Source organism: Ascidiella aspersa, chromosome 2 (genome assembly GCF_963924565.1).
Source record: "Ascidiella aspersa chromosome 2, kaAscAspe10.2, whole genome shotgun sequence".
NCBI classification, from domain to species: domain Eukaryota; kingdom Metazoa; phylum Chordata; class Ascidiacea; order Phlebobranchia; family Ascidiidae; genus Ascidiella; species Ascidiella aspersa.
In genome coordinates, this window is record NC_139448.1 from 24,156,461 (window position 1) to 24,300,639 (window position 144,179).

The following is a 144,179-nucleotide window of genomic DNA, read 5'->3' on the forward strand; positions in this document are numbered from 1 at the left end:
CATCATGTGGCATGGCGTGTTCACGCTCGGTTTAATTTTCACACTTGAGCGAGCAACCGTTTCGAGAGCAGGTTTGTCATGCAGAAGAGCGAACTCTGTTTGATGGGCGGCGCCAAGAGGCGTACGTCAACGTTTTTAACTGCACACCTGTCCGTACCATAACGTTCCTTATCTGTTTCGCTCGGCTAAAAATTACTGCAGAGGTAAACGGTTTTTCACCAGCTGGGCATTGCCATGGAAGCCTATTGAGGTTGGCCATACCGCAACTTAATACATTGCTATATTTGTTAAAAAATTTCGAAAAAAAAGTTCTCCGTAAAGTGGTTAATTAAAGTGGTCCCAAAAACAAAAAAAATCTTGGTAACAAAGTTAAGAAGCAATGGTCCGGAGAAAGTTGTTAAATAACATAAAGCTAGTGGCGACGCTTTATGTTAGAACTTTTTTGCACGTCACATTCGTTCAATAAAGTGTTTTTACCATCAGGGGTTTTGTAGAAAGTAGTGTGGTCCAGTTTGCATCACCAACATCCAACATGTTGAATAAAATAAAAAAAGCTAACTGGTAAAATATAATATTGTTATGTCGCTGGGCTCGTTACATCATCCGAACCTAATTAGATCTTTAAAAAACATACCTAACACTTATTTCTATTTCTTATTATTGACTTTTTATTATTATGGGGTTGCCTTTAACTGAATCAACTTACAAATCATTTTTTCATGGTCCTACCATATGGTAATTTGTGCCTTGTTAATATTTCAATGCGCCTTTAATACAACTTTGGTATGTAATAATTGGTCAAAATACGCAATACCTACAAAGCCACCATTGCGTCACAACGCGCCCACGTCGCGCATCCCCCCGGGGTAGAGAAGAATCACTCGAGATCATTGACTTTTTAGCCTTGTTAGGCAGATAATGATCAGACGTCGTAACGGTAAAGATACGGCTCTTGCTTTGGGAGTCGAGACGCCGCTATTATTGCGCGATTACGCCACACCAGACTTCGCTTTCTTTACAATCCCGCTGATTTAAAGTAGCAAAGGTTGTGTTTGCCGATGACGCCTTGTTAGTTTGTTTCGTCTCTGTGGGCCAGGGGGCGTTATACTTCGTACCCTGGTCGACAGAGAAAGCTTTCAGTGATAATAGTGATCATCAAGTTTAGCTACTGTTGTAACTTATATATAGCTTTTTGCATAGACGTATGTTGAGGTCTACGTTTAACATCGAAACATTAATGATATACTAAGTCCTACAGGTACTTATCACTTTACGTACTAAACAAACCCATACTCGTCACATCAAAAGTGTTTACTTGAACTTGGATGATTGATATTGCGTGATGGTATTTTGTGTTTTAGCAACATGTCGTTGAGTATATTACTGTGTTTTGCGATACTGGTACTTATTTTAGTACTAGTAGTCAGTTATAAAGTCTTTACCGCCTAAAAAGCTTGTTTAAGAAGCACAGCAATGATGGTTTAAGTACGAAGATAAACCAAACTAATGAAACTAAGTCTTGTAACCCAACACTCGCGCCAGCATGATGTAATTGGAAAACGGTATCCGGATTAGGTCTCGTGGTATCTTGAACCGAAACGGTATGTACTCAAGGCACTTTCATATTACTGTGGTAGACAGAAATAACAATACAGTTAAGCTGGCTATAAACCAATTCATTATTGAATCAACAATAATTAGGACATTTTTATTTTCCAAATTGTTGTACATCACGTCACCTAAAGTTTTTGTTTTCTTTGATATCCAGGCTCCAATAATGTTTGTGAAAGGCTATACGTCCTCGAAAACTGAGCAAATCCACTCAACTGTAGCGAAGGCAAAAGAGAGACCCAACTTGGTTATCTACGGGCATCGCTCTAGTTCACTCCAGGTCGTCTGTTGGCCCGCCCTTGACATTTCGAGGGCGCCTCGTTTAGAAATGTATGAAGAAGCCGCTCGCCCTGAGCTATTTCTTTTGCTTGTGCGCTGGGCGTAACAGCATTTCTTAGTCAGGGCTGCGATAGAGCCCATATTTGTGAAATCAGTTTGCACTTTTTAGAATTGAACACCTTTAAGACGAACTTAAGGTTGTAAGAAGTGAATGACAGTAAATATTTGCTGCAGATCTTTATATTTAGCGACCATCATATGTGTATATTGTTTTACGAGAATATTGAAAGACGACCCAGTTTTAGAATTTGTCCCGGTTACTGGAGTGTAGGTTGAAGTTACCGTGAGATCATCTGCAGTTTACATTGTGACGCACGTCACTTACCTCAGAAAGGTATTATGATTCACAAAGTTCATTTCTCTTGTCTCACTTGCGCTTACCATGTACTTAGCTGTTTAGTCTGCATAGCATGTACACGCTATAACACGCTAGAATAACAGGAGATTTAAAAAAACTTTAACAGATTTAAAAAAAGTTTTTTTAAGAGATTTAGGCTACGCCCGGTTTAATATAATTCCCGCTAACGTCGAACAATAAAGAGGTTATGTATTATTGTGCCAGCCGGTACTTTTTCTCTTTAATATTGCATGGTTTTGCGAACGCTTTCGCCAATTCGTTTTAGAATTTTTTCCTAACTATTCGTTTAGTCATAATGATTAAGCTTATGTTGCCTCGTCGTGAGAAAAATTAGTGCAAAAAAATTAACCCGAAATGTAGCAATTTTGTATTACTGAAAAATTTCTTACATCGGTTGTACACCAGTGTTTCTCAAACTGTGTACCGTTATGAGAACTTTTTATAAATAAAAAAATCGTATTACGAATAGAAAATACTGGTATTGTTTTTATGTTTCAGTGTTATATATAACCAATATGATTTTTCTATATTCATGTATATGATGTTTACCCACAAAGATTTCGATACCGCAAGTGATGTAAATAATGCAGACTAAGTTAGTTGATTTATCTTTTAAGTGTTTTGTACTAGAATGAACCATTATTCGTAAATTGTTTTGACCAAAATCAAACTTAAAGTTGTTATTTGTTGGCTGGCTGACCCACTGGTATAGCAAAGATTGTTAACAAATAACCGCTTGGTTATTTGGAATCGATTGTCATTGTTTGTGCAGTTCGACTAAGCAAGGAAGCTGCATTGCTTCAGTTTTTATGCTGAGTTTTTGTGATTGATCGATTGGTTTCTGTACACGCTCTTTCGTTATCATCACTGCACGTTTTAGTTTTTTTGAATACCAGTTAGTATAATGCTAACGAGTTAAGTATAGCATGTGCCGGATAAAGAGCTTTTTATTCATTTTAAAGCCCATTTGTTGAGCTAGTAGACTGGGTTTTAAAAATATTTAGATAAACTATTTTATTGGTCGTTCTCTAAATCGCCCAAGGTAAATTTGTTTCTGTATGAGCCTGTCTAGTTTGTAAATCATAAACAGGTTGTACTTAATGTGAAGATTTCACGATCACCTGTAATTGCCGTTTCGTGACATATTTGCTAAATTACCTATGCCATGAAATGCCGATTTGTAGCAATTGTTTTTAGGCTAATGTGGCACGGCGTGGCAATTTTTCATTTTAGTTTGTTTAACACTAGGCAGCACGTGAATTAACCTGTGTGGCGATTTGTTGTGAAAGTGTCATGCAGTAGTCAGTAAACAAGCGGCTGCTGTCACATGTCTGAAACAGCCAATCACTTGCGCGATCAAGCTTCGTCACCAAAACGGTTTAGCACTCGTTACTTCCGTTATGAGCATGACATCACTTCCTTCTTTTGGACAAGCGTAGGTTGATGACGTCATGTATACAACTACAATTTTTTTCATAGGGTGTTTTCACCTGTTGGTTGCTTTGGTCAAACTATTATAACTCGTTCGTTTGACGTTTCTTGAGGTTATGATAACCAGGCACCGTGAAGTGACTCAACTGAGAAAAGCGTTGCTATTTTCAAGTGACTTTAATATGCTGTATGTATTAGCTTAGATGTGGCCTGACTGTTGCACAGTTTTTTTTTCGCTGTATACAGACGCCAGAACAACTTCTATAGCGTTTTGGCATATCTTAGTTTGTATGATAACATTTTACAGTTGTATTTCGTTACACTTATCATCCTCGTTTTACCTCTAGGTTTTTTCTGGTTAGCTATAGTTAACTTGTGTTTAGCTTTACTTAAACTAAATTAAGGTAATAAGCACAAGCCTTAACTGTAACAAAGCAGTATTTTGCCCCTGACATGAAGATGAAAAAGTTTTTTAGTAATCGTACAAAAAAGAAGAAAACAGTCACAAGTATAGACTCGAAAGAATCAGATGATATTGTTCAACCACACAATGACGATTTGCCAAACGAGGGTCGAAAGAAGCAACTACAGCAACATCAGCCTAAAAAAAATAAAGGAAAGAGGGGAAAACATAATCACGGAGAACAGCAACTGGTGATATCGAACACAAGTCTTTCAAACGGTGGCGGTAATATCCCCGTGGCTTCTAATGGGGTTAAATTACGTCGGCCATCACGAACCGTCAACTCCGATGAAAACTCCCACTTGCGTTCGCCAGAACGAGTCGGAGACACGAATACCGTCGATGATTCCCGTTTGCCAGGATCCGAGTCGAGTTCCCGAACCGCCTCATCTGCTTCCACGTCTTCTCACGGACGCTGGTCAACCCGACGTCCTTGGTCTCTAGTGGATTCATTCGTTGGACAACCGATCGAGGAGTTTTCAGAATCCTGTAACGACGTCCATCTGCATGGTTCCAATAACGATCTGAACCGACATAACGTCACTGCTCCAGCGATCTGCACACTTCCTCGTGGCACAGATCCTTCACTGCTTGAACGCAATGGAGGTCGACGACCACGGACCCTTGCAATGGATTTTAGTATATTTCGTTTCTTTAGAAGGAATTCGTCGTCCAGTAAATCACCAGATGGAGAAACTGATTCAATGACTTCACTTGTCAGCAATAGTAGAGGGTCTTTCCGCCTTAAAGGTCGAAAAGGAAAGAAGAGTAAACGAAAATCAGACAGTCATAGCAAATCGTCCTTAAAAAGCCAAAAGTCAAGCACGTCCCTAAACAGCGACCAGGAGGAAAAGGGCAGAAGCAAACCGATAATTGAAGACGAAACTAGCGCATCAACTTTGAAAGCCTTTGAAGTTTATGATAAGATAGAAGAAGAGGATAGGACACCAATACACCAATATTCTTCACGATACGATTCGCAATCAACGCAGGAGCAAAGCAGCCTTCGTAGCTCCATAATGACTGGTTCTATCAGTAGCGACTGCTCGCACTGTAACCGATTAAGGAATAGCCAGGGCTCCCGGCCCTCCTCCGATGTTCAACTCTCGATAATAGACACCGACCCAATATCGCCTGTAACAACTATAATTCGCACCCGAGCGCCTTCCTCGCGTAACCGGCCCTTCTCTACGCCTTGTAGCACCGCGTCATACTTGTCAACTTCAACTTTTGCTGAAATAGATTCCCGTGACCTTAACGACGCGAGCACGAACAGTACTTCTGATTCCTCCACTATTGGTGCCTCCGCCATATTCGGTGGATCGATGAACGACGTCAGCCATCCAGATACGCGTGTCAGCGTCTCTGCACAAACTTTGCCCCGCAATGTCGGACACAGGGAACAATCGTTTCAAGCAAGACTCACGAAAACCCCTGTTCATTCTTCCTTGCCGCACCTTTGCTCACCAGACTTGCTTCGGCCGAACTCCTGCAACAATTATCAATCCAATCAGTTTCGAGACGTAAGCGGAGGTTTTGCCCGACCCAGATCAGCTACTGCCCTTGCCATTAGTAAATCTAACACTGCTTTGGTGGATTCACCAATTAAACGAGCGATCGGTTACCCAGGGGTGGTGCTGCGTCGCCAACAGAAAAACCGAACAAAGAAATTCGGAGGCAAGTCTGCAAGTGCGGATCTGTTAACTGGTGAACGGCGTATGAAGCAGGTAATGTCTCTTAATATGGAGGACCTTCCAACTTACGGAGAAATGAGGGGAGATGAACTCAGGTGGAGGTCCTCTTCGCTCTTTACCAAGTCCAGCCACAATTCTGACATTCCACAAGCTGAGCTGGCAGGCAGAGCTCGTTTAAGAGCGGCGCTGTTATACCAAAGGTACTCTAGTCACTGCACTAGCATGGATGACGTTAGATTAGCGTTAGGTTCTCAACAGTCTTTTAAGGACATGTTTAACCTTGATGACGATGAGTTTTTGGATATGTATTTAGCGTCGTCGGAAAACATGCCGGCTAGCGATACAAGCAGAAGCAACAGCAATCAGGTAAATACATTAGGGGATTGTGCGATTAGTTTAGGCGTCCTAATACAGAATGTGTGTTGGCACACTATGCAATATTTTCTTATTTCAATAACAAAGTTTTAGTTTCTATTACAAAGAATACAACAGTTTTTCAAACAAAAGTAAAATGTTCAGCCGATTCGCACTGGCACTTCTAATTTAATTGCGTGGTGCAACAAGAGAGTTATTCGCCCTGGGCGGATTTGCGGTGCTCAGTGCTAAAAGCAAATACAATCGAAATTCCTTGTTTAACGACCATAAATTTTCTACTTAGTTGCATGTTAAACTCTGTAGTAACGTCATAACTAAAAGAACATATGTAGTTTTTGCATTACCAAATCGGTATAGCTGTAACTAGTGCTGTATGTCTATATTTGGCTCGAAAAGCAAGGAAATTCACGTTTGTCAAACAAACAAGACTGCGTGCTTACAGCTTTGCGATATATTTTTAATATCTAGGTATATCTAATTTGAAACTAAGTCAAACATGCCACGAATATTATTTGCTATTAAGCGTGAGTTTGCCAAAACGAAGTGTTGTCTCTTCAACATACATCGTAACGTGAGCACTCACGATGTAAAATAAGTCAGATGTCATGGTTTGTCCGTTGGTAACATTTTATACATCAGTTATTTCCTAAAAATACTCAAATACGTTAGCCCCACCTACTTACCACCTTACAGGTTCACTAACGGTTTTTCATTTTCTGCTGAATAAAAACAAAAATTTAAATAATTAAATTTGTTCATATTGTCAGCGATATCATTTACATTTCGCGTTATATATGGAACCAGAATATTATTGCATTCTAAACTATTAAATTATTGCCTTGATGTTTGCATTCATGGCGATTGAAGGCCACCCAAATTAGCCCTGACTTAATAAAACGCATTGTCCAATTTTAGAATAATGCAGTGAAAACTATACATTTTCTATTTGCATATTATTTTCCCTATTGCCACTTTGTATAACAATTTAACATTTTTGTCTGATTAAGTAATAATAATCTTTATTTTCACCCCATTTTCACTTACGAAATGAGAAAACATCTTAAAAATGTAACGCCGATTTATATCACCCGTTGTCTTTTTTTAATCGCAATAATATAGCTAGCGCCGCTTAATAACATTATTCATACCAGAAGAGTAATATGAAAAACTATTAGGCTTGACGAATAATAATCTACTTCCCGTGTGTTATTAACAACGCAAAAAATAGCATAGACGCATAAACATAGACGAGTTTTCTCAGCCTGTAGTATTTTTTTTTGTTTTTCATCTACCTTTCATTGACCTGTGATCCAATGACGTCAGTCGGTTTGCGTGATAACGCAACATACGTCACGGCGGCCTGCCAACAATGGACCACCCCGGGCCTGGCATAATTGACCCAGTTTGGATGCAGACTAGGCGGCGTCCGAAACGCGTCCGGTCTTATCCGCATCCTTAATCCACACCTAAACCCTTTTAGCCGAGAGATGTTAAAGCAATATTCCCGAAGATGAAATGCAGGTTTCAGTTTTGTTAAGCCGCTCTAAGCTTGTAGTACGGCTGGTCACTGCTTGTTTGTTTACCTAGTTGTCTGCCGCTAGGCCATGGCACCACTAGAGGCTGATTTTATGTTTTTTGTGGCTTTTCATATCAATGTAGCAAAAACAAATCGTTTTAATTGTTGCGTTATACAATTTTAGTTATATTTAATAAATCCTTTAATATTTTGTTTAACACACGAGAATATTCAGTAAACACAGGATTCAGTAAAAATTTATGTTTTTCTAAACACAACAAGCATTCGCAGAATTTTGAGGTTGCCATTTTCACTGTTCGAAAAACGATACGTACCAAGCTTAGTATCACGTCATGCGTAAGGAACCTTGGAATTTGCCTTTGTGGACCGCGTAATATCGTCACCATATTTGGCAGATTGACGCTTTTTAGCGACCTCTTTTCTGACCAGATATGGTCTGCTGAAATCTTTGAAACCTTTGACAAATTCGGGTTTTTACATGCCATGTGTTATTGCGTCTAGCTCTATCTAATGTCGAAAACACATTTGTGTGGGGCTAGCTAAGCAAGCACTGCCACGGTATGCTGAACTGTTTTACCATGCATACCATTGTTCTTAAATATCTGATATTATAGCAATTCATATTATTCTTATAGGAACCAAGCTCGAAACGAGTAAAAACACTTCGCAAGTCTGTAGCATCCTTTGCTAACCTCATCTCTCCCGGAAAACCTGGAAGCAAAAAGATACAGGTTGGTCATTCACAATCTATGGCTATGTTGTTTTAACATTTAGATTCAATCGTTTTGATAGAGGACATAATGGTATGGAAGAGGTTGAATATTGAAATAAGTATAAAAATATTATAAATTTGGTAACGGTAATTTAGGGCTCAATCATTGCAAATCGTGCTTTTCTAATTTTCACAAATAAAATTCTTAAGTGTAGCTTTCGCATTTGAAACATTGCTTTTTCTCACTTTTTTTTTAACTTAAATTTTAAGTATGTGATGTATTATCCGCCCTGCAATTTTTTCCATTGTCGATTGTACAATTGAGCCGTTGTAAATACAACGTCGTATTTCATCCAGGGAAATTTCTTTTTTACTATAATAAACTACCAAAATGGAAAGTTTCAACTTTTGTTTGTAAACGCGCGCCCTAAATTTTGTATCTATTTTTACTCGCAACTCTGGGACAAAAAACTATGACGTCGGTAATAGGTGGGTGTTATAACCAGTTAACAATTGGAGATCTCGTCGTCATAATTGACTAATTGGTAAACACGTCTCTGTCGCTGTTTATGTGTAGGTGGCCATGTAATGTATGTTCGGCTTAAAACATGTCTTTGGTGACGTTTAGGGCGTGTTGTGATGTCTAAAAACCTGATTGGTAGCTATTCTGCATATAGAGACAATGGGTTGCTTCAGGGTATTTAAAAACACAAACAATAGAGGGCATGATTTATAGAAAGCAAGTAAGATTGTAATAATTACCAAATCAACTGTCTAGCTTGAATTAGCATCGACGAGCCGAAAGTTGAAAATAGATTCTTCAAAGGAAGTGATAATTTACATAATCTTAAGGATTTTTTGTTGTTTGAATAGCCTTGCGACGCGCATATTGCTATTTTAATTCTATTCAAAGTAAGATAGTTATGATGCTGTGAGGAGCCTGATCTCACACAGTTAAGGGTAGAACATGTGCGGCTCATAGAGGTTCAAGAAGATATATTGTAAGGTAAGAGTCTTAAGAAAAGTTTTCATAAGAAGACAGCGTTTTAAAAACGGATTACCCAAGACCGTTTTAAATTCAAAAATTTAAATCTTAAATCAACAGATTTTTAAGAACAAAGTTTTAACAATATAATATAGTTAATTATTGCAAGAATTGTTCAGTTGCTCAGTCACGCATTTCTCTTGCTCCTTTTTACGCATCACTAATATCCCGTTTTTCTTTTTGTTTTATTGGCCTGTCTGTATTCAAAGATGTCTCGGACAGCGCAAACTCTTGATCAATTAGTCGCAAGCGTTCGCACCCGGGTGCCAATTAGCCCCCAATGATGCCAAAAGAACCGTGTTGGGCGCCCGCGAAAGTCGTGCGGTTAATATCTTTGGATGTTGCTGGGCATCTCACATCCGCCTAGACGCGCCAAAGGCGGCGAGTTTTAGATGTTTACGCCTAAATTTTTTGATTAATTTAAAACGAATCCGTGTAAGTTACGGGTTTTAGTTCGTATTAAAACGTACAGAGCACTTTAAAAGCCAGTACAGGAGAAGGTAGCATTGACTGAACGTTACGAATAGAGGCGTTCTCTGTTATTCTACATTAGCTTAGATCAAAGGTAGGCAGGATATAAAGGATCATTTAGAAAAATTCAGGTCCTATTAGATTGGAAGCATAAGGTTGACGTCCTATTTATCAAGTGTTATATGACATTGTTATCTCAGTATGAATCAGTCAATCGGAATTTCGCTTATTGTAGTTCTGATTTGTATACTTTTTGAGCACTTTGTGTGGTACAACTGCCACGAAAACAAGATGGAAAATTGTCTCGATTAACATAATGCTTAAAAGATGTACATTGTAGTGTTTTGTTAATTAGCATTTGCAAAAATAACATTTGTTTTTCTCTGCTTTAGAGTTTCGTAAATCTTAATCCTAATTGTAAATGAATATCGATGCCCTGCAATCTTGTCCTGGTGTTAGATCTAAAGGTGTAAAGCTATTTATAAAAACTTTACCGATCATGACGGTTCATGCCGAATCGTTCTTCGAGATCCACTTACTGGTACGAAATTCTACTTGTAAGGCGCAACTTGTTTAGTTTAAATGCCTTATTAACGGTGCTGCTTTGTTTCATATTCAAAGAGACTAACATTTTGGCTTTGAATAAAAAAATGGCTCTAATCTGACATTTAGCTTTGACACGATTTTTTACGTGGACCGGAATTCGTGAATAATCGTTTTTCAAAAACGCCATTTTCGAGTTGATTACGTATCTGTTGTATAAATTATCTTGTTGCTTTGTTCCATTACAAAGTTTATTTTTATTTGAAAGATAAACTGGGAAAACCACCTGGAAATTTTGTATTATTAGTTTGTTAATACAGAAGAACGGGGCATTGATGGCAATACTAAAGGATATTTTCTAGAAATAATATTTCGGTTGTTTTAAATATACGCTTGACTGTGCCTAAGCCGAGTATATTTAATCTAATGTCATCTGTTGTTTCACGGTATGGGGAAATGACTTTGTGTGAACAGTGAACACCTCCCTTACCACATGCTACACCTTTTCTAAACTCCGAAAGACATGATGTGGTTGAGAAAGCTGTAGGCACAGTTAAAAGGGAAACCAAACTTTGCTTATAGAGCCCTTTGTTTGTGCGAAGAAAACATTCAATCTAATAGCAGCGTATTTTGTTTATTTGGGTTTCTATTGTTGTTAAAATCGTGTTATAAACTCTTTTAAACTGCCTGGAAAACCAAATAATTTTCAACCTGCATTTAAGCCTTGAGTGTAGTGTTCTTGGTATTCTACATGTTAAGTGTCTTTCGGCTAAGCGAGTGTTTCTAATTCATTTTCGTGTAATTGTTTTTTTTTATAATGTATTTTGTACAAATTTACCTCTCGGCTAACGCACTTCCTCTTGTTTCTCGTTACGTCGCACCGCCGTGACGCTGTTTTGTGTTGTGTCCATGGCTGTTTTTATCTAGGCATCTTAATTTTGTATGCTAAATATTTCATCGCGTAATTTTTATGACGGCCGGATACTAATATGTCGGACAACCAATTATAGGTTTACCTTATGTGCAGTAGCTCTGGTGCTGCTGTTTTTTGGCCTTATTAAATCGAAGTTACGCATACTCATTTATTTGAGAGCAACGCGTTTAGCCATATTAAAAGTAAAAAAGTGCGGACGCGCAACACATTTCTCACATTTCTCTCCGAATTTATACATATTGTAGTTTCATCAAAAAACTGCGCAGGGATTACTACAACAGGTTGTCTCTTTGATCCTAACGTCTGTTAAAACATCCACGCAGAGATCTTCCAGCTTTAAGGAGTCGAGCACCCCTGCGTTTAAACCCTACCGACCCCCCGGAACGGCCCCTGCAGCTGGCGAGCAGGGGTCGGGAAATACCCCGGGAAAGAGGAGCAACAGCGGCAACAGCAAGAACCGGCGCAGTCGACTTTGGTGCGAGACTTTTGATCACGCCGGACTTAATGAGGTCGAGTTGAAAAGGCAGGAGGCGATACACGAGTTGTACCAAGGGGAATGCGATCTGGTGCAGGATCTCCGGCTCGCTAAACAGGTAACTAGAAATATTTTAGGGTAAACTATCAAAGTTTGCTAAAAAGTTTTATTTTGGTCTGCTCTTCTGCTGATAAAGATGGTGTTTATAGCGTGTCTGTTGCGATTTGTCTGATCAACACTTGATTGTTGTTGCTATTACTCGATTCAAGTTTTTGAACCTCTAATAATGTAATTATATCGACCCGGAAGTTCCGCATTTGAACTAATAGTTTAGTCATGACTGGACCCAGGGGCGTATCCAGAAATTCAAAAAGGGGGGTTGCGAATTTTCAACTTAGGGAATTCCCCGTTGTTTTTTCGTCTGACGTTAATGACGTCATAAAATAGTGACGGATAGGACGTCACAAAATAGCGATGGTAATGACGTCATAAACAAGAAAAAAAATCACCCGAAACGAACATTTAGACGGAAAGCGAACACGTGCGTTATCGACAATCCTACCAGGCGCCAGCTGCGAAACCGCTTAGTGTGCAATCGTTAACTTCAGGCGAAAAACTAAACCAAGACCGTGAAATATGTGTGATTGATTTTGGTAGATCCATGTACGGGACTAGGCTGAATTACAAGCACGTCTTTGGCCATCTGCAATACTAAACGGAGATCGTTTTTCCCGGGTGTTTTTTCGATTAGCGCGACATATAAAACTATTTCGAAAAAACGGAACTTTAATAGTTAGTTAATTTAGTTCAGCGTTTGATAACCGTTTTAAGTTTGGGAGCACCTGGCGAGCGAAGCGAGCGCGATTCTTTTTTTTGGTATAACGGCGTTTCTTTTAAATTTCTCGCAAGTTTTTATTACATTGCCGAAAATGAAAAATGTTAAAAAATATATGTCAAATATTTTTGAATACGTTTTTGGTTTGTCCGCGATGCAATTGGCAGCTTTCCACGGCGCAACAGTAAAGAAGGGGGGGGTACGAACCCCCAACCACCCCCCTGCATACGCCACTGACTGGACCAATCATGCACGTCATTTCACGATTATAAAGCACATAATTTGAACGTTTAATAATATGCATATGTTTTTAAGTTAAATGAAAAATGCAATGTTTTTTACACACCAATCGTTTTATAACATTAACCATGTAAACAATATTGTTTCGTAATAAAACCTTGTTGACAAACAAGGCAGAAAATCAATCCAGCATTGCCTGTATAAGAAATGCGGCCTTGCTGTTTGATAAACTCAGTATACGATTGTGCATATTTAAGGGAACTTGTTTCTTTCCAGACTTACCGCGATTCGATGGTGACTTTAAAGATGCTCACTGAGGGAGAGGTGTCCCGTATCTTCGGCAAGCTCGAGTGTCTCCTGCCTCTTCACGAAGACCTTTTGGCTAAACTGGAGCGCGGAAGATCGGAAGACGGGAGGACCGAAGAGATCGGTCAAGTCTTCATTGATTGGGTCAGTGTTTCGATCCAGGTCATTGCAATGAGCCAATGGCGGCTAGGAAAGCTGTTTGGTTATTGGCCCATACATAAATGTCTAATTAAAATCTTCCTACGTTGTGTGGAGTTGATATGTGTTGCTCCAGTCCCGATTATTGTGACATTCTAGTGATTTGCCTACGAAAAATCTTGTAGGGGTGCCGCAATCTACTATTATTTCTGAGGAGTACCGCAAGCCATAAAAGGTTGAGAGCCACTTCCTTAAACCCTTTTTTGTTCCAGTTTCCAACGCTTTCCCCGTATGAAGAGTATTGTTCGAACCAAGCCGACGCGAAGGAGACGCTTGACGCAGTTATCGGACGCGAGGCCCGGGTCAGGGACTTCCTTCAGCGGTGCCTTGCCTCGCCCTTTTCCCGCAAACTTGACCTCTGGTCCTACCTTGACCTGCCGAGGTCCAAGCTGGTCAAGTATCCTCTCTTACTCAAAAACATCCTCAAGTCGACGCCGGAAAGTCATCCGGATCAGGAGCGATTGGAGGAAGCGGTAAGTGCATTACACGGATATTTCAGTCGAGAACAAAATACTTTATAATGAATTGCAGAGCCTTTATTATGAATTACAATGTCGAGCAGATCGACATCAATTGAAGATGGTACGAGCATGTATCGAAACGTCTTAATCAAAATAATGTCGATCTACTCGGCCTTTGTGACTTTTCAATTCAATATCAAGTTACATTACAGATCATAATGTACCTCAAAAAGTTTATTATACTTAGTTATGCGTTCTACATGCCCTATTTGGCAGGCATCGGGTAATTCCGTTAAAAGGTTATAGTTTGTTTCTCAATGCTTTTAATGCACTTTTTTATCAACGTATTTTAAACTACTGCATTTGGAAATCGGTTCGTGACATCCAAAGGAACTCACGTGGTAAAGTTGGTGTTTTTTCAATTTATCATGCCGCGACAGCGGATGTTACGTGCGTACCTCGATAAGGTAGCCCTGGAATGACCTTCTCTTTTTTTAAATTTATATTTCGTCATACTGCAAAAATTACACGTTCTCCCGCGTGTAACCCCGGTGATATGACTTTTTGTCTTAACCATCCTTATGTTGTCATATTTTTCAATGCGCAACAATGATCGGTGCTTTATCTCATTTTGCTAAGTCTGCGTCACCTCATGAAATATTTTATTAGTTGCATGTTTCTTAAGTTGTCTGCTCCACATTGGTCTTACAAATATACATACGGCGACTTATTTGACTTAAGACACCGTGATCTTTTGGGGACTGTAATTAATTATAACAAATGAAATGCTGTACTTAAAGTAAGCTGAAAAAAATCATTTTAATGTATAGAGCCTGGTGCAATATTAACAGGCAGGACGTAAAACAATCTCGTTATAATGCCAGCCAGACAAAGGATTGGCCACATTATGCCATAATCGTTGACTTATGCGGTTGGCAGGTTCAGGACGGGGTTCAAAAGACAGATGTGCACATTTCATTTTCCGTCACACCGCCAGCTTTTAGGCGCTACTTGTCTGTCACTGCTACAGAGCCTTCGGGACAGAAACTATGAATCGTGCCGTGTGCCATATGTGCCGTCGAAAACATATCTCCTAAACCCGCCTTTATTGTTGTCATGTCATTTAAATTGGGAAAAAAGTGGAAAACGAAATGTACGCAATTAATCGAATAAATTTGTAAATATAGAATCTGATTTCATCTAGTTGTAGGACGTAAACAACCGCTATTGTAACTTGTCGTACCAACATCTCCAGGTAATTCCCTCCTTATTGCAAGCCACTTGTCCCACTTAAACCTCAATTAAGTTGTTATTAAGCACTGATTGACTGATCGACCTTACGTGGGTTGCGTGACATCACAAATCACCTTGTTATGTTACCACTCCATCCAGAGAACCAATCCATGTTTATTTTTTTAAACCGATAATTGATTAAATGAACGTGTTTTGTATTCCAGTTGACCATTATCAACGAGACGATCGGACGAGTGGACGACCTTACTGGTGAGCGGCAATCCCGTTTCTTTCAGAGCAAACTTGAGTTCTTGGACGACAAGCAGCGCATCCCTCATGTGGCGCAAAGTCGCTTTCTGCTATGCTCGGGACAGCTAAAGAGCAATCGGGGAACGGTAAGCTTTTTCAATTCATACTATGCTGTAAATAAATACAGGTAATTTACTTTGTTGTGCTAAATATGTTTTTGAAACGCCTTAATTTCTTCCCAAATATCCGGTCTTACATGGATGACTCTAAGGATGTTTTGGGCCCTTGTTAAGTTTTATTCATTGACGAGTTAAAAATATGTTGAACGAAATTTTAATTGGTGTCAAGTGCTGGCTGGTTAACTTTTGGTAATATATCTTAAAAATAAATTGATTACTTTACTGAAAAAACATGAGAAGGCTGTAATATTTTTAGAAGTTGTAGAAATCTCATTTTGGCAAATCAAACATTATATGAAAACAACATTTTATGGTTTTCAGGTGCTGGCTGTTTTTGTTGTTGCTGAAAAATAAAAATCCACTTCGTACAATATGTTCCTAACCTAACTCTCTTAATTCCATTGCAGAAGCTCCACGTGTTTCTTTTCGATCTTTCGCTCGTGTTGACGCGTAATGCAACTCGTGGTGGTAAGCTCACCTATCAGGTTTATCGCCAGCCGATACCCGTCGAAAGTCTCAGCATCGACGGAGAGGAGGGCGGAAAACTGAGCGGGTCGTTTCGTGGCGGAATCCTGAGCAGCGACAAAGGTTTGTTATTATCGCTGACCGCTGTCCTATAAACTTGCATTTCAAAATAAGTGTCATTTATTTTGCCGTAGCGCATGTATTTCCCAGTGCTTTATTGCTGTTTCTTTATTCAGCAAAGCATTCCTTTCGCGTTCGCTCTGAAGAAATGAACGTCACGTACACCTTGATTGCCACCGACGAGCATGATCGCAAGCAATGGATGAACTCTCTGCAGGAGGCGATCGTCAAATGCCAGAGCAACAAGAGAGCTTCCGCGGGTTCGGAAGCTTCCGACCCCGGTCGGCACAGCTCGCGCTCCAGCAGTTCCAAGTCACACGACGCCAAAGTGAAGCGATCCTCGTCCACCAAGAGCGACGAAAACAGGTGGAGAATGAGGAGCTTGACTTCCAGCTCTGCTAGCAAGAACAGCATTAAAGAAAAAAAGAATCTCGCTTCTGAAGGGAAACCCAAGAAAGTCAACGCTGAATCCCCGCTGCCTAGAAGACGCAGTAACACCGTTATGGCAACCAACAACCCCGCCAACGAAAACCCCCCGCCTGAAGTGCAAATTGCTCCAGCTTCCGTAAAGTTACGAACCAAGGGAGTTGTCAAGAAAAACAATCCGTGTCGAAGAAGTAGAAGCCTGACTTCTTCTCCAATCACTTTTCTACCCAGTTTCCCGAAGAAGTCGACAAAATTTGGTGGAGGACTTTCCAGGAGCGAGAGTTGTAGCACCAAACCTCCAACGGGAAAGAATCATCTGTACGTGTTACGTTCCAATAAAGACACTCAGTCCAACTTAGAGACGGGTGCCATTCACGAAACCAAATCCAGTCCCGATCTCAGTGCGTTGTCATCCAGGTCACACGAGATACACAGTGATATTCCAGAAGTTGCAGCCCGATTGGAGGAAGAAGGTGAAATTGAATCTCAATTTTCCGACCGCGCATTTAACTTAGCAATAGACGCCAATCGTCGTCATCTGTTACCAAGTCTTCTCATTGAATCACCGGAGCACCCTGCGGCTTCCAACACTTCACGCAACTTTCCGATTGCGGAGGAAGAGTCGATCTCTCCTCTCTACAAACCGATCACCACTGCGTCTCCACTCCGCCCCTCCCGATCCGCTCCAACCATGTCTTTCTCCTGCTCTCAGGTCATTCAGCCAAGCATCGCTTGGGCGCCACCTGCCGAGCATTCGCTCTCCACTGATCCCTCTACTGGTCGTGTTCCTGAGTCGAGATCCGTCGACGACATATCGAATGTGGTGGATGGTGTCCTCGATCAAGTGTGCTCAACCGAAGTGTCGTCGCTACCCGGTCTACTTAGTGACGTTGGCCACATCACAGTTGCTGATGATGACGGCAATCCATGGCGTGGTGACGACCTTGAAATGACCGTTTGAACAAGCTTTCAAGATCACGCGATCATTATCCGAGTTCCAATATTCCATTACTTTCTTTTGTATATTCCCTTTTTATACCCGTGTTATTTAATTTACACTGTATGTATTTAAAAGTAGTAATAAGCTTGTGTCGCCCTTCTACTAACTCTTAATGTAGTCGTTTTACTTTCTGTCGTTTGTATCAGCATGTAGCATACATCACTCCACCGTTCCAGCTGGCTGACGGTGGTCCTAAAAATAACCGGACTTCGGAACTGTGGTTACTAATTCTTAGACTGTGTTCAGATTCCGTTCTCTGTGATTACTAATTAATTACCGCTAATCAATCACTTTGCTCGCTTTAGAACCAATTTGGGTCAAATTAACTTTATGTTCTGTTGCAGTTAAGCAGGACCTTTTACTTTCTATTTACTGTTGCATTTGAATGTGTTTAATATCCCGACAGCAAGACACCGAAGTAATCTTTCAGCAAAACCCTGTATCCGCTTATGCAGCCACAGTGTACAAAAGTCTTGCGAGCTTTCCACCTTTGTTTTATTTTACCGCTGTTGTTGTTTTTTCCTGCCAAGCCTTTGCCCCCTGTGTTTTAGTGGTTACTTTAACGACAACCGCCCTCACAACTATATCGCGACATTGCGAAATACGCGAGGCTCAAGTAAATTTTGTCACTTGACTTTCTCTCGTAAGGTTTCGTCTTGACGAACCACTAGCGTCACCTATCGAATAAACCTTTCTCGATCGAATGAGCAGGTGAGCTTGAATGCAATTTTATTTAGCATATTTATGCTGTTCGTACACCTTAAAGGGGTCCAAATGATAAGTTACGTTAAACCAGCGGTTCCCAAACTGGGGTCCGCGGACCAATTAGGGCCTGTATAGCAATTTCAGAGGGTCCGCAAGGAGAATATGTCTTTAAGTTTTTCAACGTTAGGCTTTAGCGAATGTTTTTAAACATTAGTCTATGTTTTATTAAACATTAGGCTTTAGCCTTAGCGAATGTATCTAAATACTTCCTGTCATCATTATTGTCTATAGTAGGGGTCGGCAACCTTTTTTAAGTCGCGGGCCAAAACCAAACTTAAAAAGGTCTCTGCGGGCCGCACAAAATGATAACTAAGAACTGTGTTATTAAAATGTTACAACAACTGTGAATCAGGCAGACCTTGGATATTTTTCGCAATTAAAACGTGTTTAATTTCATTTACAGAGGCAGCATAGTGTTGACGCAAAGCGGATGAAAAGTGTAATAAAACTACCTTGAGGGGCGATAACATTTAAAGTTAATCTAGATCAGTGTTTGTTAACTGTTTCAAGTTAAGGCGCACCTGTCGAGCGAAGCGACCGCGATTTGTTTTGGTAGACCGGTATTTCTTTTAAATTTTTTGCAAGTTTTTATTACATTGCCGAAAATAGAAAAATGATAAAAAATATATTTCCAATATTTTTTAATACTTATTCCCATTTTGCGAAACGCACTTGCTTTGCAACCTTCCACGGCGCAACGGTAAAGAATCGCTGATCTAGTTGATAAGGCACCATCAATACGTAAACAAACCGGACGTCTAATAAACATTCGCGCTTAGCGCGAAATTTTTTCGCAATAGCGTAGTTAAAATAGTCAAAAAGTATGTCAAATAGACTCGTGTCTAATTTGTCAAAGAGGCGTCGGGCCGGATGAATTACATCGGCGGGCCGGAGGTTCCCGACCCCTTGTCTATAGTAATATGCTTTATTATTCGATCATACAGCGTCTTTTATGATGTCTCTTGTGACATCAAAAAGCATCTATTTTGGTGTACTGTACTACCTGATATCAGCAAATCGTTCTGCACGTTAGAAAAGTTGTTACATCAGAGCTAATCGTGACTGCACTAGTGTACTACAAGAAACATGTGTTAACTGACCCTTGAATTGTTATAGGGCCGCGAAATATCAAAATAGTTGTAACGGGTCCACCAGGCAAAATTTTTTGAAAAGTTTGGGATCCGCTGCGTTAAACCTTGCAGTTAATAGGTCTCCAAGTAAATTACTGTTTTCCGCTATACGAATTCGATTATAGGTCTAGCCCCAAATTTTCACCAGATCAGTTATAGGTGCCTGTCGTATATCTGGGCCTGACCGCCAAACATGGAATTATTTCAATAGCTGACCTGGCCTATACGTTTAAGTATCAATTGCCGTTTGTGGGTATTTTTAATAGCTTCCAATGTACTATTCATTAGACTGAAAAAAAGATTTAAACGAAGTGAGAAGTGATCTTGACCTGCAACATTTACTATATTAAAAAAAAATGTCGTTGTATGATACGAGATTTGGCAGACTCGCCTTGTGGCCACTGAATCCCCCCCAAAAACATACTTTTCTTTAAATTGCCTCTGTTTTTTTGAATATCTATGTTTTCTTTTTATAGATAGAGAAAATTTAAGAACTTTAAAAGCTGCTCAAAATTGGACACCATTATCAGTGACAAGCACGTTATAAATCTTTCTTAACCGGAACGCACTCCTTATTTGCAACCATATACTCCAACACAAGTAATTGTAATCGTAGTATTCCATTACTTTCGTAATAAGGTATTGAAAACACTCTTTATTTAGTGCAGCCTGTACATGTTGTTGTAACGGTTCAAGTTTAACTTTGCGAGAGCGTAGACCTCAGCTTTCGGTAAACTGTGCACCATCAGAGTGTAAATCAGGTGAGGCGAATCTAATGGTGGGTTTATCGTTGTTATAAGACACAATTTATTTGTATAGCTTCATACATATACAGACTACAGTACTCCCCCCAGCTATCATACCTTTAATTTCATATACAACACACATACAGACTACGTACTCCCCCAGCTATCATACCCGTCAATTTCTTATTGTGCAGCTATATGTGCAGGTAGACTTGCTGTATTCAAAGTTTGTTACGGTATTTTTAGGCAATAGGCAAAGACATGGAATAGCAGGAGGACCATTTGAACTTATAACAACTGAGATCTAGCCTTTCTGAAGCTGCTTTTTTTAGTACACCGAAAGCCATTGCAGACTCACCGAATCTGTTGATCAATGATGCAAGCAGAGCAGCCAACAAAAACAACTAGCCTGCCCTCTGCAGTGAGGTTCAAACTCACGACCCCCGGTCAAGCCGGGACCGTCGCTCTACCAACTGAGCTATGCAGGCTCAGAGAGGATCGAGCGAGTGGGGAAACAACCATACCCCAATGCTTGATCAATCTGTTAGTACAAGCAACTTCATAATGAAGGGGTTCCACAGTACCATATTTATTGAAACAAATGTACACACATATGTGTAAAACATGGTGAGACATAGAATATGGTGAGTGTTATCAATAAAAGCAAAAAATTCTTTAAGTGACAGTGATGTGATGCAAAAGATGCAAAGACAAAAACTGTCTTCGAACCCGAGCTTCTACTACATACTATTTTTCGATGGTAAACGAATTGCTTCCATGTGTTTGCCAGCAAGATGAATTTTTTTACTAAACACATCGAAAGGCTTCTGTTGAAAATGGTAGGGTGACAATAACTAATAGAACAGTACAATAACACAAAGACACATTGCAAATTGTTAAAAAATATCGGCATTTACATTCTAATTTAACAGAAATTGGACTTCATAGATGGTGTTAGTATCGCGGTGCAACATGCTATAGTATAGAAAAAGTCTAAAAAGTCGGACGTTTTGATCCTTTGGATAAACAAATGGTCGTCGTAGACCTTTTTGCTAAGAACTGCACTAATTTCTAACGGATCAGGTGATTTTACACACTAAAAATTATCTCAGTTTTCAGTGCACTCGCAGACGCCTTTGGAACCTTCTTACGGACCCCTTGGGTGTTCGTGGAGCCCTGATTGGAAACTACTACTTAAAAAAACTGAACGTTTAACAGACTTAAACTCTGAGCCTCTCTTAAAACATATCATCTGTAATTGACAAACTTCACAATAATATCAATTGAAAATCGACAGCACAAGGTGAACTTTATGTCACATAAATTACCATAATAATTTAATGACGTTATGCAAAAGATCTAGCATTATTGCAACAAGGTTATGAGGTTGGATGTAGGCCTATTCCGAATTGTACAATATAGGCATTGCGTTGCACAGGCAAAAATATAATGCCTGTTAGAATAAACGTTTTAAAGCAAAATTGTAAGCGCGAATAATAATATCAACGTATTATCGAATGAGAACTCAATTAAAATAATTATAAACACACTTATGTCCTAAAATAATGTACATCGTACATAACAACGTTTTAAACTTTGAGGGCACGGTCTAGCTATTCGTGACAGGTATGTTGTCATTTTGCTTCGACTTCATTCTTTTTTTGTCGAGTATTGCTTTTAATTCTGGTGAAACTTCGTTGGGATGTCTCACGCTTCCTTGGAACGCATTCCTCTGCTGTAAATTTCTCATCCTATTTGGGCGAAGACCACTCTACACAAAAACACCGGAATATTTGCAATATCCACTAACACTTAGATTGTTGAATGAACACTGGCTAGTTTAATCTCTTTGCAACAGTGTATTGCGAATAGATTTTTGTGACCGCAGCAAATTGTTGCTGCTTGCGTATTTCTACAGCAGCTCTAACACTTTGTATTGCTATTTGTGTCTTACATATTTAGCGGTTTAACCAAACTTTGTTTACCAAAAAGTTGTTCTGTTTTTCCTCATCTTTTTCGTCAAGCCGCTGAAAACCAACACGCGGTTTAAGAACTTCTCGAAAATTATGTCTTGCATCAGGCTCTGAAACGCGACGGTTTCGGGGCGGGCCTGGTTGATCCGACTTAAAGTTACGAAACCTTAAAAAATATCGAATAATATGACTTCCTTATTTTTATTGATTTTTTTATTGTTTCTGGAACCTCAAAACTAAGGTTGAGTAATTCGAAGCATTGTATGTTGCGAATTTGTGATATAATATTACAAACAAAATTTAAATTTACCTGTCGAACAAATCATTATTGTCTTCTGATTCCTGATTCGGCAATCTTCTATTTGTACGGTTGTCAAGGGTACTTGCTTTTAACTTAAACTGGTGTTTAATATCTTCATCGCCTTGGGGGTAATCGCGGGACTCAGAAGATCTTCGAGTAAGCTTTTTTAAACCCACATTGCCCTGCTTTATCCGGTTCATCATTTCCGCCATTGCGTCTGCGTACTTTGGACCTGAACTTGTTTTTCCGTTCGCTTTTTCACCTTCGCCTTCAGCAGTCTGTCGATTTGCTTTGCGCTCGTTCACCAACTTGCGGAGGTTTCTATTCAGAGAGTACAGTTTAAAAATTCATTCAAAGAATTAAAACAAAAATTAAAAAAACGTGGTGCATATCAATATATATATATATATATATCGATATGCACCACGTTTTTTTTATTTTTTTTTTTAAATCAAAAACTTTTGTGGTGTTTTTAGCAAATGTCCTAATAATTGTGAATTTTAAATCAAGTCCTTTGCAATAGGGCTATAATTAACTGGTTTAGGGTCGACTAATTGTTATAGCCTAAACCAGTGCTTTTCAACCCGTGGGATGGTACGCACTTGTGCGGATGAAAAAAATTGTAATGCGGATGACAGAGGTTGGGCGGATGAAAATGGTGCATGTTATTATTTTTTATTATGTGTAAGTAATACAGTAATTAAATAAGATGGTGTTATGCGTTACAGGTTCAGTAATATAGTCTCAGTAGTTCATTGAAGCTTAAGCTATTTATTTTATATCGGTCAAGGCTTAGGCACACGGTTTTAATACACAAACCCTTTCATTGTTATTTCAAAAATAAAACTAAAGGTTGCAAACTTATACTGTGCTTGTTTCGTGCGGATGGAAATTTTTCGAAATAAAAAAGTGCGGATGGAAATTTAAAGGGTGAAAAGCACTGGCCTAAACAATTACTTTTGTTATCGTTGTTATTGTAATGTGGAGGGTATTATAGTATTTACGAATTTGTCCAATTTCAATCTTACTGCAATGGGTCTGCGGATGGAGCAATTGTGCCACCAGTGAACATTGGCGGTGGGGGAGGAATGCTTGACATTGGTGGTGGAGGCGGAATGCTTGACATTGGCGGTGGAGGAGGAATTGTTGTCATTGTGGCCGGTGGTGGAATGGCGGATGTGGACCCTGTCTCAGTAACACTTTTAGAACGTAAGTTTTCCAATCTAGTTTCTAGTTCGATGCATTTCTTATCGCTTTCGTCCTTCTCTTCTGTCAGTGTTTTCAGTCGCTCTTTGAGAAGGTTAATTTCTTCTTGCATTATTTCACTGTCCAAATTACGAGAATCTTTTATCACTTTTTCGAGTTCTTCCACCTGTTAAAGTTGAAATCATGGAATCGGATGTATCAAGAAAGTTGTATTTATTACTCTTTTATAAAATTAGTCATTCCATTTGGGTACACTATGCACGGATCTGTAATGTAGCTTAATAATAAATTTCAAAGCCAAAAAGGTCGAGTAGATCGACAGCATCTTGATTAAGACGTTTCGATACGAACTTGTATCATCTTCAGTTAGTGTGACTGAAAAGCAAATCAAAGCTTCACTTATAAAAGGCAGGACGCAATTGTTATCATCAGAGTTTTTACAGTTGGAGACTTTAGGTGTTGAATAGGTAGATGATACAAGTTCGTATCGAAACGTCTTAATCAAGATGCTGTCGATCTACTCGACCTTTTTGGCTTTGAAATTTATTATTAGTCATTCCATGTTGTAACATACAAATTTCAATCTGAATTTTACACGTTAACTTTTCATACGACGTTTGTTTTAAAATTAAATTAGAACTTTTTAAATTAGAAACACCGAATTGCCAATCAAGCGTTAGTTCTGAAATGAGCGCACAAGAATTCAATTGCAAGGCATTTGAGATTTCAGGGCTGTCGCTCAATCAACGAAGATTCAAATACTATTAAAGGAGCGAGACAAGAAATTAAGTTATTGTATTTTTAAAAAGGTTACTGTATGTCAGAATTTGGTCATTTTAATGTTGTAGCCTATATCTAACACATGTTTTTAACTTATTAATGTGAGTTAATAACAACAACCTCAGCTAAACTAAAAGTCTGCAGCCTATGTATGGGCTATCTTGTTAGTAAAAGTCAATAGTTCCTTTACCATTATGTTTTCTCTTTAGATTAGAAAAACGTCGAAACATGGAAAAGCAGGGGTATTTTATTCGCTTATAAAGTTCTTAATCTTGCTATAAAGGGTTACTTTTTGACGATGTTCCATCTTTAACGTCTCTACTTGTTCGGTCAATTCCCTGATCTCAGTCAAAGCCTTCTCGAGTTTGGTGTCTTCTTCGCTTATCCCTTCTTGTTGTTTCTGTTTCTTCTGCATCACGCTTTGACGCTATATTTGCAATACAATTTAAAGCAATTAAATGTTTTATTACAAACTAAAGTATTTAACTTGACAAAGTTGTTCAAGTCCGCCGCGATATAAACGCTTTAAATTACAAATAATGGCTGTCGTTGCCCACGTATGTGTATTTCTGTTGTTTATTGACTTTCAATTGCACTTCATTCTATTTTTGCGAAAAAATCACCGATTAGTATCATCAGTTTATTGATTGCATTTTCATTCAGTATACCTTATCAAATTAATTGATAATTACTTTATTCTATAATACATGTTTACCTTCCAAGAACGATTCTCCCCATACATCTGAGCTGCGAAGCTCTCTGCCTTCTTCCGAACATTGGATTCTACATCTAGCTGCTCTTGAAGTTTTTGTAACTCGTCCGTCGCCAAAGCCTCCACTATATAAGAAACATTCTTTTGAGTAAAATGCTACAAAAATGCATTGAGATATATTAAGTTGGCGAAATTCGCTATGTTAGTAGTTCTAAGGCAGGCCTGTTTATATTCCCCCAAAACGTAAACATCCGAGATCCATAATATTTTCGCGATATGCAATTGAAATAGTCAAATAAGAGCGGAACCACCATGGTTTACCAACTTGTTTCGAAGTAATCTGACTAACAATTTTATACTTAATTAGAAAATAATTAAATCACACACCTTTTCTATGGTAGTCAATCTTTACTTTCAGAGCAGAATTCTCAAGCTCAAGTTCATCAACACGAGCCTCCAGATGGTGTTTCTAGCGTCAAAGTGTAAGCTTATTAAAAACGAATAAACCATAGCAATTATTATACGGAAAGCTAATAAGCTTTATAGCGTTTTGTGTTGGTTTTACCACATGAACGTACCAAGAGACGGCTGTCCGCTTTCGCAATTCCTAAAATAAAAACAACAAAGAATGATATTTTACACGATTTTCTTGTAACTGAAGTGTCACCCAAGGACATAAAGAACGGCGCGTACCAGATTCGAGCGCCTTGATTTCTAATTCAATGACGTCATCATTGATTTCAGCATCTTCATCAGGCTTACTTGGTGAGGTCACCTGCTGGTCCTCTTGGTCCAAAAGGTCTTCAGCGGTTCGCATTTCCTCTTTGCCTTCGCGCGCCCATCTTCGACGGGCATTGCTGCTTTTGCTAAGTCGTCGCGATTTCTGAATTCGTTTGTGATTGACGTGAAAGTCAATGTGCGATATAACGTAAACAGTACATTTGGCAAATCCAAAATATATACCAACTCTTAGCAAATTCCAGAAAGTTATGAGGATTTTAACTTAAATAGCTAAGTATGAACACTGTAAATCAGTTTACACTGTCAAAGAACTAAACGTGCAGGAAAAGTGGAGTATATAAGGCGTTGCCGACAAACTGTTTCAAAGACACGGGTTTGCAAATCATGATGTAAAATTACTTATAGGAAGTTAAGAACGTTGGCACTAACCGCCTTTAGGTCACCGTTAGTTGCTTTGCTGAAAAGGTAAAAAAAGAAAGACAACGAATAAATAAAGCGTTCTGGAATTAAACATCATGCGGTGTTATGTGTTCGCCTTCCGTGAATGTTAGCCGTTCATGTTGGATTGGCCCTCGTTAATTTTGGATTTGTGTGGTGACAGTTAGACACCTATCATGCTAGCGTCTTTTTACGTCAATATAATGTTGTCTAAATATTTTTTTCAATTGAACATTAAATTCAAAGTGATTATTATTTTGGTTACTGATACATTAAATAATAAATTTAGGGTTTAATATTCCTTAGTTAACATAAGTTTTGATGTATTAAAGTTTGTTAAAATTCTAATGGATAATCGATGTCAACAAATAAAACATCAGCGTAAAATATAGATTTAAAAGCGATAACTCTTATAAAAGTTTTATTTTACAAAGGAGTCTCTATTCACCTTTAGAATTGTGTTCTGTCTGTAGACCTGGGAAGCGATTGACATCGCCTTTTCACTTTTCTGTCGTTCCCTTTCAACTGTCAGTTGCATTTCCTTAAACTCATGTTGGGCTTCCTCCGCAACTGCTCGAAAACAAGCTAAGGTATATGTACTTGCTTAAGCAGACCAAGAATTTTTGTTCGATATGACGTCACAAATTTATGTCACAACATGACATCACAAAACAAATAATCTAAATAAATTTTAGTGCGAAAATATGCAACTAAAGTTAAGTCTAATAAAATATTTTTTTTCTTTGAATTGATGAGAATTTTTAAAAGAGACGTGATGTATTGGGGACATTTAATAGATTCACGATTTTCTCGGTAAAACAAAACCGACACAACAGGAAGTTGATCAGAGAGCAAAAATTAAAAAAAAAATAGCTGAGCATCAGTGCCTTTTGCATTCTGACAGGATTTTTAATCTGCCTTATCACTTCACTAAAATATGTATCTTAACTTGCTCCCATCTGAACATGTGGTGCTCAGTCCGTAGAGCGACGGTCCCGGTATTGGGGTAAGGGAATAACATTGTTTTGGCTGACGTCAAAATGTTACATTTAAACAAGACGTCACAAACAAGTACCTTAAGTCGCCACGCTGAAAAAGGCAACATTACAAATGAAAAGGCAACATTACAAAGATATAATTATTATCAATTCGCGTAAAGCGAAAAAAAAGTTTCATTTTGGATGATGCGACAAGCAACACTGCGCCTTTCGGCTAAAAAGAGTTTTATAACGGGCTAATACATTCTAGAACGCAATTTAGATTATTGTTTACAAAAAAATAGTTTTGGGGCCATTGCCTCGTAACCCCTCGGCCCGCCCACAAAATTTAATATATTTACCTTCTTCGTAAAGTTTGAGCTTTTCCTGGGCTTCGTGCAGTTTTTCCATTTGTTCCTTGAACTAAAAAAAGTTAAAACTTAACGGTAAATTGATGTACTTAAACGTGAATTTTTAATTAGGCTTCAAGATGTTTTGGTTTGCTTGTATTAGGTAGAATTTTTTTAACTGTAGATTCTTGTTCTAATGTTATCAGGTACGAACCTCTGTTTCTCCGACTTGCGAAGTCTCCGTTAAATCTGAAGCTTCTGTCATTGTTGCTAATCAAATGTGTTCAAAAGTATTTTTTAATTAATAGCGGGCTATAAATTTCCTAGAAGTATGTGAAAGAAAGATTATGTTAGCATAGAGAAATATGTTATCAGTATAGTATAACTTTGACAATTGGATAATTTTATCAGCTGGTTCTAAATTTGAGCTTACATATTTACCACTGCACACACACAAGTGATAAGTAAAACAAATAAGCAAATAACTAGTAGGTGTTTCACAATGTAACGTAAAATGTCTGGTTATGGCCTTCTAATTTGCCAAGATGTTTAACGCAATGTAAAGAAACTGTTTAGTTAATCCATGTAATTTTAGCCTACATATCAATCCGTTCTACGTAGTGCTACCATATTTTCAGCACCCAAAAAGAGGACATTTTTGTAAAACGAAAGTAGAATTGTTACGTTTGAGTTTAATGATGCTTTACATTTCCTAGGAAGCTGCAGACAAAAGTTACAAAAACAACAAATCAAATTTATTTTTCAGATTTATCCCATGATTACTTTACGGTTCCCTTAACTTTTGCCAAAAAGAAATGTTCATTTTTAACGAGATTATGAAATTGTTTACATAAAATATTAAAATTCCCTGTATGCTATATAGACCAGGGGGCGGCAGCCTTTTTCTAGTCGCGGGCCAAAACCGAACTCAGAAAGGACTCTGCGGGCCGCACAAAAAGCTAACTAAGAATGTGTTATTAAAATGGTAAAAGAACTGTGTCGGATTTTTATGAACTTAAAGACGTGTTTAACTACATTTAAGGAGGCAGTAAAGTGCTGGCGCAAAGCTCGACAAAAGCGTTTGTTTGGTGTAAAATTCGAGTCCACACGTCGTTATACATACTACTAATGAAAAGTGTAATAAAACTACTTTGAAGAAACGCGATAACTTTATTGGTTAATCTAGTTCAGTATTTGCAAACTGTTTAAGTCTGGGCTTACCTGGCAAGCGTAGCGAGCGCGATATTTTTTGGTGTAAGCTGTTATTTCTTTTAAATTTCTTGCAAGTTTTTATTATACTGCCGAAAATAATAAAATGTTAAAAAATAGATGTCAGAAAATTTTCAAAAAGGCTACGTATTCAGTTTGTCCGCGACGCACTTGTCAGTCTTCCACGAATGTAAACTATCTTGATGTAAATTTTTCGCACTTCGTAGGTAAAATAGTCAAAAAGTATGTGAAATGGACTTGTGTCTAGTTTGTCGGCGGCAGGCCGTAGGTTGCCGACCCCTGCTATAGACTAACGAGACAAGCTTCTGTAATATATAAGAACATAGCCTGCCATACAGTAACACTGAGGCCGCGTACATAGCCGCGCATTTCATGTAAAATCTAATTAAAGTGTGTGCTGGTCAACCTCGCAAAACTTTTGCCGCGCTAACGGTTTTCAGTATAGTACTTCATTTTCAGCCATGCAAATTTTACAAATAACGTTATTACAGTCGCACAATTTCAAGCTGCAAAATCGTCTCCCTCGCGCAAAATCCAAAGTTTTTAATCTAGGGGCTGGTAGGGCAATTTGTTGGAAAGCCTTTTTTAAACAAGCAATTCAGCATGTTTCATAGCTACAGTTATTTGTTGAAAATAAATACAATGTCTCGCCTAAAGAAGTCTTGTTGAAACTGTAATCGTTAATCAACTAAATCGAAATGCGAAAAAAGAGGACATTTGGGCATTTTTGAGCATCCTCGGAGGACCATTCATTGTTCTTGGGAAAAGAGGACAAATCCTTCTAAAAGAGGACATATGGTAGGCCTACGTAATACGGTTTATATAAGTTTATATAACATATTATATGTTGTTCTGCCATGACCGCGAAATTAAATTGAACATATACCTACCATTATTTTAAATCATTTTTCGTGCTATGCATAACAAGCTATTTGCTATTGAATATTTAAACAATTTGTGTATGCTATAAAAAAGGAAGAAAAATTATCCAATTCTCAGTCAAAATTTAGTTTACCCTAATTTTATAAAGCAATATTGTATATATACAGAACTTGATCAATGTGCATTTTTGACAAATGTTTTAAATTTATTGTTTGGCTAAACGCCAAGTAATAAAACAAAGAAAAAAACTCGCGTTTTTGTATATGCTTTAGTTTACAGCTGTAGTATTGTGATGGTACATATATTTATAGTTAATGTTTTGCCTTCACTTCACAGTTTCCAGAAAAATATTGTTTACAAGTAGGCAAAAATCTTTAAAGTGAACGCCTAGCCCTAAACTATCGGCGTAATATTTATAAGCTACCACCCGTTGGCATATACGATTTATGTTAATGCGTTATACGGTCTGTTAGAAAGTTTTACTTGTCCAAATATTACACCTAAAAAATGACCAAATACTCTTAATCAGTGATTCTCAACCTTTTTTAGAGCAAGAGCCGCATTTCAAACCTAAGGTTTGCAAGGAGCCGCATAAAAAACAACAGTAGGCATATAATTAAAAAACATTGAGAAAGCAACTAGAAAACAACAAATATACATTACGCTAGCCTAGGCTAACTAATTAACAGTGTTTGCCATAGCTTGTCGATCAGGACTAAATATATTGTGACGTAATAAACCACAAAATTATTTTAAAGAGCCGGATGGAAGTACCCTGTAACATTGGTACTTCGTACTCGGGATCCTTGGTGATGTAATTCATTAATTCTTGATTTCTCTTACTTACTTTGTAGCAATTCTGATACTTCTAACTGATTTTTTCACTCGGTTAGTGAGAGCCGCAAAATGTACAGTTGAGAGCCGCATGCGGCTCTGAGAGCCGCGGTTGAGAATCACTGCTCTTAATGCTTTAACTACAGTTTATCTAAGGCTGTTAACATTACTAATTTCATCTTCATGGTTTAACATAAATGGTAGAATTTAAGCAATGTCACTCATATTTGTTTCATACTAAGGTTTCGATCTAAGAAACTAGAGAACAGGACGGTTCAATAAAATCGTCTTTATTTCTAATATTTATGTTGACCCAATCTGTCGTGTTTCGATTGTGTATAGGCCTATCTCAATTTTAGGAAAAAAAATCGAAAAAATTGGCAACGGCAGTAAACCTTATCTCCTCTCGCTTAAGCAAACAAGTCGAATCAAACCAAATATACCTTTCGGAATATCAACAAACGAACAAACATACACGAATGAATAAATTCAGTTGCTATTATAGGCCAATAGGCCTATATTCACGATTTAAGTACAAATAAAAAGGAACAATCATTTTATCTCTAAATATACGTCACTACATGATTTAACCAGTGGCTTTCAACCTTGTTTCTACCGCGTCCTCTTTTTGTAATTGTTCTGTGCCGTGCCCCCATTGACTCCACAGCTGTAAGGCTTGTATGGAAATTCGCTACTGAAAAAGTTTGCGCGAAGCGTAATCTGATAGGCCTAAGGGTTATCGTTATCTGATCAGGGTTATAATTTTTATAATATGTGTTTTTTAAATACACAATGGAAAGAAAAAATTGCAAGTACTTTGTAAAATTTGGTAAAGGCATGTAGTTTGGAGGTGGCATGCTTTGGTGACCAACCCAATTGTGTACAAGTTATAGCTCTATCAATACCAAATTCCCTGGCCAACGAAGACCAAATCGGCCTTGAAAAGTTGCAAATATAAATAGAAGGTCCCAAACACCAAAAAATAAACACAAGTAGGCTACCTCAAAAACAGGCAAATCTTAGATTGATGAACCAAATTTTCCAGTTACTTATAGGCCTATACACATGTGTATTTTTGAGTTAACACTAAGCGAAGCATATAACCATATATAAAATTAGATAACGCGGGGTATGTATTTATATTTTCCCTTTCTCTGAATCGTTAAATCCGGGAAAAATGTCGTTATAGAAAGTTTCATGTAGTTCCGCTTTCGTCTTCTGGAGTCAAAAAGTAGCAACCATTCCTGATATATCTATACATTAGTAAAACATTTCACTGAAACCATTCGTAACCATAGATTGGAATCAAACGTAATGCTGACATTATAAACACGACTCGAGCAACTCGACGATTACACCCCAAGCATTGTAGCAAACACAAACAAAACGAAGTGAAAAACAAAATTACAAAAGTCTGGTTCTGACGAAGAAACGGTATATTCATTAAATTCTAGTAATCCGTGAAATCTCATTTGAATGTATCTAGCAGTAGTATAGTGCTTGCTTTACTGTCTATGTAAACGTATGTTGAATTTTTACATTCTGCTCCGAATTCGTTGTAACTTATTAATGAAATACCGTCTCCAAACTTTCTTTAAACTGCTTCGCCGCTAAAATCACAAAGAAAGCTCTCGCTGAGATTGAACAACGGTTAATCTACAGCGGTAACGGTTGAAAACTACTTTCACTTTACAAAGGTATGATATAAAAACTTTAATATATCGGTAACCGTCATTGATAGACATTTTCTTAATTTTATAAATGAATAAAAGTTGGAGTCGTTTTATTTCGGCTTAGCGATTCTAGTCGAGTTGAGTATTTTATTAAATTGTGTCCCACCTTAGGCGAGCCATAAACCCGGCTATTTCAGGGCAATAGTGCTACATGACTCTGTTTTTTCAACATCACTATAAAATAGAACCGTTAAAAATAATGTTCTGCTAAAGAGTCAGATTGCCAACAAAAACAAAATGTCTATATTTAGGAAATATTCACTGTTCCATTAAAACGCAAAGGTAAATCTCTATAGGTGGAAAACAGTGTTACATGAAACGTATTTCTCTCTGAGCGGCTGGTATCGTTCATTGTTCTGCAAGATAGTGTCGTGTTAGCTTGATGTAATAAAAAAAACATACAAATTGCTGTTTATTTTAGAATACCTGTTTCTGCCTAAATGTAATTTTCAACCTACAACCAGCATTTTTTAAATCTATTCATCCCTGTTGTTCAAAGAGATTCACGACAAAGTTAATGATTCACCTTCTTGTCCTTCATTGTGCTACTAAAGTAACAAATTAACCAGACACTTTTTTATGGCTTAAGGGAAATGGCTATGCGCCACAAACTAAAATTTCATTGAATGGATCGACACCACTACTTCGACAATAGCAGTTCATACAACTCTTGTTCGTTATACCAATAATATTATGTTACCACGATGGGACACCTCAATGCCTTATTGTATTTTCCTCCTAACTGTTTCATTGTTTTTGACAACTCTTACGTTTTTGTTTCAGGCGTTTCGATGGACCGAAAACGCAAAGAAAAAAAAAAGCAACAATACCTAAAGCGGAAAAAACGGGGGGTGGGGGATTGGCTTCTAAGCAGGGCTGGGGAGCCACCGTAAAATAGCATTAGCTCCGGCTCCAGCTCCGGAGCCATCAGGCAATTATGAAATGGCTCCGGCTCCAGCTCCGGAGTCGTAAAACTCAATCCTTTGGCTCCGGCTCCAGCTCCGGAGTAGTAAAACTCATATCCTTTGGCTCCGGCTACAGCTCCGGTGCCACAAGTCACTTATTCAATGGCAAGTTTTAAAAATTGCTTTTGGCTACTAACGTTGGAGATGGAACAAAATATAATTTCTTAGCTTTAGCACCACAAATTGAAAAATGGCTCCAGCTCCACAAAAATAATAAAAAGGGCTCCGGCTCCGGCTCCGGCTCCGGCTCCACAAAAATAATATAAATGGCTCCGGCTCCGGCTCCGGCTCCAGCTCCACAAAAATAATAAAAATGGTTCCGGCTCCGGCTCCAGCTCCACAAAAATAATAACAATGGCTCCGGCTCCGGCTCTGGCTCCAGAGAAAATGCTTAGCTCCGGGCTCCGGGCTCCAGCTCCGGCTCCGGCTCCCCAGCCCTGAAGTTCTAAGAGGGGCGCGAGCTCGACTTCAATATTTTAACTTTTTGCAGTGATTTTAATGGTTTCGTTTGGGCATAATTCCTACATACAAACTCTGTTTTTTGCCAACTTTAACATTAAAATTGCAAAAAAATTTCGCGCTGCGCGCCAATCTTACAATTCCGTTTTAGGAAATCCACGGTATCACCGCCCTATTAAGTTAATTTATAGATAAACGCTAAAAGCTATCGCCCCTTCGGACTATTTTTCATCCATACCGGTATTTTATTTTTAGATAACAGGCTATAGCAACAAGGGGAGTCGAACTTTTGTTTGCGCCAAACTATATTGTTTTTGCAATATTGCCGTTGCATTGTGTGTCGTTACATCTTTTGAAACACGATAACGCAATGTTTAATATTTGCGCTTGACATTTTATGCGCTCGACATCACACAACTCTTACTAAACTGTGGAGTCAATGCCCTCGCAACACGTTTGTCAAAATCAGCTCAATAAAATCAATGTGTCGAGCTCGCGCAATTTGTTGTGTGCCCAATGCGAAACGCCTCTTCGGTTGCAGTTTAGCCAATTCGACCAAATAAAACTCAAAATTTTTCGCGCTTCGCGCGACCAACAACACCATTCACTATTTTCCTGTTTTCTCAGTGATATTTAATTGCAAAATGTCGAAATAGTTTCATAGGGGACGCAAGGCATGAGAAAATTACGAAAGGCGGGCGCGGCTGAAAAAAGGTTAAGAACGACTGATCTAAATCGTCTGAATAAGACCTAAACCTGTCGGAATAAATCCTCAATCCATCGGAATAAAGCCTAAATGACTGAAATCTGAGTATGGGACAATCGGGGTCCATCGCACTGGCGTCGGCCGTTTTGCTCTCGACGTTTGGGCGTCTTAGTTTGAACGGCGCTGTTAGGGGGGCGCTATTATGCCACCGTTTTTTACTCTGTTTGGGGCTAGAAGTGGGTAATGGGTTGGATTAAAAATTGGGTTAGGGTTAAAAATATCCGTTAATTGTTATTGATGTACTTAGGGGTTTGAGGTTAGGTAAATGCCTATTTCGGGCAATTTAAGTCTTATTACGACTATTTAGGTATTAGTCTATTTTGGTATTATGTCGAACTGTGTTTTATTCCGACGCTGATGTTGATCTTATTTCGGTCTTATGACTGTAATGAAAACGTATCCGTTTTTTCACAAAAATCAACAGCAAATACAACAAAGGCTGTTGTTGACTGCAGAACACTTCAAGTGGGTAGCATGGCTAATTACTATTATAAATGATCTAGTAAGGCCAATACCTTGATGCTTTTAAAATAAATCTGCCATTTTCTGGACACAAGCAAAAATATTTCATGGTTATAATGTAGACTTTTCGGTGTTGCTTTAGGGTATAAATGACGTGTTAAGCAAAATGATTAGTCCATAGCTTAATGTATTGGATAATTTAATTTTTTGGCAAACTTAAGCATGATTTCAAACAAGTTGTAAGCATTGAGCCCACAGCTGTATAATACTTTCGTATTTTCGTTTAGCTAAAAGGTAAAAGTCATAGGTGAAACCGAAACGACAGGCATAAAAACGGAGAGAATAGCGCAATAATGCAAACCTTGGTGATAAAACACAAAATTCTGCCTTAAAACTTCGAAATGCATCCCTTCAAAGCTAAGTAATATTGCGTATTGCGTAACACGATTTTTATTTTTATTATGTGTTTGAGCATAAAATACTAATGGAATTAGTATTCTATGGTTTAAGCCTTCCATGACAGTCGGCTTGAGATTGAACCTTTTTTGCTTTGTTTACATCCGTGTTCTCGTTTGCCGGGCCTGTCGTAAGCGTTAAATAAGAGGTAATTCATGTAATTGTAACGGAGTTCCTTTTCAAGTTTTTCTGCTTGAGCGGTCGTCCTAAACTGCGGTTCTGATATTATTGTTGACCTACTATTTTTAAGATAAGTTATCTTACGTTACGATATTTTCTAATCAACAAATTTCCCGCTGTTGTGCTGTATGTGTGCGTCACGCACATGGTATGTAATAAAGCATAATCCCACTTAATAGCAAAGAAACAGTTGCACTTTTCAAGTGTTATTCAATTTACACACGTTTCGGTATACTAACATAAATATGTAATATTTTGGTAAATTTTAATATAAAAATATTTAGTTGTTCGTTTACGTCAAGAACAATATTTTCACTTACACTTTCTGGGTTTAATACCCCTGGCCAATTATTGCCTTGTTTCTAAACAAATCTGATTTATATATGTCCTTAATTTTGGCATATATTTTAAACATCGATTGTTAATGCAAACATAGTTATATTATCCTCAATTTCAAGGGATTGTTCACTGTGAAAATCATATGTGTTCTAACTTCTAACTGTCCTTATTTTGGGTGGTTGAGTAATTATAGCACTTTGTTGTGTCATGGCAAAGAATAACAAACACGTGATTTACTGTGAACAAAAATTGCTATATATATTGGCCTACTGTTTACATGCACTGTTAAAAAATTCTATTACGCAAAAATTATTAATCATTTTTAATGATACCAGTACTTGCTTAAGTATGGAAAATTAGAACATAAATTTATTGTTATTGACAATGTTAATGCAGTAGTACGACGAAAATATAATAAGATCTGCTCTGACCCTGTGCCTATTTGATAACATTTGTAACAATCTAGATTTGCAATCTGCTGAGGAAGCAAGCTACCAGTTCAACAACAGTGCTAGAGTTTATTAATTTACTCGTTGTAACATGTCTTCTGATAACTATGTTTATCAACAATGTATGCAGCAAAGTGATTCCGGTGAACTGTTTGTTTGTCCATACGACCCTGTTCATCGAATTGCGGCAAAACGTTTTGTAAGACATATACTGAAATGTCGCAAAAATCACCCAAATTCAAATATGGTAAGCTTTATGTTATGTTTAGCAAATTTAAAAGATAAAAAATGGGTATGTTTAAGATAATAAATATTATTTTGTAGCAAATTTAAGTTCTTGTCCTTTTCAAATTAAATAAAACAAGTTAAAGAACATATTTTTTTGCTCTTTACCACTGTAAATAGGTTTTCTAATCAAATTATTTTTAAAATACATTTTCTTAAAATTTGTGTGTTTAGTTCCACCCGAAACTAAGATAAATCTTCCTATAAAATACTTTTTACATTGTGGTTTCTTACAGCATATATTTAGACAGTCTGTGTGTCAATTGTATGCAATGGGTAACTGTTGTCAGATACGCCTGTTGGCCAACCCCATATTAAGCAACAAACATATATATTTTTTAATTTGACGCTTTTTATTTGGTGCTATTTTGGAAACCTAAAAACTTTTCATTTCTGCACAATTACAATAGACTGTGATGTATTTAGTCAAACAAATGTAACTGTAGCTCTTCTATATACACTCAAGCATTTAAACAAACATTATATATATATATATATACAATGAAACATATGTACACACATACGAGTGTTAACAACTGAGATCTAGCCCTTCTGAAGCTGCTTTTTGACCAACGATTACGGCTTACATATCTATAGTGCACTGAAAGCCATTGCAGATTCACAGAATCTGTTGATCATTGATGCAAGCAGGGCAGACTAGAAAAACAACTTTCCTGCAGCGAGGTTTCGTTCCCTTCTGAGCCTGCATAGCTCAGTTGGTAGAGCGACGGTCCCGGCTTGACCGGAGGTCGTGAGTTCGAACCTCACTGCAGGCTAGTTGTTTTTCTAGTCTGCCCTGCTTGCATCAATGATCGACAGATTCGGTGAATCTGCAATGGCTTTCAGTGTACTAATATATATATATGTTTTTCTTATTGGTTTTAAATACATATTAGCACTCAGAATTTAATTTAATATATATATCATTGAAATTAAATGCTTTGTCAATCTAATTCAGCGGTTCCCAACCTGGGAAAACCTCGAAAGGGGTTGAATGGGGGATTTCCGTGTAGTATTTCATAAACAAAAACCTCATACAAAATAAGCAATATAAACTGAAAGTTTAGCAGTACAAAATGAGCAAAAGCAGCCACCAGTAAGCTGAGTGCACACCGCTAAATAATACAACAACAACAGGGGAATTCCCAGCCGTCTTCTGACTGCCCTCCTACGCTCTGATCTGACGCCGACGGTTGCTACCGACGTTTAATGCACATTGCTTACGATTGTCGGTTGCAAACACATGGGTTAAATTTTACATATTTTGATACTAATGGAAATATGAATTGATCTACTACTGACAGACTAAATTGCCTTACACCATTTTACATATTTGGATACTAACGGAAATAATAATTGATCTACTACTGACAGACTAAATTGCCTTACACCTCCTCATTCATAAATTAAAGATAAAAATTCAAAACCCTGCTGTTGTATTTATATTTTCTTTAAATTTCCCATAATTATAAAAGAAAATCGCAATATAAATTAGATAGAAACACTGTACAGAATATGAAATAGAAAAGAGTGCAATCATAACACTTAAAACTTAAAGAAACCTGTTCTTACATCACACTGAAAATAGTATTAAGAAATGCCAAGTCATTGGCAGAAATAAAACCCAGTGATGTTGATTATAGTGGAATGGAAGGCTAAAATAGTATTACTTAATGGTCTATTTCAGGGGTGGGCAAATGTATTCAATGAGAGAGCCATTTGCAGAAAATACAAGCACCAAAGAGCCTCAAAATTATTTCAATACAAAAATGGTAAATAATGCAAGGCCAGCCGCAATAATAACAGAATTGTAATATAACAAAACGGTAATAATTAACACAATAATAACGGTAATAGCAAATTGACACACACAATATTTATTAATAAATATCGGTCTTTTGTTAACTAACTCTTCGGACTCTATTTTTAGTGTTACGTCACAAAACGAAATGCTGGCCTAAATAAAGAAAAGAAAAAGAGAGAAACATTTATAAATGGTACTCTTGGTAACCTTTACAATTTTTTTGAAATTTTACGATTCAACTAGAAGAGCCACAAAAAACATGCCGGAGAGCCGCACGTGGCTCGCAAGCTGCAGTTTGCCCACCCCTGGTCTATTTATTATCTCTATATATACTACCAGTCAGTTTTGTGTGTACAATAAAAAGAAATGTAAATGTCATAAGTATAAGTAAACAAATGCAATCATCTTGAATAATTGTCCATTGCCAGAAAACAGTATCAAATGTATTCATATTTACACAGCTTGTGCCTGATTTTTTCTAGCATCATTGCACTTGTAGAAGTGGGTTGATTATGAGTTCTCATTAATGTCTTTGCCTGGTGAATCAACTACTTCTTCAATGGGGATATTCTGATACAAGTCCACGCAGTTTTGTAGGCTGGTATGGAGCAAGCCAGCCAGCGAGCCACAACAGTTCTGTTTATTGACTAGACACCAACTGATTTTATTCATATACAACTCTTGCATATTTAGAAGTTGTGAATTTGCATGAAAAAAAAGCAACACGGAAATACAATTTCTATCCTAACCTTGTAACATTTTACAGTGGCCTACTTCTCAAAAGGTGCGGATATTTGACCTAGCGATTACTCATATCGTTTGTTTACATGAAATCTTGGATGACGAAAACAGCTCAAAGCAAGGGAACTAGGTTGGCTTTTTAGCTCACCGGATGTGATATTATCACTAAACGGCGCATTCAAAAATGGCATACATCGCCAAAGAGCATCACAGCAACACATCAGAAAATATGCAATATACACAATGAATTCCAAACTATCCACTAATTATTGCTTATGACGCTACACACTATAATTCTCATTAATATGGTAGCCACAGTTAAACAAAATATCAAGATAGATAAATATATGTAATTGTAATGAGCATCACATGAATCCAAATTAAGTGGTACAAATCTCTTGTAGATGTCGAATCAAGAGCCACTATTTGTAGGACATTAATCCTAAAGTGTTTGCCACTCAAGAAACAAAACAATTTGGGAAGTTCCAAATAATCTCCTGTAATTGTGTGCTTAAAATTCTTTCCAACCAACAACAGTCCAAAGTGGTCTTGAGTTTCTTCAAAAATCAATCAAAACAGAACACAAAATGACTAGAAAAGTTTTTTTGTGGTGAAATAATTGCTAAATAAACACATAAAAACATTATAATGATTCAGTCATTTAAAAGAAAAAACACACTAGAGTGTTAAAATTAATCTTTGCCTTGGACTGATAAAACTGGTTTGAAAATATGTTTTTATAGCATATCATCAACCCATACACATGCTCCGACGCAGTGTGCATTGGCATACGTAAGCGCTCGTCGGCGTTGCATCAATAGGCGCTTACGACACGATAACGACTGCGGTGTGCATTAGGCATAACATTTGTGTTTATGTGGCCTTTGCTGCAGTGAACCAGTTGTGTTATGATGTCACCATTACACTTTTTAATTAGAGAATCAACCGTAAGTTCAATCAAACAATGTTTAATAAAAATGAATGAATGGTTGAACTGTAACTTTAGCTTGGTCTGCATACTTAAATTCGAGACTACATTTTAATAACAATCTGTGTTATATCCAGACTTCATGTCCTTTTAATGCTCGTCACATTGTACCAAAGCCAGAACTTCAGATGCACATTAGCACTTGCCCAGATAAGAGACTTCTTGAACATGAACTGAATTGTGGTAATGATAATAAACTTATATTTTTGAAATCATGCCTTTTGTATTCATATATACTGAACCTTTCTCTATTTTATTTGTGTATTTAATTTATATGCTTACTTGACAACACTATTCAGAGTTAGTTTGGATTTTAACAGTACCTTTTGTATTACAGAACGAATTAATTTTCAAAACAACGAACTAAGAGGTGATCTCTCAGTACCTCCCCATACAACCCAAGAAGATCTAGACTTTGGAAATGACGAGGACTGGGATGCTGAAGTTAGTTTACCTTAAATTAACTAAAACATTGATATTTAACAAAAACTTGTAAATATTTAGAGTTTGTCCACTCTTAATTTGTTTGACCGATACCAATATCCATTTTTTTATTTTTGCCAACCAATACCAAAATCGATTTTTCACAAATCTATAAAATTTTCTTTTTAAGTATTTATTACATGCAGATTGTAACATACAACATATTTTTCTAATCAAGTAAAACCTTTTACACTACATTATTTACTCTAAAACTAAAGACAACCACACTCTATAACACAGTAGACCCAGTTGATGAGCAGAGGTCTATTCATTTTTTTAACAAGTTAGTTATTTAAAGGCAAATTGTAGAAAGTGAAACTTTTGTGCATGCCACAAAACTCTGATCTTGAAATGAATGGGAATGCTGACAAAAGCAGCTTGAAATTTATGATATCTTGCCTTATACATGGCTTGAAGTTAATTAAGGGTTTTGAGATTATTATCATGTGTGCTAAACAGGTCAATATGTCACTATAATTGTTTAGAGTGATTGGTTAATTTATGATTTTACTTAGACAATAATCGTTTTATTTCTCAAATATACTTTAAAATCTGGGTAAATTCTATCACTTTACACATATATACTCTAGTTTAATGTACATAAACTGTTGCTAACAGGTAATATATATTAATTAAAAAAGCTCTTCTGAATTTTTTTTTATCTTGCTTTAACTTTGAACTTACATGAAGGCCTTTACGTCCAAACTTGGGAGAAAAAAAAAATCAATCCCAGAGAAGCTATTGATTATATTTTTGGAATTCATTCAAAACATGTGAAGCGCCTACGCCAATTGGTTATAAAGCTTTGCTATACCTTTGCATTTAATTTTGCTGTGTCATGAAAAAAAATTGAACAGTGTCAAAAAAAAAAAAATAATAAATTAGCACATTTATTCACAACTAACAATATTCCATGTTTTTGTTTATCAGGTTGTGTATTGCACCAACAGAAACATTCTATTAAGGGTGATTCCAGTTAGTATGTACACTCACCGCCAAATGTATTTTCCAATCAAACTTATAACTATGTCAAACCTAGTTGTGACTAGGATCGAACCAAGCATTTGCAACAAAACATTGAAGGCAATGTTAATCACTTATTTTATTTTGTAATTAAAGTAAGTTGATTTGTCCAAATTTTGCATAAAAACACATAGTGCGCTTGACCCCAATGCCAAAGAAAACAGCATTTTAGTTTATTTAACACACGCAATGCACATGAATGTACCACAGTTGAAAACATGGTGATATTTGGAAACTGGTTTACTATTAATAAAAATTATACTATGAACCAGGGGAGTATCCAGAAATTCAAAAAGGGGGGGGGGTTACGAATTTTCAACTTAGGTAATTCCCCGTTGTTTTTTCGTCTGACGTTAATGACGTCATAAAATAGTGACGGATAGTACGTCACAAAATAGCGATGGTAATGACGTCATAAACAAGAAAAAAATCATCCGAAACGAACGTTTAGACGGAAAGCGAATACGTGCGTTATCGACAATCCTATCAGGCGCCAGCTGCGAAACCGCTTAGTGTGCAATCGTTAACTTCAGGCGAAAAACTAAACCAAGACCGTGAAATATGTGTGATTGGTTTTGGTAGATCCATGTACGGGACTAGGCTGAATTACAAGCACGTCTTTCGCCATCTGCAATACTAAACGGGGATCGTTTTTCCCGGGTGTTTTTTCGATTAGCGCGACATATAAAACTATTTCGAAAAAACGGTCCAACTTTAATAGTTAATTTAGTTCAGTGTTTGATAACCGTTTTAAGTTTGGGCGCACCTGGCGAGCGAAGCGAGCGCGATTTTTTTTTTTGGTATAACGGCCTTTCTTTTAAATTTCTTGCAAGTTTTTATTACATTGCCGAAAATGAAAAATGTTAAAAAATATATGTCAAATATTTTTGAATACGTTTTCGGTTTGTCCGCGACGCAATTGGCAGCTTTCCACGGCGCAACGGTAAAGAAGCGCTGATCTAGTTCTAAATACAGCATCAAAACGTTAACAAATGGGACGTAGTAAGTTCATTCGCGCGAAGCGCGAAAAAATGTCGCACTTGCGTAGTTAAAATAGTCAAAAAGTATTTGAAATGTACTCGTGTATAGTTTGTCAAAGAGGCGACGGGCCCGATACAGGAGGTTGCCGACCCCAGTCTTACACCAACATCTGATATTAACGCAGATAACAAACAGCGAGAAACATCAGCACTCGACGTTTTCAGAGAGAAAAAAGCGGAAACCGCTTGATTTATATTATTAATTGTCGAACACACACTTGCTGATTAGCCAACCCGAAAGAATAAGGAAAGGCGAAAGAGAAAAACTATCTAGCGTTTACGGTCGACCAAACAAAGGACGATAAACGGCGTTTTGCTTTTGATTTTGGTTTCGCATTAGCTCAAGACGCGTGACCCAATTACATTTAAAAACACGCAGCTTCGGACGGTTAGTAAAACTCCGACAAAAACGAACAAAAAACGATAATGTCACTTACGAAAAGGGGGGGGGGGGTCCGACCCCCCCCCGATACGCCACTGCTATGAACTAATATTAATTAATTACTTTCTTGCTTCTTGTAGTTACTTCTGTTGTTACAAACCTGTAAGTGTTTCCAAATAGTTTCTTTGTATAGTTTATAACATACACATTGTATACCTATCATTATATAATGCCTATCTACCTACCCTATAAAATATAACTTGGTATAATTTTTTAACATGGTATATTTTTACCAAAATACTTTATTGTCCTGGCAGCGCTAGAAGGTTTGTAGGTATGATTTTGCTCCAAGGTTCTTATCGGTATGATTTTGCTAACAGATACAACAGGTTGAACAGCATGCTATGCAACAGAGGCTTTTGGATGAACGAAACCGTCATCTTGAAGCAACTAAAAGGTGTAGTGTTTGACTTGTACGTTTCTTTTAAAAAAGTGAGATTGGAAATATAAAAAAACTTACTCTTTCACGTTCTTAGGTAAATTGTAATACTAATTTTCTCTCATCTAGTATTGCAAAGCAACATGCAAAACAAAGACCAAATTCTATAGGAATTGGAAGAGGAAGCAATTTAATTAAATCCGTTAAACAAGAAAAGGAGGAAAGGTACCGTGTTTTAACAATTTTTAAAAATTATATATAAAAAAAATGACCTGGTGTGCTGTTCTAGTCTTTATAATAATCTACAAATTTGGATTCATACTATTCATTTGTTTACATACTTTTACTTATATGCATAATTTCTTGTCATGATTCTAAATTAGCTGTTATCATTTATTACCCTGTTTTTTTAAACTCGACAGGAAGCCTACTGCGGTTTCAACAAAACCAGTTATTCAGCTAGCTGCAAATTTCAACCGTAAGCCGATTGTACGATCACAAACTCAAACAGGTAAAAGTTTTTTTTTATTTCTTCCTTACAACCAGGGCTTTGGAGCTGGAGCATGAAGCCGGAGCCCCAGAGCCGTGCATTTTTAACGGAGTTGGAGCCACAGCTTTACATGGAATTCAAATGGAGCTGTTGTTTAAAAAATAGCTCCAGCTCCGAAGTATTTCATAAGATGCTATGCTACTAATGGCTGAATTCACATAATTTAACAGCAACCCTTCACAAAATTAAGAATTATTGCCTCTTTGGCGCCACCTTTTCTTACTAACCATTGTGGTGTTTCTTTTTTGTTTTGTCGACTGTAGTGTTTTGTTTGTGATTATTTTGAAACGCTAGATATTGTAAATTAAGCGTTCATCCCTAAACCTCAGTTGTTGACATTATGGGGCCGGAGGAGCAATAAGCTCCCAAGCTGTAACTGGAGCTAACCTATGATAAAAGAGAGCCCTGCTTACAACCCTGTTAATTAATTTTTTCAGATAAGGAGATAAACTTAAACATTGCAGAATAAAAGTTTACAAAAATATACAAACACAAAACTATTCTGTTGATTTGTCTTTTACTTTTACCTGGTTTGCTGACTTAATGCGAATTATTAGTAAAACTGGCAGCAAATTTACATATACCTAAAACGGTAATTAACGCATTTTAAGCATAGACAAATTACCAAGGCAAGAACGAATAAACGTTTTGTTGTTTAATGCATCAAAGGGCAAACTTTTGACATGTTTTATTTCCATATCTTCTAATTTTGTAGTTTATGGTCTTACTGAAAGGTATTGTGCCCCTAAAGTCCTGAGATTTGTCTCCTTTAGCCCCTTGTGCAATTTCAGACGACTTTAAGGGCTTCTTCGTTTTGCGTTAAAAAATGGGATTTTTATGACTCACTTGTCCTATGAAACGACAACCAAAAATATTTATACCATGTAAACTTAGGCGACTAAGGACAAATGTCTACATTTTTATGGTGGAATTGCATTAGTTTAAGCATATAGATACATTGTTTTGGGTGGTGCGCAGTTTTATAGGACAGAAAACGATTGGTACATAGCTTGGACGCACTAATCGCCTAAAAACTATGAATTCGGGTGATTGAACTGATAACACAGAACTTTCGAACTCATGACCTCTCGGTTCGAACTCAAGGAGTGAGTAGTCGAGAAACAATCATAGCACCATTGCCTGCTGCATCCTGTTTGTACATAAAACCAATCGAAGGGGACCAACGGCCCGTATTTCAGCAACTGAAACATAAATATACAATGTGCGTTCTGTGATCAAGCCCTTCTCGAGTTGTAATGGCCAATGATAACGGCACCCATATATAGCTTGCTTGCACTGCAATCCTGATCAGGCTAACTGAAATCGGTAAGCCTCTTCGAAGGCATCTTGTGTACTATATATAGGTTAACTACAGTTGCAGATGCTTGTTATTGCATTTAAGCTTGTTGGAAACAACATTTTCAACCTTATTTTACCAGTCCTAGAAATAATTTCCTCTCATGAGTTAAAAAGTTCCCTTAGTAAGCCAATTGGCGCCCTTTTAAGAACCACTGGATTAGACAATAAGTCAACATTTCCAACAATAGTTTAAATATTTCGTACAACACAGAGCAGTTAAATCTGCAGCAAGTGCACTGGGCCCTACGTTAATACACACTTTAGGTTAACTTTATGTGGAAAATTTATGTTAATTTGAAAGGTTATTGGATATGTAGAGACTCTTAATGCGGATATGGATAGCTTAAAGGTTGTGCACCCCAACCTAGAACAAAAACAATTATATAATTTCGGGATTTCAGTTTTGATTTCCGTAACATTTTTATTATAGTTTATCCCAAAACCAAGGGCGTGCCTTTGCCTCCAACTTATTTATAAAAGGGTATAAGGCCGGAGTTAATCTCATGTCATCATCTATTTTCAAACGTCTTCTTTTTATTTTTGTCGTAAAGGTGGTTACAACAGAGGAAGGCCTGTGATGAACGGTGTTGCATCGAGGTTGGCCACCAACAATAGGCCGGACCTAGTAAGCGCAGAGATTGATGCAGAAATCGAAAAAAGTCTTCAAACAATGATTGACAAATCCAAAAGCAATGAGGGCAAGTTGTTTATTGTATATATACAAGGGCGGGATGCGTAAAAAAATAATTTTATTTCTATTTGCTAAATAGTTTTCCCTTTCATTTTTCACATTATTGCAGTCTAAACACGTTCCATGTTTTTTGTAAATTCAGTTTTATTATAAAAAACAAATCAGTCATTATATATGTTATTATTACAGAAACTTATACCTTATGTAACTAATTCGAACTAGTCTAAAATAATAGTACAATAGTATAAACATGTAAAAAAGATGCTTTGAGCAGAAAACAATAATACCCGATATACCTAAACTAAGCATCACGATTTTGCCGACTATTCGTTACTTATGTCAGCAGTTTAACTAAGATTAGCCACTTTTAACACGCGGCTTCACCAAACTTACACAGGCACGGTTTAACATAATATGTATTAGTGCTTGTAAAGATCAGAGCTTAATATTTTTTAACATTTTGTTTTACCCACGCAAAATTCAGGTCATTTTGCAAACTATCGCGCTTATTGCAACTCTAATTACTTCTCATCGCCAGAAAAACGCAACGACGCCAGTAACCCGGGCATTTTTTTTATCATAGGAGGTTTATGTCTGCATTGTCTTGAACTGGTGAACACCCTATTTATCATGGGCTACTGTATAACAATATACGCTAAAGTAAGGGTTTGCTATACTTGGGCGCCAAGTAATTCATATGGCGCGCGAGCTCTACTTCAATATTTAATTTTTTTTCATTGATTTTAATGGTTTCGTTTGGTGTTCATTCGGTTTTATGTCCCGTGCTTTACATTAAAATTACACGTTTGTAGTTAAGTAACTGAAGAGGCAGTTTGTGGTTTTGCAATTTGCGTGGTTTACTCTCGGTTTTTGAACTTTACTCTCGGTATTTGAACTACTATTATTTCTACTTTTTACGACCGATTTGTACTACGTTTTCGTACATATTTTATTTTTGATGACAGGCTGGCAACAGGGGGCATTTGCATATCGCAAATAATACAATTTATATTGATACAATACTTGTAAAATTGACCCACTTGCAACCCAAAAAACTCATCCCTCGACTCCGTAGGCTACCAATATGGGGAGTTTGTTCTAATGAACTTTACTTATTTAATCTTACTGTTTCGCGCTTACAGCAAACGTAGGTACATCCAGTGAGAGCAGTTCCGATCTTGACCCAGTGCTCACACTACATCGCGAAAAGAAAAAGCTTGTCAAGCTGCTTAAGCAAGTAAGTTTGCGCCAATGTTGTTTGATTGCTAAAAACTGTGGATGTAGTGTAAAGTCTTTGTAAACATAAATTGTGCGATAAACACAATAACATATAACGAAAATAAACTACTTTACTTTAGAATCTTAAAAATCCTAAGTTAATTAAAATTTGATTTATTATCTCAGTAGCGTCAATTTGCGAGTAAAATAAAATCAACGTTTCAACAAAACGTTTTATTACAATCAACTAAATCACAAATTTTTTTTTCTTACCCCTTCTGCTAGCTCACCATCTATAAAGGTTTCGAGTGAGGCGGGTCGCAGCTTAATATTACCGGACTTAACACATAGCATGCTAGATATTATCCAAGATATCACGGTATTTTTCGTTTCATAGATATCCCACCTTGATTTAAAAGCAGCTTCCGGTGCGCAATTGAACTCCGACGAAAAAAACAAGATAAAAAGAAAGGCTTTTTCTCAAACCAGGCTCTTTGAAATTAATCTAGAGCTAGGTGAAAACTGAAAGTAAGCCTTTTTGGGGCAAAATGCTAATGTTTTTCTGGATTTATTTTGTCTCTTGTCAGCCTTTTAACCTTACAACTTCCCAGTTTTATTCGACAATTTTGTAAATTTTAGGAAATTATATTTTCTTGTGTTAAATGGTTTCATTTCGAATGGTGTTTTCTTTTTCTGGCAAATGCCTCTACACAAACTGAGGCGACCTTCAATTTCGTTTTACCGAAATCCACTGCATGTTTGTATACTTGGCACAACGCACCTATAAATTGCAAATTATTATGTCACACTTCTTTCTTTGTACCTTGATTCGTTTCGTTTGTTTTGTGTTAATATATAGAAAATACACGATTTTCATTATAAAAAATGCTTTAACGTGGTTAAAACAGAGTCGGTTAAAAATAACCAGAGTCCAACTCCCAAGCAGTACCGAACGTGCGGTTTCTACAGCCTGCATTTTACCCTTACGTAACTAATTCAAGGTGGATGTTCAGATAATTCAACCATTTGTCAACACATGATTAGAAAATATCCACCCTATGCTATTCTGCCTTCACAAATTACAGTTGGCGGGAATATCAGTGTTAATTTGTTTACTTTTTAAAAACTGCACTCAGGTATTTTTACGTGGTCTTAATCGAGTCCCGAGTCCGACCCCAGCAAAACAAACCGACTCTTTGCGGCTTTAGTTATTAACAAGTCATTTGTAAAATAACTCCAAGCCTAGGTTAATAATACAGCAGAACAATGTAAAAATTGTAATGCGAATCTTAAAACCTGATGTGCTTGCTGAAAACACTTTTTATATCACATTTCCGTTAAAAAGTTTGCTGATCAGTGAAATGCTTTATTTAGGTAAAACAAATGTGCAACGAAAAACTTGGTTCCCGGGAACATCATTCCCGTTATGCCAAACGTAACATATACAAAAGAATAAACTTATCATCAGACAGCATTCTGGGTCACATATTCGTTGAAGGCAGTTCATGCATTTTAGACAACATGAAACCTGAAAGAAAAACGAAACGTTAAATTTTTTATGCCAGGTCTTCCCAAACGGGGCGTTCCATCAATTTTACACATACGTGTTTTATATATTGTACATTGTCTTTTTTTCTTATTTGTCGCGGTATGTCTTAACAATTAAACTTCACCCCCAAAACCAAGTCATTTCAAGTCTAAGTCAAGGACAAAAACTAACAAGTCTACTTCCAGTCCAAGTTATCTGTTGCCCCACGAAAGTTTACCAATTTTAATAATTTAACGTTTTATTTTTATGTCGATTACTTGGTATTTGACGCAATAATTTAAGTTGAAGTCAATCCATTTGTCCAATAAACTCCATTCAAGTCATTTGAAAACAGAAGCTTGATTGCACTTAACCTAAGTCATTGACTCAAGTTGTACAACACTGAGCCTCTAGATTCTAGAAGTTTAAAGTGGTTGCAGACTAAAAACTTTAAAAGCCCTGTTTTAGGCATTTTTACAGTTTACTATGGTACTGAAATGAAAATTAAACAAAATCTATCTTTACTCTTGCACATACTGCCTCACTTGCGGTACATTTTAAATAACCTAAAATTGCAGCAACTGTTCATTACAAGAAAAAATGTTGCTTAAAGTATTGGGGATGTTGTGAAGATCATTTTTAGAAAAATGGCACAGGCCTACGTTGTTTTATATATGTCCCTCGAAAAATATCGTAGTTGGTACAACCCTAGTCTGAATGAAGTTTACCTGCTTTCTCCAACAAATGATTAGTTGCTGGTACAAAGTTTGCACGATTTTCGACACTTGCCGCTCATCCAATTCTTATATCGTTGACGCGTGCACATTCCAGCTTTGGCATAGCTTGAACAACTGTAAGATTTAAATTTTATTAATGTACACCTTTCTTAAGATCAAACTAATTGCAGATATTAAATAGTTTTAAACTGATTACTAAAATGTTTTTTTGTTGTTTTAAATTCGGCAAGTCTAAACTAGGAATGTCCGATAATATCGGATCAGAGCAGATACCAAGTAATAGTCTCGTATGCTCGATGAAGATCGGCCCTTTGATATTAAATTATTTCGTGTTTGCAACCTTGTTTAGCGGCCCAGCTTAAAATTAGGTTTAGTTTTCTACTTTAAATAAAGTTCCTTTTAAATGTATTTAAAAAAAATACTAAGTATAGGGCATCCCCAGTCTTATATGACCACTTGACCAGCTTACCTTTTCATTGTATCGCGACATAGGGCTTGTCTTTTAATTAACGGTGGAGATGCTGTGGTTGTTAATAGGTCATCGGTAGGGGTGGATATGACTACAGTCGAAGAGTTTGCGTCAGTTGCCTTTGTACTAGTTTTGAAATTCGTTGTAGAGATGTCCGTGGTTACAGCTCTACTCAAGGTAGCTTTGGTTGTAGCGTCTTCGGTGGTAGCAGCTTTGCTAACAGCATGTTTAGTGGTAACAGGTTTTGTGGTATGAACTTTACGCGTTGTAGGTATGACCGTTTCCGCCACAATGGTGGTTCGAGATGTTAGAGTTGTTTTTGGACTTGAGAAAGGTTTTACTGTTGTGCTTGTTACTTCTGCTGAAAAATATGAAACTGCTTTGTTACGGAAGTGGCTTGGAAATATTTTCCTAACATTTTAAATAAAAAATATTATATACAAAGAAAGAAAATGTAAAGAAACTATTTAATAAATATGTTGTTGATACCAGGCATAGTATATACCAGGGGCGAGCAACTTCTCCGGTCGGTGGGCCAGATATGGCCAAATGAAGTAGGCTACTTGGCGGGCCGGATTAAGTACTGTCAAAGCTTGCATGTTTTGTCGCATAATAGCGACTAAAGTTGTACTCGTTAAACATGACAACACTTTTTTGCCGACTTAAAAGAATAAACAATTAAAGTACAACTTTATAAACCAAAAATCGGTTTGTTTAGATGGTATGAGATAAATAATTACACATTAGGTGAAAATTTGTTAAAATTATTTCAAAGTTCAAGTCAAAATATGCACATAAATCGTTTACAAAAAAAAAATATATATATTGTCAGCTTTTTTATAATTGACGTTATGTTAAAATGTTATTTAAAAAAAGTGTTTTTTTAGTTATATTCAACGACATTTTAACTGTGGTATATATACGCGAGCTTCAAGAATTAACCACCCTGTCCAAGTTTATCGCATTAGGCTCATCTTCGTTTTTGCATTATGTTGTTTATTTCTGATTTGCACAGATGTATTGAATAGTATTTGCTGTCTTTTTTCTCTGGACAACATTTGCTAAAATAACCAGCGTCTTTGTTTTCTACGGCAATTTATAGTTATTTGACTTTTTGAAATGACAAAAATATCAACTAAGGATTTCAATAATTTTGCATAAACCCGAAAAAATAGCTGATTTGTGTTCGACCGATAGTCAGTAAAACACCAAAACGTGTTGTTGACGACGCCAAGACACACTAATGCTGTTGTTTAAAATATTCTATATATTTATAACAGGTCAAAATTTTGTCAAAAAAATATATTTCTAGGTCAAAAAATAATCGCCCTACTGATGATGCTTTTATTAGCGAATTATTTTTATCTCTTGACATCCAAACATTCTTTATTATCATTGATGTGTAACCGGAATCATTTGTTTTTCACCATTCGGATTTGTTATTCAAAAGAAAATACTGATTCTTGCCGATTTGAGTGAAAAAGTACTTGGGCATTCAATACTTGTTAAATTCGCGACACTCCTTCTCAAACTTACGTTTCTGGGCAAATCCACGGGAAAATATTTCTTGTAAATTCTAAATATAATTTTAACCCAAAACAAAGAATCTAATAAAACAAAGAAAACAAAGAGCCAAAGAATAACTAATAATCTCTATAAACTGACGTACTAAGCAAGTAGTGGGGGATTGTGGCAGAATGTGGCCGCGGGCCACATTATCATGTAACACCAGAAAGTGTCTGCGGGCCGCTCAAAATCTCGCCGCGGGCCGTATGTTGCCCGCCCCTGGTATATACGGTACTGAAAGTGACAAATAAATAAACAAATAATTCAAGAACTTATTTCAGTAAAACGAAACTGTAGGAAAGCTAGAGGTAAACATACGTCAACATCTGCATAATAACACTTTGTAGAATTTATTTTTCCATAGATTCTAATTTGTTTTAAGGTAACGAGTCTAAATTTTTTTGGCCCATGGCCATTTCTTTTTTAAATGTTATCTTATTATAGTCCTTAAAAAGCTTTACTTCATAACTAAATTAGGCAAACCTGACCAATTTTCAACACCTTTATCTCCTTATATAACGAGGTAGAAAAAGTAAACTTGATTGTTATATCAGACTAAGATACAATCATACATGTCTATTTATTCGGTTGTATGCATGCGCAAAGGGCTACGTTCAAATTAGGTCGCCCAAACATCGATATCAATATGAGCAAAGTCAGGCCGGCTTGGTCCAATCGTCCCATAACCTTCCTCTGTGTTTAAGTGTTATTAAGGACTTAGCCTTTCCGATAAGTTTAGGGTCTTTTTTTAACAGGTTTAGGTTTTATTCCGACGAATTTAAGTCTTATTTGACGTTATTAGCCTATGTCGTTGGGCTTGATGTTGTGGTAATATAGGTAATGATTTCGATATTGTTGCTTAAAGCAGTGGTTCCCAACCAGGGGCCTGTCCGCCTGTGAAAAGGTTCAAGGGGCTCTGCGAACGCAGTGAAAACTGACAAAATTGTGTGCAATAACTTGTATATAGGCACTGAAAAATAATAGAGCTGCTATATGTATTAAATACTTGGTTAAGTTGTGATTTCTTTAAATTTTTGTTAATCGTGTGTGACGTTTACCACAACTCGAAGTTTAAGATTCCTCGTTGAACCATTATATTTATGCTGTCACAATAGACCCTGTCTTCAGTTCAGCGAAGCAGTAGCAGCAAACCAGAGTACCAGACAGTGAAAAAAGTTCAAGAGTTTCAGACTTTGGCATACAAACCGGTTGTAATTTTTAGGTGGAAGAACCGCTTGTTGGCAACCCCTGTGCTATTGTGTCGTTCAGAAGTGAATCGGCTTGCATAAAGCGAAGTTTAAAACGATTTTCGGAGTTCAAAATATACAGCTTTTAAGAAACGTAGTATACAGTTATTGAGAACGTTTTGTCAAGTAACAGAACTGTGGACCAATAGAAAATCCAGACCACTTTGAGAACCACTGTTATAGGAATTAGCGAACGGGGTATTTTGTATATCGTCGTGCCAAATTAGTAAAATTGCTGTTGTTTTAACTTACCACAAAAGCCACAACTTTTAGCGCAGTTTTTTCTCATTATTTTTTCCAAGTTCTTTTTATCGCAGTGTTTACGCTTCTTCCATATCCGACATGAACTGTAGAAAACATATCGGTTAAAAACAGTTACAAAATATAATACATTTTGGATTGCTTTACATCAGCGTGGTCGAACTACAGGCCCGTGATCAAAATTAAGGTTTTTTTGCCCCACCCCCCGTTTTCAGGATGAAGGAATCATTTAATGTTTTCACCTTTCATATGTTATCTCGTTATTGCACTTTTGTATACAGCTTGGCGATATGGCCATTCTATCGTGTAACACCTATCCTACTTTCATAACAAGATAAATGGAAAGTAGGCTAATTTTCGCTTCGTGCATAGGCCTACTATTTACCTGATTTCGGTGCAGGCATATAAGATTATGCTAATATTTTTATGCGCCCAATGCGTCAAGTTTACTACCTAGTTAAACGATTTGCATTGTTTTGACGCGTTGCGCTTTTTTAATTAGCTTCAGTTGCATAATCGCACATCAGTTCGTTCGTTCGAAAACAACACATTTCCTAAGATTAATTGAATTGTGACGTCATATGTAGAGTAAGGTTTTTTTAAGCCCCCCCAAACTAAAATCCTGGATCTGCCCTTGCAACGCTTGCCCGCTATACAAGGAATTGGTTTGGAAATTGGTAACAAACTATGCGTATAAAAAAATGTACTGTAAAGTAGCCTACTAAATAATCCAAGGTCAATCAAAATCACTGAACCATTCCATAATACTCACGGGGTGTTATCTTTACAGCTCTGTTCTGAAATGCAAAATTGTTAACATTACTTTAAAGGCAAAGTATCCACTTTTCTAATGCAAACTTTTGCCCTAAAAATATTACAGTACACTCTAGGTTAGCTTTATTAATAATTTCAAATCAAGAAACTTACTCGATATGATTGTTGTAGGTTTTGAAGCAGGGGTAGTAGTTTGCAGTCTTGTTGTTGTTCTTTCTTGTTTTTCTACAAGACAAATTGCTTTTAACGAAACAATTCAGAATAGTTCGTCTAAAACAGGGGTCGGCAACCTTTTTCTAGTCGCGGGTTTTTATTACATTGCCGAAAAAAAAAACGTTAAAAAATGTATGCCCAATATTTGTGAATACGTTTTCCGTTTGTCCGCGACGCAAAAAAAGTGTTGTAAATGGACTCTTGTCTAGTTTGTCAAGGGGGCGGCGGGCCGGATGAATTGCATTGGCGGGCGGGTCATTGGAATTGTAGCCTATGTGTAGCGTGCATCAACTGAAAGAGGTTTGTTCAAAATAACCAACAAAGGACCTTTTCGAATTTTTTCCAAATTTCACGACGGAAGAGACAACCTCAGCTTCTATTGGGTCAAATCTAACAGATTTACCTGTTCACGATTCTATTAGGTTACAACTTTCACTTATTATTTTCGCATACAATACAAATACATTTGCAACTAAGTATTTTTTTATACACTGAACCTTGTGGTCGTGTCGTTGGTTTCGGTCTTGCTGTAATACGAGGTCGTTTTGTTGGAGGAGCTTTGGTTACGGGACCTAAAATTGCAGTTTAAAGCGAAATTTAATAAAATATACTTTGTCCAGTTTTACTAAGGGATGTGTTTAAAAAATATTACCAAATATTTTAAATGTTTAGCCTACTATAATGTTTAAAAAAAGTATATTTTTGTCGATAAATGTGGTGTAAACGATTACAACTAAAGCATAGTACCATAGCATTTAAATTTAGCAATTTTACCGTGAAAAACTATTTGTTTACTAAAGAAATACTTTTTAAGGATATTTAAAGTTGGCAACTTTGTATGCGCGTCAAACTTTACCAAAGCTAATATTTACTGTATCGTTTTGCCTTATTGTTGGATCTAAATATCTACTTTGTCAGTTAATGTATACCTGATTTGCGACAAAATCCACAGGTTTTGGGGCAGTTCCTTTTCATGTAAGTTTTTGAAATTGTACAGTAGTTTCTTTTTTTCAATATAGAACATGAGCTGTAAATTATTTAACATATTATGTATAATTCTTTTTAAATTAACCCTTCAAATTTGGGACTTGTTGCCATAACAGGGTACTATATAGTTATAGTAAAAATATAAGTGGAGATTATTGAAAAATAAGTGAAGAATTATTGAAAAATCGATATTGTGTTTACATTTTCGTTTTGACGCTTATACTCCATAAAAATACAAATATATTAAAGAAAATTGCAATACTCACGATATTTTGTTAATGCAGGCTTTTCCTATAACAAAATACGTATCTTTGTATTTCGATCATTTTAACTTTAGAATAAGATAAAACAAAATATCATGGTTATTTTTTGCCCTTAAACAAATGTGAGTTCATAGAATTTAAACTGAGTTAAAGCGTTTATTGAGGTTATAACTTTATTGTATTCGTATATAGGCTATGTAGTTTGTTTCAACTGTAGGAATGTGGCACACAACTACCAACGAAGTACCTATGTTAAATTCTTTCAAATATCGGGACTGAAGAAAAAACATTACCTAGTCAAATCTAACAGATTTTGTTGGCCACGATTCTACTAGGGCAGGGGTGACCAACACTTGGCCCTTCAACCAGTTACATACAGTTCTTACGTTCTGGTTGTATTTGAGTTTCAATATTTAGCTTAAAAAATTACGCTCTTTGCGCTTAACTCGTTTAACTTTCCAATAAGTCTTAGCTATAGTTTTGAGAAATCCCGGTAGAATAATAACGCTGTGTTCGTCGTTGCAAATTTCCGAACGAAACTTATTTTATGGCGTTACGTTTTTACCATGACCCTTCAACAAAATAACGGGATCCACCCCTGTTCAGATCCTTATCTTTTTTGTAAAACCAAGTCACCAATTTTAGAAACTTTGACAGCGTGATCGCTTTTATTTAAGTATTTTATTTAAATATTGTTAGTGTGCGACATTTCAAATAAGTCTATCTGAGCAACGGTACTTGTGTAAGTAAGAAAGAAACAGAGTTATATTAATTTATGCCCATATGTACAATTCGTAGCTCTTTGCGGTTAACCAATGCGGCTCTTGGTCTCTTACTGGTTGGCCACCCCTGTGTTAGGGGTACAACTTTCACGTATCGTTTGCGCATACAATACAAATGCACTTGCAACTAATTAATTATTATTTGTAATACAATGAACCTTGTGGTCGTGTCGTTGGTTTAGGTCTTGCTGTAATACGAGGTCTTTTTGTTGGAGAAGCTGTCGTTACGGGACCTAAAATTGCAGTTTAAAACGAAACATTTAATAAAATAAACGTTGTCGAAATTGTAATAAGGAATATGTTATAACATAAAAAAGTATTACCGATTATTTTTAAAGGTATTTTCTATACTACAATGTTCAGAAAAATGTACAGTTTTATCGATAAATGTGGTGTGAACGATTACCAATAAAGCATAGTAGCATACCTTATCAGTTGAACAATTTACAAATTTTACCGTGAAAAACAATTTATTCACTAAAGAAAGTTTTTTAAAAGAAATTTACTGTTGCCACCCTTGTATACGCGCCATGTTTTACCGATACAAAGCTAATATTTATATAACTTTGCGCTTTATTGTTGTATCTAAATATCGACTTTGTCGGTCCAATTATACCTGGTTTGCGACAAAATCCACATATTTTAGGGCAGTTCTGCCTCATGTATGTTTTTAAAATTGTACAGTAGTTTCTTTTCTTCAATGTAGAACATGAGCTGTAAATCATTTAACATATTAGGTATAGCCTACCTATCTTTTTACCTTTAATCTTCAGATTTGGGACTTGTTGTTATTATAGGCTGTTATAGGTATAGTAAAAATACAAAAGTGGAGATTATTAAAAATTCGAAATTGTGTTTTAATTTTCGTATTGATTCTAATAATCTATAAAAATACAATTACATTAAACAAAATTGCAATACTCACGATAATTTGTTAATGCAGGCTTTTCCTGAAACAACATATGTGTAAATTGTCTTGGTTCTACTTTCTTAAAATTAATATTTGGATCATTTTAATTTAGAAAAAGCTAAAACGAAATATCATGGTTATTTTTTTGCCCTTAAACAAATGCAAGTTTATATTATTTAAACTGAGTTTAAGCGATATTGAGGTTATACCTTTATGTGATTTGTATATATGTAGCTTGCTTTACCTATAGGAATGTGGCACATAACTACCAACGAAGTACCTATGTTTAATTCTTTCAAATATCTCGACTGAAGAAAAACATCACCGAGTCAAATCCCCCCCCTCATTGTTTTGATGAATCATGATAGAATTATAACGCTGTTTTTGTCGTTGCATATTTCCGAACGAAACTTATTTTATGGCGTTACGTTTCTACCATAAACCTTGAACAAAATAATGGAATCCACCCCTGTTCAGATCCTTATCTTTTTTGTACAACCAAGTCGGCAATTTTAGAAACTTTGACAGCGTGACCGATCGCTTTTATTTGAGAAGTCTTGCAATGTGAATAAATATCGCTTAGTATGGCTTAACAATATTGTTAGTGTGCGACATTTCAAATAAGTTTATCTGAGCAACGGTAATTGTGTAAGTAAGAAAGAAAGATGGTGATATTAATTTATGCCCATATGTGCAATTTGTAACTCTTTGCGGTTAACCAATGCGGCTCTTGGTCTCTTACTGGTTGGCCACCCCTGTGTTAGGGGTACAACTTTCACGTATCGTTTGCGCATACAATACAAATGCATTTGCAACTAAGTATTTTTAATACAATGAACCTTGTGGTCGTGTCGTTGGTTTAGGTCTTGCTGTAATACGAGGTCGTTTTGTTGGAGGAGCTTTGGTTACGGGACCTAAAATTGCAGTTTAAACGAAACATTTAATAAAATATACTTTGTCCAGATTTACTAAGGAATATGTTATAACATAAAAAAAGTATTATCAATTGTTTTAAATGTTGGTTTCTATAACATAATTTTCAGAAAAAGTATAGTTTTGTCGATAAATGTGGTGTCAACGATTACAAATAAAGCATACTACCATAACAGTTAAAAATTTACAAATTTGAGGGTGAAAACAAATTTTTTTACTAAAGAAATAGTTTTTAAGGAAATTCAAAGTTTCCACCCTTGTATGAGCGTTAAACTTTACCAAAGCTAACATGAATATACCTTTGTGCTTTATTGATGTATCTAAATATCGACTTTTTCAGTCCAATTATACCTGGTTTGCGACAAAATCCACATATTTTGGGACAGTTGTTTTTCATGTATGTTTTTGAAATGGTACAGTAGTTTCTGTTTTTCAATGTAGAACATGCTCTGTAAATTAATTACCATTATGTATACTTTTCTTTTTAACTTTATTCTTCAGATTTGGTACTTGTGAGTAAAAACTATAGTCGTCTATTATACTTTTAGTAAATATACCAAAAATATTATTAAACAACTTTATATTTTCGTTGGAAGTAACAATATTCCATAAAAATACAAATGCTTTAAAGAAAACTGCAATACTCACGATAATTTGTTAATGCAGGCTTTTCCTAAAACAAAATTATATATATTTTTCTTTTTATATTTTTCAAAGTGATATAGTGAGTATAGGCCTACGTACTACACAGTGTTTTCAGAATTTATTCTGTTCTACGAGAATTATTAAAAATATTGCGAACTGCTGGTTACCTCTTGGACGTGCAGTAGTTCGCGGCCTTTTTGTAGGACGCTCTGTCGGCACAGGACCTATACATTTTAAACCAAACCAGTATAAGAAACTCTAGGACCTACAGACTACTCTAGCCTATGTCGTTTATTAACTGTATTTTTGAAACACTTGCGAACAATTTAACAAAAAAAAAGAGTTTATTGTCGACAGATTTGCTTGTCGTGCGGCAAAATCCACCCAGTTGGTAAAACAATGCTATTTAAGACCCTTTTTTCAAAAAAAGTTACTCATATTGCAATTGTTAAAACAATTTTGGAACGGGCCATCCACTAAATTTTCTTTTTCGAATTCGGCCCGCTTTAAAAATAACTACGGACTCCTCTACTATATTGTATACTATTGCATGGATTTAGTGCAGGGGTGGGCAATTATATTTAGCCGCGGGCCGCACGAGAAACTTAAAATGTTGTGGCGGGTCGGGTCAAAAATTAGATCTCTAATACACGCAATATGTCGCCATACTCTGACGTTATCAAACAAATAATCTTACGAATATCTTATTACGTTTGGAAATGTGCAATTTAAGTCAAATTTAAAGAAGGCCACAAGACGTCACGCAAAGTGCGAAAAAATTGCAAATGTTTGTTTGAAAATGCAAACTTTAGTTTAGATTTAGAGTGGGACATGAAGCATTAAGCACAGACAAAAAATGTACATTGCTTGATATATTGGCGTTTATCAAGTTGAGGGGCGTGTTGACCCAAAAGTTAAGATTAAAAATCGTAAAAAAAATTCGTACAAAAAAAAAGTACAATGTTTTTCTTCTTTTTAAAGCTTTAAGTTACCGATGTGTTACTTGCGGTACAACGACCATATTGCAAAGACGATATAAATCGGGAGAAACAAAAACATGGTATTAACTATATTAGGTTGACAAAATGTGAATCGGTATATATAGTTAAAAAACGGAGTTATTTCGTTCATATTTTAAAGACGGAATACTTTCGACGCTCAAAAAATATACAAATCTTAGGCTAAGTTTGTTAAACTTTCGTAGGAAAGATTGCCACAGTGCCAAGGACGCAATTTGTCTGTAAAGATGCCGAAAAATTGCATACGAGAAAGGCAGAAGAGATTCGCGCTAAGCGCGAAAACAATTTTTGTTTTAGCATTTAAAACAGGTTAAACATCGAATTTGGTGGCCATATTTCTAAATACCATTTACTTGTATTCAATATCTTGTACTATAGGTTTGGTAATGTTTACTGCTTACCGCATTTAAATCCACAAGTTTTTGGACAATTTCTTTTCATAAAATTTCCCTTATTCTTGCATCGACTCTTCCACGAAGGACATTCACTAAGCCACGAAATGTAAAAACACGTTGGTTTGAAATCTTTCTCAAAATAGCATTTATTATAAAATTAAAGTGATATTTGACAACTGAGAATTTCTTTGTTTGTTTACACAGAGTTTTAAAATACAATTTTTTGTTAAGTAAAGGAACTTGAGCACGTTCCATATTGCACCGCGATATTGCAGTGTTGTAAACAAGGCATTTTCAAATTACTTAATTCCTAGTCAAGACAATTGTAAAATAACTTCAGTGCGGTCAAATTATTTGTAAAATAACTTAAGTGCAAGTCAAGTCTTTTTTCAATAGACTTAAGTCAATTTAAGTCATTTGTCCGAAAGACTTAAGTCAAGTCGAGTAATTTTGCCCAAATGACTTAAATCAAGTCATTTGAAAAACAGTGATTTAAGTTAAGTGCAGTTTAGTCAAGTCATTTACTTAAGTCTTTACAACACTGCGATATTGTCTATAGTTTTTTTGTAATTTTGCAGTGCTTTATTCAAACTAAAGAATGCGCGTTGTATCAACTAAAGAATGCGCTTCTAGTCTTGATTTTTTCATGTGGCGATGACATTTTAAGTACAGAATCATAATCACTAACATCTAATTATTATAGAGAACTTACGTTCGTTTGTCTTTACAATTTCGATGTCCTGAAAAAGTATAGAACAAATATTGCAGAGACTGTTAAATAGCTAAACTTTTCCAGTGTATATGCAATTTATACGGATAAGAAAATTTCTTGACGAAAATAAGCATTTACGATTTTTGAAACATAATTGAAAAAATTTAAATCACAAAAATTGCTTTTCCAAAAACACTTGCTAGTAATTCAGTAATAATGTTAGGCTAATGTTATGCTGCACCTTTAGTACAGTATGCAAAAAGCTATTCATTAAAAAGATTTTTTTTTTATAATTTATAAAAACAATAAAATACATATGTGCTTTACTTATAGTTAGACTCTAATCTTTTTATAACCTAGTTGCTTGATAAATAGCTGGCCGCTCTATTGATATAGAATTATTGTATACTGATACAGTTCATATGCTTGTTAATCTTTAATTATCCCAGTGTAATTATACTGAAAATTGAAAAAAGCGAAAACCAATTCGTATAATTGCAAAAGATCATTATGTTCCGGGGGTAAGTGTCCCGATAATGCACCCGGGGTAAGTGCCCCGATCGTTTTTGTGACGTCTTGGGATGTCCGCTAATAATTCATAAGGGGGCAGACTAATACTGATACAAAGTGGTAGTATTGGTACTTATCCTAAGGTGGTTTCGATGCCGATCCGATACCAAATTAATATAGGAATTTTAGCTATGAACTGTGAATCGAAAATAATATTAAAACAAATAGTAGGTGAACAAATTACGGTAATTAACTTTCAACGCTAAACAAATATCCTTATAATGTGGAAAATATTACCTTGGAATTTTTAATTTTATCTATTTCACTTGCTTGAGCGTGTAATGATGTCATTTGGTGTCGGATCGCGTCGCGATACACACAGCCTAAAATATCGGGCATTGATATCGGATTAAATGTCAAGTATGAGACACCCTGATGACATCATGTAATTTTGTGTTAAAAATGGTATTTTTTATAATAACAAACTGTTGGCGTATCTATAAAACAAGCATATCGTTGCGACCCAATCCTAGACCAAATGTCACTACTATGTGGTAATAAGTAAGTGAGTGGTTTGACCAAACTTTTCTATTGCGTTAGTATACAGTTATCTACAGTTAACATTTTACTATTTTGGACTATACCTTTTGTGTTAGATGAAATCATAAATGAAATTATTTATTATTATGATATTCCTATTGTGGTTCGATGGTCATGACAATTCGTTAGGACTCTACAAGAACCTAAATTAGAATACGATCCATGCCGAAATAGTACGTATTTCGCAACAATACCACCTTTATAGTAGCAAATTCAATAGAGAAATTTGTAACTTGCAACAACATCATCACCAAACCTCAAGTTTGCAAAGCACATTTCGGTACCCGAATTGCTGGCGCTGATCCGTCCAATACCCCATCCTAAGAGGTTTAGATCCTATTTTAGATATTTAGATCTTATAGCGATGAGTTTCGGTTTTATTGCGACTGGTTTAGCCTTTATTTCGTCTTGATTATTACATTGTCCTTAGACTCTATACTGCAGTGCTTCTCAACCTATGGGTCGCTACCAAAATTGGGTCGCTTTTTGATTTGGTTGGCTCGCTGACTGCAGTAATTCACATGTTTTTGCTAATTGAGATTGTTTCTGAGCAAGATTTCTCAAATAGGAAAATTAAGGAAGCAATACAAATAATGTATAGTTATTAAAATTCGAAATTCTTTATGCTAATGCCTAGTTTTTGTTCGCTTACAAGAAGCTATTTTTTAGTTCGCTTACAACAGTGGTTCCCAACCTTTTTGTTGTCGCGACTCCTTTTTCAGTTTTCGAAACTTACGCGACCCTTCAATTTTGAATTATATTCAATTTTTTTGAATAGTCACATTTAAATTGGTAAAACGAGCACATTTCTCGACCGATTGTTGTAAATTTGGTTTAACTATACGGATTAACGAAAAAGTATATGTACTAGCTTATAAAGTTACGGTTTAAGCCTCTAATCGCCGCATTACGATTTTTATTCGATAACACTATTTGACTAAACTTTGGTTTAATCGTTAATGTGATGTAATAATTGTTATTGTGATGTAATAAATATCGTTCTTTTCACAACGGTTAATAGTTTTTTGCTTGTGATTTCTGTCTTTAATGAGTCTGAAGATGACCATCGTACAATATAAACAATTGCAACTTGAATTATAGGTTTAAGTTTTCACTTAAAGTTTTTCAGTAAACTTAAGTGTGTACTGTTCCACAAAAAGGTTGACAAGCACTGCCGTAGGCTACCTATGATTGATATCGGGAACTCAATAGCAAGCCTACAGTGTTAAAATAATATTCTATCTCGCACCTTTCTTCCTGGCAGTTCACTGTTTGAACATTCACTATCATTACAAGTTAATTTTTTAAGCAAATTAATTCGCATTCTAGCAATAGTGATTTGTATTTTTGATTGTCGTCTTCGCGACCCCCAGAGAAAAGGCAAACGACCCACCCGGGGGTCGCGACCCCCAGGTTGAAAACCACTGGCTTACAAGAAAAAAAACCATTGGATCGCCAAACCTTAGTCGTCATACTTGCACTTAATATTTGGGTCGCCGCGAAAAAAGGTTGAGAAACACGTATGCTCTATAGTAGCCTATACTGTCTTAGAACTATGGTAATATAGATTTCCGCTATATGTATTGTTACTATGTCTTATCGCGTGTCCCCAATTTAAGCACATTAAACATCACGTGATGTATATAACCTTATTAATACCATGTTAATAGAGATTTGTTTTTGCTACATACTGTACTTCGTATAGCCGGTTTGTTTCTTTACGTAATTTTGTACACTGTATAGCTGTGTGTTTCGTAACGTACTCCTAAACCATCGACAGCATTTCTGATGTTTTAAGCTTACTTATTTATGTACCAGAAAGTAGAAGTGGGAATTTGCTGTCAACGGTTTTGTAATTCACAAAGAAATGCTCAAATATACAGAATATAGCAAAAACAAATGTCTAATAATATGTTATCGATGAGGTCCAATATTTTTCTCGCATATCCAATTTAAGGACATATTCCAGAAGTAGCTATAGTCTTGGGTTAGCGTTATTCTATTCATCATTAAATAATGAAACCTGTATTTTTGAATTTCATTAGGCTTGTTTACTGTTTCTATATGGACTCTCAAGTAAAATAATATATCGTAATCCCACGTTTTGTGATGACCTTATCGTATTTTTTAATTAATTTAGTCCAATTAAGGTATGTGTTAGCCCAGTGGTTATTAAACTAGGGTCCGCGGTCCTTTAGGGGTCCGCGAGACAATTTTCTGGCACCGCGAAGCACCAAACGACAAATCAACACGACGCTCCGGAAAAGAAATTTTTTGTGCTATGAAATTTTCAGGCAACTTTCTTTTCCAAACCAAGATTAACAAACACAATAATAATAACTATGCCGTACATATGCCTAAGTGTGGGACAAAGGAAGGAAAGCCAAACTCAGGTTCGACCTATACGCGCAAAGTCACAGTACGGCAGCACGCTAACTTAATTTCAACGTGTTTGAGCTCGTCTTCGCAAACTGCAATTATTAATTCATTCAAGTGATTGCATGCTTGGAGTTGGATTGTGCATTGTGACGTCATAGTGTTGCGTTGTGCTAATGAGAATTATGTTTGTACAGCTTGCTGCGCTGCCACTGTGGGCTGTACGGTTTCGGTTTTAAAACTGTTCGTGATTACTTTACTCAAATAAAGTGATTTCGTTAGTGTTACAATACTAAATACGGTATCAATGACCAAGCCTATTGATACCATTAAAAACAACGTGTTATTTTGTGTTTATTTGCGTATATTTTCAAGGGGACCGTGAGCAATTTAAAAAATTGCTAGGGGACAGTTGCGTATTTTTTTAAAAACGTTTGAGGTCCATTGTTTTAGCCGTACAAAAAAAGATCAATTTAAGTGTATACATTTTTAAATTTACTCACCAGTTGACGGTCTTTTGGCTGGTACTGAAATATAAGTATACATTTTAGAGTAGTAAAAAAACGTGAAAAAATATAATTTTTTATGTGTTTGTATCGTACCTTTACTTCATAACATGAGCCATGAGAACATTTAATACTTAAAAAAAAGGAAAAAATCTCTTGTTCCTATTTCCTAAATTAGCTAAGTCTTTTAAAAGGTTCAACTTTTTAGGAGTCACATTTTTTTTGGTTAAGTATCCACCATTTAAAAAGATTTTCACCAAAATTGTAATTTTTTATATTTTTCTGTACACTGCAATGTCAATTCGATTCACATGATATAACTATAACATAAAAGTGAAGTGAAATTTTTAGTATGACAATATGTAGCAAAAAAATTAGTCTTTACTACACTTTCAGTTAATTTCTACTCCCCTTTCAGTTAGTTTCTTACCTTTGCATTCATACTTTTTATTTATTTGAATCAAATCTTGGACAGAAAAGTTCCTTTGTTGTGTTCGTATCTTTTTCCCTTTCCTTGTGCCAATAAAATATTATATTATTACTGCACGTAATTTCTTAGGGACATAATACATGTTAACATGCAAAAAATATCTTAAAACATGTGCAACAAATTAATGACATTTTTTGCTTTTGAATTTTATACTTACAAATCTGTAATAGTTGGTTTTCGATTTTTTGAATAGAGGTAAGAATGGTAATGCATCACCGATTGCGTGTCATAAGGTGATCCAAACGATCTGGTCGTTCGTTTTCTGAAGGATGGTTTGAAATCTGCATTACAAACGAAAGCGTATATAATTTATTCAGGGTAATATTTTCCCGATAAATACTATTTGTAGATTTTGGATGAATATTTGTATGGCGAACTGTAAAGTTAGTCCTATAAGATGTTCTGTGCAAGGAAGCAGTGTTGGTATAAAATAAATTCTAACTCCTTCAGTCGATACAGTTTCTAATTATGCCTTGTTTCCAAACAAATGTTCGTCTCCTAATGCTATATAATGTAATGTTATAACTTTATGAATTGACAAATCATCATCAACCTTCAATGATGTTGTTCCACTGAATTTTGACGTGTTTGTCCCTGTCGAAACGCGATTGTTCGTGATAGAATCCGAGAGCATGCATCAACTCATGGATCACGATTCCTTTGTATTCACAGTTGTATCCTATCCATATCTAAGTTAAAACGAAAACGTCGGGTGGTGTTTAAAAAGTTTTCATAGTCTCATGGAAACGATAAGCCTGTATATTTGGACTATATGTCAAAACTACATATAACTTTCAATAATTTTTTTATGGGGGATAAACACAATCTAAAATTCAGACCGCGCACCGGTTGTATTTTCAGGGGAACCATTCCAACGTAAGATCGACAACCCCCTGATCCTCGGAACTCGATGTAACGTTTCTCTTTGGTGCGTGGAACGAAACGAATACAAGTCTGTTTCCGATACTCCGCAATGCCGCTTAAAATTGCTCGACGTTTACTTTTGGCTGAGAAAGTAACAGTCAATAAACATTTTTGTGTTTGTCGTCAACTTTTATAAACGCGACGACGTTGCGTAATCGACACTATAGTCCTACTTGATCCTGCGTTTCCATAGATATATTTTAGTCAACAAGGTTTATCAGTTATTTGTAACTAAGTAATCTATTTATGTTCACTTACTGATGGTTTTGCTTTGAAAAGTGTATGGTATGGTGACAAAGTTGCCGTGTTTCGGCCACTGCTTGTAACTTTTTCTCATGGCAGCCCTGGTTTGTCGAACCTTGGGTTGGAAACCATAACGTGCCGACGTTTCCTTATAATTAAATTCTAAAAAAATTAATGACTTTTATATCTTTCAAAAAATCCAAAAGTTATTTAAATTATATTTAGACACCAATAACCTAATAAATGTTTCATTTTTCCCTACAGTTTTTAAGCCAAATGATGATGTAACGAATTAAAATACTAACACAAATTTGGCCTTGCAAACGGCAGCACCAATTTTCCATAAAAATGTGTCTGCTGTGTGTCAAATACAGAACGTTGACCTTTAACGAGCGTTCGACTTCACAAAAGTTTTTAGTATCAATCGCTAAATTGTTAATGAACAGCAACTGAAATTAGAACATTCTATCTATACGATTGTAAACTATTGTTAAATATTTCATATTTGTTTTGTTGCAATGTCGAACCTAGCTTGAAGACATTTTGGCAACTAAAAAAATACGAATGGAGACAAACAAAAGCAGGTGTTATTTCTATCTAATAAACTACTTGTCCAAATTAAAACACACGTCCGACCAAACAGTGTTCCAGTTACTATTTTTTTAGATTCAATTTCAACATACTCAAAGGTTGTTTTAACACAAACATACTTGATACAACGATATCGCCTTCCAGAAGCCCAGTTTCTGCACATCCTTTAAATAGACAATTGTCGAAGTCACTATGGTTCCGCTTATCTTCCCATTGTATTCCATTTTGGCCTGAAAGCGTGGCCCAAGAGTTAATAAATATATTTTACAAAATTATATAGTGAATAGGACATGTTGCACCCAACGGCAGCCTACGTCACGATAACATCTATACTCAATTTATCACACAACTCAATAAAATTTCTAAAAATGCATATTTTTCCATGTTTCGGCCAAGTTTTGCAGACGTGAAATAGACTAATGCATCTCGCGTTGTTGGACTTGGCTTCATAGCGTGGTTTCCTTACTGTCTTCTTTACCAATTCCTTAAATTAACATTTTTCTAAAAACCGCTGCCTGGCGGCCAATTCGGAATGTGTTTTTAGGATATTTTTTTTTAACTTTTCATTTCTAAATAGGTTGAAATACTGTGCTTAACGCACAACAATTATATAGTGTACTTAACAATTCGTTTACCTGCGGCTGCAGCTACTGCAAACACTAAAATTGCTAGAATTGTCTTCATATTGGCTTCAGGCTATATCACCTTCGAAATTATCCAAATAACTTTATCCAGCGCAACGCTTGTCTTTAAATAAGCGTCAAACCATGAACCATAAAGGATTAGGTCACAAATCGTGAGTATAGTTTATTTTTGAATGCAATCGTGACAATTTTGCCAGAAACTCAAACGCCTTAAACTCTCCGTTTGCCAGTGACGATTAGTAAGAAAAACTTTTATAAACAAATTATATGGTTATATAACAACAATTACAATTTGAATGAAGATAAGAATAAATTTATTTAATTAAAAAAGTCACATTTTCACAATACAATGCTGCGGGATGAACAAAACTATTTTTTAATTCGGCGCCTTCACCCACTTAGGAAGAAAACTATACTAAAATCTTGGCAATTGAAACAATGAGTTCCGCATTAATGATTATTATAAATCATACAACTTATCCACAATTGGGTCGCAGACCTTGCAGTTAAATGTTCAACCGCTTCAAACAAACGCTAATTTTGTTTAATAATATGTATTGTATAATGCATTTTTTGTTGTTGTTTGTCGTGTATTTACGATTAATTTGTATTGTTTTCGCCTTTTTTTGTAAAATGCTTAACACGCATTGAATCACACACAGGTCGGCTGACTAGATGAAGTAACAGTCTTTAGTCGCCCCCTGGGAACTGCGGACACTTGCTTCATTTCCAATTTTTTGCATGTTTATACTCTTCCGAATTAAATTTAAATCTATCTATCTATGTTCTTAAGCGTTTTTTAATAAATAAAACCGTCTTTCAAACCATTAGGCTACTAACAACCTTATGCGACTGTTGGAAATTGGAAGGATACACAAAGCTATGTTGTTACTTTAACGAATTTATAATAAAAATTCAACATCCTGCCAGCCAGCCAACCGTGGTGCTTGTCGGTATTTTAACCTACTTGAATTGGTCAGCATTATCGTAAACCAAGTTTGGGCTACAAACGTTACATCATACATGACTTGCATATTGGCCTGCAAGTGAATAGCTTTAGGAAATCGCTATTTCTGGGCGCAAAATTTTCGATTTGGAAAATTCGCATATCGCGCCTTGTATAGGTTACTTTATCAAAACGTTTTTCTTCCGATTCATGTTAAGAAAACGTGCTTTCACTCGTTGGCCCGCTTCAATCTGCATTGAACAGACTTTTGCGAGATTCACTCCTCTGTGTACTAAGCTACAAAGGTTATTTATCGCGACGGCGGAAGAAGTTTTAATTCCTAATTTGGTTTGTTAAACACCACAGGTCATTAAACCTAATAAGGTTTCCATTTAAAGGCAAATTTTGTTTCACAAAACCTTTTTTCTGATCATTATACTTTTCATTGTAACCATAATTCAACTGCAAACTTAGAAATGTCTCCATGGACTAAAAACAAATTTAACCGCTCTTTAACCTATGAGACTGTTAAAATCTATTAGGTTTTTGCTTAGTTATACAGAGCGAGGCAGAAAATTATTTCGATGACAATTTTGTTGCGGCTATTTGAGTATGTTTTTTGCTTTGGAGAGTCATATGTTATAAAAATAGTGATTTGGTAATTAAAAAAAAAGGCTTTAAAAGAGGCCTATCGCGATATTGTACGTAAAGAAGGGGCTCATTCAAAAATTAATTGTGTCTCCTATGTTGTTTACCGGTCGCCAAACGTATTGTTGGAAAGAATCATCTTTCTGCCGTAAAACAGTGGCAAGGCTGAGCACGATGCGATATCTGCCGGAAGTTTTAACGGATCCCATCTTCTTGTAGGAGCAAACCGCAACAAATCGAATATTATTGAGCGGTTCTCAACCGCCGGTCCGCGTAAACTTTCGTGCCGGTCCGCCAAATATATTACAATTTTATATCTTAATTGCAAACTGCAAGATGGTAAACTTAAAGGCTTGGCCATCAAATTTAGAACTTCGCCGGTTTCGCAATTTGCAGCATTGTGACGTAACATGGAGTTAATGGTCTACGACTCTACGTGCGACTTTATCGCAAGTCACAATGCTGCAAGTGTTGTGCCCAACTGTTTAAAAGTCGGCTACAACTTGTTTAAGTCTTAAGACCAGTTGTACGTGAAAAACAGGAATAGAACCAGCAAATTGCTCATTAAATAAAAGTTTCTATTTTTTGCTTTTAAGTTGCATACTTTTCTCGCAATTACATTTTGGATTGGTTTTGATTTTTAAAGGTCCACCGGTCCGCAAAATTTGTTTTGAAATTTTACCGGTTCGTAAGCTGAAAAGGTTGACAATCACTGGTATATATCATTTACGATAGAATAGCAAATACATATGTAATAACATAACCTTTGTTTGCCTTGCAGGTATAACAACAGAGCCCAAAGGGGATAAATTCGAATGGGAATAAGACGAAAAAGGCACGCGCACGAGCATTAATAGGCGAATAGTCGCAAAACTTACATCCCGATACAATCAACGCACAAAACAATAAATAATTGGGAACACGTGAATAGAGTACTTGGTTTAGCGGCCGCTGGCAAACTGCAGTTGAACTGCTTATTGACTCCATGGCACACGTAGGACTGTTCCTTCGTGAAAGATCAAAACCACAACATACTCAGAAAAAATATGGCATGTACTAATTTACTGAACTAATCCGTATACCCTTTGCACACTTCCTTTAATCTGGTATACACCTGGACGCACCGTATAGTATATAGTGGCTCCCAAACTTATTTATTCCGTGGCCTAATTTTTTTTATAAAACAGTTCGTGGCCCACCATGTGCCGTAACTTTTCTGTACGCACTTTAGTCCATCACCCAAATGAGATATATCAACCTTGCTGATATACATATAGCAAAGTTGCCTGTCTGCAATTTACGCGTACATAGTCGGACAATTTCTCAATAAATGCATTGATTCTAACCAGGGACATGCCGTCAGGGGAGGCAGGTGAGGCACTGCGTCACCTGCCAATATTTGGCAAAGCAAAAGTTAAATCAAAGAGATGGTTATCACATAATATGTTTCACTTGCTAAGTACAGTAAACATTGCACGTTTTTAGGTTGTTTAATTTGCATGAATCGCTGTAGTCGTACTCCTTGTCCCGCAAATTTTACTTTTCTATACCTAAAGCGTGCTTTATTTTTTTTTGTATTCTGTTGTGTTACTCATAATCAAGCGTTCACGCGGTCAAAATCGTTGAAATACGCGAAGAGAGACGCAGTGTCCAGCTATACCTCTCTTCAGTCGAGCTGTACCTCTCTTCATAAAAGTTTCATGCATAGCATTATGCGTGCCTTTTTCTTTTGCAAATTCTCTCGGAAAACATGTTGAATGTTTTAGCTATGATTGGAGGCATCATCAATTGTGACGTCCCAGCTATGAAACCTTTCTTCGTCAAGCTTGAATGCCCGCATAGTACGTGTAGTCATGTAGGTTGACTTCTTGCAGTGTAAACTTTGTAAAGGATTTTTATTGTATACAATTTGGATAATTTAATATATAAGCTGAGAGATTTTAAAAAATAAACTTTCAATCTAAAGTTGAAGTCATAAATAAAGGCAGAACTCTTTCAGATTTAAAAGGTTTGCATCAGACGATTGGACAAAAAAAAAATAACACGCAACTTTCAAACAGATTGGTAAAAAAGGAGCGGATGTGTGGCCCCCCAACATTTATAAATATTGTACTCTTAATAATAATTTGTTTTGTAGCATTTATGAGCAGTGGTTCTCAACCTTAGTAAGCATCTGAGCCAAATTTGAACTGACAATTTAAAAAAAGAGCCGCAAAAAGATCAGGCAGTTTATTAAAAACAAATTTTAATTAATGAGAAAATAACACATAAAATAATGCAAAATGTTTGTCTTCTCATTTACTGTGAAACGTCCTATTTTCTTGGCAAGTTTTCTTTAAAAGTTGTCTTGGCATCGCGGTATGTTATGTGCAGGGGTGGATCCAATATTTTTGTTTAGGGTATGAAAATTTTCAGGTATGACGTCACAAAACTACGTAATCAAGCAATCTAAAAACGCCTGCTGTTTTCAAGCGAACTCGTGCGCAAATATGCTTCTGATAATTCATTTTATTTTTGAACACTAATGGGAGCCGCTAGAAAGACGATTAGGAGCCGCATGCGGCTCTCAGAGCCGCGGTTGAGAACCACTGATTTATGAGAGCACCACAACAGTCCATCACAGACATGCCACACCTTCAATTGTTATGCACAGTTGCGTCACAAACGTTGTAGTTGGTATTACGTTAGCTATATTTATTAATGTAGTATTACTACCTTTTAGTCGTATTTTGTTTTTGCTCTCTGAATGTTTTTTCAGTACATTGCGGTGAAACTCAGTTAGTTGCGAAACGGATTGCTAGCATATTTATTTGTGTTCGATACGCAGTTCATACAATGGCAAAAGCTAAACGAACAAAGTTCAAAGTTTTTGCCCACACCCCTCAAATTTTCGGCTGAGTGGCTGCGCTTTGAAAAATCGCCTTTTCTACTTTCCCTGTTTCTTGTTTTCTAATTTCTAAGCAACGTGAAAGCATACAGCTATTTTTAGTATTAGTACGATACCTTTTTTGTGGTTGTTAAAGAAAAACGTGACTTAAAACAATTACTGCCTCATCATCTAGGAACCTGACCGCACGTCACTGATTCTGACAACATTCGAATAATCCTTTTTAATTCCGGTTCATTTTTAGATTAGAATTAAAGAGTATCTATTCGCGAACAAACTGAATTTAAAATAAACTGTCGTGCTATAACTGCGTAGCGAATAAAAAAACATAATCGTAAAATTTTGCCTTTACGTATATGGTTCACAAATTGCCTAAAATATAAAGAATGTAGTTTTGTGCAATACTTTCAAATAGCTCTAAATCCTGGGCCATGGCCCACAGTTTGGGAACCACTGGTATAGTAGGATGAAGAGCACTGGGCCACTGGTGTATGTATTAACCCAAAAATGTATTTGTTTGCTGTAATCGCCTTTATCTAGATTCTAGGCCTACCATACGTCCTCTTTCAGGAGGATTTGTCCTCTTTTCTCAAGAAAACTGAATGGTCCTCCGAGGACGCTCAAAAATGTCCAAATGTCCTCTTTTTTTCGCATTTCGAGTTAGTTGCTCATACTTTTTTGCGCTAGCTCAAAGTTAATATTTAATTTTTTTAATGATTCCAATGGTTTCGCTGTGTTGTACACCACTCCTACAGCGTTGTACAAACTCTGTTTTTGCCAACTTTAACATTAAAACGGCAAAAAATCGAAATCTTTTCTACTTGTGTGTTAACTTTTTTTAGCACAAAGTCTCTTTGAGTGCAATTGCATGTTTTCATACCATTGAAGGTATAACGGCCCTATTTAAAATTTTGCTAACTTATAGATAAACGATAAAATTCATCCACAGCTCGAACTATTTTTTATCCATGTTTTATTTAATTGGATAACAGGCTAGCAACAGGGGACTCAAATTTTTTCGCGCGACTCGATAATGTTTTTGCAATATTGCTGCTGTTGTTGTGTGTTATCACATCATTTGAAACACGATAACGCAAAGTTTAATTTTTACGCTGACATTTTTATTTGCGCTGACATCGCAGCCGTACAACTCTGGAGTGAATGCCCTCACGACACGTTTGTCAAAATCATCTCGTGCACGAGCAATTTATTGTGTGTCCAATGCTAAAATCCTCCTGAATTTCCGGTTAACCGCCAATTAAACCCAATTTTTTTCGCGTTTTCGCGACCGACGACAAACGTCACTATTTTCAAGTTGTCTCAGTGATATTTAATTCAAAATGCTTTTCGTAGAGAGTGGGGGCGCAAGGCATGGGAAAATTACCAAGGGGAACATGGCTGCAAAAGATTCGGAACCACTTGTCTATGGCATCAGGTGGTTCTCAGCAGACGCGTTCTTTAAATTTAGACAACAATAAAGCAAAATATAAGCTATAAATTATAATGCTAAAAAGAAAACTCTGTTTACTGATGAGCTACGCCAGAAGTATCCGTGTTTTCAGAACTCGGAAGGTTTGATGTCATGTCAATAACATTTATTTTCTTTGTGATATAACTATAATTAAGGTTCAAACAAGTTTTGAACAAACACCAAGGCGTGTGCATGAGGCACGCGTGCCAAACGCAAGCTCCCCCAAACTACAGCCAATTGTCATTGTTCATTCACAATACAAAACAATCCGAGCAATTACGACAACAAACAATTACTTCTACTGTTTTTAATTTTAGTATAAAAGCGGTTTTTATATTAGAAAAAAATAGTTGCTAAACTTTGACACGGGAAGAAGTTATAAGAACAATTGGCACGTCGGCATGTTTGAGTTGGACACCCCGTACTGCAGGTATTCAATATCTTAGTTTTATTATAGTTAAAAAAAATATTTGAAAAGAACAATATGTTTTATTTGAAAATCTATTTGAAGTTTTCAGCAAATTTGTTTAAAAAATTTACGCCTTTTTAATTTTGCAATAAATATTGCATATAAAGGGGTTGGTATATAAACTACGAATCGTGGTTAAGGTGGCACACTATGGTCGAATCGTGGTTAAGGTGGAACACTATAATCGAATCGTGATAGATTAGTAAAACGTGGCCTAGGCAGATCAGTATATCATATTGCGTTATCATTAAACAATTATTAAAAATCGCTTAATCGGACATAACTTGCTGATTATTCCCCGTGTATACGCCAACCAACCTTTTGTTCAGAACCAAAGCACCACGTGGTTATGCTTGGATGGTTCGATTGTGACGTGTTGGGCGGAGCGGCTTAACCACGTGTATTAGGAATGGCTGGTTACCTAACGGATTGTAAAATTAATAGGGGAACACACATTAAAACCTATAATGCCATTGCATTACGGCCAGCGATGTAACAAAATCAAAGCGCATCGGTTGCGAAAATGTGCTGTATTCTCTCATTTCACTCCAGCAATACTCCCAAAATTGGAGTAACATCATCGTCTGAAAAAAAGTGTTAAAGAAGACTGTTCCGACAGATTTGGTTGTTTTGACAATCAGCCAATAAACAAGCTGATTTATATAATTGTTCTGCTTAAATAACTTAAACTTCGATAAAAGCAATGAATAACTAGTAAAATTGGGTGAAAACAACAAATTTCACTTTAACTAACACGACAAGGATGTGTTTTATTTAAACCTCATACGAAGTCATATTATACACAAAATGCAAAAAAACTAACATGAAATCAAATTTTATTTTTTGCCGTTGCGCTTTACGCACAAGAGTTACCTTACTTAAATACCATATCTCCGGGTGTAGAAAGTATTTTAGTAAAATAAATACGTCATATTTAAAAAAAAGTTTTTTCCACGCATTTTATTAACACTTTTTAGAATTCGAAGTTAGGTATATGTTACATGGCCTGGTATTTGACATGAAATGACCCTGGCCAATTTAAAATCTATAGTCCAATAACCAGTGTTGTAAACAAGTCATTTTGAAATGACTTAAGTCCAAGTCATCGCTTGTTCAAGTCAAGTCATTATGAGAGCAAGTGAGTTTCAAGTCATGTCATTGTCATAAAAGTATTTGGTTAAATTATTAAAATTGGCAAACTCGTCCGATTATAAGCAACAATTTAACTAAACAAAAACACAAACGCAATAGACAGCAATAAAAGTGCTTAATGTGCAAAACTTGAGATAAATTTTAATGACAAACACTTAATTTACTCCCAAGTTATTTGACAAAATGACTTAAGTCCAAGTCAAGTCATTTGTCCAAAAGACTTAAGTCAAGTCATTTTGGTGAAAGGACTTAAGGAGGGGCACTTGCGCCCTGGAATTTCAAAATGCGATTATTAGTATTATTTGTAAGTGTATTATTGTATTACTTATAAAAGTTAAAAATATTATAGGCTACATTATTATCCATTGTCCCCAGTGGCGTATCCCGGGAAGGTTGGGGTTCTTACCCCCATTTTTGTAAGTGATATTATCGTTTTTTGTTCGTTTTTGTCATGGTTAAACAAACTGTTCGAAGCTGCGTGCTTTTTAAGTAATTGGGTGACCAATTTGGGTCACTCGTCTTAAGCTACTGCGAAACCAAAATCGAGTGCAAAACGTCGTTTTTTGTCTTTTGTTTGGTCGTACATAAACGCCGGATAGTTTTGCTCTTTCGTTATTCGTTTAGGTCAGTGTTTCTCAAACTTTTTCCGATGGCGTACCACTTCTTCATTCACTACTACCTTGCGTACCACCTGGCCCCTGAATAAATTACTATACTCAAATGTACCAGTATTTATTATTTTGTACCGTTATTACTATAACGCAATACGAGTTAACAGCAAGAAAACACATTTTAATGTGATAGGTACAACTGTTTCTTTTGCACAAGCTTGTCTATCCGGGGCACAACATTAGTCACAGCACATCGAAAATCGTGTTTAGGCTCAGTTAGACGGTTCCGGCTCTTCGACTTAATGGCCATTAAGGCCGAGAACCCTTGCTCACACTCCCATGTCGAGGGGAAAACTAATAGCTGAGGAACAGCATTTCGGGCCAATGTTAGGTAAGTGGAACTCATGGATAACCAGAAATCTATAGAAGAGCATTCCTTCTGCTTTGCTTTTGCTGTTTCGTCAACCTGAATATCAATAATCTCTTCTTGTTCTCCTGTTCCTACGGGTAGAACAACTGGATTGATGCAGAATGGATTGACAGCGTAGGTGCAACTTTCAAAATCTGGAAAATAATGCACCAATTTCGTTTTGAGCAACTTAAGGTGGTCAGCAATTTCTTGAGATCATTTGTCACTGGGGTCAACTGAAAGAGTGCTAAGCTGTTTAAACATTCCGTACTGTTTATTTTTCACGTTTTTAGTCCATATATCAAGTTTGCAAATAAATGCTTTCAGTTTTGTAATAAAAACTGTTATATTGCTGTTCGGTCCTTGGAACGAAAGATTTACAAAGTTTAGGGCCTGGAAAATGTCCGACATGTAGGCCAGCTGTAAGATAAACTCTTCGTTCTCTAAATCATATTTAAAGTCGTGTTTTTCTCATTGAAAAAGGTCAGTAATTCATGCCTAAGTTCAAAGACCCTCATTGTCACATTCCCGCGGGAAAGCCAGCGAACCTCTGTGTGAAAGAGGAGACACTTATGATCAGAACCGACATCTTCACAGAGCCCTGCAAATAGCCGAGTATTTAGAGCTGATGTTTTTATAAAATTCACAATCTTAATGATTTTGTTCAAGCATGACATTAAATCAGAAGGAAGCACTTTGGCGCAAAGTGCAAATCTATGGATAAAACAGTGGACAAAGGTAGCTTTTGGTGATACATCTTTCACATATGCTTGAAATCCTGACTTTCTTCCAAGCATTGCTGGAGCACCATCCGTCGTGCATCCAACTAACATTTTCCAATCCAGGTCATTCTCCTTGAAAAAATTGTTCAAAACGTTGAATACATCTTTCCCTTTTGTTGTAGTAGCCAGCTCCTGACTCAACATTAACTCCGTTGTTATCGTGTCATTTTGGATAAAGCGGACATAAACTAGCAGTTGGCTACACTTGGAGACATCTGTTGACTCATCGAGTTGAATGGAAAATCCAAACTTTGAGTCTTTTGCTCCAGCAATCACTTGTTCAGCAATGTCAACAGACATATCTTGAATACGTCGTTTTACAGTGTCGTTAGAAAGGGACACGCTGTTCAGTTTGTCCGCTGCCTCTTCTCCGATCAGGTTCTTGACTAGGATTTTTGCTGCAGGTAATACCAGGGACTCAGCGATTGTATGAGCTTTCATATTCTGAGCTACCAGAAGAGACACTTCATATGACGATTTTACTATCCCTACTTTCTTTTGATGAAACTGGCCTGTCTTGTCTAGGCGTTGTCTTTTCGTGTTCTCCCCAAGTCGCTCAAAATAACTCTAATCTCGGTTCTTTTTTTCTACATGAGTTGAGTCAAGGTGCCGTTTTAACAAACTTGGCTTCATGGCCGCATTAGAAAGGGTTTTCATGCAAACCACACACTGTGGCAAACACTCTCCCGCATGTTCGATTGCAATGAACCCATACTTGATGTATTCTGGATTATATTTTCGTTTCGACATGCTTAAAATATATCCTGCTTACTATAGTGATCTATTAACCTGTTATAGCTCCAGACTCCAGTTACTAATGAGCTCATCTCATCAGTTGCTTAGTTTTGTTTGTTAGGATCAACTATGACGCAATAATGCCAACGTGAAATTGTTCTACAGTTAACTTATTGTTATATTGTCGTGTATTTATAGTAGTTTTAGCTACTGCAAAGAATGGCAAATTGTAGATTAAATACAATAAGATAACGCCAAAATCTTCGCGTACCACTTAAAAAGCTCTCGCGTACCACTAGTGGTACGCGTACCACAGTTTGAGAACCACTGGTTTAGGTTGACTGACTAGCAAGTGTGTATTCAACAGTTGACAACGCTAAGTCAAAGCTTCTTTCTTTTTTATCACTAAAAACGTCGAGTTAGACGCAGTTAACGTTCCTCGCTGTTCGATCTCTGCCCAAATATCCGATGTTGGTGTAGCGTAACATCGGCATTCGTTTAACTGAATCAGATTTTTAAAATGAGGTATCATGGTGACCGTAGTGCGCGTTGTAAAGTCTCCGTTTTTATGTAATGACACCCCTACAAGATTTTTTCCACAGGTAGCCTAATTAGGATGTGCCAATAAACGGAACTGAAACAACACACATCAACTCTACTGAACGTTGGTTATATTTGTATTTATTCCACTCTAATCATACGCAAAAGGTTGAAAGAGTTGAGCAAAAATCAGATTCTTAAAGATTTTTTATTTATTTTTTTCGCCTGAAGTTAATGATTGAACATTAAGCAGTTTCGCAGCTGGCGCCTGACAGGACTATCGACGACGCACGTGTTCGCTTTGCGTCTAAATTTGCAGGACGTTAGTTCAGAGTTCTATGACGTCATACTGTCACTGTTTTATGACGTCATTATTCATTAACGTCAGACAGAAAATAGGGGAATTCCCTAAGTTGAAAATTTAGGATGCACTTTTTTGATTTTTTCTTGATGTGCCCCTGATTGCGCCTCTGCCTATAGGCACGCCTTGAAGTAAGGAACCCTGGTATAAAATGTGAAAATAATTAATGTATAGTTTAGAAGCGCTTAACGCCTTGATGCTATATTAAGTTTTGGATTACACCGCAATGTAGTTGTTGCGAAACACTGATTTACATATTAACCTAATAAGTTGGATGAGGTTATTTTTAATACCTTTAAACATTCGCGCAAAGCTTAAAAATGAATCAACAAGATAAATTTATTGTAGTGAGTTTTACACGGTTCGCACGGCGCCTTTGGAGTGAAAACGTCACATAACGCCTACCACATTCAAGTACAAACAGCGCAAAGCCAGTAATTATTTTTGGGAAAAGGCTCTCGTGCTCATTCTGGTTCTGACCCTGCGCTATATGTTGCACAATCGTTTTAAGATCGCAAAATGATTTTCGTTTATCGTGCTATGTCAGCAAACTAAGAAAATGTGACAGAATACAATTTACTATAATTCACAGAGAGAACTTAATCGAATAAAAAGAAATCATCGATAAAACTTATAACTATATAAGCGGTGTAACAAAGCATTGCTACTAGGCATAATGTTAGGCTAATCAATATATGATCATCAGGTAATTGCATTTGTTCTCATCTCGTAATTGAATTTTGTTTAGGCGACCTATACAAGTCGCATTCTTCAGGTAAATCACACCAAATGGTTGTAGATACAGATAGGCTGGCGAGATAGGTTGGCGAGATAGGCTGGCGAGATAGGCTGGCGAGATAGGTTGGCGAGATAGGTTGGCGAGAGCTTACAGAACATCTATGAGGCATATTTTCTTAATAATTAAACAGTAGATTCGAGGCAAACTTAAATTTATCTGTTGTCATCTTAGGCTGGAAAGTATGGCATTCGTAACGAAGCCATTGTTACAGCAAAAGACTGGTGGTTATACATTCTCGTTGCTTATAGAAAGGGGATATATTTTTGAGTGTGTTATTTTGCCTAAAAGTTTATAGTAAATATTTTATGAGGTGTTTTTTTGGGGAAAATATTTACAAACATATAATTATATTGTTTTAGATTTATGTGTTTGAACAAATTTAGTAAAATTTGCAAAAAATTATAATAAACAAAGAGTACGCGCAAGATGTTAAAGTTTTCTATTTAAAGACAACTTCACGTTCATACAAACCATGCACATGAAACACTCGTATCTCGCCATGTAAAACCGGTAAATCTATAAATACAGACATCGATGAACATAACCTAATATATTCTAAAAAAGTAACTTAGGGAAATCGCTGACTAATACGTCTATCTATAGCTACAATCGATAAAAAATACGAATCATTTTTTCAGATATATAGTTTAATAGTGCTATCAGTCGCGAACCTTCAAATCAACTCACGTGTTTTTTAAATAGTATAAAATAGACTAATTCTGTTAAAAAACATTGTTTGCGAATTTTAATATTGTTAAATAACTAATTTATGCGTGTTCTGTTATTCGAGGCCCAAGTTAAAGTTTTGTTCGTTGAAACCAATTTTATTTTACAAGACTGAAAATTAGCTGAAGAGTGTTGATAATATACTTGGTTTGAGTAAAACGAATATGTACAAATTGGTTTGTATAGAACACCAGTCCCATTAAGCCAAACACAACATATACAAAAGAATACATTTATCATCAGATGGCGTCTTGGATCACATATTCGTTAAAGGTAGTTCTTGCATTTTAGACACCTAAAAGAAGAACGAAACGTTACACTTTTTTATGCCAGGGCTTCCTAAACAGAGGGTTCACTAATTTCATCGAAAAAGGTTAAACTTGTCTCCCTTCCTTAGTCGCGGCTTGTCCTAACAAGTATTTAAACAAGTCATAATGAACGGACTACAAGTCTTTAAAAAAACGAAGCAAGTCAAAAAAAAGTCTTACTCAAGTATTTAGCAAAACCTAACAAGTCAAGTTCAAGTCATCAGTTTCCCAAGTGAAATTGACCAATTTTAATAATTTAACGTTTTATTTTTATGCTAATTAGGCTACTCGTTCTTTGACACAATAACTAGGCTTGCCATACGTCTCGGTTTAGCCGGGACAGTCCCCGGTTTTATGGCCTTGTCCCGGTGTCCCGCCCGGTTAATCAATTTGTCCCGGATTTTTCAATTTGAGATTTACAAAAAATTAAAAAATGTAAAACCGCAATTCTTTCTCAAAACTAAGTAATATTTTTTACTTTTTATTTTTGGTTGGTAAGCCTGTCAAGCAAATATTTTAACATAAATTTATTGTTTTCCAGCGGGTGATAAGAAATATTTTTCTGGGGGTGAGGTTGTTCGGGATAGTTCCTTTTTTGTGTGTGGTGAGTAAAAAAATAAATGGATATTATCCGGCCGGTGCTGGGAGATATCTTTTTGAGGAAGGCAAGCGAGGGCCGTCGCAAACCGGTCACCGTTACGCAATTTTTATTTTCAAGGATTTTTCACGTATGACGCAGTTTTAATGTTTCCAACTTAAGACTTAGGCCAATATGTTTAAAATCTTCTTGATGTCTGTTACCGCGCAAAATTTAGGTAGAGCTCGAAAAATTTCGCATTTAATGCGACGGTTTTAGTAGTAACCGATTTTCAGTTTTAAACGAGATTTTACTTACGTTGAACGCAATATGGTACAGGGATTACGCATCTGCCTAAAGGTTTTACGTTTGTGAGTGGTTCCAACATTGCTTTTTGGTTACATACTTTGTTGCATTGTATAAAAAAAAAAAACTGTGTAAAGATAGTAATTTCATCTTACAATTCAAGACGAAGAATTAAATTTGCTTCTTTAAAAATTACGTTTTGGTTATGTACTTTGTTGCATTGCATAAAAAGCTTTAATAGCAATTACCCACGCGTAGAAATATAAATCAAATTAGGTATATTGCCTTAATTAAAATTAATTACTTTTAGGTTTAAGAACTTCTTGAAGTATGTTACCGCGCAAAATTTAGGTATTATAGAGTCCGCAAAACATCGCATTTAATGCGGCGGTTTTAATAGTAACCAATTATTAGTTTCAAACGAGATTTTACTTACGTTGGACGCAGTATATTACCAGGATTACGTATTTTCTTAAATATCACGCAATGCGAACAATGGCTGCTTCAACTTAAGGTTTTACGTTTGTGAGTGGTTCTCTATCAATATATGTCACTGGTTTTCATTAAGTAAAATATGTTTGACGTGCTTAGCCGTTGGGTATTTATTCGTTTCATTTCAAATAAGCACACATTATTTGCAATTTTTACACGACACTAGATCGATGCAAATGTTCTTGGCGATCCTTGATTGCAAAGGATTTCGTCATCTTGGTTCTATCATGAATTAACCGAAACCCAAGTTTGCCACCTGCTGTAGCTCTATGATACAACCAAGATGACGAAATCATTTGCAATATTTTGTTTCAACAAAATGTAAACTTTTAGTTTGTGAAGACGAACAATGAGATGTTTCGCAGTCACGCAGATGAATACGATAATTTATAACACGCCATCCGATTAAATGCTGCTTCCACACAGGCTGAAGAATGTGACTCCATTTGTGGGGAATCATTTATAGTTAACCCATTTTAGGCACAAAAGCAAAAAAATAGTCAAGGGACGACCAACATGTATGCTGTACAACAGGCATGTCCAACATTTTATTATAGTGAGCCGCATTGACACTTGAAATAATTTAATGGGCCGCAGAACCTATTAAGTTTGAAGATTAAGTATTGGCCTTTAGAGTTATAACGGGCCTTTAGAATTATATATATATATTTACCCATATTATTCTATTAGTGCGCCCCTAAAAGCTGACTGGTACATTTTAATTAGGCTAATATTGAACGTTTAAAATACTAGGCCTACTTGGGAGTGAAAATGACTAGCGGACCGCACAAAAATTTCAGGGGGGCCGCAATGTGGCCCGCGGGCCGCAGGTTGGACATCCCTGCTCTACAACAATTACCGATTAGAGAAATTAAAATGTTTTATTTAGAAAAATTAAAATGTTTTATTTAGAAAAATTAAAATGTTTTATTTAGAAAAAATTAAAATATTTACGACTTTACACACTATTTAGCACACAAGAAGGATATTACGCTATCAACGCTATTTAGTAACATGGTAAATTTTACCTTTTTAAATCATCGGCAATAACACACGGCTCAAGCAAATGACGCAGAGTACAACATAATATGTAATAGTTTTAAAAGGCCAGCTTGATGAAATCTTACATTTTGTTTAACTTATGCTTGAGAATGATTTGGTCCGGGGAATACGAATTCGTTATGGACACAGCGCTTTTGCCAATATGCACGGCCTAATATTGTTGCTGCTTTCACAAGGGCCGCATCCTACTTTAACTGTGAGAAAGTATTTACTCTACCCGTTATACACACAATACGGAACATTACTTTCGGTTACAATTTAAATTACTTAGACAAACTACCTTTACCCAATAATCTGTTTGATCCCCGTTTGAGGTAGACTAAATAACTAATTTTGCAAAGTGATCTGTTGGATACAGAGTGCCTCTTGTGGTACATTTAAAATTGCCTAAAATCAACCGGTACACCAAGAAAAATTTTATTTAAAGTACTGGGATATTGTGCAAATTGTTATGAAGTCAGTCATAGTTGCCGCCGTGAGAAGGACCCAAATTCGACTACGCCAATGCTAGCAACACAGCCTAATTTAATAAAAACACGTTTCGTGGCTAAGCTTTAATTAGATAAAATCATGTTTTTTCTTACAAAAAGGCGTAGGCTATCGGTATACTGATCTAAACGTTTACCTGCTTTCTCCAACAAAAGATTAGGTGCTGGTACAAAGTTTGCACGATTTTTGACACTTGCCGCTCATCCAATTCTTATATCGTTGACGCGTGCACATCCCAGCTTTGACATAGTTTGAACAGCTGTAAATTTTAAACTTTATTAAAGTGCACCTTTCTTAAAGTCAAAGGGGGGTCTGGGGGAGGGTATAGAAATTAAGTTTCTTAAAAATATACAAAAAATACCAAGTATAGGACAACCCTTGTCTTGAATATCTTACTTTTTTATTGCATCGCGACACAAGGATTGTTTTGTAATCGCGGGTGCAGATGTTGTGGTTGTTAATACGTCACCAGTAGTTGTGGACGTGTGTTTAGTCGAAGAGTTTGTGTCAGTTGCTTTTCGACCAGTTTTAAAGTTGGTTGTAGAGATGTCCGTGGTTACAGCTCTACTCAAGGTAGCTTTACTTGTAGCGGCTTCAGGGGTAGCAGCTTTGCTTATGTCATTTTTAGTTGTAGCAGGTTTTGTTGGGGCAGGATTTGTGGTAAAGTCTTTAGTGATGTCAGCTTTACGAGTTGTAGCCATGACAGTTTTCCACACAATGGTAGTTCGGATGGATTTGGTTGAATTTTGAGATGTTAGAGTTGTTTCGGGTCTGTTGAACGGTTGAACTGTTGTGCTTGTTACTTCTGCTGAGAAAAAGATGAAATATTACTTTGTTACGAAAGTGGCTAAGAAATACTTTCCTGGCCTTTTCTATCAAAGGAGAAAAACAATTCGTTGTAATACGAATACTTAACGTAAGCATATAGTCAAACCCTGATTAAAAGCACCCAAATAAATGTTTTCATTGATTCTACTGTCTTTAAAGGCAGGTATCACAACTTTGTTGTCCCATGAGCCATTTGTTTTTTAGAAAGCTTTTCTATTTTGCCTAAAAAAAACAATAGCACTTGAATTTTTAATTGCCAAACGGACAGCGAACTTTGTTCAAAACTCAATCAGATAAATTCTTCGGAACACTGACAATTAGCCAGATTCGGCGCGCCGGGTTATTTAGTTCGGCTGGCGGCGTACTTCAGTTATAAAGTTATAGTGCAAATGAAATGTTGTCGGGTGCAATTAAAAACTTAATTTTGTTGAATTTCAACTGTACGACAACTTATTTAAGCATTACACGTTTTATAGGCTATAGTTATGTCCTTGATTTAACGATAATCAAGTTAATAAAGTTGGATAAAAAATATATAGGGCCGTTTGCGATGTTAAATCCGAATTGTTATCCTGTCCGCGATGTTCAGACCCCTAAAGTTATCCAGCCCTTTATTAAAAAAGTTGGTTGGCACTGCTCTATATCTTTATTGATAATTTCAAAACATGAAACTCACTTGATATGATTGTTGTAGGTTTTGGAGCAGGGGTGGTAGTTTGCACTCTTGTTGTTGTTCTTTCAGGGTTTTCTGCATGACAATATTGCTGTTAACACAACAATCCAGAATAGTTTGTCTGACATAATACAAAAATAGACAAACCAACATAACCTACTTTTGTTTAAACACATATTCACCTGATTTGCGACAAAATCCACAAGTCGAACCACAATGGTTTCTCATGTACGATTTTGAAATGACGCAGAAATTTCGTTTCTTCAACGTGGTGCATGTACTAAAATAAATGAACATGAAATCAGACGAAAATAGATTTAAACTTTGTAAACCTTCAGAGAGAAACGCTTACTATGTTAAGTAAAACAAACGAAAGCATGCATCTTAAAAATGAAGAATTAAATTTATTATGCTATAGCAGTGATCGGCAAACTTATTTCGTCGCGGCTCAATGTTCTCTTTTCAGAGCTATTGAAGGCCTATTACATAAAACCACTACAACACAGAGGCGGATCCCAGATATTTGATTTGAGTTGAAGGCATTCTATTGGCGTAACAAAGTTACGTCATAAAACAATTGTTCTTAGAAAGAACTGTTTTTTTTTGAACAACCTCGTTCGCAAATTTGAAGCTAAAATCCAGTTTATTGAAAGTACTGCTTTATTGTCTTGGCGTCGTTAACCATACGTTTTAGATATTTTACTGACTACCGGTCGAACACAAATCAGTAATTTTTCGGGTTTGTGCAAAACTGATGAAAATGCTTAGTTGATAATTTTGTCATTTAAAAAAAACAAACAACTATAAAAATTCCAAAAAAAACAAGATGCTGCTGACCAGTTATTTTACAAAAAAAGTTGTGTAAACAGAATACAAATAATTGCAGAAAATGAACAAAGGCCTAGAATACTATCGAAATAGGAAATGGGATACATGCAAATCACAAGCGAAAAAATACAGCAAATACTGTTCAGTCCAAATCAGAGATACTAATCACAACTATATAAAGCAAAAAAAAAAAAAAGTTAGAGCTGAACCTAATGCGATAAACTAGTCAGGTGGTTAATTCTGCCGCCTCACGTATACCGTTTATTGCTCTTAAAAAGATATATATTACTGATTTTAACACTAATATATAAAATGTCATTGAATGTAATTCAAACCTAAATTTTTTTTAAATTCATCAAAACAAACAAAATTAAAAAGCTGACAATAGTTTTTTTTAAAATTTTTTAAACAATTTACGTGCACTTTTAATGGATTTTCACTCGAAATAATTTTGACCTAAAGTGTAAATTTGGATTTTTTTTTGAGAAGTCAAAATATAATCGCCCTACTTATACTTATGAGTCACACGACGCACGAAGCCATAGAATATCGTCTTTGGACTGAATAGATTTCTGTAAACCTGATAACAGAACACAATTTCTTACATTTGACACCACAAGCAACGTTTAACAGATAGTTCAAGTAGTTTAAGAAACGTTTGTTCTCAAACAAACCGTTGTGGTATCATGCAAATAAACCAAGTTTATCGCGCGAAACGCAAACAAATTGCGTCTATTTGGTTTCCGTTGGCGAAACGTTTATCTCAGTCTTCTTTGACGTATACTCAATGCATAAAAGATTAACACTATATCATCTCCGCAGCTGAATGGCGGCACCGGTGATCACGCAAAAAGTTTGCCCGAAACGCAACATTACATTAATCTTGTTTTAAATTTGGATAAATGTTAAACACGATACAATAATCGTATTACAATGTTCAATAGAAAATTACACTAACTATACAGATATATTTTGGTTAAACTTTCATTTTGTAGGGAGTCTCAAGTCCACACAGCGTTAGGACTTGGACACCAAGAAATTGTGAAATATTACACAGCGCCTCAAACCCGAAAACTAAGGCAAGCCAAATTTTGCTTTTAAATAGTTAAAGTTGGCAATAATATGCTTTGACAGGCACTCCCAGGGCTACATTTGGCACGCGGGCCTGAACCACACTGGGACAATACAATTCTTAACCACACCAACTGTTCAAATGCAGTGCGATGCATGTACGGCAGTGGTCGGCAAACTATTTTTGTCGCAGCCCATTAGAGGCCCACTAGAAGCCAGTGTCATAATATTTGTTTGTTTGAGGCATTCGAATGACGCCACAAAGTCAGAAACACTTGTTTTTCTCAAACGATTTCGTGCGCAAATATTTCTCAAACGATTTCGTGCGCAAATATTTCTCAAACGATTTCGTGCGCAAATATGTTTAAAAGTACATAAAAATCCTCACATTCGACGTCGCAACTAACGCCGTAGTTCAAGTAAATTAGGAATCGTGTTGTTCTCCAGTGGTGTAGCCATCAGCCGAAATTTTTTGGGGGTTTCGGGCGCAAAGAGTTTGAACTTTTTGTTTAGCCTTTGCCATTGTATGAACTGCCGTAAACACAAATAACCATGCTAGCAAACCGTATCGATCAGACTGGATTTAACGCAATACTCAAAAAACATTCTAAGAGAAAAAACTGACTAAAAGTAGTAAAACTACCATAAAGTAGAGCAAACGGGATATTAACTACATAGTTTGTGACGTAACGGTGCATGACAATTGAAGGTGTGGCATGCATGTGATCGACTGTTGTAGTACTGCTCATAAATGCTAAAAAACAAATTATTAGGAGTAAAATAAATGCTGCAACACAAATTATTAAGAGTAAAATAAATGCTGCAAAACAAATTATTAAGAGTAAACACCCCTGTGGCTACACGTATGTTGTTCTCGAACCGACCGGTGTGGTATTATGCAACTAAAGCAAGTTTATCGCACAAAATGCAAAAAATTGCGTCCATTTAGTTGGCGAATCGCTTACCTTGGATGTGCACTTAATGCCAAATAGGTTAACACTATATCATCTCTACAGCTGAATGGCTGCACCCACATTAACGTAAAACGGTCGCACGAAACACATAAAAGGAATCCATAATTAGGCTATATTTAATTCGATATATTTTGGTAGAATTGCAATTTGCAGGAAGACAAACTTCACACAGCGTTGGGCAGGTGAAATATAACTCGCGGCCCACTAAAAATCGCTCTGCGGCCTCCATTTAGGCCGCGGCCAACAGTTTGCCGACTACTGATGTACGGCTTTCACACGGCCCACAACTTCACTATAATACTATTAAAACAATATAGCTCGCGGCCAAAATAAAAATATCTCTGAGGCCCACATTTGGGCGCGGCCCAAAGTTTGCCGATCACTATGCAACTTAAATAGATAACTCTATTTTTACGTATGCTTATCAATGCCAAATAGAAAGTCATGCATTGTACTCACGATAATTTGTCTTCGCACGATTTTTCTAAAATTAATAGTTGGATCATTTTAACTTTAGAAAAAAATTAAAAAAAAATCGTGGTTATTTTTTGCCCTTAAAAATGGTGAGTTCATAGAATTTAAACTGAATAAAAGCGTTTATTGAGATTATAACGGTATTGGATAAGCATCGATGTAGCCTAGCTTGTTTTAACTGTAGAAAGAAACGTGGCACATAACAACCAATGAAGTACCTATGTTTAATTCTTTTAAATATTTATACTGAAGAAAAAACATTACCAAGTCAAATCTAACAGATTTAGCTGGTCACGATTCCATTAGGGTTACAATTTGACGTATCGTTTGCGCATACAATACAAACACATTTGTAATTTTTTATACAATGAACCTTGTGGTCGTGTCGTTGGTTTCGGTCTTGCTGTAATACGAGGTCTTTTTGTTGGAGGAGCTTTGGTTACGGGGCCTAAAATTGCAGTTTAAACCGAAATTCAATAAGAAATATCAACAATTTGATAACAAATATCAACTTTGCTGCAGTTTTACTAAGGAATGACATAACATAAAATATTATTACCGAATATTTTAAATCTTGGTTTCGTTACTGTAATAGCTTTTAAGGTCTTAAATTATGTTGCCACCCTTGTGTGCGCGTCATAGGTTAACGAAACAAAGCTAATATTTATCTACCTTAGTCCTTCATTGTTGTATCTAAAAATCGATTTTGTCGGTCCAATTATACCTGATTTTCGACAAAATCCACATATTTTGGGGCAGTTCTTTCTCATGTATGTTTTTGAAATTGTACAGTAGTTTCTTTTCTTTAATGTAGAACATGAGCTGTAAATCATTTAACAAATTAGGTATACTTCTCTTTTAACTTTAATCTTTCAGATTTGTTGCCATAACAGGCTGTTATAGTTATAGTAAAGCGGTTGATGCTTTATTGCGTAGCTGCTACATGATAAAGCCAAGGGGTAACGCCACACAAACGCGCGTTTATAAAATACACATACGAAATAGGAAAAAGGGCGATCTGAAAGCTTCAATACATTTGGATTCATATCAGTATTGGTTGCCATAATCGTAAAAATATAAACACGAAGATTAATAAAAAGTCCATAATGTATTTTAATTTCCGTGTTGCTGCTAATACTTCATAAACAAAACAAATGCATTAAAAAAATGCAATACTCACGATAATTTGTTGACGCAGGCTTTTCCTGAAACAATATATATATAATTTGTCCTCGCATGATCTTCCTAACATTAGTACTTGGATCATTTGATATTTAGAAAAAGGTAAAAAACTGTCATGGTTATATTTTGCCCTTAAAAATGTGAGTTCATAGTAGTTAAACTGAATAAAATAATTTATTGAGGTTATAACTTTATTGGATTTTTATATATGAAGCTTGTTTTAACTGTAAAAAAGTGAAACATAACAACCAATGAAGTACATAATATTTAGTTCTATAAATAAGATATATCCACTGAAGAAACATCAGCAAGTAAATTCTAACAGATTCAGTTATAGTCTCAATTTTATTAGGGGTATAACTTTTACATATTTTCGCATACAATACAAATACATTTGCAACTAAGTATTTTTAATACAATGAACCTTGTGGTCGTGTCGTTGGTTTCGGTCTTGCTGTAATACGAGGTCTTTTTGGTGGAGGAGCTTTGGTTACGGGACCTAAAATTGCAGTTTAAACGAAACATTTAATAAAAAAAAACTTTGTCACAGTTTTACTAAGGAATGTGTTATAACATAAAAAATTGCTACATAATATCTTAAATGCTGTTTTCTAGATCAGGGGTCGGCAACCTTTTTGGCACTGCGGACCGGTTTGAAACTAAAATTTTGTCGCGGACCGGCCTTAAAAAACAACAAATGTTCAGGAAAGGAAATTTATTACAACTTTCGATGCGAACTTTATGCTTGTTTTGCCGCAAAGAGATGCTCCCACCTAAGAATTAATAAACTAACGGAAACTCGCGGGCGGCATCCGGCCCGCCAAGCAATTTAATTTTAATAAGATTTTTAGGCCTTACCAGCTTGTCAAACTAAGGATATTTAACGCATTCTTTGAAAAGAAGTCACACTTTTGTATAACATATAATAATGTATGATTCCATTTCCAGGCCCTACACGACACTTTTAATAGTTAGCCTACGTAATATAAACACGAAAAAATGGCACTATGAAAAAGTACGAACCACAGACCGACACCTGAAAAGTATAGGATAGACATACGTACATGGCTTGCCAGAATGGCTTTTTTGACAACAAAAATCAATTTTTATAGTGGTTGATGTCAGACAAATCGTTAGGCTTTTTGGCTTTTTTGTCATTTTTATAAAGTCTAAAACTAATTAATATGCATACGTTTTTTCGAAACCTTTCCTGCCTAAATATCAAAATAATAAATTATTTCATTATGGGACATAGTTTATCAATATTGTTTGCATGAAATTCTATTGCACTTTAAGGTGAGCACGCTTAAAATTAAAACACGTGATATTTTAGCCCATTTTTCGATATATTGTAAGTACTAGAATTTATATTTTGTAATAAAAATATGCAATATGGATGTTGTGAACGTGCTATGTAACTCATATGGCCACAGCACACTAGTTGGTTTAAACCTCACGAGAGATTAATACTATAATTGGGATTTTTTATCATACCAATCAACCATGGAGTAGTTATTGAAACGAAGGTAAATGTGTTTTAAATATAAAAATACATTTAATTATTTTTGACTTTTTATCAGGTTTTTACGTACAGTTCGTGTTTAAACAAAATTTTAATCTGACAACACTGCTACGGACCGGTAACCAACTCCTCGCGGACCGGTACCGGTCCGCGGACCGGCGTTTGCCGACCACTGTTCTAGATAATAATGTCCGAAAAAGTAAATAATTCGTTCGATAAATGTGGTGCCAACGATTACAAATAAAGCATATACGGTACCATGTCAGTTGAAAAATTACAAATTTTACCGTAAATTTTTATTCACTAAACAAATAGTTCTTAAGGTCTTCAGAAATTTAAAATTGCCACCCTTGTATGCGCGTCATGCTTTAGTGCAGGGGTCGGCAACCTACGGCCCGCGAGCCGGATCCGGCCCGCCGATGTAATTCATCCGGCCCGCCGCCTCTTTGACAAATTAGACGCGGCCCACAGAGACCTTTTTAGTTTGGTTTTGGCTCACGACTAGAAAAAATTTGCCGACCCCTGCTTTAGTGAAACAAAGTTATTATTTATATGCCTTTGCGCTTCATGTTACATCTAAATATCGAAATTGTTGGTCCTCTTATACCTGTTTTACGACAAAATCCACATATTTTGGGGCAGTTCGTTCTCATATATGTTCTTGAAATTGTACAGTAGTTTCTTTTCTTCAATGTAGAACAAGAACTGTATATCATTTAACATATTAAGTATACTTCTCTTTCTAACGTTAAACTTTAGGTTTGGGACTTGTTGTCATTATAGGCTATTATAGTTATAATAAAAATATAAAAGTGGAGATTTAAACAAAATACATAATGTAATTTTAATTTGATTGTTGCTACTAATAATTCATGAAAATCCAAATGCATTAAAAATGCAATACTCACGATAATTTGTTAATGCAGGCTTTTCCTGAAACAAAATATATTTAATTTGTCTTTACACGATTTTCCTAAAATTAGTATTTGGATCATTTTGATTTTAGAAAAATGTAAAAAAATATCATGGCCATTGATTGACCGTAAACAACATCGAGTTTATATAGTATTTAAACTGAATAAGAGCGTTTATTGAGGTAATAGCTTTATTGGATTTGTATATACATCTATAGCTTGTTTTAGGCCTAACTGTAGGAATGTGGCACATAACTATCACGAAGTACATAAGTTTAATTCTTTTAAATATTTGCAATGAAGAAAAAACATCACCGAGTCAAATCGAACAGATTTACCTGTTCACGATTCTATTAGGTTACAACTTTCACTTATCATTTGCGAATACAATACAAATACATTTGCAACTAAGTATTTTCAATACAATGAACCTTGTGGTCGTGTCGTTGGTTTCGGTCTTGCTGTAATATGAGGTCTTTTTGGTGGAGGAGCTTTGTTTACGGGACCTAAAATTGCAGTTTAAACGAAACATTTAATAAAAAAAACTTTGTCACAGTTTTACTAAGGAATGTGTTATAACATAAAAAATTGCTACCTAACATCTTAAATGCTGTTTTCTAGATTATAATGTCCGAAAAAGTAAATTTGTTCGATAAATGTGGTGCCAACGATTACAAATAAAGCATATGCGGTACCATGTCAGTTGAAAAGTTACAAATTTTACCGTAAAAAACAATTTATTCATTAAACAAATAGTTTTTAAGATCTTCAGGAAATTTAAAATTGCCACCCTTGTATGCGCGTCATGCTTTAGTGCAGGGGTCGGCAACCTACGGCCCGCGGGCCGGATCCGGCCCGCCGATGTAATTCATCCGGCCCGCGGCCTCTTTGGCAAGTTAGACACGAGTCTGTTTCACATACTTTTTGACTATTTTAACTACGTAAATTCAAAAAATTTTCGCGCTTTGCGCGAATGATTGATTCGTCTGTTTTTTACGTTTTGATGCTGCGTTTTCAAGTAGATCAGCGATTCTTTACCGTTGCGCCGTGGAAGGCTGCTAAAAAACGCTGCTTTTACCGTTCCGCCGTAGAAGGCGTGCGTCGCGCAAAAACGGAAAACGTAATTAAAATATTGGACATTTATTTTTTAACATTTTTTTTTATTTTCGGCAATATAATAAAAACTTGCAAAAAATTTAATAGAAATACCGGTATACCCGAAAAAAACAAAACACTGAACTAGATTAACTTTAAATGTTATCGCGTTCCCTCAAAGTAGTTTTATTGCATTTTTCATAAGAAGTATGGATGACGACGTGTGAACTCGAATTTTAAACCAAACTAACTTTTTTTTCGCGTTTTACGTCAACACTTTACTGCCTCTGTAAATGTTATTGAACACGTTTTTGAATTCAAATAATAACCGAGGCCCGCCTGATTCACAGTTGTTCTATCATTTTGATAACACAATTCTTAGTTATCATTTTGTGCGGCCCGCAGAGACCTTTCTAACTTGATTTTGGCCCGCGACTAGAAAAAGGTTGCCGACCCCTGCTTTAGTGAAACAAAGTTATTATTTATATGCCTTTGCGCTTCATTGCTACATCTAAACATCGAAATTGTCGGTCAAGTTATACCTGTTTTGCGACAAAATCCACATATTTTGGGACAGTTCTTTCTCATATATGTTCTTGAAATTGTACAGTAGTTTCTTTTCTTCAATGTAGAACAAGAACTGTACATCATTTAACATATTACTTCTGTTTCTAACGTTAATCTTCAGGTTTGGGACTTGTTGTCATTATAGGCTATTATAGTTATAATAAAAATATAAAAGTGGAGATTTAAACAAAATACATAATGTAATTTTAATTTGATTGTTGCTACTAATAATTCATAAAACTCCAAATGCATTAAAAATGCAATACTCACGATAATTTGTCAACGCAGGCTTTTCCTGAAACAAAATATATTTAATTTGTCTTCACACGATTTTCCAAAAATTAGTACTTGGATCATTTTGATTTTAGAAAAATGTAAAAAAATACCATGGCCATTTATTGCTCGTAAACAACAGTGAGTTTATATAGTATTTAAACTGAATAAGAGCGTTTATTGAGGTTATAACTTTATGGGATTTGTATATAGCTTAAAGGAATGTGGCACATAACTATAAAGAAGTGCATATGTTTAATTCTTTTAAATATTTGCAATGAAGAAAAAACATCACCGAGTCAAATCGAACAGATTTACCTGTTCACGATTCTATTAGGTTACAACTTTCACGTATCATTTGCGAATACAATACAAATACATTTGCAACTAAGTATTTTTAATACAATGAACCTTGTGGTCGTGTCGTTGGTTTCGGTCTTGCTGTTATACGAGGTCTTTTTGTTGGAGGAACTTTGGTTATGGGACCTAAAATTGCAGTTTGAAACAAAACATTTAATTAAAAAAAACTTTGTCACAGTTTTACTAAGGAATGTGTTATAACATAAAAAATTGTTACTTAATATTTTAAATGTTGTTTTCTATATTATTATAATGTCCAGAAAAAAGTATTTCTTTGTCGATAAATGTGGTGTGAACGATTACAAATAAAGCACAGCACCATATCTGTTAAAAAAATACAAATTTCACTGTCAAGAACAATTTGTTCACTAAACAACTAGTTTTAGAGTCTTCAGGAAATTTAAAATTGCCACCCTTGTATGGGCGTCATTCTTTACTGAAACAAAGCTTCTATTTAAATACCTTTGTGCTTAATTGTTGTATCTAAATATCGACTTTGTCGGTCCAATTATACCTGGTTTGCGACAAAATCCACATACATCAGGGCAGTACTTTCTCATGTATGGTTTTGAAGTTCTACAGTAGTTTCTGTTCTTCAATGTAGCACATGTGCTGTAAATCATTTAACGTATAAGGTATAGTCCTCTTTTTAACTTTTAACCCTTTAAATTTGGGACTTGTTGCCATAATATGTTATTATATTTATAGTAAAAATAAGTGGAGATTGTTAAAAAATCCATAATGTTATTTAAATTTCCGTGTTGCTACTAATAATTCATAAAAATACAAATACATTAATGAAAATTTAAATACTTACGATATTTTGTTAATGCAGGCTTTTCCTGAAACAAAATTGTTTGTTTTTAATTTTTGACTTTTAGGTCTTTGAAAACATACAGAACCCCCAAATTGTATGTATTACATGTAAACCAGGAGCAATTAGAATCATATTCAAATTGGCAACAGGTGTATATTTCTTAGCGGATTGTTTTGAATTTAGGACAAATGTCCGAGAAAAGTATTCATTACTAACTGATCAACTTTTTAACCGCTTTTTTTGTGTCATGACTTTATTTTGATCGAAATGTAGTAAAATGTGGTAAAGGTAATTTTTGTTACAGAGTGTTTTCGAGGTTCACAAAACGTATCTTTGGGGTCAATAAATGGCCACCGTTCATCAGACAAGACTATAGAATGGATTTAAGCTTCGGTCATTCATGAAATTATGAAAGGGAACTTTAGTTTGTTATGTTTGTTGTTTTATTAAGCCAATAATACACGGGGACCCCTAGACAATTCCTTGTGAGACCCCAGGTTGAGAACCACTCATCTATACGGAAACAAGTAAAACTCATAGTTAAAAACATGAGTAAAAACAGGATCAGACGTTTTGTTTAAAAGGAAAATATATTTCGCCAAGTGGCATCATCAGTTCATTATTCAAATAGAAGGAACTGATGATGCCACTTGGCGAAATATATTTTCTATTTAAACAAAACGTCTGATCCTGTTTTTACTCATGTTTTTAACTATGAGTTTTACTTGTTAATATACGTGTCAGCGGAGCAGTGATGGACTGGATAAAACTGGCCGCCGATGGTTTTAGCTTCTATAAAGATACGGTACACCCTTGTTCATCTATAAAAATATCTTGCAAATCACTTTACGTTTTGTAGTTACCTCGTGGCCTGGCAGTTGTTCTAGGTTTACTTCGTGGCTTGGCGGTTGTTCTTGGTTTACTTCGTGGCCTGGCAGTTGTTCTCGGTTTGAATATGATGTCTTCATCTAAAAAAAACGACATTTGTTTCAACTATATTAAACGATTTTCGTCTTTGCTATTTATCAAGTCTTACTGTGTTTGGTAATAATAGTTGTAAATATGTTCCTGGAATGCTAATTTAAACGAATAACGATTTTAGTTGCAAAATACCTCATCGTATTTCCTAAGAGTTATTGTAAGTCTCATTAGACGGCACCGTGCGCAGCATTGCTGTTTCTAAAATAAAAGTTTAGAAAACTTTTACATAACCGTTTTTTAACGTCATGCAAATGCATTCCGCTTTCCAATGAACAAAACATTTAAAAGTATAACGGCCCCAGTATATTATAACGTAATCATTAAAAAAAGTTTAGACCGATTTTAGTTGAAGCAACTTAACGCGTTTTTTGTAACATCACAGTCGTATAGGTAGCACATTTTTAACAAAAAAGAGGCCACAGTTCTTCCTTGAATTGATGCCAGTTACTCAAAAACATAATATTTTGTCGATTTCAGACCCAAACGTAACATTTTGTCGCAAAGTCAAGGTGTTTTATGGATTATAAAAAGTGCGTCGGTTTTTTTGGCGATAGATTTAGCTTGCTTAGGCATTTTTGCATTACAGAATGTCAGTAGTTTATTCCTAAAATCCCAACTGTTGATTTTCGAAAAGACCGCGTTTATGAGGATAAAGTATTTTATAAGAATTATTTAAATACGTAACAATAAATAAAAAAAATGGCAATTTGCATAAAAGTTACTGCTGATCCAAGTGGGAATTGTGAAATTTTTCCTGCTTTTATGGCTTAATATGGTTTAGTTGTGTCGCAGTTCCTGATTTACAATGCTTCCACGACGATTTTTACAAAAATTACTCTCAAGAAACACAAAAACTTTGTCAAAAGCCATAATTTGACAAATTTTGACTTTATTAAAAAATTTTAACTTTATTGTAAATTTTAACTTTATTTTAACCTATAAACTTCTTAGAAACAGTCCCCTAGGTGCTAAATACAACTTTATTCTTTGATTCGTGGACATACGAGGTCCTTAAAAAATTTTAACTTTATTGACTTTTGCGGGCCCTAGTCATTACTAAACAACTCAAATTGCTAAAATGTAAACGTTGTTTCAGATAATTTGACCACACGAGGCTTTTTTTGTTGGAAAGAGCTATCGTTACGGGAAAATGTAGTTTAAAACCAAACCTTTAAATAAAATAAACTTTCCGGGAATTTTAATGAGGAATGTGTATCACATAGAAAATGTTTCCTATTCTTTTAAATGTGTTTTATATACTGTAATGTCCTGGAAAAAGAAAATTGTTGTCGATAAATGTGGGGTCAACGATTACGAATGAATCATAGCACAATATCAGTTAAAAAATTAACAAATCGTAGCGTAAAACAAACAATTCGTCTTCTAAACAAATATTTATAAAATCTTCAGGAAAACTTTAAGTTGCCACTGTTGTATGCTCGTCATAACGTACCGAAAACAGATAATATTTATGGATATACCTTTGTGGTTTGTCTTTGTATCTAAATATCGACTTTGTTAGTTCAATTGTATTTTCAATTACCTGGTCTGACACAATGTCCACACATTAGTAGGCAGATATTTCTCAAGATAAAGACTGGAATTCTACAGATAGGTCCTCCGTCCGGTTCATAACACATGCTGTAAATTATTTATCATGTTAGCTATACTTATTTTTATAACTTTAATCATTTATAATTTTAAGAGTTGGGAATTGTGCGAAAAAACTATAATCGGCTATTATAAGTTTAAGTAAAAATATAAAAATGGAAAATATAAAAAAAATGAAATTACAGTTAGGTTACAGTTTAAATTTTGGAATTTTAAAATAGGTATGCCGACCACACACTATAGTTACTAGACGACATATACAACGTTGCATAGGTTGAATGGATAGTGTCAATATAGTTTTAAAACTTTAAGGACTTTGTCCCTGAGATTTTAATATTATTTACAATTGCATTAAACCCCAATTACTGCTGAATTGGTTTTGTGTTGTTAACACAAATTGCAAGTAGCCATCTAGCGGTTGCCTTGAAATCAATATTTCATATTGTGCTGTAGCCTATCATCCGAGAAAGATTGCCTTTCGTAACTCAGAACTGATGTTATCCCTAGAATATTTCTATCACTTTAACATGTTATGTATATAGTGCAACATTATTGTACAAATTAATCCTAATATGTCAAAACCGATAATTATATGCTTCTTGGAATACCGAAAGCATTGTGTTTGCGTAAAAAATAGACAGAAGAAGAGAAAAACTTTTGCCAATATTTTACAATATTATTCGTCAAACTATTTTCAGTGTTGCTACCGGGTATAAAATGGTTCATTAATGAAAAATAATCTTACGAACACCACACAGTTCGATTATTATCTTGGAGGTTATTTTCTAAACAAAAGCCAAAAGCTACACTACAAAGATGCTATGAATTCTCGCAAATCGCCTCTACAGTCTATCGTTTAAGTTACCCCAACTTTCATTTTCGATGGTGTGATTGAGACACGACGCCTTTGGGTTAATACGATTTTATTGAAGTGAGCTAATTGCATTTACTGTGATTAAAACTCTAATCAAAATACAAATCAGTTTTTTTGTCAATTTAAAAATATTAAAACACTTTTTCTCAAATTGTTGGTGGTTGGAATAAAGCAAATATAACGGACAAAGAGATAAGTATTGCTGCGCAGTGTTTTAACGTTTCACAAAATAATTAGAGGAAAAGACAAAAAAATTGCAGGCTATATGCAATAGCGACATATTATTCAGTTAACTTGATCAAATATGCTCTCCAAAATAAATATAAATTTATTTTGTTTTGTCGAGTTGTATTGTTTAAATAAATTAAGGTAAATATGTAGGATACCAACATAGGTATTCAGTATACGTACGATGATTTGTCATTGCAGTCTTCCGCTGAAAAACAGAAATTCTTTCGTAAAAATATTATAAGGTGTACTTTGGTATATTATTTTTGGCTTTTATAAGCTGTTGTAAAGTAGCGTATACCGGCAAATTCATTTCACAGTTATTTTATCAACTATATACGGTTCCCAACCTATTTATACTCGCGATCGCGTTTAGGTTTTCGAAAACACAGGACCTAAAATTTTGGTGTATTACACATTGACTAGAGTCAATTAGAATCATATTTCAAATGACAAAAGGTCAATACTGGTTGGATTGTTTTAAAATTGGGAACCTCCAGGAAAAGTATGCACTACTAGCTGAACGGCTTATCTCTCTCTTGCATCACTACTAATTTTTAATCCGTAGAAAAATGTAGTGTGCAATCAAAGCGTAACAGTGGAAACTTAGATGCGCTATATTATAATATTATAATGCAATTTAACTAAACAATTAATTAATTTCATTATGGATCAGATTAAACTAAGATTTGCGGAACCTAGTTCGATCCTTTAAGTTGAAGGCACCTGATATACACCAAACTGCGATTCGCTGAGCCGCGTTTAATCCGATAAAAAGTGATTATGAAAACGACATTTTGGAGGTTTTCCTGTTTCATTTTTGTTTTTACATCTTGTCAAGTAAAAAAAGTTAAGGGAAATATGCATCGTTCAATCAATTTTACAGACTTTGAAAAGAATCTGCCGTTCAAACTAATAAAATTATAAAAATTATATAGAATAAAAAAAAAACAGACTGCGTAACCGCTGCTGCCAAAACAAGCTGGGAACCATTCATCTATACATAAAGTGTTGCATAAATCTAGCATCACACGAATATATCTTACAAATACAATTTTGGTTTTAACACAAATTACCTCCTGGCCTGGCAGTGGTTGTTCTCGTTTCGAATGTGGGGATAGGACCTGAAAACGAAATTTGTTTAACCACATTAAGATTAGGTTGGGTTTTCTCCTAAGACCAAGATATATTTGGTAATAAGGCTTGTATATTTTCCTGGAATGCTATTTTAAACTAATAATGATTTTTATTGGCAAAAGGCCTCATCGTATTTCCTAAGAGGTAAGGACGACAATGGCGCAGCATGGCTGTTTCTAAAATCAAAGTTGCGAAAACTTGATCTACATAATCGTTTTTCGTACTTCAAGCGAATGCATTCCGTTTTGCAATGAACAAAACGTTTGAAAGTATAACGGCCCCGAATAGACCATCGCCATTAATTAAAAAAACAAGTTTTGTTCGGTTTTATTTAAAACAATTAAGTATTTTTGAGTATACACACTGTCGTACGTATAGCACATTTTTTTAACAAAGAATGAAACAAAACGAACTTTATATTATTTTTACACTGTAAAAATATTGGGTACTTCATTCAGAAACTTTTGGGTAGGGCATGAGTTTACCCCGAAAAACGGCAAAATAATTTTGATTTTTTCTTGGGTAAAAAAACATGCTACCCAATTAATAAAAAATATATTTTTGGGTAGTGGGATTTGATACCCAAATTCAGAGCCGAGATTTGTACCCAAACTAAATGAATTAGGTATAGTCAACTTGTACCCTAAAAATATCTGTAGAATGTTGGGTAAGGAATGTTGACACAACTTGGGTTCGGGAATTCTTAGATTTAACCCAAGGCAGATTTGGGTCAAATCCGAAAAATAAAAATAAATATGTTTAGCACCGAAAAAAACAACAAATTAAAATTTATATGTTGCTACGACATTTTCGTCGTAATTTGAAAATCTCGGTTTATTTTTGCAAAATATATCAATTTAAATGTAATAGGGTAGTGCAGGGCTAAAGTTTCGCTCGAGCGTGATTTCTTGCAGTTATTTGCACCAATGAGCCCCACTACTTGTTGTCAAATTATGTTCATAATACAACTATTTAAAGAAATTTACGAAAAAAGATGAGCGTGCTTCGCTTAGCTTGACTTTACTATTTCTATTACAGCTGCTCCATTGAAACAGTTTCTATGTATACTGATACAAATCATGCATGTTAATTTCCAAATATTCCAGTGAAAGTACACTAAAAACGCAAAAGTCAATTCGTGTTTGAAAAATATCCTTATGTTAATTCACCGGGGTAAGCCACAGGATACATGTAGCCCGCTTAACCCTAAGACGTTGCACGCTAAACTTGTTACATCTTTACTTTATATACGCCAGTTAGGACAGCAGCAAATGTATTCTTGCAATGCGTTTGTTTTACTTTTGCCTTATAAAAAGTGATGAAACAGCAGATGTTTAGACATCTTGATATTCTTGGTATTCTTATTTACCCGTACGATGCAGGCCTATTATTTTTTCTGCGCCTCTGTTAGCAATATGACGTTAAAATATAAAATCCTGTTGCCCTATTATCTCGCAAAGGATTTTTTAGAAGACCATACGACGATATTGTGGCCTGAGAGATAAACGACAAATATACGATATGCTATTTTTTCGCGAATTGTTTTTCTTTTTTAGTGTATTTTTATGTTCAGGGCAATTTAATCAGCCCAAATGTAGGCTTACCATGCAAACTACCAGTGTCATTTTGGCGAAATATTTTTTTTTAATTTTTATAATCCGCTTACGGTACCATAAATCTAGCATACCTGGTTTGAAAGTTAAAACAAAATTTGTTCCTCAACGAATTCTTGGCTGAAAATCGCCATATAGTAAAAATTAACATTACTAAACACAAAAATCGTGATCTACTTTCAGTCATCACTAGTTTACTGGCAAAATTACCCTTTGTCAATACCCTTTGTCAAGTGCTAGTATCGATTCGATACAAAATTAGTATAGCAATTTCAGCTACGAAATGGGACCAAAAAAATATAAAAAATAGTAGGTTAACAAATTAGGTTAATCACCTTTCCACGCTGAAGCGAACATCATAATTACCTAAAAATATTACCTTTGAACTTTTTTAAATTTATTAATTTGCCTGTTTGGGTGTATTAATCGTATCATTTAATATCGGATAGGGTCGCAATAGTGGTAGGCCTATGATAGGCCATATCGGTTTTGGATTAAAATTGTAAGTATCGAGCACCCTTATGACGTCATTGAATTTTGTGTTAGAATGATGATATTTAAGATTATATACTTCTATGGCCTATCTACAAAACCGGTAAACCACTTTTTCAACGAAGGGGAGATTTTAGATCTGCATTTGTGCCGTTGATATAATGTTTAAAACTTTCCAACAATTTCATAATGCTGACTTCGTATCAACCAATAAAATATTAACTTTTTGTGAATATATTTTAACCAAAAATAATACTTGAGCTTTATGATGTCCGATACACACGTTTCAAATGATTTCATTGCGCTACTATGATCACGCAAAAAAGACTGAATGTTAACGTTTCAGGTTTTTCAGTTTAGTAAGCCAAAATTTGCCATAGCGTTAAGAAGTTTAGCTATACCTAGAGTGGTTAAACCACTATAGTTGTTTGGTAGTCATGACACTTCATTCGAACTCAACTAACAAGATCTACATTGGAATAACGTACAATGGAATTAACATGTCAAAATAGTACCCCATTATACCACCTTAGTAACAAAATCAACACTGAAATTCGTAACATGCAACACTGTCATAACTGAACTTTTAAGTAAGACAGTTAAGTGCAAAACACATTACGGTACCCTAATTACCGGCGCCGAACCATCTCATACTCCAAGAGGTTTAGATGCTATTTTAGATCTTACATCTAATAACGATGGGTTTCTTACTTATTTCGACGGATTTGGCCTTTATTTCGTCTTGGTTATTATATTTCGTCTTAAAATATGTCTATTGTGTATTGTTACTTTACTTGATATGGAGTGCTACTCTATTCTTATCTGGTCTCCCCAATTTAAGCACGTTGAACATCACGTGATGTACCTGAAAGCAGGGCACTGTACGGCAAGCGAATATTTGCTGTCAATAGTTGTAAAATTCCCAAAGAAACGCTCAAGTATACATAATATAGCGGAAACAAGCGTCTACTAATATGTCAATGAGGTTCGTATATACATAACACGATGTTAAACTGTCTTTAGAACAATACAGTGCTTCGGAGAAATGTTTTCTCGCATATTCAATTTAAGGACAAATACTCGAGAAGTAGCTATAGCCTTGGGGTAGCGTTATTCAATTTATCATTAATTAATGAAACCTGTATTTTTAAATTACATTAGGTTTGTTTACTGCTTCAATATGGACCCGCTCAAGTAAAAAAAAAAACCTTAATCTCAAGTTTCATGAATGACTTCATCGCTTTTTTTTAATAAATTTGCTCCAACTAAGATTTGTGTTACAAATACAAAAACTTTAATTTTAAATCAATTTAAGTATAAACATTTACAAATTTACTCACCAGGTGGCCACCCTTTGGCAGGAACTGAAATATAAGTACATTTTTTAGAGTAGGCTATAGTGTGTGTAATACACAAACATAAAAAAGTAAAATGTATTTTTTGTAGGTTGGCATCGTTTCTCTACATATAACATGTGGGCATTTAATATTAAAAATAAAACGGGAAACAGACAAAATCGCATGTTTTTATTTCCTAAATTAGCATGTTTTTATTTTCCTAAAATAAGTCTGTCTGGAGATTCAAGGATACATTATGAAGTGTGACATGTTTTTTGTCAAAAATCCGCCATTTAAAAAGAAAGCTTTTTACGTAAACTGTAATTTTATTTATATTTTCCGGCACACGTTAATGTTAATTTAAATCATAAAAATAATAAAAAGTAAATTTTCACTTTGACAATATTGTAGCAAAAAATGTTTAGTCTTTACTACATTTTCAGTTAATTTGTTCTTACCTTTACATCCATACTTTTTATTTATTTGAATCAAATCTTGGACAGAAAAGTTCTTCAGTTGTGTTCGTAATGCTTTTCCTTTCCTTGTGCCAATAAAATAATTATGATAATTATTACAACTTGTAATTTCTTAACTAAACAATTTGAAATCTAAAAAATATCTTTACACATTTCCAAAACATTAGTAAAATATTTTTGGGTATTTTATACTTACAAATCGGTAATAGTTGGTTTCCCATTTTTTGAGAATAAGTAGGAACCATAATGCATCACCGATCGATAATCATAGGGTGATCCAAACGAACTGGTTGTTTCTTTTCTAAATCCTTTTTTTTTTTCTGCATTACAAACGAAAAGGTAGATAATTTAACCGGTGTGATATAATTCCGAAACATATTTGACCGTTGACTGCTTGTACATTTTAAGTCCGTGAGACTAACTGAAATAGTTCGCCCTATAAGAGTGCAACAATCAGTGTTCCCTCTAAGAAAATTTTCTACTGCGCAAATATTTTAAGGGTAATCAGTTGGCAGGGGCCCGCGGCAGATCAACGTTTTTTTATGGAGGCGGGTGGTATGAGAACGTTTTTTTAGAAAGTTAGAGATGACATCACTAAGAGTGACGTCATGCAACAAATGTTCTCAACAAACTTGTATGCGCAACTGCAATCGGGTTTAAATACGTTAAAGGATATGGCAACAGCGGTCGCGCGAAAAAATATCAAATTATTAAATTGACAAAACGTCCAATTTAGCATTAGAACACGATCAAGAATCAAGAACTATTCGCTCGTTTGCATTTATCAAGGTGATTTTGTCAATTTTTGAGGGACTTTGACCCCACAGCTGTATCTGAACAGAAATCACGTAAATATTGCAGTTGTTTTAAATTATACATCCCAAAATGTATTTCGGTTTCATGATCCCAAATAATACCACTGCTGTGATAAAAATGGCCAATACAAAATGCTCAGGCTGTTGTGGCAAAAAAGTTAACTTTTTTTAGTTTTAATTTGAGAATGATGAAAGTGCGAAAAATGCTAATTTAACTACGCAATTTGTCTGGTGTTGCTGCGCAGTTGCGCACCTTATAGGGAACACTGGCAACAACTCATTGTTGTTATAAACACAATTCCTTCCTGCGATAACTCGTTTTATAGACCTAGAGTTTTCAATTATTCGCATTATATCCTTTTCATAAATTATTGTTTATGTCTTGTTTAGTGGCTAATGGTGCCTTGCAATTACATCCTCTTATTTTTGATGATATGCAATGCAATGTAGTAACTTTGTGGATTAGCGAATCAGCATTCACCTTGAATAATATTGTTCCAATGAATTTTGACATATTTATCCCTGTCGGAACGCGATTGTTCGTGGTGGAATCCGACAGCATGCATCAACTCATGGATCACGACTCCTTTACTTTCACAGTTGTATCCAATACGTACCTAATTAAAACGAAAACGTCGGACTGTATTAAAGAAGTTTCCACGGACCTATGGAAACGATAAGCATGTATATTTGATAGAGTGTATGTAAATAAAAAAACGTCACAGCTTTAAATAAAAGTTGTTTTTAATGGTAAACTTGTAGTAAAGGTCATGTTTGATTGACGTGGAATAAAATTTATGAAATTCAGACCGCGCACCGGTTGGGGTGTGATGTAATCCTGCATTCCAACGTAAGATTGGCAACCCCCTGATCCTCGGAACTCGATGTAATGATGCTCTTTGGTACGTGGAACGAAACGAATACAAGTCTTTTGCCAAAACTCCTCAATGCCGCGTAAAATTGCTCGTCGCTTCCATGCGGCTAATAAAGTAACAATCAATAAGCATTTTGATTTTATTGTCCACTTTTAACAATGCGACGACGATGCGTAATCGATACTATAGGTCTATTTGATTCTGCAATTCCAAAGTCAACAAGGTTTATCAATTATTTGTAACTAAGTTGGCTATTTACGGGCACTTACTGATGGATCTGCCTTGAAATGTGTATGGTATTGTGACAAAGTTGCCCTTTTTCGGCCACTGCTTGTAACCTTTTCTTTCGGCAGCTCTAGTTTGTCGAACCTTGGGTTGAAAACCATAAAGTGCAGCTGTTTCCTTATAATTAAATTCTAAAAAAAATTAATGGCTTTTAATTCTTGCACAAATTGAAAAAGGTTTTTTACATTTTTTTGTAGACAGCAAGAACAAAGTGTTTTGTAGACACCGAGAATAATAAATGTTTAATTTTTCACAATAATCTTTAAGTCAAATCATGATGCAACGAATGCCGGTAAGACACAAATTTAGCCTTGTAAACGGCAGCAGCTATTTTGCTTATCGTGCCAATTAAGTCTGCTGCGTGATGAAATAAAAAAGTTGACCTTCAACGAGCGAAAAATGTATTTTAGTATAAATCGCTAAACTGTTAATTAACAGGAACATAAATGAAAAACATTCAAATTATTGTAAATTGCTGTTAACACTTTCATATTTTGTTTTGTTGTAATGTCCCGCGTTTCCTTAGTTTGATGACATTTGGTTAACTAATAAAATGCGAACGATCACAAACAAAGCAGGTTGTAATTATATCCAATTAATTACCTGACCAGATAAAAACGTGCGTCTGTATAAATGAAATTTTGACATGGTCAAATATTGTTTAAATACAACCATACTTGATACAATGATATCGTTTTCCAAAATTCCACTTTCTGCACATCCTTTAAAGAGGCAATTGTCGAAGTCACTGTGGTTCCGCTTATCTTCCCTATGTATTCCATCTTGGCCTAAAAGCGTAAGCCATCAGCGGTAAGCAGGAGTTAATAAATATGTTTACAAGATGTTATATAGTGAATAGGGCATGGCAGCCTATACCCAACGGTAGTCAGTCACGATAACACTCATTTCAATTATCACACAACTTAACAAAATTACTTGAAAATGCATATCTTGTTTCAATCTTTAGGCCAAATTTTGCAAATATGGAATAAACTATTTTGTTTCGCATTGTTAGACATTGTTTCTTATCGTGTTTTTCTTACTGTTTTTACCAATTCGTGTTAATAGTCTTGTGCTGTACAAACCGCTGCCATGCGGCTAATTCGAATGTGTTTTCAGGATATTGTTTTAAACTTTGTATTTCTCAATAGTTTGAATTACTGTACCTAACATATAACGATTCTAGTTTGTTACAATTTCGTTTACCTGCAGCTGCAGCCACTACAAACAATAAAATTGCTATAATTGTTGTCATATTGGCTTCTGGGTATATCTCACGTTCGAAATTTTTCAAATAGCGTTATCCAGCGCAAGGCTTGCCTTTAAATAAGCACCAAACCATGAACCATAATGGATTCAGTCACAAATCGTGCGAATAGTTTATTTTTAAAGCAATCGTGACAGTTTTGCCAGAAATTTAAACGTCTTAAACTCTGCGTTTACCAGTGACGATTAGTGAAAGTATCAAGTTTTATAAAACAAATGATATGGTTATATAAATAACAACAAAACATTTTATGGCAAGGTTAAGGTTAAATTAATTTGTGTTTTCAAGCGTTTTTTTAATAAATAAAATCGTATTTTAAACCATTACTAACAACCTTCTTACACTGTTGGAAATGGGGAGTATACACAAGCATATTTTAAAAAATTTAAGAATATTATGGAAAATTCAGAATGTGTGTGTTATTATCACCATTGTAATGTTTGATCGCCTTGAATGGGCCAGCATTATCGTAAACCGAGTTTGCGTGAAAACTTCACATCGGACATGACTTGCATATTGGCTTTCAAGGAAATAGCATAAGGAAATCATTACTTCATCAAAACGTTTCTCCTTCAGATTCGTGTTTAAGGAACGTGCTTTCACCAGTTGGACCGAAACTGTATTGGCCAGACGTAAACATTTGCGTGACTCACTCCTCTGTGTCCCAATCTGCAAAGGTTATTTATCGCGACGGCGGAAAAAGTTTTAATTCCTTATTTGGTTTCTTAAGCACCACATGTCACTAAACCTGATAATCCGCAATTTTTTATTTCGGAAAATTCCCATCACTATTTTTGTTTTGGAAAATTTTTATCCGCCCGAAACAAGCACAGTAAGTTTGCAAACTTTGGTTTTATTTGTGAAATACCAATGAAAGGTTTTGTGTATTAAAACCGTGTGCCTAAGCCTTGACCGATATAAAATAGATAGCTTAAGCTGCAATGAACCACTATACAAGACTATATTATTGTACCTTTAACGCATAACTTGGCGCACCAGCTTTTTTGATTACTGTATTACGCATAATAAAATATAATAATGCACCATTTTCCTCCTCACATTCATCCGCTCGACGTTTGTCATCCGCATTACAATATTTTTCATACGCACAAGTGCGTACCATCCCACGGATTGAAGAGCACTGATCTATGTTGTCTAATTCACAAATTAGTATCTAACATTCTAACGGTTGTAGTTGACATTCTTTCCTATGTGCGTTAAATTTGTTGTTGTTTACGACTAACAGTTCGCTTTTTGTCAAAATGCCCCACAAGTGGCGCAGGCATTCTACGTTAAAAGTTGCTAGGGAAACACGTGTGTTTTTTGCAACTATCAGAAGCGAAAGTGATATTTAACACTTCTTGGTAAAGGCTGAAAAGCGTCGAAGCATATTCCAAGGCACATTATTGTGTCCGTGACAGTCTTTTTGGGTTTGAAACAAACTTAACGGCTTAATTAACCTATCAAACTTATAAAATGTTTTAAGGTTTTTACTCAGTTATAAATGAGCGAGGCACAACATCATTTCGATGACAATTCCGTTGCGGTTATTTTATTGTGTTTTTTTGCTTTGTAGAGTAATCTGTAGAGTTTTTTGCGTTCATTACAAAAACTAGAGATTTGGGAACTTTGAAAAAAATGTTGCAGATCACATAAGAACAAAACAGTAAGTGCTGCAACCCAACAGAACTACCAAGTTGGTGCATTTCACGCGGTGCTTTGTACTTGAATAAATATGACTATCTATAGCTCTAACATTTGTTCCACATATTTTTTAGCACAGAGTCGTGGACACCTATAAACAATGTTCGCTAACACTTCAAAAAACTTATAACTATAGATTTTTATTGGTGAGAAAATTTGTTGACAACAAACCGATGTTGCGTCCCATAAAAATAAAAAAGTGATTACTATTACTTTAATTCTTTGACTTTAAAAACAAACTATATTTTGAATAAATAGATAAATTTATTTCAAAATCTAGCGAAGTGCAATACAAATGCTCTCGTAAGACGTAAGACCTTGGATAATATTTTCTCCAACATGCAAAGCTGTTTGGCCACACATAAACCACTTCGCGCGAAGGGCAATAAGGCATGCTATGTTGGTTTATCTTGTGTGAGTTGGACAGGTATAGCCACAAATAACAACCAAAAAAATACACTTGTATTAAGTAACATGAATACACACCAACTGAGATGTATACAAACCAAGTAATAGCCTACGTTCATGTTTATACCAGGGGTGTCCAACTCAAACATGCAGACGTACCAAATTTTATCTTTATAACTTCCCGTGCTAAAGTTTAGCAACTATTTTTTTCTAATATTATAAGCGCTTTTATACAAAAAATAAGAACATTAAAATGTTAAAATATCATAAGTAATTGTTTGTTGTCGTAATTGCTGGAATTGTTTTGTATTGTGCCTCATGTTGGACACCCCTGGTTTATACCATTGACGCATGTACAACACATTCCTCGTTGGAATTTACGTCAATGTTCTTACACAGAGGTTAAATTTACTTTACTTAGCTACGTTAAAATTTCAACCTATTATTACAAAGCACTGTCATACTCATAAACCAGGCAAAATTACTGCTGGCAAACAAAGCAACGCACGTAACAAAGATAATTATACGTCGGCAAGGCGATTGTCACGTTTGGACAACCTTCCCTGCACCCGTAACACGCTGGGAAGTCAACAAGGTACGAGAAATCCAAAATACTATGGGTTATTGGGGTATTAATCATGTCTTTTTTAAATATAAAAATATAATGTTTATTATAATCCCCCTGAATACAGGGATGAGGGGTATTTTTACACCTGTTTTCGTATAGTTTTAGGTGTTCTAGCGAATGTTAGACATAAGGTCATTTCTTAACTTTTCATGAATCTGAGTTTTACGGTTAATGGCTCCTTATTAATCGAAATTTTCACGAAATAAATGCCAATTTTTGCCTGAGTTAATTGCTGTATCTCAGTCGTGGCCAACTTATGTTTGATTACTATGGGGCGCCGTTCGAAATACAAGAAATTCGTTTATACCGACAACTTTTTTGTCCGATTTAGTTTAAATCGGAATGTTATTTTGTCACATTTAAATTAAATAGGACAACAGTTAAATCGCACAAATAATCTGTCCGATTTAAGCTAAAACCGACAAAATTACTTTTCGATTTAGGCTAAATTGGACAACATCTAAATCGGAATGCCATGTTGTCTGATTTACGTTAAATCAAAAAATAATTTGTCTTTTTAAATTAAATCGGAAAGTCTATTTGTCACTCTAAATTAAATCCAAATGAATTAGATTTCGATATAACTTTACCGCATGGTCATAGTGGTTTATCGGGCGTTTCAAAATTAAAGTCAATCTGTTGTGACTTAAGCTTTCTAGGAGATGTTTTGTGGCTGAGATGTCATTAGAAGTTTTTTCTACTCGTAACCACACTGGCAAAATTGGTATATCTGGCGGGTATAATAATATTTTTTAATGTTGTTTATGCTTTTGTTACTGGTATTCAGAGTGACCTCATATATTATTTCCGAAAAGTTAAAATCATGCATTGTAACCATAGACACCTTTAATAAAAGGACTGGTATCCTCTATGCTCGGTATCTGGAACTTGGGTCCCAAGTTGAAACTTGGGTTCCACCATAATTTGTGTCAAATACATGGTAGAACCTTCATTCAGGTGTCTCTTGGGGGATTTTGAAAGGTGAGGAATTACTTTTTCATGCTTTGAACCTTCTACATGGCCATCTGAAGGTCATTTAAAGGTCAAATCACATAAAAATAGCGCAAAATCACTCAAAATATTGCATATTTTCTCACTTAAACAACTGAAACACACAGTATGTTCCCCTGTGACTGAATTAAAATCTATACATGAACAGTTTAGCCTGGGTAGTTCAACAGAAACATGTCTAAGACGAACAATTCAGTTATTCTTGAAATAAGAAAATTGAAAGTTTTTTTCTACATATATATATATATTTAACATTTTTAGGTAAAAATTGCTAGAACAATGTTATTTCAAGGGACTCATCATAATGAAATTTGTAGAAATGAGTAATCAAACTACTTGTTGGCATACTAAAGATACTTGTTCAGTTTTAGTAAAGAGTTTTTCTTTTCTTCTCAAACAGTCGAGTTGTCTTTTTTTGTCACTGCTGTCAAGCACAAATGCTTTCAAAAGAATGTTTGATGAAGTAAGACATGCTCCTTGAATTACAACCATTGGACTATCGATACGACGCAAAGCATGGCTGAGAAGAGCTCGGCAGCAATGTAAGTTGCACTTACCAAACAGTTTATAGGCTGAGTGTACAAAATGTACTGTTGATAGTAGAGGTACAGTTAGTCCACCTCTATTTAAGTTTGTGATAAACTCCGAATTAATCCGATGGTCGTCGTCATTTTCAGTTTCGATGCGCAAGATATTAGCTCGATATTTGTGTTCTAAATATCCAGCTAGAAAAATACATTTATGTTTGGCACTCTCATTAGATTACACTAGGTCTTTAGTGTCAGCAATGGTGATGTCAAATTGATCATCATCAATGCAAATGTTAGAGGTGCAAGGCACATCATGAAACTCGCGCGGAGTTGACTCATATTTTAGAAGTGCATGGAGGGTTTTGGTTTTTGCAGCTGCTTTGCTATCTACAATGTCAATATAGAAATTACCTCCACTGCGTTGTCTGGCTTGACCAAAGAACTTTTCAAGGGCCTCATCAGCAAACACACCAGGTAGAACGTAGATGAAGTTGTGCTGAGTCAGTAGCAATTCTGCGGCCCTCGATGTTCTCGGCCTCGATGTTTTCGCTAGACAGTACAAATGCTTGATTTGCAGTTTGATTAGTAAGCTTCTGCGTCCGACCTCGACCACCTGAACATGCACAAGAGGATATAATGTCACAAGTTTCATTAAGTTTCTTGAAACTAGTTCAGTTCTTGGACCATGGTTGACGACACTCATCACGCATGTTAATGCCGGAATATCGATCTTTCACATTCATCATGTAGAATCAATCAGTGATGAGTTTGACAAAAATGATGGTGCCCTCGTTACTGCCAAGTTTATCCTTTAGAGTTGAAAGAGCAGTAGCTGTCTTTTTATTGAAGGTCTGGCATACAAAAGGCACGCTTTGTCTCTGCAAAGATTTTGGTTACAGAGCTGTGTTATGTGATCTCGGTACGACGGATGCTGTTTTTCCGGTCTTCATTGTACAGTGCTTCTATGTCCTTCCATCGTGCAATATATGTGTTTCCATCTTTTGTGAAAGAAAGTTCCTTATCATGCACCGTTATCCAGTTATTTCTTTATTTTTAAAAGAATGAACGTAGTCAAAAACAAGGAAAGCATAATAATTTATAGCGTCAATGTAGACTTTACCAGGGCCATGGAATTTACCATAACCTGCAACATTTGTATTGCAATTATCCCCTACACAAGTAATTATACTACCACCAGCATTGTTTACCGCTACTAGAGCTTTCAGTAGAATTTTCTTGAGTTGATCTGAATTAAGTTTTGCAACAGGGTAAATGCGTAGTATATATCTAGGGCCACCAAAATGGCAGACAACTTCAATCACCAAAGCATGTGTTGCAAGAACTTTCGGTGAGTCTAAATAAACTGGAAATGAGGCGAATCAGAACAATTAACTCTTGCCATTTAATTCCTCTACATCACTTTTTAGATGTCTGTATCTTTGAACTCATATTCTGTTATGCATGATAGAATTTTATCTAACTGTGACCATTTACTGAGAAGGCTATTCTTTTGCAGACAACCAGCTTTGGAAAAATATGTTTCAGGTATGTCCTTTCAATTTTTCTCAGCACATTTAAGATGCAAAAATCCAAATGACGATTGCACGCGTTGAAAATGAAGAAATTGGATAACAGAACGTCCTATTTGCATCAGTTTTAGAAATGTAAATATCATCACTATCACAAAAAAAGATGATCCTTTGAGAAATCCTGCTTAATGTCATTACAAAAGGAAGAGAAGTCAGCTATCTTATCCCGACCTTCAGAACGGAATCGTTCCTTTTCAGCTCTGGCCTCTGCTGTAGCAGTTGTAGTTCTGGGTGCTGAGGAAACCTGCTTCAAGCATGAATTTAAAACTCCAGGGAAAATGGACGGTGGTTGGCTTGGTCTTTTTACCCCTTTAACTAAAATCCATTCACAGTCAAAATGATTAGCACAAACATAGATCTGCTTGAGCTGTAGCAAACTAGAACGCTCATTTGGCATGGCATCAATCCAGCGGTTTCGTTCTACTACATCAGTTGGAAATGATACCACTTTGGAGTACGGTTCCTCCCTGTAGTTGCCTCGACAACCATAAACATTACATTTCTTAGGCATTGTGTGTTATTAACAGAGACCCTGAAATGGAATGTGTTATTAACACAGACCCCTGAAAAAAATTTGTTCCGATTATGCAAAAGAACTAAATCTAGAGATTTTGTTCTATTTGATTATGGTCATTATTTAGTCATGTCGTATTGAGCTCGACTTTGATAATGATCACTTAGGTAAATCGAGAACTATAAAGTATATATAATTATAGCCAAAATTAAGTGAAAAGCTCGAATCGAAAGAACGGATAAAATTATAATATTAATTCATTTTTTTATTTACTTTCACTCATATAAATGAGAAGAACACATAAGCAACCTAAGGTTCTAATTGGTATAGTTAATTAGGCATTGTAGAAGTCAGAGTTTAACCCTCCCTGTGTCACGTAACCATTCGTTAACAGCATAATGCGAGTAGTCTGTCCATGCTATTGGCGACGTTCATATGAGATAATAACATAAACTGTTGGGACCATATCTATTTAAGGTGTCTATGATTGTAACACAAAGCATTTTTTCTAGTAATTTGCAAATTAAAAAACACTGATTGCCGCTAAACACCAAACATGTAGCCAGTAAAAGCAAACCGAAAACCAACTATCCGGCAATATCTTGAGGTATATTTCAACTTCTCTTACTGTAAAAAGAAAGACTGGAAATAACATTACGAATTCGCGCTAAAAAGAATGACAGGTTCGAATTTCTTCGCTGTTTTGTTGTTAAAGTTTGTGGAGAGACTGACCTGGATGATACTGTTCTGATTAACCATTGCATAAATCAGTGGTTCTCAACCTTTTTTTCTTTCGTGGCCCATTTACATTGCAAAAAAATTCTGTGTCTCAATAAACATTTATGAAAGAAAACAAAGCCATGGCCCACTGGTTGAGAAACGCTGGCCTAAATCGACCTTCATAAGGAGCAAATATTGTCTGAAAACCGAAATACTTTACAGTAGCCTAGCCAAAGGTTCGCCAATCGCAATACTATGAATCGGTTTTCTTTAATTTCTTATCTACACTTGTGCAGTTTTGATGTAAACCACAGGGCAGCATGAAAGCAGAATTAACAACAAATGCAACAGGGAACCAATAAAATCATTATAAAAAGTTAATTTTGGAGTAGATCAAAAATGTTAGGACCTTATAATCGAATAACAGTATTAATTTTGCCAGCTTAAATAATGGCGATTGCTGATATTTTTACGTAATAAAGCCAATCTTCAATCAAAAAGGAACTCACGCCTAAGCACAAACCAGTTTATTTCAACCTCCACTGGCGGTAAGTTAGATCGGAATATAGTTCTTTCCGATTTTAAAGGGGCAAATTATTTTCTGTTTTCTTCTTAATCAGACTACATTACATTCAGGTTTAAATTTTGTCCGATTTAGCCTAAATCGGAAAGTAATTTTGTACAAAAGTTGTCCGTATAGCGAAATATTATTTTTAAACGGCAGCTCAAAGATTACGATCGACTGAATTTTCATTTAAGGCTTTTTGACGTCAAAATATAGGAATCTGGCTCTTTTTAAACATGGTTAACGTCGTCAAAAAATTCCACAAGTCATTTTAGATGACTTAAGTCCAAGACAAGTCATTTGTAAAATAACTTGAGACCAAGTCAAGTCACAATTAGAGCAAGTCAGTTCCTAGCAGTGTTGTAAAGAAGTCTTTTTGAAATGACTTAAGTCCAAGTCATGTCCTTTGAAAAATAATTTAAGCCCAAGTCAAGTCTTTTGCAAAAATAACAAGTCAAGTCCCAGTCCAAGTCATCGATTGCCAAGTCAAGTCCCAGACAAGTCATTATGAGAGCAAGTCAATTTCAATTCATGTCATTGACATAAAAGTAAACTGTGAAACTATTAAAATTGGTAAGCTCGTCCAATTATAAGCGATAAATTAACTAAATAACACAAACGAAATATGCAGCAATAAAATTGTTAAATGTGCAAAACATGAGATAAATTTTAATGAAAAACACTTAGTTTACTCCCAAGTTATTTGACAAAATGACTTCAGTTCAAGTCAAGTCATTTGTCTAAAAGACTTAAGTCAAGTCATGTAATTTCGGTCAAAGGACTTAAGTCAAGTCATTTTAAAACAGTGACTGAAGTGCACTTAAGTCAAGTCAATGTCTTAAGTCATTAAAGCAATGGTTCCTAGTCAATCACTTGCCAGAAAAATGAAACGTTAACTTTAAAATTGGTAAACTTGTCTGACTACGAGCAATAAATAATTCAAGTCAACTCATTACAACACTGGATAATTCATTTGCCTTTTTGACGTTTTTTCTGTGTTTGTTGTGAAAACATTTTGTCATCAATATTGTATTTACGATTAAATTCTTTAGGCTGCCGTGTTTATAAACCCACGGGTTGTCGACCTGTTTGATTTGGTTGTTTGCCGACTGCGGTAGTTCACGTAGTTAGAAATATTAAGATTGCTTCTGCAAGATATTTCCAACATTGGAGAAAATTGCGAAAGCAATACGAAGACATGACTCATAATAATTAAATTTATTACGATAATGCCGTAATCCCGTTCGATTAATACAGTTTAGTGAAGATAGTTTGCCGCCAAAACGGTCGTGAAACACGTATTTAGGGTGAGCTCGTCAAAATTGACAAACGTAATATTGGGGACTATTTTTCAATTAAGGACGCTCTTTTTAGAAATTCGACGCAATGGACGCGATTGACCATAGTTGAGATATCACGATCGATCGCGATTGACGTGTTGGCCACCCCTGCTGTATTTCATGTTGCAGTTTTCCTAGCATCCAATGTAAAAGGGTTTTATTTTTTATCCTTTATTAGTTCCTATTTAGCTATAAACAGGGTTGCCACCGACATGGAACCCAAAAGAAGGTCAGTCAAAAAAATATTTTTTCATAATAAACTAAACAAACGTTTTAAACGAATCTCTGCATTTATATGAGCTGTATGAAACTTTACCAAGAATGTTAATTTACCTCAACAACAATTTTAGTCCCTCACTCGAAACAAGTAATTCGAATTAATATTCTATAGTCAGAAAAGTTTAAAAGCTAAAACGCATACAAATTAGCACACAAATATTTATAGGTTACATTATTATGAAAATAATTTTGATTTAAACTAAATTGAATGTAAATATTTATTTTCGCTTTTTTATGTTTAAGTTGATCTGCATTTATCACTCTTCAACACAACATACACAATCATTGCATTTCTATTATATTAATTATGATTTATGACATACCGGACCTCTCTGTTTGCTTTTGATGTTTGTTAAAAATAAGAATAAATAAGGACTTAGGTCAAAAAGAAGGACATTTCCTAGAAATGAGAAGAATGTTTTTTTGACATTACCTTTCAAAATAAGGACAAATCTTAAAAATAATGACAAAAAAAACCGTATTGGTTTTGTTTAGCACAGAAAGCAGAAAAAAATTTGTGGCAGTTGAACCGAGTTGCGCATCTCTGCATTAATATATTACAATTACCTAATTATTTTGTCGAAGGTTCGTTCAGAAGAGGGTAATTAACCTTTTCCCCGGTACCACTAAAAGTGGATTTTTTAAGGCATAACCTTGTGCATAACCTTCTTTAAAAACCTTCAGGTCCTGGGTTGAATCTAGGATTTTGTATTTTCAGCGATTACGTCATTGCGTGACGTCATAATAGAAATAACCTTACGAAACTTTCTGTTCCCGGTGAGTCCCAATATTGGCGGAGAGACGGCTGTAAATGGTTTGCGTGTATTCCGTTTAAATTAACAACACGTTTAATTTAGAAGGTAATTATTTTCCCCAATTACCACAAAGGCATATAAAAATCGGTTATTGCAATTAGCCATTTATGGGACCAAAACGGTCCAAAATATAGTTTTTTGTGGGGCATTGCCCCGTTTTAAATTATACTGAGACAATTATAACACTTAAATATTCACATTTTGTTCAGAACTGCCATTGGAAGCAGAACATACAGACGAAAGAGTCGCATGCCGCTCCGGAACCGCAGCTTGCCGATCAATGCTCCATGCAGTGGAACGCGTTTTACAGGTCGCAAACCTCTGTTTTAAAACAAGTGATTTTCTCAGTAATACCTCAAAACCAAAAATATGGTTGTTTCCTTTTTTGTTCCCGATTCTTAGGTTAAGCATTTTCGAAAAAATTAAATGAGACTCGCACCTAACACAAACGCTACCTAAACATGACAATTATAGGCTATAGCGGAACTATATGTGGTTCTCGTTTTGTCCTAAATTCCTCTCCTTCTAACTACGTCACAAGTTTGAACATTGTTGAAATTTAGTCATCCACTTTAAGCTACGACTCTGGTTCCCAGGTCATTATCAGTCACGAAGAAAGCGTTTTATTTGTGTTTCTGTATTCCACATCGAAATGCCCACCGCGGGATAAGCTACGCAAAGGCACGCATATGTCATTAAAGCTAATTGTCTCCCCTTTAATGTGGCTCGAAGTGACGTTGCTTCTGCCGTAAACACGGTGGTTTCGATATACGCCATTGTTCACAAAAGGAGAGAAGCTGCAACTTGGGATTTGGGGGTTATCAAACCTGGCTTAGTTTGCTAGACCTACTGTGTTTAAGGTGGTAATTTATTTTGCTTTTAGCCTTTAAGCTCAAAATGTTCCAACGAAATACGCTGTAAGTTGTCTCCTAAACAGAGATCGCAAATGTTAATAAATATCTATGCATTTGTTTCAAAGCTTTCGTAAACATATTGTACATTGCTCGCTAATACAATACATATTTACATTTAAGTGTATAAACCAAATTGTAAACTAAGTGAATTGTTTCTTTTATATAAAATAATTCAAAATAGTGTTGTGTGATGTTTAACCAAATTTACCAATGCCGAAATGGTCCAGCCCTTGGCGGCGCCATGGTGGCGTCAAAGCTCGCTATTACCAATTTAATTTAGCACCAAGCCCGAAATTAAATTAGCAACTGTTACATTAACATATAACCAAGACCTGGATAGCTCTAATAGTTTACATTAGGACTTGGCAATAACCAAAATTCAAAGCAAATGTTTATTTTTGATGTTTAAACAATTTGACTTTTGAAAGCCATAGAATAAAAAGTACAGATACCAACTTTACACAACTAATAATCTGGGCTGCGTATAGGCAATGTTACGTCAGACTAAGCTAACTTGACGAAATCTATTAAATTGCTAGGTTTTTTTACGCCTAATAGGTATTGCGGGGTGAGTAATCGTACGCAACGATCTTAATCTTAATCATTCAAAAACTCCCATATAGCCTTTTCGAATATTATAAGGTCGAAAGGCACTTTTAAGTCCATACGATGTTGACGAATAACTTATGGAAATGCAATTAGGACATATTTAAACTAACTGATTTTGAATATTACTTTACAACATTATGTACATCGTACACACTGAGGGCAACTTATATATATACATTTTTTTACCAAGTTGTGATGGATTTTGACTCACTCCAAATTAAAAGATTTACCAGCCGAATAGAACACGGTAAAACCATATCTAGAGCTGTGTTTCTTATCTAGAGCTGTGTTTCTTAACCTTTTTTACTTGGGGGCGCACCTTACGAGCGAAGAGAGCGCGAATTTTTTAGGTGTACCAATATTTCTCTTAAATTGCCTGCATTTTTTATTATATGGGTTTTATAGTTGCATATCTTTAAAGGGACTTCCAGCCTTTGAGACTAAAAACGTTATTTTGTACATTAAATTCTTAATCCGATTAATTTTGGACTTATTTCGACATGCTTTTTCCTTTCGCTCGCGGCGCACCTAGCAGCCTTCCATGGCGCACCGGTTGAGAAACGCTGATCTAGAGGAAATACACTATTTTACCAAATTTCCATATGCTTTATAAAAATTGTTTGCGTCTTTTAAGTTTTTTCGTAAAAAATAGCAATCAACCCAAACTAAAAGCTTTTTTCGCGGTTTGCGAAAGTTTTTTCTTCCGTAACCTTTATAAAATTTTTTCACCTAGAATTGAACATTATTATATACTTTAATCCACCCTCAAGTTTATGCACTATTTAACTCAAACTTTTGTCCCATTTAAGTCTATATATTTTTTATATTGCTATGAAGTAACTTTGTTCTCTTCGTCAAAATGAGAAATATTACTGGATGTACAAGCTTCGTACCCAAGCTTATGTCAGTGAAAGTGGGGGCAAAAGTGAGAAATCCCATCATCGAGTAATGTTACCCATGTCTGCGCCCCAGTAGTACAACAAACACTCTGCTTAGAGTACTTGTTAAATGGTATGTTTTGTTACGGGCCCTCAACAACACCGAGGCCGACTAATCGACCAAACCGTGGGAAAATACAACCACTCGGACGTTTCAAAAGTTCTCAAAAAATCGATTTATGCTTAGTTGTCCGGTGTACCCTTGTATTTCTCATTGTTAAACCATGTTTAAGCTATTTGCTAGATTTAGAACTTACAATCAGAACAACAAACGACAAATCATTTAATTAATGTCGTGCGGATACATTAACAGACATATGTTTTTGCCAGAAGTTGGTATTTAAATTGTTTTAATGCAGTTTTATATGACGGACAAATGATCCCTTCGACCCTTTGGAGAAATTGAAAAACAAAACAAAACAAAAATTTAAAATAATCTTTTTATATTCGTCGAATGGTTGCAATGGTTGCTGACGAAAGGTCAAGGAGAACCAGTTGAGTCATTTCCGCAAAACAACAAGTGAAATCAAGCCCTATCTCGGTAGCTTCGAAAAAGCTGTGTGCGTTTGACAATTTTGAAATCTATAAACTAAATTGTTTTCGTAAATAGATATTTAACCCATATTCTGTTTAAATCAGTGATTTATGATCATTGATCAGGTATAAATAATCCCACACCTGGTATGCGTCTCAGTTATGTTCATTAACTTACCTTAGCCGGACATAGTACTAAATTTATTAGGCGCATCCAGTATAAAACTGTCTGTAAATTGCATTACTTCCTTTGTGTGACCTTATAAAATCTTATAAAAAGAATTATTTTTAGAACAGCAAAATGTTGGTCTGGGCGCCCATTGATTTAGCTTACTTTTGAAAACGGACAATGAGGCGACGCTACGTACATCTTGTTGAACGCTCGATCCCAAATTAACTTTAAACCCACGATGGTGTTTCTTGACGTTCTACGCAGCGCAACACTTTAGTGTTAAAATCAGCATTCCTTTTACTGATGTAAGCGACCCAAGTCTGCGGCTTCGACCCCGAATAAGCCCCACCTTGACGTCCCATTACGACCCCGGTAAGAGAGGCCGGCTTATTGCTTTACAGAACACCTGCATCTCATGTTAGACTTGCTAATAGATCGCCAACGATAAGAATGGTTGAGAAAAAAGGTCAAGTCAAACGTGCTACTGCGTCACAGTCTATAGGTAAGGCGGTAACGTAGGATAACGTTTTCAAGTTTGAGATATCGCTTTTGGCGTTAAAAAGTGACCATTAATTTAGCTGCCAAAAAACAATGAGAAGATCCTATAAACAGCATATTTTATAGTGATAATTGTTTTGTAAGGTAAGGAGGACATCATTCCCTTAACCATAAATGTATATTGTTCTCGTGGGAGGCAATCATCATCGCGTCAATGTTCGAAATAAACTTAAACTGTTTGTTCTGTTTGGAAAGCCATCGCAGGCAAATTTTGTTACTCATTTAATTTTAATACTTCAATTAGTTTATAATTAAGCTGAAGAAACAATTCGTACGTTTAAACCTCAACATTTTGTATGCCATCTTTGAGACGAAACAACTATAAAGGTTTTACTATATTTTAAAACAATTTGTTGTAAGCAAAATGTGTTTCGAGATTAACATAATACGGCATTATGGCCATCGAACTGCAAGTTTGAAAGTGTCCATCAAACATGTAGCAGTGAAACAATGGTACCCATTAAACTTGATCTGTTAAAAAGGGGGACATAGAAACGAGGTAGGCCCATTATGTGGTCGCATTTCACCGTTGCACAATCGCCAGGGCATAATTCTGTTTATCGCGCAACACTAATCCAATATCGGGTGCTGTGATTTGATGTCCAAATGTCATTGTGTTGCCTGTTTCGTTAACGTCCGACCGTTTTCGCTGGAGTCCCATGTCAAAAGCAAACACGTGACTACCGGGTTTTCATCAAAGGAAGTGCGCATGGCTGGTCATGCGTTGCAGACTAAGCCTTGAATTTGCACGTTTGTGATTGTTATGTGTCGCGAACTCGACACTTGCCAGCTAATATTTATTGCTGTGGGTGGCTGGCAGGTCCTCTCCCTTTACTAAGACGCATTCCGAACAGTTAGTGGGCCGAACAGCCTGAAATTGTAGGTATAACTAAACAATAGTTAATTGCCACATTGTCACCAACTTATAATGCTCCAGTTAAGTACTTATGTTGTGTATACCTGTGTGTAAAATTTCGTATGTTGCAGTACTTGTAATTAAAAGCTTCTGAACATATAGCACTCTAAATACACGTCCGTTGGGAAAATGTGCATTTTAATATCCAGGAAATCCTTTCTCACGCTGTCAACGTGGGGCAGTATCGCAATTTTTCAATTTGCATTTTCGTCTACCCATTATTATGTGCAATTCTTTCTAATGCAACTTGTTCGAGCGCTGCATAAAAAGCAAAAGTCCATTACCGCTACAATAACTACCAGTTTGGATTGGCGAACATACTAAATAGTAATTTTGATGATGTCCCATCTTTGAGTAACCCTCAAAACTGCAGAAAGTTATGGCGCGGTCATTTAAACGGCTTATTTTGTAAAATGTAAGTATGGACCATAATGCTAATACCGGTACTAAACAAAATGTATTTAGCAGGACATGCACAGGTTATTAAAATATATATCAACGTACTTCACTATAATGAGTGGGAGTTTGCGACATGTTTCTTTTGCAGAAACCGATGATGTCTGTTTTTATAATATGAAACTAATAAAACATTAAAACATATTAGAAATTCTATTTAGATCACAAATGTATTTCAACGAAATCGAGTCTATTTTTCTGGCATACACATCGTTTATACCTGACGGATAATACAAATCTTATGTCGCGGCAGGCAGCAACTAATCTTATCAAAACAGTCAATTAGAAGTTGCGGCATTCGCGCGATTGCGTCGCTATTCAAATCGTTTCTTTTCAATGCAACTAGTTGGGACTAATTTCCCAAAACAAATCCCGTCGAGATTGTGCATTTCGCGCGGCTGCTTGCAGGGGGACAAAGAGCCAATGTTTGCCGAGAAGCTCTGCGACAAGTCGCCTGTTTATTTAATGCTTGTTTTAATTGCGGTAGTCGGGTGGCGAGCCGCGCGCCTGGCAGCAAAGCTAATGTTGGTGTAGCCGGCGTTGATGGCTGATAGCGGACGCGCGCTCTACCGAACGATTTGTTGACGCTCTCGAAGCCCCGCGAGGTGCGTAAAACGCCAGCCCCGCATATATACGAGTCGCGTTTGGTCCCGCTTCCATCGCCTTCATTCCGTTTGGAACGACCCAGGTGGCGGAGGTGCAGCTTGGTCTTGTAGTCGGAGTAAATATAAACTCCTTCGGGGTTGATTATCAAGTCATAGTCAGTATGTTATTACAAGGATACTTTAACGAAGATTGCGAATGATTTTTTGTCTTGTCGAAAGTAAGATATGTCAGTGTAGAATGAAAACGAGTTATTATTGAACATGTAGAAACCAGGACATATAACAAACTTGAGTATAGAAATTCGACAAAACATTTTTAAACAACTAAATGTTTTTTTGCAATATTTTTAGAAAATAGCGATAAAAGGAAAAGGTATAAGGCAAGAGAAAAAACACTCTTTTGCTGTCATTTTGCTCGTCGTTAAACCCAACGAGCAGTTGACTATCAATATTGAATAGATAGTCTCCATTCGACCGTTAAAGTTTACTGCCATACATCGCTAAGCGACGTGCAACGAGGAAAACTATTTCTACGATCGCCTCCTTTAGCACAAGATTACGACGAACAACGGATATGGTCGGAAACCTCAGTCACTTACTGCTTCTGCTACTTGGCATTTACATGTTACGTGAGTGCATTGATTTTATTGAAAGCGATTATTTGGATGTATTCTGCGCTGATTGCAGAGTAAAGCTTTTTTTTTACGTAAAAATATTATACCTACAAATGGCAATGGACATAGATTAGTGACTAAATGTGTTTACCGCATATGTTGATTTGACAATAGACAATTCGCGGTCTTGCACGCGATCCCGTTAGCATATCAACATCGCCTAATGGCGCAAAACCTACTGACAGCAAATCTACTCGCAAAGTAGATTATAAGCCCACTTGTTCGGGTTAAGCTTGTGGATTGCGCACACGTTTTGGGTAGGGTAGCGTTCGGCGTTGACGATGTGGCGGTCTCCTGTTTCAAGTGGCGTCTTAGGCGGCGGCTCGGTTGAAACCGCTAGCCCGAGGAGTGATGTAGTTGTGGGAAACATTATGCGTGCCAGCACAAGTGGATGTGGTTTGACTGAATTTATTTCTCTGAACTTCGCTAACCACTGAAAATCGATAAACCAACCAACATTTAACTATGTTCGTTTTGCAAGGTAAAATATATTTTAAAGAAACATTCAAAGTAAAGAATATATATTATTAAAAATACCAAAAAGTGGTGCTGCTTTTATTGGCTAAAACAAGTTTTGAAGCCCTGTCATGTTTTTCTTGCATTTATTTTGTTTCAAAGTTCCCCTTACAAGTCCCTCGCAGGTTTAGCATACATGTCTATGAGCGCTAAGAACGGTAAATATTGTTCGCCAGAAAACGCACTGTGTGACGTAATTGTATTGGGTCATCCGTGCCGGGTGCGAGGCCGACCCCGGTTGAAATGTCTTAAAACAACCCCGGGACAGATGGGCATAGCGCATTGACAAATGATTCCACGCTGCTGATTTTCCAAAAACAGGTGCCGACTTGGAAATAATGCAGTTGTGTTTCAAACAATGCTGTCTATTTACCTCGACTTGTCTGTGATGGATAACGCGGGGAGTGATAAGCGAAGCCCAGGGTTGGTATTTGTATTAGCCGATGTATCGCGGGGTGAGGGTTGATATTCAAATATTTGCTCCGATGTGTCTTCGTCGACTTGTCGAGGAAGTGGCTGCTGTTTGCGAGCAACATGTCCGATTGGCGCCGACATATTTTTATATTTCCCTGTATGATCGTGGAACGAGTACGTGATTATTCACCAAAAACCATGACCCCACAAACTCGGTGTCAGTACATCTATAAATCTTTTCAGCCTTCGAGATGTAGTTTTATTCATAGCACTGATAATGGTACCTCCAATAAAAATAAAAAGCATAGTTTGCCTTTCGAAGGTGTCGCCATCGATATCCTTGCCAAACATTGGGTAGAAAGTTTAGTTCACCATTCTCATTTGTTCGAGTTATTTTTGTCATATTTTAAAACTTTGCTATGTTTCAAATTAAAATGCTACCAAATTTGGTCACAAAGATTAAAGCATTCTCAAGTCACTGAGAAAGCATTGCAGCACGCCCAAGCGCTGAGAAGCGATCTGATGCTGAGATTTTATCGCGTGCGTTTGGCGGTCAAATGTCTCACGATGGCGCGCTACAATGCAATATGTTTGACCTTATCGCCAATGATCTCTTTTAACCTCCTACGTTCGTCGAATATTTCCGATTCGCTCCTTAAGGTTTTCGAGACAAGAACTCGTTAAGTGGTAAATATCGTGTTAGGATTATGCGGGGTTATTTTGCTTAAAATCAAACGGTGCGCTGACCAGTAACAAACTTCGGCGTTGGAGGAACTTCTCTTTTTGTTTCACTTATTTATCGACTTCATAAATTAACAACAACATCGCCTCGTCTTATACTTAAATTTATACTAATTTATGAATTTGTTAACTGTAATCCTGATTGATTAATGGTTGTTTTAACTCGTAGCACTCTGCGGTATTGCTAACTAAATGCTCGTAGAGGTGACATCGAACACACTCTTTCTACTTATTCGCCTGTCAAACGCAAAACCTTGGTATAACGCAACATGTTTCACCTAATTACCGCGCGATAAGATAACGCTAAGCTTTGCTCGTCACTTACGCATTGCGCTGTACCAAATAGTTGAAATGTTTTTATCGGCAAATTCCGCCGCAAACCCCCAAGCACAACAGAGATGCCGCAAACCCCCAAGCACAACAGAGATGCCGCGGGTGTCAGCATAAATAATAGGGAAAGGAGGCAAGCCCTTATCTGTGCAAAAATCAACAACCGCTTAAGCTAAGCCATTTCAACTTTTTCTGTGCGTAGCAGGAATCAGGTTTTCACTCGGCGTGATTCGTGTTCTTGTCTTTTGTAAGCGCTGATAAACGACGGCACGCGTTTATACTTCACACATTGTTGGTTCAGTTTAGGATAAACTCCACTGAGCAGAAATGCCTGTGTTAAAAGTTGGAAAGGCGACGGCAAAGCTTTCCAGGTGTACGTCAAACCATAATTCGGCGTTTTTCGATTTCTGACCGTGTTCCAACCCTATCGCATTTTACGTCAACCAGTCGTCAGCATGCTGACGTTATCAATCTTTGGCCCATCGCGATTTAATGTTAGGCAAATCGAGATTTACCACGTTAAGTCGGGGTGGTCTTACCGCAGTTTCTCGTAGACTTCTACAGTAAAGAAAATCTAAAAAAGCATTGCGCGAGGCCTGCAAATTTGTAAGTGAAAAATTTACTTATCAAGATAAACCCGATTGCTGTACGTCGACACGTCGGGCATCGTAAACAACGGAACGTACTAGATTGTTATAGTCGCCAGTTGAGCAAAAGCTGTTGGATGATAATGGGGTATATAGCTAAAGGTATTGGGTCTGTATAGAAAGAGTCGTTTTGGGCGAACTGCAGCGGTGAAGGAGGTCATGCAGCTCGCTTGCCAGAGTAAACACCGAGCCACACCTGCCACTTTTCCAACATTTTTTAAGGACACTAATTGTGGTTACAACAAAAACTTTGGATGAAGTTGAGCATTATCACTTAGCACCGTTTCAATTGTTTGGCGTCCTTGCATGACACGTTCTGTCATGAGTCGACCAAAAAGCTTGGATAAGTATTGCGCAGAAATTCGTCGTTTCTTGTGTGTTCACCTGAAGGAGCATAACTACTTGACACCACCTTAGTTGTTTAGATAGGACTTTTTAAAGCCACATAGAAGGGTCCTTCAACCGTAAGTGTCGTGGGACGCTAGGATTATCGACCAGATGCTCCATAAGACCATTTGTACACAGAGGACTCTGGTGGTTATTTGTTCTTGCCGTTAATTGAATGTTTTGTAATGCGGCCGTGCAGCACGCTGCGTATTATGCGATTAGGTCTTTAGATTATATAAGATTGGTTTGCTGTGGACACGACTTTAATTGGCTTCTTGCGATGCAGGTGATAATTAAAACCTATACTTCTGTATTTGCGCGACTTGCGTCTTCATTTTGCCTCAAAAACTTGCCGGGAGTGCAATGATTTTATTGTACGCCGAACATTGATATATAGTAGCATAATATGGCAAAATTAATATACTTTTTCTTACAGATTCAACACATGCCGTTTCTGACCCCCTACGCAATCTTCCTGGTCTTGGACTTGCAGCGTTGGCCCCAGACAGCCAGTAAGTATTTTAGCAAGGATATGATTAAACTTCAACTGTTGGAAGATTGGTAGGCGCGTCATGTACAGACTCCCGTTACGTTCTCATGGCTTGTGCATTAATTCGCAGAATAGTTGGCGAATAGCATTTAAACCTTTCGTCATTCCGACACGATCGCCGAGCATTCTCGAGTGTTGTCCGTGTTTTGCTTGGCCACTAATTCTCCCCCGCGCGCGTATTTCCCAGCGCTAATTCGCACTTTTCAATAGCATAATGAACGCGACGAGTTGACCTCTTCAAATCCACTCGCGACAATTGGGCATGTAGACCAGTAAATGGAACTGGTGCCCGCAGATCGCCTAATGTTCGGGTTTGCCGGGCAATGTACGCTCGTGTGTCGGACTTTCCTTGCGCCTACTGTCCCTGCACCATCCGCCACTTGACGTGTTTGTGGGCGCTTGCGAGCGTAATACCCGAAAGGATTGTCCTGACAAGCAGCAATTAGCGCCTTAACTACTTCCTACGGCCGGGCTGTTCCGCAAACACACAAAATGTTGGAAAAGGGGATTGTATTAAGTTCTGACACACTGTAGCAAGTTGGAATTGTATGGTAATTTGTAGTTTGGGGTTACAATATTCTATAAAGGACATTTACTACGTCGTTGTAAATTTCAAAAATATTAATTTTCTTTCGTGCGATTGAATAGAGTTTCGCTTATGCTAGCTCTTCCAAAATTTTCGCACGAACTTGCTGATTTTTCTTCGGCGACCTCTTCGCACGTTTTGACTGCAACTTCAACGCTTGCTAACCACCCAATTAGCATTTGGTTTCAAGTGTTTAATTTCGTGTGACTGACTATCACTCTGTAATATGGCAGCCCGCCGCCCCGCCCCATAAAGGTAATACGCGTGTGTTAAACACGATATCCCGTTTTTAAGGCAACCATTGTAACCGCCGACGGTGTGATTGCGAGTGGCAAAGCATGACCACCGTCCCGGGGATTGTATTTATGTGAAGCGCCATGTTCCGTGGAAGCGTTGCCTTACTAACAATTTGGCTGGATATTGCTATAAGGCATTATTTAGCTTATCGTTTGCACTATTACATTTAATTAATATAAAAGAAACTAGTTTCTAAACTTGTGTATTACAAAAGTTTGCAAGGGTTAAATTCACGATATTAAACAAACAACTGGGTTGACAATAAAAAAAATATTAGGAAATGATTAGCATTTTGTTTAACACTTTTGTTTCGTTTTGTCATTGCGCTGATTCCTGTTAGTCTATGCCACTGACAAGAGTTTAATTAAACCAGAATCGGACATATGGCGTACCACAATAATTATGTTGCTATAGCAAGTAAAATGCCAACTCCGGAATGAGTGCACACAAGGTTTATTTTCATTGGCTCTAGCGCATCGCCAACGTTTCGCGCCTCACCTGATAAACACAAAGGGGTCGGTATACGGCCTGATTAAAGGCCTGTTTTCATTGCCAAATGGCTCTTTGTGTTTGCAGGATTCTTGACAACGAAGGAATGGAGAAGGACAAATCAGCAGGTACAGAAATCCATGTGTTTTATTTTTTTCTACTGAGGCCCCAATTTCCTGACCGCTAATCGTTAGTGACATGTTGCTCGTGACTTGTACCGTTTAACCTGACCGGTCGAGCTTTGACGCAAACGCCAGTAATTAGGGAGACGGACACTTCACTTTCTTCACTGACCTGACGCTCGAACAGCGTCGTTTCGTTTTCCTTTGGCGGCGCCGTTTTGGGGCGCAGTTGGGTTTGAGGTAGCAATAAACCAAGGTTGCGAGCCACCTTGTAATTTTTAAGCGTGCCATCAGCGGAGAAATTCACTTTCATGATTTGCTTTACTTGACAACGTGACGTTTGAAAGTGCGCTTTTATCACGATGCGCGCCTTTGTGAAATGTGTCTTAATTTACGACGCGTCATCAATGTGTAGTAACGTGAGGCAATGACGGTAATGATGAGCAAAGTGCGCTTATACATACGCCGCCCCACATTTCGTACTCCCGTATTGACGACTTACCGTGTGCCTGAGAAACATCGATTCTTTATGGTAGAGTGTCGTCAATCGTCACTCTTTGATTAAGTTCTATAAGTGTGGGGCGATGACTATTGCCTTTCCGCCCGGTAAGGTTTCAATGACATATCGCGGATGCCCATCTGAGGTAGACAAATAGCAACGCCTGGCACCCTGGTTATGTTTTTGCATATCGCTAAGACCACAAAAATAGTTTGTCGTATTTTTGGAAAAATGACGCTTTTGAATATACCTCCGTAGCAACCATGAACCAGAACTTGTACTGGCAAAAATGTTCATAAACATCGCCCTTTAAGTAGGCTACAATAAGCACTAGGATTGCGACCATAACACGACTCTAAGCGTAGTGATCATTGCCATTGGACAATCAGTTCCTTTTTCATTTTCGACGGCCTAGCATTATAGTAAAATAGTTTGTAAAGCGCATCGTTCACTGCTTTGCAAGGTCAGCTGGTCCCACATTAATCTCCTTGCCCCATTTTAAATGTTTACCTTTTTGTGGGCTGTCAATGATTGGATTATAATCCTACCCGGATGACCTTGGTAGTAAAACGCCAAGAGGTTGATTTAAAATGACGCCACTCGACCTACGTGCTTCCGTCGAACTTTAAACTCCACCGTAAATATTTTATTTAATCCCCGCCTGTCTCCTACTCTGAAGAACCTTAAACCGCAAAAGAAGCGAGAAAAACAACTCCAAAGCCCTTTGTGGTACAACACAGGAAGTAGTTTCAAACAATCTCAATTTCCTTCACTTTTACTGTTTTTTTTTTTCAAAAAGGAATGACGGGTGCTTGCTATATACTTCTTTAGTCAGCGTTTCGCCTTTGCCTACGCCTGACAGCTTGCGGTTTAATTAAGGAGCCGGTGCGTCGATTTGTCGTTGAAAAAGTTGAGTCTGACGTCGTCGGGGCCTAATCCGTTTTTTCAAGTACGTAACCGTGGCAAAGTGCTCTCACGACATGCAACTTTTGCTCACAATATTATAAAACGACGGTCGACAAAATTGTTTGTAAATTTCATGCTACGCTAGTTTGATTTTTTTAAGCCACTTACTTTCTGTGACGAACTGAGTAATGAGTGCTATCCGTTGTTTTATTATATTACGCTGAAACACCCTATAAATATAACCTGTGACCTGGGTGGGCCGCACTCAAAGCGTATATTTATTTAAAGCACACGCCATCACATTTTTAGTTGACGTCACTAAAACTTGCTTTCAACTGGAAAAGTTTGATCACAACACACCACACGCATTTCTCTAAGACAAAGAAATCTTTCTTGAGGCTCGCACTCAATGGAAAAATTTGCGCTCATGGCCAAGTGAAATAAGGCATGGTAAAACCGGCAAACTTTCGGTCAGCGAGCATCTTTATCGATTGTTTAAGGGGCATTAGATGGCGGGCATGTTGTTGCTCACACCTGGGCCTGCCGATTGCGCACCGCCAACCATGCTAATCTTAAGGGCCTGTCAACACATCAAGCAAGCGCTTGTCAGTCCAGGCAAGATTGCTTTTGGTTCGCTTCATGTCTGCTAAAGCTTCGTTTCTTCTTTGCATTTCGATAAAGAAAGATAACCAGAATAAACGCTTGGACAACTATTCGTCCAAGTTTATTTTTAAGACAAGACGTTAAATACTGATGATAAAGTCTATCATCCATCAGTTTGGGATGCTATCCAGACAGCAAGTAATTCTTTACGGCTTGATTTGACATTGAAATTTTTACAAATAATTAGGGAATTTCAGTAAGATAACACAGATTTAAGCTAGGCATTTGTCACTTATAGTTTCTTTTTATAAAACTTACACCTATCTGCATTCCACCTAGTTAACCAATGTTGTTTCCTGCTCGGTCAACTCTTGTAAATATTTACGCACTTTGTAAACATAAAGTTAATATTGACAGTACTTTACAGCTTTGTTATTTTTGTTTTAGGACGTAAAGTATTTCTTCGTCTGAGTGCAGACCTTCAAAACCAGAGTGCCTTTTCAGGCGACAAAGTGCAGTTCAAATGCAAAGTCGTTGGTTGGCCCAAAAAGAAAATTGTTTACACCTGGTGAGTAGGAAAGCCTATTATTTTTTCTAATAGCATGATGATTCGTCGCTTTTATCGTTTTTTTTTTAGTAAAAATGAAGCGAATAAAAAAATAAACTGCCAGTTGATACTATAGCATCGACTCCCGTTATTGCATTTTACAAGCAATTAATTTTTTTATTCATTGCCTTTATGCTATTTGTTTAAAGTCAAACTCAAGCTGCCTTATAATCCGAATTATAATTTTGCACGACATGAGTTGCTTTTGAGTGATTTTACTACGTTTGGATTAGACACAAGGATTTAAATGCTCACCCGACATTGTAAACTTTTTTTTAACGAGATTATAATACTGTGGTATTTATAATGATTTTGTAATTATTGAAAATACAATTAGACCTAAAGTTAACTTTTGATTGATGGTCGGTGGGCGGCTGCAATTTCAAGGTTGAGTTCCTTTAAATGCACTAAAAAAATTCAGTATCCAGTAACGCACTTTACAGCTACGATGTAGCCCAGCCCTTCTTGTTGACATTTCCTTGCAAATATTTGGTTGATGCCTTCTGTACAAAAAGCGCCACAGCGACGGTTCATTAGCATTTGGCCAACAACTGTCTTAGCACGCTTTTAATTTGCCACGCACGACAACGTAAACACAAGGCAGCTGTAACGAGCATTTCCCACGCTCTACGGACTTTTGCTGTCGCAAACCGCATTTGTGCTTTGCTCACATTGTCCGAAGCCCCTCCCAGGAATTCGCAGATAAATTACGAATGGCAAATGAGCATTTGAAGCTCAGAACGAACGACTTTGTTTATTTAACAGTCTTCGATGTTGTTTTGGCTAGGGTGGGTTTGGAAATTTTCAATAACAAATAATGAAACTCTGCTTCCCCCGAGACTTAATTTCCCCCTTGACATTTTTGCAATCGAATTAAGGTGTTTGGCAGTGGCAACCCTCATTGCTGATGGTTGCTCTGATGTCCTGTTACCCACCAATATACACACCTTTGCTTTGACATTTTACACTAAAATCTCATTGAAGTTAAAATGGCTTTAAATATAGTGTATTTGATAAAAAAATGACAATTCGCTGATGAAATTTACGTTTCATCCTGGCCAGTTTACGTCTACACTAAAATATTTTAAAAGTTCCTTACAGTTAGAATTAGGGTCCTGCGAATATTTGAAAGTAAAATAGCTCGCAGCTCTGTGAGATCCGCGTTTTAAGCATCAAAGTGCTCACCGGGGCGCTTCGCCTCTTTTCATTTCCCGCGGAAACTGGCCCTTTACTTGTGCAGGGTAAGGTTTATAGAAGCTCAGCTGTAAGAATTTCAAAGTGCCGCGATGGCTAGTGGGGATCAAGGGGAGTCAGCGGTTGCGTTGACCCCTGATGTGATTGTTGGCCTCGGCCACTTTCTTCACGCTGGTTTAGGGTTAGTTCCGGTAGCAGTATGAGCTTGCGAATTATATTCCTAACCAAGTATGACGTAATGACTCGAGAAACTTTCGTGTTCAACCTTTCTTTGTTTTTTGTTACAATCTAAAAATGCAATGTTTCACCTCTAGTATACTTGTCAATTTCCATTTTAGGTTTTATCTGTTTTGACAGTTGCGTCTGTTCATAATGGGGATAATTCCTTCCGAATTCTATTCTTACCGTTTGAATCTCTCCATCAGCCTTAAGCCAACTATGCGTTTAACGCGATTTGGGGGTTTGAACTATTTTGAAATTACGTATTGCTTCTAAATTTAGAATTCGGTTATTTCGATTTGATTTAAACTTACAGTATGCAATTTCTAGTGTTTTCATTGTAGCTCTCTAGCACGGTTGGTGTCTTGAAAGTGTGTATCCACACTACTTTAAAAAAATACATTTTAAAATGGATTTTTGACCGACAACAATGCATAATCATATATTTTGTTTAGGTATAAAGACGACCAGCCTATTGACGATTCACAAGATCCACATCGCATAAGCATCGCGACCAAGACGTGGGGATCAAGACTTCGCATCAAGAACCTTTTAACTTTGGATACCGGAATTTATAGATGCGAGGCGTCTAACCAGTGGCGAAGAGTACAGACTTCAGCTCACTTATCTGTCTCTTTCCGTAAGAATACTATTAATTTCAGTGAACATTTATTATCCACTTATATTCATTACCTTCTGGACATTTTTGTATAAAGTGTAAACCAACGTGGCACCAGATTCTAGAATTTACTCTGCTAAAAATTAGGGCATTTTGGTTACACCACATTATGTGTATTTTCCTTTATAGAAGGAAATGACTTACATCTATAGTTTGTTGTTTGTTGAATTGCGTATCAGACTATGCATTTTTGGTTCACAGCCGCGGGGAGCGGGTTGTACAGCTGCTTATACCGGTTAGCTAATCTGCTTAGACTTCCAATGCGAATTCTAATTTCTGGAGCGCAAACATTTAGCGCGCCCGCCCGCCGCCAAATAATTATCGCCCCCTGCCCTTTTTGTTGTTGTCAAGTAATCCGCTTTGTTTTTCCCTGTGTCGCCCTCGCGTTGGTTGGGATTGCGGTAAAATGTTGGTAACAGCACAGTATTTCAATAACAATTTTTATTATCTATTTCAGGTTTGCCACCGACATGGAATGAGGAAAATACAATGTAAGTTATTTGATTATAGAAAACGACAAATATTGTTGATATAAGTTTTATGTTTTTTTTTTAATTATGTAGATATTCTGCATAAATATATGTTTTTTATTGCAGAGTTCTACCTCCAGGCCGGTGTGAACCCTACAAAGGTTTTGTGTGTGCCGAATACCTCAAGGGAACCAATATTTACATATATCCATTCGGAAAGCAACACGACATGAATCTCAAAATTAAACAAGCTTTGAGAATGTTTTGTAAGTTGAGCTAAATAGCCTATACTCACTTTTACATTTTTTAATATTTGTTACATTAATAACATGTTGTTTTCTCGGTCTTTTTAGCTACCCCAACTATCTCAAAGCGTTGCCAGCGCTACCTTCTTCCGGCTCTTTGTCATGTGGCATTCCCGCCCTGTAACGTCTCAGCTGGGGGTAACCCTCAGAAAGGAGATGTGTTATGTCGGGAAGACTGTCAGATCCTTAAGAGCGATGTGTGTCATCAAGAGTACCAGAGCCACGACGAAACTGTCAGAGTAAGTTCATTGTCGGTAATGTGCAAACAAAACTGCAAAAATTGCAAACGAAAAAGTAATTTTACTGAAGCTTGAAGGGAACAAGATAATGGGGAAGGAACTACAACAATTTGAGTAGACGGGGTGCAATTAAACAAATATCAAGTTTTAGAGAATTTCATAAGCTTCAGTGTGTTTTCATCACTTTATGAGTTTACAGCTAGCAAAAATAGCAACAGCTTTAAGGCGGTTGCCCTGAACCACAATCCGACTCCGGCACATAATCCGCCCATGTTAAGCTGGGATTATCTGGGCCGCGAAATATATACAATGTAAAAACGGCGGAGCTTAGGGTGAATAATAAAAACAACTGGCGTGAACTCTGCAGCTTAGAAATATTACAAACCAGTAACACCAAACTTAATTTTTTCGAGGCCCAATTGGGACCGATATTAATAGTAAAAAATGTACATCCTTAATTTGTTTTATCGTTTTTTCAGGCTCTTTTTACATCGCAATGTTCCGAATTGCCGTCTCATAAGGACTCCGAATGTATACAAATCGGCCTCTCTTCCAGCAAGAAATCGCCTAAGCTAGGTTGTTACGATGGAAATGGGGCCGGCTACAGAGGACCGACAAACGTTGCCAAATCGGGAAATATCTGTAAAGTTTGGCCAAAATACCTTGCGGCCCAAGTAAGTGGCCATCTTTTTTGCCGTAACGCTAAAATTACCTTTAATTGAAATTTTCAAAGTGGTCGTGGAAAATGTGGTTTAGTTTATTTAAGTTCATATTTATGTTTTTATAGTACCCGGAACTATTGGGAGGTCACAACTTCTGCAGAAATCCGGGTAAAGAATTTTCACAACCTTGGTGCTATACCGATGTTCTTGGTGAAGTGAAGGAGATGTGCCAAGTAGAAAATTGTGGTAAGACTATAGTTCTGGATGTAAGCGATTTATCAGGCATATATTTGGTTTAAAAATTCTTATTTAAAAAACTTATACATTAAATATCGAAACGTATTTTATGCAATCGAATGCACAATGGCTATGTTGTTTCATTTGGTAATTTTGCAGATGGTTCTGATGTCGTTGAATCCAATACATTCCTTATAGCTGGTTGTGTAGGAGCAGCCGTGCTTTTGGTAGTCTTTGGGTTTCTGATCTGCGTTTGCAAGCGGCACAAAAGAACAACGAACTTGACTGAAAAAGTACAACCGCCACTGATCGAAGCAGAAAGGATTCAAATCTCGCGCAAGGTCCCTAACGTCGTTATATGGCACTTTTGCTACCAGTATATTGTAATAAACAACAGCAAACATAGTGTGACTTTAGTTTATCTTATATTTCAAATCGCGGCAACTAAATTGTCTATTTGTTTGCAACAGGTGAAAGTACCTGAACTGAGCCCATCATCTCTGCATTTGCTTGTCGAAATTGGCAACAGTGATTTCGGCAAGGCCTTCAAAGCTCAGGTTCTCAACGACGCACGATTTGATCAAGGATATCCGGTAAGTAAGCCCACGCGCACTATTATAGGTTTAACGAAAGGTTGGATAGATTTAAATTGTCAATATTTATCCGTACAAAGCCGTGTCACCGTTTCTTATAACTTTGCAACTAACAGCACCTAATCTATAGAATGCTTACGGTTTAACAATGACTGATTAATTAAAATAGAGACGTTATTTGTAAGGTTTTTATTTTTTATTTAACAAAGTGGCTAAAATTATTTTTTTCCCTGGAAAAGTGACTAATACTAAATACGTACCATTTCTGTTTGACTGCAGTTTAAAATAGGCCGGAAAAGGTACAATCGTAAACATCCAAAAACAAACATTTTTTATCCAAAGAGAACCACATTCCATATAATGTAGCCACTCGAAAGTAAATTGAAACTAGTGACGTTAAAAGTCGGTTGATCAGCATACGGGAAACGCCAAGCCCCTAAAAAACTAAACACAACCCAGATAATGAAGTTAGCAAACGTTTCGCTCCTTTCCTGGAAACTTTAGTCCTTTAATTATGTGCATAATTCACTAATAGGTTTCACGCCAGGAATCTTGTGCCCAATTTTAAGGGAACGGTCGAGTAAACTTGATGTTCACGTCCGCAAAACTAGAATAGCAAACAACCTTTAAAATGTCAGGGCGGCCGGAACAGACAAATAAGTTGAAACGCTAAATACTTTTGCGGGCATTTTAACAAACCTTGTGTGTTCTTGTGACGCAATATTATTTACGGCAATTTTATGCTCCATCATAAGAGTGTCAAATCGATTACCGTTCGCACGAGCAAAGCCTTCCCCTCAGTGACCCGAGGTCACCTATAGCCAGAACCATCATAAACTGCAAACGAAAACTATAACTGAACTCTTTGACTATTTTATTATATAGCTTAGAAGTGACACGTAAGTAAGTGAATATTTAAACTTTGTAAAAATATTGAGTTGCTCGTATTTTATAAAAAAAGTCACATGTTATTAATTGCTAGTATTCTTGATGTGACGCACGAGACTAATTAGTTTTCCGTGACGGGGGCATTCGCCAAAAAATAAGACAGTTGCGGTGAAAACCAGACGGCTTAAAAAGGAGGTGTCAATATAAGCGTGAGCTTGGGTAGTTTTGGGCAGCGTCAAACGCGCATACCTGAATCGTTTGTTAATAAACCAACGAGATCGGCATCACGATCTCGCTCTTATCGTTCGATCGATCGCTGCTCAGATCGTTGATAAGATCGATCAACGACAAACACCCAGTCGACCATAAGTTTAATACACTCAAAGATATAGACGAAAATTAAAATAAGTTTTTACAACAAGGCGATCGTGGCATCAGAAGTTCTTAATCCGTTGCGCTTGGCTTTTTATAGCGCTTATCTTTGCATCGAACTTTTTACTTTTTTATGTGATTGTTTGCGCCATCGCCGCTTCATAAAAAAAATTCTTTAACTTTAGAGAAAAGAAGCCCGAAAAAAGCCCTATTCTTCCACTTTACAGAGAAATCCCTTGTTTATACAATGATTAATGTAATAACATAAACAATAAGCATCTTTGCATAATTCGCAGGTGGTAGTTAAAATGCTGGATTCTCAGCACAGCACTGAACAACTTGAATTCTTCATGCGTGAAATTGACGTTCTCGCCAGCCTGGAGCACCAAAATATCTTAAGCCTAAAGGTGGGTACTGGGTTGCAAGTATAGCTGATAAGGTTCGTTTGTAAGGACATGTCACCCTGAACTTTGTAGATTCGAACAGATGGCTCACAGTTTAAATTTTCTTGGATTCGGTTTACCTGCAACTCGTATTTTGTATCAACCTCGTTTTGAACAATCTAATTTTTTTCTACGACTACCATAGATGAAATTAGGGCCATGGTGAATTTTTTTTTTGGTTTGATGTTGTTCTATTGGAACATACTTTATCCACGTGTTGTTTCTTGCTTTCTGAGTGACACAATGGAAATTATTTGTCTCAGTTTTCTGACGTCAATGCGACAGCGTCCGGCCAGAAAGCGAGGAGCAGCTGTTTCCGTGTTTAGGTCGCGTCTGTCACATTTGATAGATGTGCGCCACGGTTGACATTGCTAATCGCAGCTAAACGCGCGTATAATCTTTGCCTGTTGTCGTCGTTGCGGTGGTTAATTACTGGAAAGTTGGCCCAATGAGCTTATCGTCTGTACTCACAACAAATATCTTCCTGTGGCTGTTGTAACTCACATCACGCGCCCTAATCAATTGAAAGTAATACGAAACCAAATTGCTTTTAAAGCCTGAAATGTTGTCAAAACACCGTCTTACACACAAATTCACACACACCTACAAAGTACAAATTACAATTTGTGTATTAAGTATTCACTTCTTGCATTATGATTCCAGGCGGTAGTGTTGCAGCCAAACTTTTACTGCATGGTGTTTGAGAACCCAGAGGTTATCGATCTCCACCAATATCTGATCGCTCGGTCTCCCGCATCCGACATCGGCAATACCAACAGCGATCTACCTGATTTTGAGCTCTCAGACGTCGCTGTTCAGGTATGTCAACAGTACTACCGAGACAAATTGCGCAAATTCTACTGGTCTCAATAATAATCTAAAAAAACAAATTGAGTAGAGTAGAAACACATAAACAATATCGCCAATGTACGTGCGTAAGCAGGCGTACGGTAGACAAATTGTAATTTGCCTGTGATACACTTCAATCCATAATTAAGACAAGTGCCGGGAAGGCAGAAGCTGTTAATTGACCCAACTTCGTCCTTATTTGTGGCCAGGACCGCCACCAGGTGAAATCGCCTCCTGACACAACATCTCCTTTGCATTTCAGATTGCCTCGGGCCTGGAATACCTGGCCAGCCATGGTTTTGTGCACAGAGACGTTGCCGCACGAAACATTTCCCTCTGCCCCGATATGAGCGCCAAAATCAACTTGCATGGTGTTGTTAGGGATGCTTACGCATCAAACTACTACCGACATTCTCCGAGCGGACCATGTTTTCCTCTGAGGTATGTAAAATGTATATTATTTACAGTGATAGATGTATACAAACCCGGCATACAAGTATATTTGCGAACGTTATATGCCGATATAGCCAATCTAACGCGCTTGTTTCGTCAGATGGATGTCACCTGACTCGATCCGTGCTTGGAAGTTTCTGGAGAAAGCTGATGTCTATTCCTTTGCTATCCTCTTGTGGGAGTTATTCACCTTCGCCTCTCAGCCTTACTGTGGCTACAGCAGTCATGAGGTTGGAAAGTGTTTTATAGTTGAAATTTTTGCGAATTGTGAATAATAGGGCAACTAATTTATCAAATCAATCGATTGAACAACATTTTAACGTCATATTTTGTTTTAGGTGCTTGAAATGATTACCTGTGGTCAGCTTTTGACCTGCCCAGATCAGTGTCCGGCCAAAGTTTACTCGCTGATGCACGAATGTTGGGCTGCTCAACCATCTCAAAGGCCCTCATTTAAGGTTAAACATATAGCTTTTTTGTTACAATTCTACTAGGCCCAGAGACAACATAACAACACTTTCCCTTAAATATAAATTACCCCAGTATATAAACGCTTTCTGTGCATATTTGACAAATCTGTATTTTCAGGAGATTGTTATGCGCTTAATGAACTGGTGCCAAGATGAACCATCACTAACAACCGACCAGATTCAAATAATCAGGTACGTTTTCCAAAAACAACTGGCTGCATTTGTAAAACTGAACATATAGTTAGTTTTTGTGGTTACCTTATTGCTTAATTCCAATTTGCCGAGTTATTAACTTGTTAAGGAGGCAAACTCTAAATTTACCTATACATGTGTTAGCTATTGGTTTACTATTTTTTATATTACCTAGTAAATATCCAAATAATCCAAACCGTTGTTGTTACTTACAGTGATGTTGAACAAAACAGCGTAGTATCTATTCCTCCCCCCGAATACTCGACACTGGTTGCATCCGGTCATCCATCGTGGCTCCCATCAACTGCATCAGAGAGATCCTTTGCTTCATCTAGTGCACCCAGGGTCCAACGCACATCTCGAGCTGATTTCATCACCAGCCAGCATCGATTTGACAATCAATACCATCCTGTATGTGGATATGGCTCACAAGCTCCTTCTCAAACTACCGAAATAACAAGCATCGTATCGGTCTCCTGCGATTCAGGTCTTCCAAACGAAGGTGTTTCCGGACAGACTGAAAACCAACCGCTTTGCAGCGAGGATGACTCACAACAAAGACACACCGGTAACGATGAGAGCCAAACGACTTGAACGCTTTTACAAAAGTCGTGTGACGTCATAAAGACAGGTTTTATGGTGTTTTTGAAAACAACAATAAACGAAGACAGGCCAAGAGGAGCAGATAATTGACTGTATGGTGATACGAATTGACGTGAGACATTGCAAGATTTGTTTATTTTGCATTAAGTGCATTCTTCAATATAAAGCGACTGGCCCAAATAAAAAAACGCATTTATTAGTTAAAACATTTTTGACTATTCCTCCAAATAGTAAAACAATGGTTGATATATTTAGCTGGTATCATTTGGACCATTGTTTTACATGGTAGAATATGGAGTAATTTTTTCGTCAAACTTTGAAATCATTGAAAGGTTGCAATCAAGTACTTTGAAACGTTAAACAACATCTCCAGTTCGCAAACTTGGTCGATTGATGTCATAAACGTGGTTTTTGCTTTTTGTTAAATTTGACCTATTTATTTGCGAATCTAGTAAGAATTGGCGTTTTAATATATTGTATTAGGCTTCTGTAAAAATTGATATTACCAATTATAAAAAAATTAAAATATATGATGTTCTAAGTAGAAATATCTAGCAGCGTGTATACGTAATGAATATTTATATCATTTGCGTCTACACTGCAGTCATTTCGTCTTGTATCTTAAAACCTTTTTGCTTTTATTTGTGTTCTGCTAAACCTGTTGTGCGAATTTTTAGCTCTTCACTTTCTACTTTTACAGTACAACCCATGTGCGAATTTTATGCGACATTTAATGTATTTTCTATTGAATGATTTCGCATTTTACGAAGACAATAATGGTCTGATAAACGTGTGCACAACCTATGTCGCACCCCGAACCGTCAACTCATTTTCTCCTCGTATATTTATTTGCGCGATTCGACCGCAAATCGACTGGGGTTTGTCAGGTGTAATATTGAGCGTGTCCTGCAACGTACACGCGCCTCTCCCCTATCTTGCTTCACCTTTCTACTAACCTATTACGATGTTTATGTTTCGTTATGAAGCCTTTGTGAGCGCATTTTAGTTCGATGTCTTTCTGCCGCTTTTAAAAATGTTGCCGTTGTTTGTAAATGCAGTTAAACCGACGCCCATCGATGGTCTTTTATAAATACATCACTTCGCAAAACAACAGTAACTTTATAAGCGCATACTTTAGAAATTTGCTAAAACTAACTGTAAGTTTAGGTTTCAAAGTATTGTTTTTCGTTTTCCTTATGTCAGCATACCATATGATGTCCGGGTGTTGCAAGGCAAACAGATGACTTCGTCCATTCTAAACAACGTGAACCTAAGTTATATGCACATTATTTAAGGTGGTAATCCGTTGTAATGACGAGACTGCACGCACATCGGAATCGAAATCAAATCCCAATGACAGGAAGTGTCGCTCCGCAAAACTTGATATGGTTGATAAATGATAACCTGCGACATACAGTCACTTACAAGCAACGTGGGCGACAATTTAGAAAAAAACTTTAAACGTTTGCGAAAGAGCTAGTCTGTTCCTCGCGATATCAAATGACCAATACATATATTTTTCGAAAAACCTACGATTTTTGTTACCTAGTGCAGTTTATTAGGAAACTTGTTTCATAGAATAAACGTAGCAGTTTTGTCATTTAATTGAACGTGTTAGATACCTTAAAGCAGTAGTTCGTTACACTTTCTCAAAAAGTAAAATATTAGAACTTAACAATTACCCTACATAAACATCACTGCCCTACAGTTAGGACGTCAATTAATTATATGGGTGTACAACGCCTATTTAAATGACTACTGTGATTATTAGCAGTAATTATTAAAAATGCTGTAAGGTTCAATTTATCATTACTTTGTGTTTAGTTTATCACAGCCTTAATTGTGTGTTTTAACTATATAGTATCTCACATCTAGTTTAAAACTAAGATTAAGTTGTTTTTTTTCTTCCGTAAGGAATAATTAAATTGGCGGTTTTGGGCTACTTAACTACTCAATGCCGCCCACTGACGGATATTACATTATATATTATTAAATACAAGATAAATGAACTTAATTTTAGTCAGTATGTAAAAATATCAGCATTAAATACAAGAATTGTCGGTAAACAAAAAAAGCTGATCCCAATTCAAGGGTAATATGCTGATAATGACACATTTGATTTTTATCCATCAGCTAGCTTATTCGATTGGAAGTTAAGATACACTATGGGATAACTTTTAACTATGCTAACTAAATGATTTTTAATTCAAAAAATATGCTCTTACCTATTATATAAAAAAATTATTGAAAATAATTTAAGGCCTGACATAATTCGATTTACGCTATTTTAATTCCCGAGCCAACCAAGTCATGGTTGTTTTTTTCGATTTCCTTAATGATGTTCTTGGACCCTTCTACGATAAAAGCGGTTTCGTATTTTGTTTTGCGAGAAACATATTTTGGGGGTGTGTTCTTCGGAGACCTTTGATGATTTTTTCCTCAATTTCGTGACGTCCTTAAGTTAAAAAAAATGCCAGTATTTGTAACCAAAGGTCACCATTTCTATCTTTCTATACAGATTAACTCTAAACATTTAACTTTTGTGCAATGTTTTGACTAGGACTAGATTAATCTCACCATTATTAGCTTCAAAAACGAATAATTTAATTCACCTAATTTAGGTTTCCAAAGTAATAAAATCACTTTGGTTTAGCATATATATACCAATTAGAATAACCAATCAACAATTAAAACTTTAAATGTTTCAGATAACGCACCACATTTTGCAATGTATTTAATTAGTTATTTTTCATGAAGTTTTACATTGTTGTTCATAAATTTTGACAACATGTTATTCAAATCAGTAACGGATATTGTAGGGGGTGTAGTCTATTTTTGCACGCTTTTATCTAGCTAGTATATTAATTGTGAAAACATCCCTTTTGTGAAAGTGTCAAAATGGGTTATTAGAAAAAAATCTTGGCGCCAAAGTACAACCGATGACTGATGTTTACCGATTTACCTTCTGTCTGTGCCTCATGCGACAACCTGCTTTTGTTCGATGTCTGATAGAGTAGGCGTTGGGCAATTTGTTAATGTACAAAGTTGAATAACTTGGTAAAATGTAGTCCGTAGGCGTCGTTAAATTTTGAATGGTTTTGAAAAATTAGGCACAAAGATGTATTAGTTTTTCGTTTGTTTTTCAGCTTTTTAGTCTCTTTTGATCCAGGAGATTCGAATGGCAAATAATCATCTGTCAACTGTTGGCAAATAATCATCTGTCAACTGTTTAATTGTGGTTGATCAGCTATGTTCACAATCATGACAATTTAACCCAAAGAAAAAAATCTAAAACACTTTATTTGCTTGGCTAGAATTATTTGCGAATGAGATATTTTTTCTCAAACTTACTTCCCGTAGGGTGGAAGTAGGTCAAGTGAAAATTTATTTATACGTTCAACAGCGGTCGATGGCACCGACGCATTCCTAGCAAGCATTTCATATTAGATTTCGCTAAATCGTGGCTGATGCTGGTGGTACAAACTAGAAGCCCTTCAGTGGCGAAAACCCTAAAAAAAGAGCTTATGGAAAGAATAGACCCTTCGCTCGGCGACCCTACTCTTTCGCTAGAAGGTTTGGTTGAGGAAACACGTTGGCCTGTTTTTGGCCTCTCAGTGGGCTTATTTTGATACGCTCTATTGGCAGTGCGTGATGCCTCTGCTTGCGGCTGCACGAAACGGATTAGCAAGTGTCGTGTTTTAAAGTGGCGCGGTGTCCCATATCATTTGCTCATCGCATGCCAAGTTATGCACATAACGTAATTTTGTATGTTTCAATCGTTGTTTATCAGATTGACATAAAATGTTGCTTTATTGCTGGAAAGTGACTACATGTTGTTTTCTCGCAAGCATCGTTACGTTTGAATTTTTAATGTGATGCATATTTAGCGTGTAACAT

At 36.3% G+C, this 144,179-nt stretch overlaps 7 protein-coding genes, 1 long non-coding RNA gene, 1 other non-coding gene and 3 pseudogenes across 11 annotated transcripts; 4 read left to right on the top strand and 8 right to left on the bottom strand.

Moving 5' to 3' along the window:
- The first annotated feature begins 1,835 nt into the window (after nucleotides 1–1,835).
- LOC146164415 (uncharacterized) lies at nucleotides 1,836–18,398 on the top strand. The gene is made up of 8 exons (XM_083381049.1): nucleotides 1,836–6,262; nucleotides 8,444–8,539; nucleotides 11,837–12,106; nucleotides 13,340–13,513; nucleotides 13,780–14,040; nucleotides 15,486–15,656; nucleotides 16,097–16,277; nucleotides 16,391–18,398. The coding sequence occupies exons 1-8, from the start codon at nucleotides 4,193–4,195 to the stop codon at nucleotides 17,659–17,661; spliced, it is 4,494 nt and encodes a 1,497-aa protein (XP_083237175.1). The 5' UTR covers nucleotides 1,836–4,192; the 3' UTR covers nucleotides 17,662–18,398.
- A 2,683-nt stretch (nucleotides 18,399–21,081) lies between these two features.
- LOC146164416 (uncharacterized) lies at nucleotides 21,082–28,142 on the bottom strand. Its single transcript, XM_083380722.1, has 12 exons — nucleotides 28,034–28,142; nucleotides 27,832–27,892; nucleotides 26,941–27,062; nucleotides 26,007–26,196; nucleotides 25,892–25,920; nucleotides 25,701–25,782; nucleotides 25,317–25,438; nucleotides 24,891–25,028; nucleotides 23,644–23,987; nucleotides 22,625–22,936; nucleotides 22,327–22,480; nucleotides 21,082–22,112 (listed from the first exon to the last, which is right to left on the bottom strand). The coding sequence occupies exons 1-12, from the start codon at nucleotides 28,082–28,084 to the stop codon at nucleotides 21,951–21,953; spliced, it is 1,767 nt and encodes a 588-aa protein (XP_083236848.1). The 5' UTR covers nucleotides 28,085–28,142; the 3' UTR covers nucleotides 21,082–21,950.
- An 8,523-nt stretch (nucleotides 28,143–36,665) lies between these two features.
- On the top strand, nucleotides 36,666–48,103 carry LOC146164417 (uncharacterized). The gene is made up of 8 exons (XM_083380723.1): nucleotides 36,666–36,821; nucleotides 40,470–40,575; nucleotides 40,730–40,836; nucleotides 43,701–43,777; nucleotides 44,182–44,270; nucleotides 46,220–46,366; nucleotides 47,502–47,596; nucleotides 47,975–48,103. Exons 1-8 carry the CDS (start codon nucleotides 36,666–36,668, stop codon nucleotides 48,101–48,103), a joined length of 906 nt encoding a protein of 301 aa, XP_083236849.1.
- Trnaa-ggc (transfer RNA alanine (anticodon GGC)) lies at nucleotides 37,561–37,635 on the top strand. Its single transcript has one exon. It is a non-coding gene; the product is annotated as a tRNA-Ala (tRNA).
- Nucleotides 48,104–48,936: 833 nt separating the features above from the next.
- On the bottom strand, nucleotides 48,937–54,935 carry LOC146164419 (uncharacterized). Its single transcript, XM_083382725.1, has 7 exons — nucleotides 54,870–54,935; nucleotides 54,313–54,384; nucleotides 54,158–54,182; nucleotides 53,377–53,471; nucleotides 50,312–50,672; nucleotides 49,834–49,956; nucleotides 48,937–49,105 (listed from the first exon to the last, which is right to left on the bottom strand). Exons 4-6 carry the CDS (start codon nucleotides 53,411–53,413, stop codon nucleotides 49,854–49,856), a joined length of 501 nt encoding a protein of 166 aa, XP_083238851.1. The 5' UTR covers nucleotides 53,414–53,471; nucleotides 54,158–54,182; nucleotides 54,313–54,384; nucleotides 54,870–54,935; the 3' UTR covers nucleotides 48,937–49,105; nucleotides 49,834–49,853.
- A 364-nt stretch (nucleotides 54,936–55,299) lies between these two features.
- Nucleotides 55,300–56,633, bottom strand: LOC146164420 (uncharacterized). Its single transcript, XR_014494502.1, has 3 exons — nucleotides 56,563–56,633; nucleotides 55,626–55,650; nucleotides 55,300–55,399 (listed from the first exon to the last, which is right to left on the bottom strand). It is a non-coding gene; the product is annotated as an uncharacterized LOC146164420 (long non-coding RNA).
- Nucleotides 56,634–56,749: 116 nt separating this feature from the next.
- LOC146164421 (zinc metalloproteinase nas-15-like) lies at nucleotides 56,750–68,018 on the bottom strand. The gene is made up of 17 exons (XM_083380724.1): nucleotides 67,894–68,018; nucleotides 67,378–67,488; nucleotides 66,683–66,829; nucleotides 66,347–66,507; nucleotides 66,054–66,189; nucleotides 65,658–65,781; nucleotides 65,441–65,523; nucleotides 65,008–65,031; nucleotides 61,019–61,046; nucleotides 60,313–60,398; nucleotides 59,060–59,116; nucleotides 58,896–58,920; nucleotides 58,599–58,696; nucleotides 58,154–58,228; nucleotides 57,330–57,354; nucleotides 57,021–57,118; nucleotides 56,750–56,754 (listed from the first exon to the last, which is right to left on the bottom strand). Exons 1-17 carry the CDS (start codon nucleotides 67,940–67,942, stop codon nucleotides 56,750–56,752), a joined length of 1,332 nt encoding a protein of 443 aa, XP_083236850.1. The 5' UTR covers nucleotides 67,943–68,018.
- An 8,249-nt stretch (nucleotides 68,019–76,267) lies between these two features.
- On the bottom strand, nucleotides 76,268–77,013 carry LOC146164422 (zinc finger BED domain-containing protein 5-like; annotated as a pseudogene).
- Nucleotides 77,014–77,465: 452 nt separating this feature from the next.
- Nucleotides 77,466–78,027, bottom strand: LOC146164423 (zinc finger BED domain-containing protein 5-like; annotated as a pseudogene).
- A 2,429-nt stretch (nucleotides 78,028–80,456) lies between these two features.
- On the bottom strand, nucleotides 80,457–107,251 carry LOC146164424 (uncharacterized). 3 transcript variants are annotated; one of them, XM_083381665.1, is made up of 30 exons: nucleotides 107,181–107,251; nucleotides 106,652–106,762; nucleotides 105,959–106,105; nucleotides 105,632–105,795; nucleotides 105,296–105,431; nucleotides 104,196–104,319; nucleotides 103,982–104,064; nucleotides 103,527–103,550; nucleotides 100,021–100,068; nucleotides 99,128–99,152; nucleotides 97,775–97,872; nucleotides 96,114–96,218; nucleotides 95,251–95,275; nucleotides 94,948–95,045; nucleotides 94,485–94,559; nucleotides 94,071–94,095; nucleotides 93,776–93,873; nucleotides 92,570–92,629; nucleotides 92,133–92,157; nucleotides 91,832–91,929; nucleotides 90,127–90,201; nucleotides 89,701–89,725; nucleotides 89,245–89,342; nucleotides 88,894–88,968; nucleotides 88,506–88,530; nucleotides 85,356–85,453; nucleotides 85,177–85,248; nucleotides 84,069–84,477; nucleotides 83,809–83,931; nucleotides 80,457–80,733 (listed from the first exon to the last, which is right to left on the bottom strand). In XM_083381665.1, exons 1-29 carry the CDS (start codon nucleotides 107,227–107,229, stop codon nucleotides 83,829–83,831), a joined length of 2,598 nt encoding a protein of 865 aa, XP_083237791.1. In that variant the 5' UTR covers nucleotides 107,230–107,251; the 3' UTR covers nucleotides 80,457–80,733; nucleotides 83,809–83,828. The 3 variants fall into 3 exon arrangements, with proteins under 3 accessions (XP_083237791.1, XP_083237790.1, XP_083237792.1); XM_083381664.1 differs by having other exon boundaries at nucleotides 84,069–84,480; XM_083381666.1 differs by lacking the exon at nucleotides 92,570–92,629 and having other exon boundaries at nucleotides 84,069–84,480.
- A 4,068-nt stretch (nucleotides 107,252–111,319) lies between these two features.
- Nucleotides 111,320–112,268, bottom strand: LOC146164425 (uncharacterized; annotated as a pseudogene).
- An 11,135-nt stretch (nucleotides 112,269–123,403) lies between these two features.
- On the top strand, nucleotides 123,404–141,381 carry LOC146164426 (inactive tyrosine-protein kinase transmembrane receptor ROR1-like). The gene is made up of 19 exons (XM_083381390.1): nucleotides 123,404–123,675; nucleotides 127,192–127,267; nucleotides 128,765–128,805; nucleotides 131,255–131,375; nucleotides 133,283–133,467; nucleotides 133,964–133,997; nucleotides 134,103–134,242; nucleotides 134,330–134,520; nucleotides 135,000–135,194; nucleotides 135,308–135,428; nucleotides 135,579–135,760; nucleotides 135,890–136,012; nucleotides 137,569–137,679; nucleotides 138,379–138,534; nucleotides 138,827–139,005; nucleotides 139,118–139,247; nucleotides 139,356–139,475; nucleotides 139,606–139,679; nucleotides 139,895–141,381. Exons 1-19 carry the CDS (start codon nucleotides 123,621–123,623, stop codon nucleotides 140,271–140,273), a joined length of 2,613 nt encoding a protein of 870 aa, XP_083237516.1. The 5' UTR covers nucleotides 123,404–123,620; the 3' UTR covers nucleotides 140,274–141,381.
- The last annotated feature ends 2,798 nt before the right edge of the window (nucleotides 141,382–144,179 follow it).

Coding starts and splice junctions, on each gene's coding strand:
- LOC146164416 (XM_083380722.1), bottom strand. CDS start 28,084: ATGACAGAAGCTTCAGATTTAACGGAGACTTCGCAAGTCGGAGAAACA. Junction 27,893..28,033: donor CGCAAGTCGGAGAAACAGAG/GTTCGTACCTGA, acceptor AACTTTTTTTAG/TTCAAGGAACAAATGGAAAA. Junction 23,988..24,890: donor AGATGGAACATCGTCAAAAA/GTAACCCTTTAT, acceptor CAACTTTAACAG/GTGGAAGAACTCGAAAAAGT.
- LOC146164421 (XM_083380724.1), bottom strand. CDS start 67,942: ATGAAGACAATTCTAGCAATTTTAGTGTTTGCAGTAGCTGCAGCCGCA. Junction 66,190..66,346: donor TTCCCCTGAAAATACAACCG/GTGCGCGGTCTG, acceptor GTTTTAACTTAG/ATATGGATAGGATACAACTG. Junction 57,119..57,329: donor GCCTGCATTAACAAATTATC/GTGAGTATTGCA, acceptor AATGATTTACAG/CTCATGTTCTACATTGAAGA.
- LOC146164417 (XM_083380723.1), top strand. CDS start 36,666: ATGTCTTCTGATAACTATGTTTATCAACAATGTATGCAGCAAAGTGAT. Junction 36,822..40,469: donor ATCACCCAAATTCAAATATG/GTAAGCTTTATG, acceptor TGTTATATCCAG/ACTTCATGTCCTTTTAATGC. Junction 40,837..43,700: donor ACGAGGACTGGGATGCTGAA/GTTAGTTTACCT, acceptor TTTTGCTAACAG/ATACAACAGGTTGAACAGCA.
- LOC146164419 (XM_083382725.1), bottom strand. CDS start 53,413: ATGAGAAAAAACTGCGCTAAAAGTTGTGGCTTTTGTG. Junction 50,673..53,376: donor TAAAAGTTGTGGCTTTTGTG/GTAAGTTAAAAC, acceptor CATATTTTTCAG/CAGAAGTAACAAGCACAACA. Junction 49,957..50,311: donor TGTCGCGATACAATGAAAAG/GTAAGCTGGTCA, acceptor TAAATCTTACAG/TTGTTCAAGCTATGCCAAAG.
- LOC146164426 (XM_083381390.1), top strand. CDS start 123,621: ATGGTCGGAAACCTCAGTCACTTACTGCTTCTGCTACTTGGCATTTAC. Junction 133,468..133,963: donor TCACTTATCTGTCTCTTTCC/GTAAGAATACTA, acceptor TATCTATTTCAG/GTTTGCCACCGACATGGAAT. Junction 135,761..135,889: donor GGATTCAAATCTCGCGCAAG/GTCCCTAACGTC, acceptor TGTTTGCAACAG/GTGAAAGTACCTGAACTGAG.
- LOC146164424 (XM_083381664.1), bottom strand. CDS start 107,229: ATGACAACAATTATAGCAATTTTATTGTTTGTAGTGGCTGCAGCTGCA. Junction 91,930..92,132: donor GCCTGCATTAACAAATTATC/GTGAGTATTGCA, acceptor AATGATATACAG/TTCTTGTTCTACATTGAAGA. Junction 88,969..89,244: donor TGGATTTTGTCGAAAATCAG/GTATAATTGGAC, acceptor CTGCAATTTTAG/GCCCCGTAACCAAAGCTCCT.
- LOC146164415 (XM_083381049.1), top strand. CDS start 4,193: ATGAAGATGAAAAAGTTTTTTAGTAATCGTACAAAAAAGAAGAAAACA. Junction 6,263..8,443: donor GCAGAAGCAACAGCAATCAG/GTAAATACATTA, acceptor TTATTCTTATAG/GAACCAAGCTCGAAACGAGT. Junction 13,514..13,779: donor GTCAAGTCTTCATTGATTGG/GTCAGTGTTTCG, acceptor TTTTTGTTCCAG/TTTCCAACGCTTTCCCCGTA.